We start from the raw sequence: 129,746 nt of genomic DNA on the forward strand, positions 1-129,746 counted from the left end.
GTGGATTTAGCTTTTTTTTTTTACTGTCAGTAATACCATCATTCTATGCGTACAATACTACCTTTGCCCACAAGCGATGGGGCAAACAGGAAAGAAGAGAAAGATGTGTGCTGAGTAAAGAGCCGGGTACCTCATGAGTTTCTTCAGTATTTGGCTGAGGAGAAGAACAACTTCCCCCAGCCTATCTATGAATTTTAAAGTTGCCTAATCCTGCAATTTGTTTCCACTTGAACTGTGGAGTATAGAAGTAAAAAAACTGACCTTCATCTGTGGAGGTTTTTTTTCTGTACACAAATAACAGAGATCAGAAGTAACAAACAATGATTGCTAGCAATCTTGAAGCGTTTGTCTTGGACCACAAAGCTGTTGTCTCCTGTGGGCTTTATTTGCTATGTTCTAGGTTTGCAACTGTACCTCAGAGCACCTCTCTGCCTTCTGTGACTGTTCCCGGACCATTTCCGTGCAGGCGGGGTTTGCTGCCTCCCGCCCCCGCATGGGGAGGCACTGTCCCTGCCGCACACTGCTGACTCGTGAGCCTGTCTCTGTGGTACGTCTCAGTAGGACTTGCATTGTTCTCATACTCCATCCTTTTTTTTTTTAAAAAATAAAGCCTTTGTATATAAATGAACATCGCGTCTTCCTTTCCTTTCCCCACGCCCGCCCCCTCCCTCCCGGCCCGCCCCCTCCCTCCCGGCCCGCCCCCTCCCTCCCGGCCCGCCCCCTCCCTCCCGGCCCGCCCCCTCCCTCCCGGCCCGCCCCCTCCCTCCCGGCCCGCCCCCTCCCTCCCGGCCCGCCCCCTCCCTCCCGGCCCGCCCCCTCCCTCCCGGCCCGCCCCGCCCCTGCGCAGGGGCGGTGCTGCGGCGGGGCGCGCCCCGGAAGGCGGCAGCCGCGGAGGGGCGGCGGGCCCGGCATGCGGGCGGGCGGAGGGGCGGCGGCGGCGGCTGTTGCAGGGCTGCTGGGGGCGGCGGCGGCCGCCGCGGCGAAGCTGGCGCTGGGGCCGGTCGGGGAGGCGGCCGGAAGCTGGGTAAGGAAGGAGGAAGCCAGTGCAGGGAAGCGACTCCCATGAGTTAGCGTGCGTGCCGCGGGCGGCCTCCCCCGACAGCCGTTATTCAGCCGTTAGCGCCTCGCTTCTTACTGCGCCTGTCATGGGGAGGGAGCACGCTGGTTCTTCCTCGTGCTCTTCCGGGGGTGCGCTTGCCTTCAGAGGGATTTGGTGGGAAACAGGCGGTCCCGGAGAGCCGAGCCGTGACTCCCTCTTGAGGCAGCCTGGCCTTGTAGCTGCCGGAGGGTTGACTGGTGCGTTGTGGTAATGTAAACAGGCGGCAAGCTGACTGAGGCAAGTCTGCTGGCACGTAAAAGAGAAGAAACCAAGCATGGTATGGGAATGCCTGAAACCGAACCCAACTCTGAAAGCCCCATTGCAGTGGTTTTATGTCAGTTTTACTTTAAAAGCAGGATGTTAGTACGCTTGAGTATCAAACACTTGTTCTCAGCCCTCTGCTTTGCTAATAATGCTGCCCTTCTCCCTCTCTTCTCTTTCTCTTCGCTCGTGACAAGAGTGGGGAGGTGGAGCAGTTGATTTCCACTGTGCTGCTCAGCCTATGTGCTCATCTGGTGAGCTCTGCTCGGGTAGTTTGTAAGGGGTGATCTTTATCTCAGTTGTGTTTCTCAAACCTCGTTGTGCTTAAGGTTACAGGGGACTTGCTGGCCTTTCGCCTCAAGCGTACAGTGTCCTTACCTACAGAGGTGAACTCGCGCACAGGCAGTGCGAATGGGGAGATGCTGAGGTAGACAGCATTACACGTACCATAAAAACACATTGGGGAGACCCGTTTAGGCATAGAGCAGGGGTTGTTACTCGTATGGCAAATGTACATTTGGACCTGAAATCCAAAGGAGAACCCACAAGAGTAACTGGATCTGAAAAAAACGCAGCCTTGCATCAGGACAAAAGAAAATAAACCTGTGTGATTATTAGAGATGGTTAAAAAAGCAAAAACTCTGTACTCACCAATCCTGTTGATCCTTTCCAGTATATCAGAAAAGATGGCAGAAAGGAGAATCAAAAATTTTAAATCCTGATACTGTTCCCAATCCCCCCAAAAAAGATTGTGCTCTGCACTGACAGAAAAGCAGAGCGTGGAATTACTGAAAATGTTGACAGTATCTTTTCTGAGTATTTTTCTCCTTTGAAATTTATAGAAGTATTGCCCATTTGTTGTTTTTTTTTTTTAAGGTGCTATGACAGAATGTCATGTTTTTGAGGTGGAGTATTGCCAGCAGGTCAAGGGAGGTGATCCTTCCCCTCTACTTGTGGTGAGGCCACACCTGGAGTGCTAGGTTCAGTTCTGGGCTCCTCAGTACAAAAAGAGATGGAGTGACGGGAGAGAGTCCAGCAAAGGGCCACAAAGATGATGAAGGGACCAGAGCATCTCTCCTATGAAGAGAGGCTGAGAGAGTTGGGACTGTTCAGCCTGGAGAAGAGAAGGCTCAGGGGGACCTCATTGATGTGTATGAACGCCTGAAGGGAGGGCACATGGAGGACGGAGCCAGGCTTTTTTCAATGGTGCCCAGTGACAGGACCAGAGGCGATGGGCATACTCTGAAACATAGGAGGCTCCCCCTGAGCACCAGGAAACACTTTTTCAGTGTGAGGGTGACCGAGCACTGGCACAGGTTGCCCAGGGAGGTGGTGGAGTCTTCCTCCTTGGAGATACTTAGAAACCATCTAGGTACAGTCCTGGGCAACTGGCTTTAGAAGCAGGGGGTTGGACCAGGTGATCACCAGAGGTCCCTTCCAACCTCAGCCACTCTTTCAGTAAAGAAATTTTTCCTAACATCCCATCTAAACCTCCCTTGGCGCAACTTGAGGCCATTTCCTCTCGTCCTGTCGCTAGTTACTTGGCAGAAGAGACCAACACCCACCTAGATACAACCGCCTTTCAGGTAGCTGTAGAGCGCAATGAGGTCCCCCCTCAGCCTCCTCTTCTCCAGACTAAACAACCCCAGTTCCCTCAGCCGCTCCTCATAAGACTTGTGCTCCAGGCCCTTCACCAGTCTAAGAGAGCAGCCATCACTTGTGCAGTGTGGAAAGTGGCAGCAAATGTTAAAAGTGTATTGACGCATCTAAGAGGTTATGACATGGGAAGCAGGATACTCGATGGCAGCCCAAAGATGGATTCCCGGCCAGAAGGATGTGTTGTGATGGGCCAGTCTGAGAGCGGCCTGACCGGGAGGGGTCATTTCACTTGAACAAATGTTTTCCTTTACTTTCCCCTCTCCCCTGCCAAACTTCACCTAAAATTACATCTACCACTTCAGGAGTGATTCTGGATTATCTGAAATGTACACTGAAATTAATCTCCTCTTAGAAAAGCAATCAGAACAGTTATCTTTGACTCACTGGGCTGGCTTGGCTGAGCCCTTGGCAGGGGAGGAATTTATACCTCCCTCCTTCCTTGTGGAGAACACCTGGGGATGTTCCTGTCTCTCTGCCTGCATGCCGTTGCAGCAACCACTCCTCTGCCCAGGACGCAGAGGGACTTGACATCTCTCTGGAAAACCTTCCTGCTGGGCATATGCCACCTCCAGAGCACATTCAGCTCATTTCCCTGGCTCTGCAATAGAAGAAGATCAGAAGAAGAACCCATGGGTTCAGGGTCACTTTTGAAGATAGCATAGCTGCTGTGGTGGTGGGAACCAGCTTTGCTCCACCACTGATAGTCACAGACTAATTCAAGTCAGGCAGGACCTGCGGAGGTCTCTAGTCCAACCCCTGCTCTGCAACAGGTTGCTCATAACCTTCTCCAGTCAAGTTTGTAGTATCTCCAAGGTTGGAGAGCCCGTGACCTCTGTTCCAGTGTTTGATCACCTTTGTTTTTCCTTGTATCAGATCAACACTTCACTTGTTTGAATCTTTACTTGCTGCCTCTTGCCATACCCCATCGCACCTTGGAAAAGGGCCTGGGCTCCATCCTCTCTACGCCTTAGGGCAGGTGCTTAAAGGCAGTAACAACATCTCTTTTTTTTAAGGCCCTTTTTCCTAGCAGTGTACCTCAGTAGGCACTTTCTGATCCAGAAATAATACACTGAATTTAGGTGAAACACAGAGAATTGTTTTCCCCTGTCATCTCTTTATTCCCGAGTCTGCCAACCCACTAGAGGCATATGTGGATGTACACAACTGCCCTGAGCAAGGTACAACTGTCTGCTCGCACAGGCAGAGGGTGAAGCCGGGAGGCAAGCCTCATCCCACAGTGAGCCATAACACAGCAGCAGGTTTCTTCTTTAGAAGGCCAGCAGCAGCTGGATATGGTTGTCCCTTTATCCCTCTCTGCAGTTTGCTATGGGAAAGCAAAGTGCTTCACTGGTGGGAATCCCTTTGGATCATTTACCGTTGACCTGATAAAGTTGGAGACCTTTGCCACAAATAGGGCAAAGGAGGCTGAACACCTTAACCGTCCGTCTCTGGGATGGGGTTAGCCGCGGGGAGCTTGCGCCAGCCATCGACCAGGGATTTGCTTTACAGCCCTTCCCTTTTAGCTTTGTACTTGCTACATCACTTGCTTCAGAAATCCCTGTGGCCTCCCTTAGCTTGCAATTAATAATTTCTTCTTCTGAGTGGGAGCAGAGCACAGTTGGTGACCCCCATTGATTTGGGTGACTGGCAGGGGGATGCAGTGCAACTGTTCCCGCGGGACAGGTGCCACCTCTCGGCTGTGTTTGTTGGCGGCTTCATACCTGTATTTCTATCTCCTTCAAGGTGGAGCCCACTATGGTCTGGGAGAGGTGATGGACCATGAAGGCACGATCGCTATGGGCTTAGACAAAGCCTTGCTTTGCCTTGCCCTTGTGTGCTCCCTGAGTGTTTTTGAGAGTTGTTCTGCCTGTGATTTCCTCCCTTGGTGTCCTCATATCAAATACATGACACCCACGGCCTAGGGAGATGGCTGCAGCAGCTAAAACTATGGTGTGGGGGGCGACTGTGAATGGTGAAGGCTTTCTAGGCAAAACTCTGCCCTTTTTTCGGCCTGAGGCTGTTACATGTCTTGTCAGGTTGTCGAAGGAGGGAGATCTTTCTTGAGAACCTAGTTGGCCTTGAAGGTCCTTGAATTCAGACATGGTTTTGTTGCCGCTAAAAGCTGGAACAGAGAGCTCTCAGTAAACCTGTTCTCCCACGAGCATGCAAAATAAGGCACAAAGCCCCCCAGCTCTCACTTTCCTCCCAGAGGACCCTGCTCTGCCCTCACTGCAGCAGTAAGGCAGGCCAGGTTGTGGGAGGTGGTGAGGACCAGTGGTTTGGGACCAGACTGGTCTCAGCCCTAATTCACAACCGACGGGTCCTGGACCACACGCAGCACCAGCAGGTACAGCTTCGGCATTCCTCTCTGGCAGGGCTGAATTGTACCCTTTTCCATACATCTAGCGATGAGTGAAGGGCATTTCACTGGATTGCGTGTGCACCACGTCAGGAGCTTGAGAGCTTTCTGGAGTTTGGCTTTTGGCATGGCAGCTGCTGTACACTGTCCTGGCACTTCCCAGCTTGTGGTCTGAGCCTGAACTCACAGCAGGATGTGCCAGGGCCACGCTCCATTGAGGGCTGTTTCATCGCTTCTGTTTCCTTTTGCTATTTAATATATTCATCTTCATGTAATACCAGCCCACGCTGTTAGGTTTTGCTCCAAAGTGCCCGTGAAATAGTGAGGGTGAATGAGCGGGCAGTGAAAATACATCGGTTTTTCCCTGTCGTCCTACAGCTGTCTGTGCTGTTTCGCATCGGCTGTGTTGGCTTGGTGTTTGCATGCAATGCGGTGATGTGGACGGTCTTTGCAAAAGCCCTGCGACTCTCCTCCTCCTCGGCCACTGCCTCTGTGACGACGACGGCCTCCAACTTCATCTCTTCGGTGAGTAGATCCCTTCCCCAGGCGCTGAAGCCTGGAGGAGCACAGCAATGTGGGAACAGTCACACTGGACGTGACTGGTCGTAGCTCACCTCCCAGCATGACCGGCATCGCTGGCTGCAAAGGGAGAGTTACAGGCAGACATGAAATGATTATATCGGGCCTCAGCTGCTCTGCCTGTTGTTCATGGCAGAGGCTGTAGGGTTTCTCTGGTGGTGCAGGGGGAAGGGCACTGCTGCCCCGTGCAGTGCCTTGCAGCAGCTGTACAGTTTAATGAACTTTTCTAATTGCCAGTGAGAGCCAGAGCCGGGAGCTTTGCTTTGTTTTGCTTTTCGTTTGCAACGCCTCACCTGTGACAAGCCAAAGCCACCCTAGCTGGGTGTGAAGTCACACTGCCTTTAGTGACAGCAAGAATATTTTTGACCTGCATTTTTTTTCTGCTCACTTTTCTCAGCAACTATCCACCTTGTTTCTGTGCTCCAGCAACTCACGGCCAGCTCATGGTAGTGTCCAAAACTCAAGGCAGTGGGGCCCCATTTTTTTATGGACTGGAATCGCCCAGTCGACTGGACATTTGGCTCCCAAGAGGTGCTGTGAAGGCAGCAAAGCACACGCGCGTCTGCCAAAATCCTGTTTTGCGACCGCAATCTGGCTGTGCTTCCAGGCTGGATGGTAGCGTAGGTCATCACCGACATCACCTGCAGCAGCTGTTTCTCTGGTGGTCCCAGCAGGAGGTTCCTCAAGCAGTTTTTTTCCAGGACCGGCTCTCCCAGTAGAAGTCCCTGCAGCTCTGGCAGTGCAGGAGGCTTTGGGGCAGCGTGGCCTAGCAAAGCTTTGTCTCTGTTTTTTCCTTCAGGCCATCCTGGGCAAGCTTCTCTTCGGGGAGACGTGGATGCCTCTGTGGTGGGTTGGCCTTGCCGTGACGCTCTGCGGCCTCATGCTGCTGCACACAGCTGCGCCCCGGCTGGCGCTGCTCCCAGCTGAGAAGAAAGAGGCGTGATGGCTGCTGGAGGGGGCACGGCACGTTGCCACCCCTTGCCCCTTGCTGGCCTGCCTCCGGCTACGGACCTGCTAACCCCTGCTCACCTGTTCCTCTGCCAACTTGCAAAGTCACGCCGGTCGCATCTTTCCTGGCAGGCCGGCGGTGGTGTGGTGGCAGTGACAGCCTCGGAGGGAGGTGGTCCGCTCCGAGTCAGCATTGTGGAAATAAGGGCCAGAGGCTTATCAGCCACTCCTCCTCTTCACACCCTGCGGCTGCGGAGCTTTCCCTGTTTGGGAAAGGCTGAAAGTAAACATGGTGGCTGTGGAAGGTGCCTGTGCATCAGTACTTTTCCATAAGAGGACCCGTTCCGAAATAGAAAAGCAATCAGAAGTAGATGCTGAAGGCAGCTGATATTTCTGCTCTGCTGTTCCTGACTTTCCTCTCTGCCTCTTGAAATGGCTCCATGCCTGTCATAAGCTTCCGCTGCCTGTAAGGCTGTGGAGCCTTTCATTAATTCCTTCAGCTTCCCCTATCACTCACATATCCTTTTAACTTGCCATTTTTGTCTGACGCCTGTAATTCCCACTTACCCATTCCTGACATGGTACTCACTGTAAGATTGCTGCTCTTTCCTTTAAACTCTTAACCAGGATGGGGTTTTGATTGCCATTGCTGCTGTGTGTAGGTCAAACTGTAATTTTGAAAGAATACAACTGAGAGCGTCCATGTTCAACACATCCCCATCTCCCCGCTTAAGTTGGCAATTGCTTTAATGTTTGGTAAAGTGGAGTTTCTCAAGCAACACTTTTTTTTACACCTCTGGATGATGCTGATTTCCATTCATGTGATGTAATCAACCAGATCACTGGTACCCACACATGTGCTAAATTTTGGGTCAGTGATTACTCAGTGGTCAGGATGAGATGCCTGTCGACACGGTGCATGTGTCAGGAATCATCATTTCTAAGGTATTGACTTCTTTCCCATGCTCGCACATCTTGTTTTACTTGGAAATTTTTTAGTTGCAATTCTAATGTAGAAATACAATGATGCTTATAAATGTATGCATCATGCTGGTGATATCACTTGTTTGCTCTGGGCCTGCCAGGTTGTCTCTGTCTTCTTGTAACCACAGAAAATGAGTCACAGTTGTGGCATGTGCAGCAAACCCAAGGACACATTTCTGCGAGCCTCTATCAGAACCTGTCAGGTTTGTTATGACTGACAGATCTGCGCCATGTCCAGCAGAAGTGTAAAAATAGACTTAGAATCATAGAATAGAATCATAGAATCATTAAGGTTGGAAAAGACCTCTAAGATCGTCGAGTCCAACTATCAACTCAACACCACCATGCCCACTAAACCATGTCCCTAAGCACCTCATCTACACGTCTTCTAAATACCTCCAGGGATGGGGACTCAACCACTTCCCTGGGCAGCCTGTTCCAATGCTTGACCACTCTCTCAGCAAAGAAATTTTTCCTAATGTCCAATCTAAACCTCCCTTGGTGCAAATTCAGGGTATTTCCTCTCGTCCTATCACTAGTTACTTGGGAGAAGAGACCAACGCCCACCTCACTACAACCTCCTTTCAGGTAGCTGTAGAGGGCAACAAGGTCTCCCCTCAGCCTCCTCTTCTCCACACTAAACCGTCCCAGTTCCCTCAGCCGCTCCGCGTGAGACTGGTTCTCCAGACCTTTCCCCAGCTTCCTGGCCCTTCTCTGGACACGCTCCAGCAACTCAATGTCTGTCTTGTAGTGAGGGGCCCAAAACTGAGCACAGTATTCGAGGTGCGGCCCCACCAGTGCCGACTACAGGGGCACGATCACTTCCCTACTCCTGCTGGCCACACTATGTCCGATACAGGCCAGGAGGCTGTTGGCCGCCTTGGCCACCGGGACACACTGCCGGCTCATGTTCAGCCGGCTCTCAACCAGCACCCCCAGGTCCTTTTCCTCTGGGCAGCTTTCCAGCCACTCTTCCCCAAGCGTTGCCTGGGGTTGTTGTGGCCAAAGTGCAGGACCCGGCACTTGGCCTTGTTGAACCTCGTACAATTGACCTCGGCCCATCCAGCCAGCCTGTTCAGGTCCCTCTGCAGAGCCTTCCTACCCTCCAGCAGATCAACGCTCCCGCCCAACTTGGTATCATCTGCAAACTTACTGAGGGAGCACTCAATCCCCTCATCCAGATCGTTGATAAAGATATTGAACAAGACTGGCCCCAAAACAGAGCCCTGGGGAACACCGCTCGTGACCGGCCGCCAACTGGATTTAACTCCGTTCACCACAACTCTCTGGGCTCGGCCGTCCAGCCAGTTTTTGACCCAGTGAAGAGTACGCCTGTCTAAGCCGTGAGCTGCCAGCTTCTCTAGGAGAATGCCGTGGGAGACAGTGTCAAAGGCTTTACTGAAGTCCAGGTAGACCACATCCACAGCCTTTCCCTCATCCACGAGATGGTTCACCTGGTCATAGAAAGAGATCAGGTTGGTCAAGCAGGACCTGCCTTCCATGAACCCGTGCTGGCTGGGCCTGATCCCCTGGTTGTCCCGGACGTGGCTTGTGAGCGCCCTCAAGACAAACCGCTCCATGATCTTCCCCGGCACTGAGGTCAGGCTGACCAGCCTGTAGTTCCCCGGATCCTCCTTCCAGCCCTTCTTGTAGATGGGCGTCACATTGGCAAGCCTCCAGTCATCCGGGACCTCCCCAGTTAACCAGGACTGCTGGTAAATGATGGAGAGTGGCTTGGCAAGCTCCTCCACCAGCTCCCTCAGTACCCTCGGGTGGATCCCATCCGGCCCCATAGACTTGTGAGCATCCAGGTGGCATAGCAGGTCGTTAACTGCTTCCTCTTGGATTATGGGGGGTTCATCCTGCTCACTGTCCCTGTCTTCCAGCTCAGGGGGTTGAGTGGCCTGAGGATAACTATTCTGAGTATTGAAGACTGAGGCAAAGAAGGTGTTAAGTACCTCAGCCTTTTCCTCGTCCTTGGTGGCAATATTCCCACCCGACTTGCAGGTGGAAATGCCACTGGAGGTGGGTTCGTGCCTTTTCCTTCTTCGTACTGGAAATACAAAAAGTCAGTGTCCCCCAGAAAAGGCCAGGAACTGTTTGCTCCAAGTCTCCTGCTTCAAGAGAGTCTAACTCATCATGTCAGGCAGCTGTGTCCCAAGAGGGACAAGGCCTTTGCCTCTCCCCTCAGTGGGCTCCTAAGTCTTTCCTTCCCGAAAGAGGAGCTGCCTATGTGGTGAGGAAGAGGGCAGAGTGCTCCGAGTGCCTTTCCTCCTTACGAACATGGGTCTTTGCACGTGGGGACCTTTCTGGGTAGCAGCACAGATAGAGTGAGACATGTCCGGCCACCTGGGAAGCTGGGACTTGACGCGGTGGCCCAGCATCCCTCATAGGTCTGTGGAGATGACAACCAGGATCTATGTATTTCTAAATACATGAAGTCTCCTTAGACTTTGCACATGATGGAGAAATAATGAAGGCTGCAAGCCTGATTTGTTTGCCCTTGCTATTAACTCTCAGCTAGCTGTAAGCCATGGCCGCCTTTGTGCAAATGGCGGAAGGACCAGACTCTTTCCTCTCTGATTAATTTGGCTGTTGCCCCTCCTCCTAACAAACCTTTTGGAAAGTTTTTTAACATGGCCTATCTCAAAACTGACATTTCTTTATTACAGTCATTACTGGAGGTCAAGGTCTAGGAGATGTTTGCACATGTGCAGGAAGCATGGGCAGCGTTTTACTTGGTGATGCTCACTTTTAAGGCAGAAGAACGTAAACTAGGGCTGTAAATTCACTGACGTAAATACTTGAAGGTGGGAGCGGAAACGAGTTTTCCTACAATTCCTGTCGGAGGAAAAGATTGCTGAGCAGGGCACGTTTTTTGGCAGAATCCCTCTCCTCTACGTACATAGGGTTTGGCCCACATCTGCCAGTGGTGCTTGTCAGCATGGGGCCAGGGCTGCAAGGAAGGCTGCAATCACCGTATGGCAAAGCGGTGCACTTCTGATAAATGGTTCATGTGTGGTCATCCAAAATGTGGCTGGAGGTGATCTCAAAAAGGGGTGCCGGCATTTCCGAATTAAAAGCTCAGTGGCTGAAATCTAGTATTTACAGATATTTTAGACAACACACGCACAAAAAAGTGATGTGAGACTAATGAGCAAGCTGTGTTTGAAGAGTGAGCAGTTCAAATGTGGTAGACCTTGTAAGGTGGCTGAAGATCATGGCCAACCTTGGTTTACCAGGGCAGAAGGTGGGTTATCCTTATGTGGAAACTACAGTAGTGTGCGTGCGTGGAGTTTTTGCACACTTGAGCTCAGGTATTTTTAGAGAATAGTCTCAGGCACACATTTCCACTCAAATTCCAGCGAAATACACTTTTGTTGGCACATCTCCCAGATGCTGGCTGTAATGAGTCTTTCCTGCACCTTCCCCTCGTTCTCAAAAACAACCCTAATTTTTCAGCATCTTGTTCATCAGATTTTCCTCAGGCAAGGCTATACCATGTCATGCTTTAAACAATAGAAGAAGCAGGTGCATGGCTAACAGTAAGGCTCACAATGTCGCTCATGAAGATTGAAGTAAGCTTGAATTAATGGTGGGAAGCATTTTGAAAAATCTGTTGTATAAACAAGGTCCGAGAGTATTATATTCTAAGGTAAATAGTATCTTGTATACCTTTACAATGAACAAAGCCAAATGAAATTATAGTTGTAGTTGAACCTTAAAGCATAGTTTGACTGATTAGATAAGGAACTGTACATAAAACCTGAGAAATGTCCCTGTCATCATTGACAAGGAGCCACTGAAACTTGGAAGGTTTGTACAACATCTCGGTCACAGCATATATCAGAATAACTTGAAGGACAGTATGTTTTCTCAGGTGATAAGTAGTAGAAGTAGATGCAATAAATACGATCCATAGATTGTTCTGTCGAGATTGGTATATTTAAAATTTCCAAGGAATTTGATTCAGTGCCCTGGGTTGACCCTTCAGAGACCTTAAATATTGATCACACTGCAAGGGTGTCGCACACACACTTAATTCCACTAAAATATTGCAAGCGGTGGGATGTTTTCGAAGAAGGAAGTCATGGTGACTCAACACACCAGAAGAGTGGTGTCATGGCTCTGACCTTGGCTGTCACAGGAAAATCATGAAGTTACGAATAAATGGGTACTAATCCTGATGTGTTCATGGTGCCAGGTGCTCTGCTCGCCTTCATTTTGGGGGTTCAAGAGTGGCGGAAGGGAGTTGCCCAGGGTAGGCACTAGTCCACAGCAAACCACATAGTGCCTGCAGCTCACTTGGTCTCGGAGAAAAATCTGGGGTGAGCTCAAGTCAGTGGTAAAAGCTTTCCCAGGAGAGCCAGGGGTTTGCCTCTAAAAATCAAGTGTGGGGGGTGTTGCACCACGTCACTTTTTAAAGGAAAGGATTTAAAGAAGACAACATCTCTGAAAATGTGGTCCTGAGGAAGAAACAAAGTTATTTTAGTCCGTAAAGCAACACTTTCTAGCTTCAGGTGGAACTTGGTTGTTGGGCTAGATGTTTCAGTGCCCTTTCTAAGGCAAGTCTGTTTCTAGATACGTCAACACCCATTGCCTGTAAAATCTGAGATGGGGTCCTGGGCCATGGGCAGGTGGGGGGGAGGCCCCAGGGGTCGGGCAGGGGTGGTCAGTCCCAGTGGTGCCCTTGGGGCCCTGACGTAGTCGATGGCTGTACCTGGGGTGTTGTTTCCCCTAGTTCAAGAAGGGTGTTGGGAAACTGATCTGGCAGAAGGATACCAAGGTATTGGCCTACGAGGGGAGGCTGAGGAATGTGGGCTTGTTGGAGATAGGAAGGCTCAGGCTGATCTCATAGCAGCTGACACATGCTTGGAGAGGAGTTACAGAGGCAACAGAGCCAAGCTCTGCTCTGTAGAAATGGCCAGAACAAGAAGAGGCCACAGGCACAGGTTGTGTCTTGGGAGTTTCAAGCTGGCCATCAGCGAAAAAAATGTCACCAAGAAGTTAGTTGCCCAGCGAGGCGGTAGAGTCTCCACCTGTGGAGGTTTTCAAGGCTCAGCTAGGCAAGACCTCAACTGACCCAATCTAGTATTGGTGACCATCACATCTGGGCAGGAGGTTCGACTTTGTGTGACCTATGGATGGATTTCATGGGCAACACCATCTATAACTGAAGCTGATTTGCCCTTTTGCCTCCAAGTTTGGCAGTTCCCATTAAATGCTGCTGTGCCACAGAAAGGAGGTTCCTCCTTAAGGCGCCATTCAGACCTAGGCCACCAGAGGCTTGTTGGCTAACCACAGAAACCATAACAGACACTTGCGTATGCATCTGTAGCCTGAAAACAAAGGCACTGTTATCAAAGGAGAAGGACCCCACCGTGCTCAGCTGCTGATAATGAAGTGCTTCATGCATTTGAACCTTTGCTGGTTGAGGAGACAGCCTGCTGTGTGCAAAACTAGTGGTGGCTCCCAGGGCAGGGTAATGCTGACCAGCTGCAGCAACCCAGCATGAAGTGACCAAAGCACAGGGAAGCCTGGACCTTGCAGTGCTCCACCCTGTAGCTGCATGCAGCACCGCAGTAACCCATGTCCAGTAGCAGCACTTGACATACATGGAACACTTTTTGCCCTGCTGAGCAACCAACCAGCCACTCTGTTCACTCTCCAAGGAAACTTTTTGGTTTCTGACTGCTTAATAACCCTCTTAGTTGTTCCAATTTTTCCTCGCGGTTTAAGGAAAAGTGGCTGTGAATGGCTGTACTAATTGCCAAGACTTCTTAAGCACCTCCCAGGGCTGTTGCACGCCCTTGAAGTCCCGAGGGATCGCTGATGCTGGGTTAACACCTGGGGAGCTCCTGGGTTAGGCCTCCCGCTCCCGTTTTGCTGGGGGGAGATGATGCACACCCCTCTCACCCCTGCACAGGTCTTGCACGGCCCAGAGGCTCCACTGCGACAACAGAAATAAATGGGAGGGGAGGGCAGGGCTGGAAAGAGTGATAGTAAGTGGGGCGTGGCAGATGGTACCACGGCTTTTTGGAGGCATGTACATTTTGAACCCATTGCTCAGTCTCGCTTGGCTCAGAGGCTGCTACAGGCTGGGGTTTCATCCTGCCTGTGGGAGTTGGGGCTGGGGCTTGGCTGCGCCAAGCAGCTTGCCTCCTCCCCTGACAAAAACGTAGCCTCTTCATTTTTGCAGCAAGAGATAAGAGTCAAACAACTCTGCTTGGCACCGTGACCTGCTCTCTGTGCGTGTGCACCATCTGAACATCAGCCAGGGCTTCGAACGTAATTGCTTTCAATAAGTTAAGGCAACACTTAGGAAGAAATGAGCAGTGCCCCAAGGAAGGATGAGGCATTACAAAATGCCACATTTCCCGCTGCCAAATGACTGTTTCCTCATCCAGAGAGGAGGTATTTTGAATGACTTGTTCCCTTCAGGACACTCCTGAGTTAGGCAACTCACAGGCATGGCTCTGCCAGGAACCAGCGCTGCACGAAAACGCTTCCTAAGAAACCCTGGTGGGCCTGGAGCTACTCCAGCTGCCCACCAAGGTGAGAGCATCTCATGCTGCTGTGAAGGGCAATGGCCTGGATGGTGCGAAGAGGGGTGAGCGGGAGTACGCTGGCTTGACTGCTTTTCGGGACAAATAACCACAGATCCCTGTCCTCAGTCAATCCCACCATATCAAGGAGGCTACCGCACATGACATCCACATGTCCAGGGGTGGGCCAAAGCCTTTGCACCCCCTGTGCTTTGGGTCTGCTCCTGTGCGGCGCGTGAGCCGAGTCTCCAGCGCTGGGCAGGACTGACTCCTTCCTGCAAATCCTACTGGTCTAGGAAGGTTTTCCCTTCCCACCACGTAGTGATGGCTGGTGGGGATGCGGCATGGCATAATCTGACCTGTAGTCTGTAGACTGTGTGCAGTATACATGTATATAGACACACACACCCACACAGACAGATGGGAGAAGCTGTCACACCACCCCTGCAGAAAGAAATGTTACTTGAAGACACTGGCGTGCAAGTTTCTGTTTTCTCACTTAGACGTGTGCAACCAGACACATATCCTGTAGGCGGGAAGGTATTCTGTCAGTATTTTCCTTATTCTCTGAAGCTGTTTTTAATATACGGATAAACTATTTTATCACTGATTCAATATTTGCACTATTGATTTCCTTGCCCTTACCATTTATTTTTTGCAGCCCTCTTTTGCTTTATTTTTCCTCATACCTTTTCACATTGTTTGCTTTAGGTGTAGTCTGTGGATATGTATCCACACTGCAATTAGTCAGTGTGGTCATACATGCACACTCGAAGCTAGTTCATGGGTCAGTGGCAGTAGGGTGGATACGGCCCTAGAGTAACAGCACCCACCCCACTGGACCCTTTCCAAGCACATACTGCGGGCTGCAGGATCGCACGGCGGTAGGGAGGTCCTTCTCCTCATCTTGGGTCTCTTGATGGGGTGGGACAAAGGTGTGAGGAAGGAGTTAGCAGGCTAGGACCATTCCGTGTGGAAAAGAGACAGTGGTGGTTTGTGATGGGGGCTTGAGAAGACCATGAGTTGCATGGAGAAAGTAAGCTGGCATAGCTGTTGACTGTCTCCTCTACCACAAGGACAGGGGCCACAAGTGAAACTAGCAAGCAGCAGCTTCAAAGCCAGAGGAGCTTCCTTTCCTACAGTGTCATTCAGCTCCTGCCCACAGGATGCAGAGATGCTGGCAGGTTCCTCGGGTTCAAAAAGGAGGCAATTTTATTAAAAAAAAAAGCTGCTGCTGGAAGAAGTGACACAACGGAAATCTTTTTTTCTCATTTCTTGCACAAAATATTCTCTGTATTTTGCTGAGAAGCAGAAGTATCTTATCTTGAGTCATTTTAGTCCAATACGTGACGTAATCTTCTCAGCAGTGGAGCATGCTTATTTCGGTATTTCCACTGCAACAGTTGTACCAGAGTTGAGGGTCAAGCAGTCATAGTACTGAAATCCCGAGTTCAACCTTTACACATAGTTGCTCCCTATATCTAGACTGATTTTGCAATTTTGCCTCTTGCATCTCAGCCAGGGAAGGAGAAAGGGATCTTGAAAAAGTTATTTTAACATTATAACATTTTTGCTTGCTGTTAAAGCAGCTCTGCATTTTTTCAAGATGGCCTGGCCTAAACCCTCAATTTCCTATGATGACCACAGGACTTCTCTTTCAGGGCAGGGGAAGTGCTACACAAGGGTGTTTTGCCTGAGTAGGGATCACAAGGCCATAAGCCTTGTATATGTGTAGTTGTGATCTCTGTTTTATCTTTGTCCTTTCCTTCTTCAGGAGCAGACTCCCTGGGTGGTGCTGGGTTGGCCACAGAGCAATATGGTTTTCATTCCTTCTGGAGGTAAATGCCCAAAGCTAGTCACCTACATCCTTAACTTCAGGTCCAAAAACCCTCTTTCAAGGTTCAGTGAGAAGGAAACAATGGAATTTCTGTAAGAGTTTTATTGTCATCAATCACTTCTTTGATATTTGCCTGTGAGAAACTCATTACCAGGTAGCTGAGGCCGGACGACTTGGAATCAGTTAAGATCTGGGCTTGGCCATCTTGCATCAACCCCTGACATCCGATTGCCTGCCACAAGTTGGCTCATGTAAGATTAGAAGAGAATCTGCCTGGTGGGAACACGGGATGCCCTTGGGGCGTAGCTGACGGGCCACTGCCACGGCCCATGGTTGGTGTACATGAGTGAGAAGTGATCACATCAACACTCCTTTCAGAGTAAGAGCAGCACCACATGTCAAGGTCATTACGTGGATGAGATATGTCTCACTACTAGGAAATTCATAATGACCAAGATATAAGTGTAATGAAATGGTGAGGGGAGGACCAACGTAGCACCTCGAATAAGGTCCAGCTCAAAGGAGATTCAGTTCTCCGCCTGTGCATTTTTTTTCTTTTTATCCCCCTAAGACTTCTCATTATTTATCGTTCCCTAGGCTGTGATTCAGGAAGGACTCAACACATAGTAGATGGTACACATGGGAGCAGTCCTGCAGTGGTCAGTGGAAGGCACCTTCTCACCGTGGTGCCCCTCAGGACCCAGACATGGGCTGTATGAGTGTGTACCTTGGCGGATGTACCACTCGCCCCTTGGCACCTCGGACTAACTTTACAGGGCAACTGGAAGGATTAGTTCACCTTTCCAGAGTGCCGAAAAGGCACTGTGGTGCTTTTGATCTGTGTTTTATTTTGAGTGTTACTCTGACTGGACATGCTAAAAAAAAGACAAAATAGAAGCAACGTGAAGCCTTAGATGGTTATAAAAAATGTAGGTCGGTACATTACATTAACACCTGAGGGTGTTAAGAGAGCTGGCTGACGTCGTCGCGAGGCCGCTCTCCATAATCTTTGAGAAGTCATGGAGATCAGGGGACGTCCCAGAAGACTGGAAGAAGGCTAATGTCACCCCCATCTACAAGAAGGCCTTAAAGGACGATCCAGGAAATTATAGGCCCATCAGTCTTACTCCAGCCCCTGGGAAAGTTATGGAACGCATCCTCCTGGGGGCTATCACAAGTCAAATGAAGCACATGATTGGGAAAAGCCAGCACGGATTCACCAAGGGCAAATCATGCTTGACGAAGCTGATCGCCTTCTACAACAAAGTAACCTGCTCGGTTGATGTGGGGCGAGTGGTGGACATGGTTTACCTGGATTTCTCCAAGGTTTCAATAAGGTTTCCCACAGCCTCCTCCTAGAGAAGCTGATGCGTTATGGTCTAGACAAGTGGTCTGTGCGATGGGTGGGGAGCTGGCTGACAGGCCGCACCCAAGGGTGGTGGTAAATAGCTCCTTTTCAAACCGGCAACCTGTCACAAGCGGGGTCCCCCAGGGATCGATATTGGGTCCAACGCTGTTTAATATCTTCATAAGTGATCTGGATGATGGGATCAAGTGTACCCTGATGAAGTTTGCTGATGATACCAAACTGAATGGGGAAGTGGACACTTCAGAAGGGACAGCCATCCTGCAGGAAGACCTGGGTAGGCTGGAAGAGTGGGCTAACAAGAACCTTACGAAGTTCAACAAGGACAAGTGTAAAGTCTTGCACCTGGGAAAACATAACCCAGGAGTGCAGCACTGGCTGGGATCTACCTGGCTGGGGAGCAGCTCTGTGGAAAGGCACCTGGGGGTCCTGGTGGACAACGAGCTCAATATGAGTGACCAGTGAGCTGCTGCGGCAAAGAAAGCCAACAGGATGCTGGGTTACATCAAAAAGGGCATCACCAGCAGAGATAAAGAAGTCGTTATCCCACTCTGCTCGGTGCTTTTCAAGCCACACCTGGAATACTGTGTTCAGTTTTGGTCCCTGCTATGCAAAAAAGATGTGGACAGGCTGGAGAGGGTCCAGAGAAGGGCCACAAAGATGATCAAAGGACTGGGAAGCCTGCCATATGAGGAAAGGCTGAGAGAACTGGGTTTGTTCAGCCTTGAGAAAAGAAGGCTTACGGGAGACCTTATCACCATGTTCCAATATTTAAAGGGTAGCTAAAAAGAAGATGGAGACTCCCTTTTTACAAGGAGTCACATGGAAAAGAGGAGGGGTAATGGGTACAAGTTACTCCTGAGAAGATTCCGACTGGACACAAGAGGAAAGTTTTTCACAATGAGAACTATCAGCCATTGGAATAATCTCCCAAGGGAAGTGGTGGCTTCCCCAACATTGGAAATTCATTCCAGCTGAATTTTAAGATTCAGCTGGCCAGGGTGCTGGGCCATCTTGTCTAGGCCGTGCCTTTGCCAAGAAAGGTTGGACCAGGTGATCTTTGAGGTCCCTTCCAAGCTGGTATTCTGTGAAAATCTATGAAATTACTATTATAAAAGGCAACTTCTCCATAACTAGACATGGGGTCGCAAGTGAATAAAACTGTAAAGCTAAGGATTGGGTTGCATTTCATGTCCTTCCTACTTGGCATCGATATCAGTGGTCATGCTCTGGCTCTGGAAGTTTGAATTGTTCTTGTCACTTTTGATACATAAAATAAACAAAAACTGAGACAAAGGGCAAGCTTGTAAACAGGGGAGCAGTCACTGGGGAATTCTGATGTTCTTTGTTTGCATTTTATTACCTTCTTATGCCAGCTAATAAGGTGACTTACCTTGCAGCAGATAGGTGCAGATAAGGCTAATAGCCTCTGGTGTCTGATTTTGCAAGCTGGGAAGTGAGTCGCTGAAGTTATTGGTAATAGGCTGGAGGTTGTGTGTGAAAAAGATATCATCGCCTGCTTCTGTTAATTAGAAGACTATACTTTTGTGAGACGGATTGAAGCAATAAACTGTTATAACTGTTTGGGAAAAAAATTTCAAAGGGGCTGGTATTTTTCATAGCTTCACCGAGGAGAAGGAAAAAAAGCCACGCTGCTGAACCACAGCCAGCCGCTCTGGCCACTCTGGCCAGCAAAGACAAAAGGAGATTTGCCTGTAGGAAGGACAGGGACAACATGCTGACAACAAGAAACAAGCTGAAACTATGTCTTTGAAAAACGTTCCTGCAGTTTAAGTTGAAATCCCTTTTCTCAGACCTTGCCAACAACTGTCTCAGTGGGTATTACAGTTCAATGGCCTTTCCTGGCAGGGCAAGCTTGTATGAGCCAGGGGAGGAAGCCCATGTAGAAGTGTTGTACCATATGCCAAGTTCAGTGCCCTTGAATTGCGGTAGTACCAGTGCATAGGAAAAGATAATGGGAGCAGGCAAGACCAGCAGCTGCACAAAATGAAGGGAGAACTGAAAGCTAGATGCTGCCTACTGGCATAAACCAAAAATTCCTGTAGACAGTGAAAATGTCAACCACCTTCCAAGATGAAGTAGGTTCATGGCAGGGCAGAACCCACACCCGTCTAACTTACACACTTTCCTTGAATTCTGAAGTTCAAAGCGAGGGTCAGAACGTGCACGCTGTTGAAATCAGCCTTTTGCAAAACCCCATAGGACTGGAAATGTGACTGTCCCTGGTGAATACATGCCCTGCCTCCACCACTGACCCTCCAGCACACACCTACATAAAATTTTTTCAGGAGCAAAGCGTTACCAACATCAACCCGTTCCTGTTTGCAAAAATCTGTAGTTTTTACTGTAGGACTACTGTGTCAACACAATTTAAGCTGCTTCCAACCAAGCATGGAATGATATATATATAACAGGTTGAGACTGGATTAGAAAGCTACTCTCGGTGCCTTCAGAGGAAGTGGATTACTCTGTTGCTGCAATTAAGAGGAAACCAGTAATACACATCGTAAATGTTCAGATTACATGTATTATTGGTTACGTTATTGTACCGACATTCCACATATATTTTACTTCATCCCATGCTGGCTCTAAACAAAAATGTCTTTCACCTTCCAGGAGGAAAGAAATGCAGAGTAAAAGCAACGCTGAAAGGTAAATTGGGGTTGTAGTGTTTTTTTCAATAGTGAAGTACGTACTTGCCAGGACATTGTCTGCTGCTGAATGGTGAGTGATGCTCAGTCTGCTAAGAATGTTGGCAGATCAGATGTTCATACAGATGTCCTGCAAGATTATAGATGTGTACTGAACCCTTGGTACCCTGGGATGCGCTAGTCATGCTTTCAAGTAAGGTCACCCAATGTACACCTGCCAGCAAGCAGTGACATGCCCTAAGGGTGGGATCTGCTAACTCAGCACCTAGCTTGCACAGACATTTCCTAAAGTACCTACCTAGCTACCTGAATTGATGGAGAAAAGTCAGTGCCTTTGAAGGCTTCACATGGAGATCTTGTTTAGGGAGATCCTACATTTAGACGCGCCAGCCTTGCAGACTGAATCCTATCTTGCTAGACCCTGGGCTGCTGCCTTGAAGGGAGGCATTAGGGGGCTGAGGCTGCTCCCACGGCTGAGCCACCTCTTCAACTTTCGGGTATTTGAGGACATGTTTGTATCTCTTTCTGGCCAATGTGCCCATGTCACTGTTGGCCTGTGCCACCAGCTCTTCCCTCCATAGGGTAGACTCATCTCTCCTCTTTAGTCACCCCGAGGACCAGGGCGGCAGTGGGGCACATTGGATCCAGCCACCTCCTGGGCAGACACCTTTGGTACAGCCATCAGCAAAGAGGAGCCAGCGAACGGCTCCTGATCCACCACGTTTCTTGCTCCTCCTGGACATGGACTGTTTTTCCTCTTTCCCACCCGGTGCTCCCACTGGGCTATCTCCCCTGGCATCCGCCTCACCCCATGGGGAGGAGGCCAGCACCAGGATCCTTGGACTTTCCAACCCACACCTGTAAATGCTAGATTTTAGCCCACAGCTTCAAGTGTTTCTGTCCCAAACGTGATGATAAAGATCTCATTAACTTCAAAGAAAGTCACACTGGTCCTAATGGGGAAATCTGTTTTCCTAAGGATTAAATGTTTGTGGGCTGCCTTGTAAAGTTAGCCCTCGAGTTGCAGTCCTGGTAACCTGGATGTTAGGGCATAGGTGCATTCTTGTTACTCATCTAGCCCATGTTTGTCAGCATTTACCAGTGAAGGGTCTGTCCACTTGTCATCTGATTGTGCAAATCCACCTTCCATGTGAGTCGGGATTTAAGTTTCGCTGTTTTTCAGGGTCTGACTATGTGCAGAGGGAGTTGTAGTCATTTTTATTTTTTTTCACGGGAACTTCCTTTCTCTAAACACCACCCCTTGGCAGTGGACCTGCTGACACCTCAGAGTGAGACACTGATAAAAAGGGCAGCCTGTCTTCCTTCTCCACACTCAGAAGCAAGTGGCAGAGGCTACTCAGGAGCTCAGAAGCTGCTGGCATCGCAGGCGCCTCGGGCCGAAACGCCGACAAGAACCATGAGCAATAACGCTGGTGAGTTTTTAACGCTCGATACAATAGCCTATGTTAGGTGTGCCGTTTGGCGGGTCTCCTGCAGGGAGGATGGCAGCTCCAGTGGAGGTGGAGGGTTTCTCACCCCTCTGACTGCTGTGGGTGACACCTTGGGGAAAGGTGTTTCGGTGCCACCGCTGCTCACGGGGGATGGGTTTGCTCTGGCTGCGCAAATTCTGGTTTGGACGGTCGGTAAACCAACTCAAAAATGCAACCCACTTTTCATCCCTTTTCATCAACCTGTAGACATCTGGCTTTATTGGTGATAATAGGAAAGAAACGCAGCTTTTCTAAACTTGTTCTGTGTCAAGGTGAAAGGAATTTCTTCCTTTCAGGCTACTTAATCGTGTAGATTATTGCTTTTTAGTGATCGCTGATACCATCTGACAGAAGTTTCAAAATAACTGAAAAGGGGATTTATTTGGACTTGAGCTCCATCCCCTGGCCGTCCATTGTCAGAAGATCCTGCACCTACCTAGAAAGGTGCCTGGGTCACTCCTCTAGCAGCTGCTGAACCACCACCACTGGCTGTGCTCCTGGGGCCAGCCCAATCCCAGGATGCCCAAAACCCCTGGGGTTTGGGGCGCAGCTGAGCAGGTGTGCGTGTGGGCTGGGTGGTGCCTGCAGTGGAGCCAGGAGCAGCTCTCCACAGCCATCATGAGGGAAAGGGTGTCCTGACACTGCTCTGAGCCCCTCCATTTCATACCTCCATACTCTGGGTGTGGATGAGCTGAAATTTTCCAGGAAGTCTTGGACAGCAGCATCTGATCTCACGTCTCTGGGATGTGAGAGAGTGTTTGCTGGAGGCTGGGTGAGGATGAGGAGTAAATGCAGGTGTCCAAGTTTTGCTCTCTCTTGCAAAACTATGGTTCTCATCACACTTCCCTCCTGTCCTTCTGAGCAGCCCTTATGACCACTGATGCCAGGCATGCTATAAACGCTCTGCTCCATATTAATGTTTTTTTAAACCCCATCACCTCATCCTCATGGAAAAAAGGCCCCAGATCCTTACCAGTGCAAGGTCCCTACTTTTGTTCTGGGGGGTCGTTGTGCTTTCAAAGCTCTGAACATCTTCCCAGGAAGGTAGCATGCAATGGGGACAGTGTAGAAGGAGCTCTAGAAGGGATAAATCATGGAACTAGGAGATAAAAATAAAAATACTGTCTTGAAATTTCTTCTAAAAAAAGGGAAAAGTTATCTGGCAGGATTTGGGTTTGCTTCTGGCCTGCCCCAGGAGCGAGCGCAGCCAGGGCTGCCTCTTGCTGCTCAAGCCTCCGTCCCATGAGCAGGCACGTTCTCGGCGCGCCCAGCTCTGCTATAAATCATTAATGCCTGCGTTGGCAAACCGCGGTGCCTGCAGGCAGCTGGGCACAACGCGTGTGGGCACCCAGCCCTGTGCCCCTGGCAGGAGGCAGAGTGGGAAGCCACGTGGAGGATGCCCGGGGAGGGCGGGCTGCGGCCAAGCCCCCTCGGATGCGGCAATGGGCGCGCCGGTGGCTCACTCCATGGCATTTCTTGGCGCAGGACACCATGCCAGCTGGATCACAGGGTATCACGGGTGTGTTTGCACAGAAGTGCAGCGTGATTGATGGGCAGTGCTTGCAAGGGCAGGTCTTTGGCACCGTGCTCTGTATTGTCAGGGCATGTTCCAAGACAGCTGTTCTCTCTGGTTTTTCTCTGTGCATCCTCACATCGGTGATGTCCAGAAACAGGGGATGAAAATGCAGTCCCTGAGTTAGGAAATTCTGGAAGGACGGATCCCCCAGGGGCCTTTCCCACAGCCATCCTATGCAATCAGCTTCCACATCCCTCCAAAGCCCTCTCACATCACCAGGGCTGTTTTCTGGTAACTTCTCAGCCCGACACCAGGTTTTCCATAAGGAACAAGGTCGAGCAGCTTTGGTCGCTGGAGATTTGTTAATGCTGAGGAAGTCTCACTTCCCCTTCATCTTTTTTGAGAGGGTTAAGCAATTTCAGCTGAATTTTTTTGACACGTACACCCCCATACACACACCCCCACACCCCCCGTTGCATAAAACATCAACCCGAGGTTGGCATCTGGCAGGCAGCAAGCAAACAAAAAGCACTTGAAAATTAAATCAGTTAATGAAAGATGATGGTCATTTTTAAGTCTATTTGCTGTACCACTGGTAACTGTTATGTAATTAAGATAAATATGTGTCGTGGTTTAACCTGGCAGGCAGCCAAATACCATGCAACCGCTTGCTCACTCTCCCCCCGCCCCCGCAGTGGGACAGGGAGAGAATCGGAAGGGTAAGAGTGAGAAAAACTCGTGGGTTGAGATAAAGACAGTTTAATAGAACAGAAAGGGGAAAATAATAATGATAATGACAGAATATACAAAATGAGCGATGCACAATGCAATTCTCACCACTCGCGCTGACTGATAACCAAGTAACGATCGCTACTTCCTGGAACATGCCTACCATTCATATACTGAGCATGACGCCACACGGTATGGAATACCCCGTTGGCCAGCTGGGCTGGCTGTCCTGGCTGTGCTCCCTCCCAACGCTTGTTTTGTCTTGGGTTTTTTTTTTCTTAAGCTGAATGTCCTTGACTAGCGGGGTACTTAGCAACAACTGAAAACATCAGTGTGTTATCAACATTCTCCTCATACTAAATCCAAGCACTAGGAACAAATTTAACTCTACCCCAGCTGAAACCAGGACAGTATGGTTTATGTAGCTACTAAGAAGAAAGAGGCAGAGGTAGTAATCTGGTGGGGATCCATGGGCGGTTAGTTCAGTTTACTCAAGGCTGCAGTCGCTGCCCAGCACAAATGCCACTGATTTCAGTCTGCCCTGGATGCAGCCCTGCCCGTGGCATCTCTCATGCCACAGCAGCTACCAGCACATTTCAGCCTCTTCAATGTTAGGGATGGCTCTTCTTGATACTCAAGTTAGCATGGTTGCCTGGTACCGTGCAAATCTGTCAAAACATTTTGTGAATTAATCCCTTCAACAATTATGCCTTTGACTTGCTAATTTTGAAGTTACCATAAGCGGTTTTAAATTTCCTGACTCTCCCATACCTTCTTCTGAATCACTCATGAGCCAAGTGCTTGAGGTATTGTTACTCCCCACTGTTTACGTAGACTTCATCCTTTAAGGATATTTAATGGGCAGGTACAAGATAGGTTAGACACTTCCAAAAAAATATAGCTGGGCCATGTTCTGGCATGCTCCGGCTTTCCCTAACACACCTGGGCAGCCTGCCAAAGCCTGACGCAATGACCCCCAAATCCCCATCTTTATTGAAAGCTGAGGGCTTTCTCTTTGCTCAGACTTTGCTCCAAGGCTTCACTCTTTGCCCAAGCGTAGCGCCGGGTTGTGCCTCTTCGAGCCCTGCTCCTACGCTGCAGCCCCAAGCCCTTTTCCCAGCCCCGCTCCCATCCGGAGTTGCAGGAGGGGAGAGCAGCCTGGGAGACGGTGATTTTACATGCTGTGTCCTACGAAATCAACTGCTGTTTTGGGAATGAATGGGAGTGGGGCACCTGGCAGGGACTCTCCCCAGAGTCCAAACCTGTGCTGAAGTCAAACAGAAAAGCACCATTGGCGTGCAGGGGGGCAGAGCGCTGCCCCCCACATTTAGCATCCCCCTAGATGGGCAGCATCTCTGCAGCGCAGCTGGCTCCCGGCCCCAGACCTTCCTTTGGTGCTTGGGTTGTAGAAGAAACGAAGTCCTTGGGGAAAAAAAAAGCTTGCAAAGATTCACATATGCAGACTTCCATAAGAGGTTGATTAATGGCACTTGTGATATTATTTGGGGCTAATTTTTGAGGGGAAAATACAAAGAATCAGAGTCCTGAAGAGTCCCATTTCCCAGGCTGATGGCATCCAGAGACACTGGGGATCTCAGCAATTGAGGGAAGTCAAATTTCAGCCCATTCGGTTCACTTCCAGCTTGGCTGTCTATGCTATGTTTTGTAAGGAGCAATTAAAGCTACTGTTAATTATTATTTGAAAACATGAAGGGTGTGTTCAATGCTAATATAAGGCTAATCTTTGACCAGAAAGAACTATCCTGAGATAAAGTCCCAACAATAAGGTTTAATTTTTAAGCTCCCGTGTGCTATCTGGGAACCACCTGGGAACATCACCTCTGAATGTGCCTTGGCAAGCAGCACTTTCTTCACCTGTCCGTATTACTACTACTACTACTGCTGCTGCTGCTGCTGCTGCTGCAACTATTACTACTACTACTATTGTTTAATACCTGCAATAACAAACAAACATTTGTAATACTCAGGGAGCTGATGCACCATGGGCTCGGCAAGGCACAGGCATGCAGCAAATAGGAGTTGCTGTCACAGCCTTGGCTTTGACAAGGTGCCACCAGCAAAGCAGCTGAGCAGATGGGGGCAAGGAGGAGAAGGCTCAGAGACGTGGCAGGACCATGGGCGCTGCCCATGGGGATGCTGTGGTGGTCAGGACCTTTGGTGGATTCCCGTGCAAGATGCTCAGGGAAGCAGAGCTGCCCCGCAGCAGCTGTGGGGGTGGGATGTGGATGCGGATGTGCTGCCCCCACTTCACTTTCGAGGGAGAAGCAAGACTTTCAGTATTGCAACAAAACTTGCAGTCGTGCCCTCTTCCTGGCCCGCGGTGGGCTGCGGAGCTGGCTCATGGCTGCTGGCCCCCCAGCCAGCTGGCAGCGTGCAAGGGCAGGCAGTGGGCCAGCAGACGTGGATTTCCAAACCAGTGAGACCCCATTCGCAACATTTTGGCTGCTGAGGAAGCACCCCAAGGGCGCATGGTGGGCAGCTGCCCATGCGCGGAGGTGGTGGGATGCTGGCTGGATGCCTGGCTGCTGGCGGGGCAGAAGTCCTCACGCTATGTCTCCTACTGCTGCTGCCTCCCTCAGGCTGCTCATTCCCCACTCACCCAGGGCCACCTCGGAGGTCAGACATCCCTCAGACTCCCTGGGTGGTGAGGGAGGGAGGCAGAGGCACGCCACAACAAGCCGGAGCCAAATAGTCGGAGGGTGAGGCAGGTGCTTATCCTTGCTCCGGGTGGATTGCTGCATGCATGCTCACCACGACCAGCCTCTGTAACCCATCCCAGCAATATGACTCTCTATATACCTCTATATACCTTAGTATATACATATACTAAGTATTTACATTATTATATTATATTATATTATTAACACACTATTATATAATATAATAAATATAATATAATAAATATAATATAATATATTATTAATTAATAATAATATAATAATTATATTAATTAATATAACATAATATAGTATTATATTATATCATATCATATATCATATTCTTTTTATTTTATTTTATTTTATTTTATTAATAATACACATATATTATATTATTGTTATGCTATATTATGTTATATTATGTTACATTATGTTACATTATATTATACAATAGGATATGATACTATTTTTTTTTTATATATATATATATATACCATCTGTTATAACTGATACGTAACTAATATATAACATCTGGTATAACATAACTGTTACACCGTCCATTAGCTTTGGTGATCCTTGGTGTGATTCCTTGTGCTAGACCACTGGACACTTAGATGTTTTTATGACCCACAGGGCTCCATTAAGAAGAGGAAAACTGTTTTTACTGACCAATTTTCCATCAACTCCCTTTTCTTTTTTCTTTCTCCGTCTCTGCTAATGGCTTTCCAGGGACCGATCTGAAGGTCACTGGGATTGACTTTCTCAAGAGCCAGAACTCCCACCTGCACCACACAGATGCGTACAACATCAAGAACCTGGTGGTGCGGCGCGGGCAGGCCTTTCAGCTCCAGCTCAGCTTCAGCAGGGAGCTGAAGGCTGCCGACAAGCTGGCGCTGCGTTTCGGCATCGGTAAGCGGGTCCCCCCTCCGCGGCCGTCGGGCAAAGCGGGAGAGCCCCGGCAGCCTCCGGCTGCCTGTTCCTGCCGCCCGGCACTGCGCGGTCATTTTTGACCCGTGCAAGCCTCCAGTGTCTCGTGTTGGGTGTGCTTCCAGGTGAAAAGCCAATGAAAATCAGAGGGACCCTGCTGTCACTGAAACCGAAGCAGGAGCAGGACTTCAGCGGGTGGCAAATCTCCATCGTCAAGAACAGCGGCAAAGAGGTAGAACCCACGGGCCATGCTCCCACACGGGACAACGGTGGAGGGCAGCAACACTGAGCCTGTTGGGAGCCATAGAGCAAATCCTCATACCCCTGTCCTGCTTTCCCTTAGCCCTGTAATTTTCGGTGGGCAGCAGCCTTGCCCTGTTTAATTCATTGCTCCCCCACTGTGCATGCAGGATGCGCCCCATCCCTCTTCCCCCACACGCATCCCCGTGGCCACCGCCTTCGGTGCTCGTGCTGTACTTGTGCTGTGCCTCTGGCCATGGTGGAGGGTCCGTCATGCCGTCTCTCCTTGTCGCCTCCCCAGTGCCTGCTGTCTGTCACCAGCTCGCCCAGGGCCCCGGTGGGAAAATACACCCTGAACGTGAAGACTGGGACTAACATTTACAAGCCCGAAAACGATGCTGTCTACCTTTTGTTCAATCCTTGGTGCGAAGGTGAGTGGTCCCACAACCAGGGGTGATAATTACTGCTCCCAGGGATTGTCCTCACATTTTTCCTCCTCTCTTTCCCACATACATTGCTTTTTCTCCCTAAAACACCACAAGCAGCATCCTCATGGAGCCAGCGGGAAGCTGGGCAATAGCAATGAGCCAGCTCCTCTCTGGGGAGGCCCTGATGCCGGGTTAAGGGGCATCTCTCTGCCACCTCTGTTTGCACCTCTGTGTCACCCCTCGCTGTTTCCCCGATCCACTGCAAAGGTTAACTGAGATGACTGGGTTGGCTTAGAATTCAGATAAAAAAAAATAATCAGACAAAAAAACGTGTGTTGTTGGTTGGCATCTGTCCCCCAGTTCTCTCTGCTGTCTACCCAGTCTGCTAAAGTGTTTGTTCAAAAAGAAGCATTTCACTAAAATGAAATAGTGGTCATATAGCAACAGACCTACAGGAGTAAAATAAAGCTTAGTCTTCCAGCAAATTCTTCCATGATAGGAAAAAAAATGAGTGCTGCATGGTCATCATTTGGTGTGATTGTTACAGACCATCAGCTCCCCCAGTTTAGCTTTCCAAGGAAAACTTCGTATAGTGTGTATAGGTGCAAACCACCTAACATCTGAGGGTTTGTTTGTTCCAGCTGATGTCGTCTTCATGGCCGACGAGGCGCAGAGAAAGGAGTACGTGCTCAACGATACAGGCTACATCTATGTTGGGTCTGCATACAACATATACAATAGACCCTGGAATTTCGGGCAGGTAAAACACAGCTGTCTTGTCAGCGTTATTACCCTTATTCGCTCTTTCTCCCTTAGGCGTTTGTTTCAATGAATCAGATCTAAAAACAGTTTAAGACCATGAGTAGCTCAAAGCACTTGAATAATCCTGCCAGCTTCACTGGGAGGGGTCACCTGCTTAGAGTAATCTGCGTACTTAAGTGTTTTCCCCAGCCACAGCTTTAGAATGGGGTTTAATGGCGCGTTTATAATCAGATCACGAGACCCCTGGCAAAGGACATGGAAATCGGGGATGGAGCATTTCTGGTTGAAAAGATTCCCGTAAGGAGTCCTCCCTGCTCTCATGCAACACAGCAGCTGTTGGTAAGCAGCTTGTGAGCTGCGGAGAGGGCTGACGGGGGAAAAACCATCTGATTATTTACCTATTGCATCATGATCAGGAAAAAATAGGGGAAAGGCACTGGCACAGGTTGTCATCGTTCAAGTAGTGCCTTCACCGACTACGAGGTGAATTGGGTGCAGGACACAATCAACCCACCTTCTCAGGAAGGGTATTCCTCCTCGCTGCCCCTGAGATAATTCCAGTGAAGTGGAACTTGCTCAGGCTAGAGGTAGGAGGTGGATGCCAGAGCAGGTTTATTTGCACCCTGTAGAAAGCCCACAGGGAGCCAAACGGAGAATCCTGCACTATCCAGGCAGACTTCCCCACAAAAATATGTTGGAATCTGATTTTTTTGTTTGTTTTCTTTTTTGTTTTTAGTCTGCAATTTCAAGCTGCAAGATATAGATAGCCCAGCAAAAGTGCTCATGCTGATGCCTTTTCCATGAAGGGGCCAAAGGGCATTGTCCATAGGGCTGTTCCTATTCTAATATTTATTCTGCCATTAAGCAACAAGAATTGATATTCTGCCAAGCTTTGTTGGATCGGATGTTTGACATCTCTGTGAATTGTACCTCAGGGAGCTTTATCAGCAATTGCTAATTAGGAATCTTTTGCTGTAATAATCTGCGTTTATGTACCTTTTTTTTTTCCCCAGAGTTCATTTTGTACTTATGTCAATAGACTGAGTATCTGTAGCACTCTTAAGTTTTCATTACTCCTGTGAGTAATTTGCAGGGCAGCAGGGAGATGACGTAGGTGACTTAGGACCACTCACAGGGGTAAAGGTTGCTGCGTCAGGTTCCAACTGTCTTTGCAAGACACATGAGACAAGCTTTTGTCTTCCAAGGTGGGTTTTCATTTAAGCCCTTCTTTGGAGAGAACAGCTTTGGGAAGCCCTATAGGCTCGAGAATTCAGTATCATAAGGAAGTGTAGAAATTAGGACTAGTCAGACAGTTTCCTCCAAGTACTTAGATAGACTTCGTAGTGTTTGAGCAAATTCTTTTTTAGAGCGGCTTATAAAAATGTCTCCACTTTCTCTCCAAAACAGTTTGAGGAATTCGTCTTGGATGCCTGCATGTATCTGCTGGACAAAAGTAAACTCAAGCTGAGCAATAGAAGGGATCCTATGTTTGTGTCCAGAGCCATGTCTGCTTTGGTATGCCTCTCTCGGAGAAGTGCTTTGCCCCTCCAGCTTTCCCTCCTCCTTACTTGCTCTTCTTTCCCTGGGGCCTTGAACACCATTTCAGGATGCATCTTTGGGAAACCACAAGGCAAGAGGCAGAGGCATTTTGGGTGGAGGCAAGAGGGGAGCGAAATACAGCATCTCCCCATCTCCAAAGCTTGCAGCTGCCCCAGTGGTTGTCCTTCTGCAGCAGCTGCGTTGGCAGGGCCAACACAAGGGTTGTGTTTCAGGGGGCAACTGCTGTCTGTGGTGGGACCCTTCTTGAAGCCCTGGGGTTTAAGATACAAGATGCAGAGTGCATTTCGGCTGCCCCAAGCAGCGGTGCCACCTTCCTCTAGATATCCAGGTGGAGGGTTTCCAACCAGGGGAGCCCCCAGCCAGCACCAGCAGCCTCGCTGGGTGCCACAGGGCTGTGGAGCACCTGGGGAGCCACAGGGTGGGCAGAGACCCTGAGGTCTGAGCCTCATTCAGCCTCATCCCCGTATTTTCCTCCTTTGTGTGTGTGTGTGGCCACAGGTTAACGCCAATGATGACAGCGGTGTCCTGCGGGGGGACTGGTCAGGGAATTACAGCAACGGGACCTCCCCTTTGGATTGGATTGGGAGCGTCTCAATTTTGCAGAAGTATTACAAAACAAAGAAGCCGGTCTCTTATGGTCAATGTTGGGTCTTCTCAGGAGTCCTCACTACAGGTAAACAGTGAACTGTCTCCGTTCTCTGATATCCTAATTACTGTGCTAGTAAGCCGAATTACCATGCCTCTGAGCGCTGGAGGTGGCAGAGTCTGTCATGTAAGGAGAGGTTGAGGGAGCTGGGACTGCTCAGCCTGGAGAAGAGAAGGCTTAGGGGGTCTTATCCATGTGTATAAATACCCGACGGGAGGGAGCGAGGGAAACAGAGCCAGGCTCTTCTCAGTGGTGCCCAGCGACAGGACCAGAGGTGATGGGCACAACCTGAAACACGGGAGGTTCTGTCTGAACCTGGGAAAAAAGCTTTTTTCACGGTAAGGGTGACAGAACACTGGCACAGGTTGCCCAGAGAGATTGTAGAGTCTCCATCCTTGGAGATAATCAAAAGCTGTCTGGACACAGTCTTGGGCACCTGCTCTAGAGGACCCTGGGTGGGCAGAGGGGTCAGACGAGATGATCCCCAGAGGCACCCACCAACCTGAGTGATTTTGTGACCCTGTGTTTTGTCTGTCTGTGCTGCAGTCATGCGCTGCTTGGGGATCCCGTGCCGCTGCGTGAGTAACTTCAACTCGGCACACGATACAGAGGAGAACCTGAGAATTGACATTTACCTGAACGAATTCGGAGAAAAGCTAAACTCGATATCCTTCGACTCTATCTGGTACTGCCAAGGGGGGGCTAACACCTCCTACCCCCCGCGCCGCCCCACAGCATCGTGTTTCCCAGCCCCAACAGCCTTTCCTTTGAGAATTTCCCTACTGCTTCGGGTTTGCTGCCCGAGGAAGAGAAAGCCTGGAGTTTCACAGGGTTACATGCAAATCCCCATTAAACCTGCCCTTACTTAAGGATTAAGAGAAGAGATCGTGACTCTTCTGGCTGTAACAGCTCACTCCTTTTCTTTCCAACCCAAATGCACGCAGGAACTTCCACGTGTGGAACGACGCCTGGATGAAGCGGACAGACCTGCCAGCAGGGTTTGACGGCTGGCAGGCAATCGATTCAACCCCTCAGGAGCAAAGTCAAGGTAGGATTCGCCTAGAAAGGCTCTTCTGCAACTCCCAAGGGAGGCACGGACATTTCGTATGAAAACCACGGTCCCCAGTCAGCAAAGCACGTACTCCCCATGCACATCTTTACACACTTGGGCAGTGACATCCTAAAGCCAGAGGTCTCACTCCTGCCGACTCAGCCCGGGATGGGAGTAACAGCATTTCTTGGCAGGCAGAAAACCAACCTTGTAGGATGCTGTGGGGACATGAATGTCATTTCAGAGGTTAGAGCGCACAGCTGGAAATCGGAACTAATTTCTCTTTCCACCATCCTCTGGTTTCTTTGGTGAAGTAGAAGACTCAAAGCAGTCTGTAATAAGAGGTGCCACAGCTTTCCCCAGTAAAGATGCTTTCTGTAGAACTTTCCTGAGGAAGTCATGGGTCCGTTCATTGGTGAATGAGAGGAGTGACTGCCAAAATAGGTGACTACCCTCCCTGCACAGATGCAGGGAGTTTGGAGGCAGGAAAGAAAACATTAATCCTCAAGGCTGTGCAGAAAGTGGGGTATTGCCAGGAGGTCAAACACAGCTGGCTGGACCCGGTTGACTCCATCACCGAGCCATGACTTTCAAAATTATTTAAGTGAGGGGAAACACATAAAAGCTCTTACCAGACCTTGGTCATCTATAAAAAAGCCCAAACAAATATGGGATAAATGAGGGCTTTTGGAGTTCATCACTGAGGAATATTTACTACTAAGAGTCAACTACCATGGCCACAGATTCCTGCTTGGGAAGGTGGAACAAAAATTGGAGGGTCTGCTCATATTTGGAAAAGCAAATGGTGTTGAATCTGCTTTCTAGGTATTTTCCAGTGTGGTCCATGCCCGCTGAAGGCTATCCGAGAGGGGGATGTGTATTTGCCCTTCGACAGCAAGTTTGTGTATGCGGAAGTGAATGCTGACAAAGTCTACTGGCTCGTCAAGAAGGTGAACGGCAAGGATAAGTACATCAGGATTAGCACGGAGAGCCAAGGCATCGGCGTGAACATAAGCACAAAAGCCGTGGGGCAGGACAAGCGGGAAGACATCACCGCGCAGTACAAGTACCCTGAAGGTGACTGCCCCCATCCTCTAAAGTAGTGCCAAAGAGGAGACCCCTGGCCGTGTAGATCACCCCGCAATGCATGTTTTCTCCAGCAGAAAACTGCAGGGGTAGCTGCAGTGGCAAACCCCGTGTAAGGCTTGGAGACCTGGGGGAGGCAGTGCTGCTTCTGGGCATCTTCATGCCCACAGGGACGGCTACGGGCTGCTCTTTAGAGATGGGTGCGAGCAAACTTGCAGGCTGTGAAAGAAATGGGCTGAGTGACCAACATAGTGATCGGACTCACCGTTGCTTCATTTCTTCGTTCTTCTTCTTTTTGTCTTTCCATTCCCCAGACCATATTAGAAACAAAAAAAACCCCACATTCCCTCCCCACAGTTCTCAGATGCGGCCATGTTGTGCTAGACTGTTAAACCCTTCCCAGTGAGGACTGGGAAGATCTTAGGCTGCAAAATTTAAGAGCATCCACCCTCTAAAAGTGTCTCCTTCAGGAAATTCTTCCAGTGCAAAATGCTACAGTTAGAATCGTAGAATCGTTTAGGTTGGAAAAGACCTTTCAGATCATCAAGTCCAACCATTAACCTAACACTGCCAAGTCCACCACTAACCCATGTCCCTAAGCACCACATTTACACGTCTTGTAAATACCTCCAGGGATGGTGACTCAACCACTTCTCTGGGCAGGCTGTTCCAAGGCTTGACAACCCTTGCGGTGACGAAATTTTTCCTAACAGCCAATCTAAACCTCCCCTGGCGCAGCTTGAGGCCATTTCCTCTCGTCCTATTGCTAGTTACTTGGGAGAAGAGACCAACACCCACCTCACTACAACCTCCTTTCAGGTAGTTGCAGAGAGCGATAAGGTCTCCCCTGACCCTCCTTTTCTCCAGGCTAAACAACCCCAGTTCCCTCAACTGCTCCTCATAAGACTTGTTCTTAGTTAGATCCTATGGCAGTGTAAACCAAGGGGTCTCCTGAGCAGAGGCTGGAGGTGCCCTGACATCCTCTCTGCTCAGCAGGAGAAACATAAATAAAGGGAAGGTGGCTCTGGGTGAGGAGACTGAGATACAGCTATCACGCATCTGTTTTCTTCATCCAGGCTCTGAAGAGGAAAGGAAGGCCATGCAGAAAGCTTCCTCCTTCATACGCCCTTCAGGAATAGTACCTCGTGCACGCTTCGCTTCAACCGTGCCCATGGATGCCGTGATCTCTGAGCATGAGGTCCTGCATGAGACAGTCTCCAAGACTGGGCTCCAGCTTGAGATAACCAATAAAGAAGCTTTGTATCCTGGCAATCCCCTTGAATTGGCCATCACAGTGAAGATCTCTACTCCTGGGAGCTGGACCATCAACCTTACTGGCTCCTGCCAGCTGCAGTCCTATACTGGGAAAGTTGAGGCCAGCCTTGGATATATCAAGGAGACCGTCAAGCTTGAAGGCAAATCTGGTAGGCACGGAAAGCTTGCTGTGTTCTATGGGCTATATTTACTGTGGCAGTCTGGGGTTGCACTCGAGCGGGTTCATAATAGCTCCACTATAGGTCAGTGCATGGCTCTGTACGGCATGAAGAGCAGAAATTGCCTGCCTGCTACCTACCTCTCTTGTTACTGCATTTGGGAGTCTCAGTTAGAAACTGGCATCCCACCGTAGCGGGGACCAAAATGTGAAGGCGCTGTCCCTGCTGCAGCTTCAACAAGATGGCTAGACATACATCAGTGCGGGCAGACAGATGTTTTCACGGTGCGAGTGAGGTGTGCTGGAGCATCTCCCTCCCGTCCTCCCCATGTAGGCATCAAAGATGCCACCACAGGCTTCAGGTGCATCCGTATGGGTTAGATCTCTCACAGGATTTAGATGGCTGGAAATACCAGCCTTTTTTTGTTCTTGTGCTTGCCATTCTAATGTTGATCAGCTGGTGGTGATACTGGTGAGTGTTACTTTCTGAACTCTTCACCCAAGCACATTTCAACCTCATGGCTGCCTGCCTGGCTGATCCCCAGAGCTGTTTGGTGTTCATTGTGTATCTTTGAGCGACCTGGGTTGCATTTATGATCCCCAGCAATGTGACTGAAATTTGCTAAACGAGAGACTAACGAGTGATGAATAATTGACAGCATTTGCTCACTCCAAGCGTGAGTCACTCTCACAAAAAAAAATAATCTTTGCTGCTGGTGTTTGCTGAATGTTTTCACACGTACACTGTGGCTGTCAAAATGCAGCAGGGTAGGACACAAAGGTAGCTACATACATTTAGAGATAAGGACAGGCATTTTTTTTTTGATTCCCAGAAGCCAGGAAGTCTTGCGGCTAAAGCAATGTTCAGGCTCCAGTGCTGCTGACTCCAGGGCTTTTCCAAGCCACTGGCAGTTTGTCCAGGCAATTAAAGATAAAATCTGAAGTGAAAGGAAAGCCGCTAATTTTATAGCAAGCAGTGTCTCAGAGAAACGCCAGGGGACACAGGCTTAAATGTACCCAACCTCACCCTCTCTGCCTCCTCCTGAGTGCCAGGGCAGCCAGGGACAAGGGCTGCCGAGGCACTGGATGTGAGCCCAAGCCAGCGCTCGGCTTAGCGGGGAGATGGTGTGGGCTCAGCCGCCTTTCCTATGGGCTGCATGTGCCGGGTACCACCCGCCCAGCCGGGGCTTCCCCCCGAGGGGCTCCTGGGTTAGGCCAAAAGCAGGGTGGTCTCACCAAATGCGCCTCATCCCACGCCCCGGGGCACCGGCCACCAGAGCCGACTTTGCCACCCAATTCCTGGGCGTGTGATGAAGCACCGAGTTGTGTTTTCTTTCCCGCAGAGACGCAGGTCCCTCTGAAAATTGCGACGGATGCGTACATGAAGACGCTGGCCTCAGTGGAAGACGAAGTGCTTATCCACATCACCGCCATTGCCGAGGTCCAGGGGACGGATGACAAACTCACCAAGGAGACGACAATGAGCTTCGAGTACCCCCCCATCACGGTCCAGGTGAGGCAGCCGCCAGCCCAGCTCCTTGGGGACGAGGGTTAAGCCCCTGCTCACTGTAACACCAACGTGGTGTCAGCATTCCCGGGGGATCTTCCAAACAGATCCCAGGAGGATCTGCCTCCTGGGATGCTCAGTCCTCAGCATTTTATTTGGCTATTCAACCTTTATTTGAAGGTTGAAAGCCGCCATGAAATGAAGATTTTATTGCCCCATCTAAAATGGGCAGGCAGGGGCTGCTGGAGGGAAGGGAATGGAAGAGGACAGTTTGTATGGGGCTCATCTCCGACCCCACAGCTCTACCTCCTGAAGGAAAAACGTGTCGAGAAAACTGAGGGAAAAGCTGGGAAAACAGCCGGTGGGGCAGAGCACACAGCACCGCGGGAGGGTGGGGAGGATATGAGGGGGTTGACCCCCACCATGCTGGTGGTGAGGAGCAAACCTGCAGCAGCTCCAGCACCTTTATTAACCCTCTGATCCCTCGTATTTGGGTTTGTTTCTCTCTTTCCTCCTCTGCCAGATGCCAGAAATGGCCAAACTGAACAAGGAGTTCTCCTGTGCCTTCATCTTCAAGAACAAGCTGAACGTGCCCCTGGACAACTGCAAGCTGCTGGTGGAGGGCTTGGGCATATTTAAGATGGCAGAGTTTGATGAGGGGTAAGGAGATGAGCCCAGTATGAAATGAGCGTGGCAGGACTCTACTTTGTTTCTTTTTTTTTTTAATTTCCCTTGAAGAAGCGGTTATTTGGAGTAACAGGGCCCTTTGCAAGCTATGTTCGAAACCACGCCACGTTTGGGCGCAGTGCACGCAGCAGAAAGACCCACACGGAGGTTGGCGTGCTCAGGGCATTTGAGCACGACAGGGGCTCTCCCCCCACTCCTGCTGTGATGCCGGGTGCTGCCGGCCAGTGTGAACCAACTGCTTCCTTCAGAGCCGAATTTAGTGTTTCAGCAGTACGGGGAAGTCTGGGGAAGGTCCCCAGGATTGCTGGGACCACCAGCCAGCACCACCGTGCAGAGCCCCGCTCGCTGCACATTGGTCACAGGAGAAAGGAAACACCCACAGTAAACACACGCAGCGGCTATTTCTTTAAGTGAAATGATTTGAAAGCGGCAAATAAGAACCATAACTCATGCTGGGACTATTTGTTTTTTCTTTCTCCTTAGGGATGTAAAGCCTGGTCGGATCATTAAGTCTGAAATCGTATGCACTCCGACGAGACTAGGAGAGAAGAAAATAGTAGCCAAGCTGACCTCGACCCAGATCAAAGGGATCTCTGTGGAGAAGGCCATCACCATCACCGAGTAGGATCGGTGCCTCAGCGGGGTGTAAACGGTGGCCTTGCTAAACGTGTCACACCGCTGCGTGTCTCGGGCGCTTCTTGCCTCCTTGATTGCTGGATAGTAATCCCGAAGTAAAGCGCAAAAATCCCATTAAGCTAAGGGAATTAGTGTTGATTGCAGCTAACTGTCATTCAATAAAGGTTGTTAAAATCGACTGCGTGATTGGGTGGTACGGTATCGCCAGGGGTGGCCCGGAGCCCATGGGGGGACGTTCCCACCTCAGGCCAGGGATTGGAGCGCACGAAGGTGCTGGCTTCAGCTGGTGGTGGGTGTGAGCCCAGGGGGTGTTTTGCAGCTGCGTGGCTGCCCGGGCTGTGTCCTACATGGGAGGCCACCCAGGGACCTCACTACACCACAGGCTGCTGCGCAGCTCAAGAAACATTTTAAACAAATCCTGCCTGGGCGATTCCCTCTCCCTCCCAGCTAGCCAGCTGGGGAATGTACTGGCATACAACTTTTTTTGGCTTTAGATAACAAAAAGAGCAAGCCTGGCACAGTCCCCCCAAACACCATTTTTCATATACCTTCATTTCCTCCCACCCAATTTCTTTTGGGGGTTCTCGGGCATTTTTGAAAGAAGTACCATCTCCAGCACCACTACCAGTGCTCCCCTGGGAAAGTATAACCTCTGTCCTTCCCCTTCCACCCTGAACACTGCTGGATTACACGCTGGACCCTGATGGTGATGTACATCTGGAGCTCTTCCAGCCATAGTCACATCGAAGGAGACAACAGCTGTGCACAGCTGGAGCCCATTTGGCCCTGCCACTGAGCTGCACACCCCAGCACCTGGCAAGGGACAGCTCTGCTCCACAGCATCGCCGCAACATGGCCAGCAGCAGCCAGGCACTGGGGTTTCCAGCATTTCCGCGAGGAAAGAGGAAGTTGAGCCACATAGCAGTATAGGGGTTTGTTCGTTTGTTTATTTAAAAGGCAAATGCTCAAGCATTAGGGCTGCAGAGTGGAAAAAAGAAATGGCGACTACACCTGGTTATGTGCCAGCCCATAAAAAGGGAGGCGGGGAAAAAAAAGGGGGGGAGGCAGGGAAAAAAAAGAGGGGGAGGCGGGAAAAAAAGGGGGGGAGGCGGGAAAAAAAGGGGGGAGGCAAAAAAAAGGGGGGGAGGCAAAAAAAAGGGGGGGAGGCAAAAAAAAGGGGGGGAGGCAAAAAAAAGGGGGAAGGAGGGAAGAAAAAAGGGGGAGGAGAGGAAGAAAAAAGGGGAGGGGGAAAGGTTTTGAGCACTGCCTTGCATTTCAAACATTTAGGGAACACCCAGCGGAGCGCACAGGTGGTGGCTGGGCCACAAAAGGCGGCCAAGCTCCCCTGATCCCTGCCACCCCTCTGCCCATGGTGTCCCGCGGCAGCACTGGGTCCGCAAAAGGCCACCGCCGGTGGTGGCAGGGCCAGGAGCGGGAGCCCCTCTCCGCAGGCGGCGCGGGCACAGGGTCCGTGCACGGTGACCGCGGGGAAGGGAGGAGCAGGCAGTCCTTGGCAGATGAAGTATTAGTTCTTTAATAAGTACAATAGTGACCAGAGGCATAAAAAGGAGTTACAAACAGCAAAATATATATATTTTCAAGAGATGTAAATTCTTCACTGCATAGAAAACCTGCTGTAGAAGACACCAGATAGGAAGTACAAGAACGCTTTCCACGTCTGCCACGACCTTGTCCATCACGTATTAACACCTCGCGCCAGAGCAGCGATGGGATCTCCAGCGGATTGCAGCACAGCGAGTGCTCTCGAGGAGCACCATCCCCAGGGCCCGGCGAGCTGGCCAGGACCATAGCAGCACAGCCTGAAGATAAAGGCACGATTTAACAAGGGGCAAGGAGTGCACGGAGGGAAGGAAAACGGTCGGTTTGGTTTCAATTTCATGAAAATCACATTTGGTCTCAAGCTATCAGGTAGTCATTAAAGAAGGAGGTTTATGCCAGAGCTGTGGATAAACCAGATTTTTCCAACTTGTGAAGACTTTTGCAATTTCTGAGAGTTGCCACACTATACCAAGACAGAGAGGAGATACACCGAGGGGTACTGGAACTTTGAGGGGGAGGAAGAAGAGGGGGATAAGGGAGCCGACAGCCAAGAGACACCAGAACCACCAATTCACTTGGACATAGGAAGTCACCCCACCAGGTCTGGGGGGGCACCAAGGCCGGGGCTGGGCTGGCTGCCCACGGCTCTGCGTAGGGCGCAGGGACATGTCCCAGTCTCTCACTCGAACTATAACGGCACTGTGGGAGGAGGGGAGATGGCTGTTCTGGCTCTCACCCCCCTCTTCACACTGCTTTTCCACTTCAGCTATTAAAAAAAAAGCCTGGAAATGCCAGCACCTGGGGAACAACATGAGAGGTGGGAAACGGAAGCGAAGGACACCCGTCCTCATGATGAGATGAACCAGGTTTGAGAGTGGAGGAGGAAATATGCTGCCTCCGTCCGCGCCTACCCACAGCCACACAAGCAGGGTCCATGTCCCGAGAAGCATCACCAAAATGCAGGGCGAGGGGGTCTCGCCAAAGCTGACACCTCCATGTACTTGCCTCAAGGCCATTTTCAACCACCAACTAGTTTCTCCCCCAGGACCCCGTAGCACCATTCCCACTCTGCAGACACGGCACTGAGGCAGGGACGTTAACCAGCTGCAGAGGGCGAGCAGCAAGCCAAAATTAGAAAACATAAGCTAAAAAGGAGTCGTACTTTACCTCCTTCAACATCCCTATTGCTCCCTATAGGAAATCCCTTATAGATCTGCGTATGTCCCTGACGTCCCTTTCCTGTGGGACGCTGAGAGAGGAACTTAGGCTGGGGCAGGAGCAGAAGGGCTTCTTCCCCCACTACCACACTGCTGCACAGAGCAACGATGTTCGAGACCTCGTGTCTACATGACATGAGAGGACGCCTCAATTCCCCCCAAATGCAGGGTGTTTCCCTTTACCAAAAAGGTTTTTAAAATACACAGGTCCTAATGATTTTTTCTAAATCTATTTTCCACTGAAAAAGAGGAGACATCCAGGGGGGATGGGATGACTGTTTGGGAAAACTCCCAGGTTTTAGCCAAGCTGTGCTTTTAACAGTCACGGCACTCGGTTTGTTCCCAGACCCTTTGCCAGAAAAAGGGACTGCTGTGGCAGAGGACGAGTCCAGGAGAGAATCTCATCCCTCCACAGTAGCCGTGAATGTCACACCATTAATACATGGTAAGATGCTTTTTTTGGGGGAAAAAAAGAAAAAAATCCTGCACAAATTCCATTTGGTATTGCTTCTATAAATAATAACAACTCCATCTAGGTCTTCCACAATACCATGCTTTCATCCCCAAAACTCCCTTCTCTTACTTTTGAGAGGAAGCAGTTATCTTTGGTCCACGTTTCAGGGGAGAGGGAGACGAAGTCAAACATATCCTGCTGGGGAAAACCAGGAGCACATCTCTAATACCCTGCAAAATTTACTGACAATTAAGCTAAGGGAGACGACACGAATTAAAAAAACAGTTGAAAAACACTCTAAATTAAAACTACGCTAACTGACGTCTGGAGCATGCCAAGTGTTTGAGCGTGTTGGAATGCGGCGGCCTGCGTCACCTCCGCAGGACTTTGCTGCAACTATTTCCACCTGCAGCGATGCCTTCTCTGAGCGATGCACGTTCCTTCTACGTGTTCACTGACCTTCACCAGGAGCTGGCTGCAAAATTAGTGTAAGGAAACTCTGCATAACGGCAAGTACTAATAGGACAATGTTAAACACCACTAAGATTAAGAGGCAATATTCATTCTCAACTAACTCTGGCTATCGAGGCAGGGGAAAAAAAAAAAAAAGAAAAGAAAAAGAGACATCTAAATTAGGCAAGTCAAATGGAGAGAGCCAGTACCTCCGTCAGCAGGCTGCTCACGCCTCCCTCTCTTCTTTGACCGCAGAAATAGCCCCAGTGCCTGGCCCAGACCAGCTGCCTGCTTTCTGGGCTGCAGAATTTGGCCAGGCAGCTCCCGCTCCGCGTGTCCTATGTGCTAACGAACCGCAGCCCCCGGGCGAAAGCTTCCCCCCCCCCAGCAGCTCGACAACCCGGCCAATATTTGCCTGCTCTCGGCTGCGCTGGCCGCAGGCGAAGGCTCCTGCCAGTCCGGCACCACCACCAGGCCGTCGGCTCCAACACGGCTCAGCCAAGCACCACCGGTCTTGGGCAGCCCCACGAGCACAGAGGGTTAAAATTTACCCCTGGAGATGTTTTGGAGCTCGCCCATGTGCTGCGTCCATAGCTCGGTATCCCACCTCTGCTAAGACCTGAGCACCAGCAGCTTTCATCATCCAGAGGCAGCATCCATGGGATGAGCTAAAAAAGGATGCGTTTTTTCAAGAAAACCTTTAGAGCTGGGCTAATCTGCCCATTGCGCAGGGCTTATCATTTAGCCCTCCAAAAGGCTGTAGGAACAAAAGATTAAGCAGACTCCTTAGGACTGCACATTTCTGGGAGCTGGGACCAATCTATCCAACAATTATAAACTTTCCTTAAAGGCCAAGTAAGGAAAGCTCAATAAAGCAGCTGTCGCAGGTCCGAAAAGGAGCTTATGAATCTCATCACTTATAAAGCTTTCTCTGGAGATTTGCATTGCTTCTGCTAGTGCTGTACCTGGCTTCCAGATAAATACTCCTGAATTTTTTAATGCACCAAAAAAGTATGTTAAAAAACAACCCCTTAAATCTCCAGCACAAGTAGTTATTAAAAAAAAAAACCTGAAAGCTGCTCTTGACATCTTGGAGGATGCTTTGCTTATTCATGTAATACTTGGATGGCAACGTCTTGAGCAAGAAACTGCTCGATTTCTTCTTGGGTCATTATTGCAGACGGAGGAGCTGCCGCCGCCGCTTCGACCGGGGCTGGGCTCTCACAGTTCAGGTTCGAAAAGGGATTGAACCAACCCAAGGAGAAAGCACCACCAAACGCCAGCTTCATTCCTTCCCAGCCGCTGATCTTCTCCCAGGTTGGCTTCTGATTTTTAAGACGCTCAATACCCTGCAAAAAGAGAAGAGTTTTGGGTCGTCTCACGTTCATAGCAGGTTATTTGTGCACCAATTGCTGTAGCACGTGCAAAACTACCTCTCTACAACCAGGATGTTATTCAAGTTTTTGTTAACAATGAAGACAGACGTCCTGCCTTACTGAGAACTTCATCCCTGAATTTAACAACAAAACCCTAAACCAAGACCAAATTCATGGGCAATCTGAACCTCAGTGACTTATTTCGGTACGACTTGCTATTGATTTTTATGGCTTCTAAAAAGCCGTCCTTTTTGGAAACGTGGATCTCTCATCCCAATGCTTTTTGAATCCCTTCGAGGAGTAACAAAATACAACTACAACTTAAAATTTCACCTACAATAGTTCAGAAACAGGCAAAATTCTGCAGCTTTTTCCAGTGATCAGGAATTTACCACAGCCACATCTAGGCTTGATTAGAAGCTGACATAAGAACAAGCTTACTCTGCGCCAATTAAGGGCAAATATTTAAGAACACAATTTCCATTTAACAAATTGTCAAGGACAAATCACAATGCAAGCCGGATACCCACTGGGAGGTGAGGAAATCTGTATAGATGGAAGAGGAGGTCTCAAAGCAGGACTGGAGCCTTCATCAGTCAATATTCTGATTCATTCTCCCTCCAAGAACTTTTAGTAAAGCAAACATTTTGATTGTATTTAAATAACAGGTCCATCAAATTTGGGCAGCGGCGTTTTTTCCTGGTAGTCTTCTCCATGTAGAAAGAAGGAACTAAGATTTTTTTTTTTTTTTTTTTTTTTTTTAAGGCTACTGCTATGTGAAATAGGGCATAATTTTTTTATGCTCATCTTTTGCATCTGGTAAGAGAGGAGTCAGATCTACAGCTGCGTACGATATGCTCACAATGATACATAAGCGACCATGTAGAAACTCTGTTCTTAGAGAAGCAAGGATACTGAAACCAAGTTTTGAGATACCCAAGGAAAGGAAAAATGAGCAAATTCAGTTAAAACCATTTAAAAGAACAGTTTTAGAAGAGCTGGATGAAAAATACACTTGCCACGTTCTAATTCTGCAGGTTTTCCCTAATGACCCACAAAACATTTCAAAGCTTTGCAGGGGGGGGAAATGAGTACACACAACAGCTCAGCGGCCCCACAGCTGCACTCGCAGTAAGCCTTATAAATAACATGACATTTTAATACAGCAGCAGCTTGGTTTTGCAGTAACATTGAGTCAGCATGAGCAGGCCCAGGAGAAAACACACCATAAACCAAAGAATTACGTGCAAAGGTTTTGTGAGCTTCATTCATGCCCCGATTCTCATGCTGACTTAAGAGAAATCCAGCAGTGAACGTGCAGAAAGAAATGATGCGATACTGAAGCTGAAGTCTTCAGGGTTGCAATTTTGGGAAAAATTCAAGCCCTGAAGCACAAACGTGCATCTTGCAACGCTAAGCGCCGGCACGTGTCCCTTTGCGCTGCTCCCAAGCTTGCAAATGCGCGGCTTCAACTGTTCCAGGGAAAATCCCTTGCAGCCTCCGGCCCCTTGGGACGAGGCACTTGGTGCAGCCGCGGCCAGTGCCAGTCCTTACCTCCCTGCCGGCAAGCCGGGAGAGGGGCAGCGCTTCTGCGCGGCAGAGCAGAGCCTTGGCAAAGCCTTTTAGCACTACCATGCGCTTTTCCTCTGGGATACTCCGGTTCCAGCGCCCTGCGGCCGTGCAGCCGGGAGGCAGACGCTTTTGCAGCTTAAAGCAGAGGAAGACCTTTGGTTGTCAGCGGCTCCTCAGCAAACTGCAGAGGTTTCTAATGCGTTAGTACCAAACCGTCACCGCGGCTGCAGCATTTATTGCGTGAGTATCTAGAGAGAAGGAAAACAAGCAGCATGGGGCAGGAGGAGAAACAGACACCAAGCACTGAAACCCTTCCCCGGCAGCACAAGCTTTAACCCTGCCTTCAGTCACGTGCGTAATCCAGTTCGATCCATGCTGCCATCTAAATTGGGAATAAGGATCTTGAACGCTTCTGGGCAGCAACCCCACTCCTCCCTCCCCAGAAAAACATCGTTCACCTGCTCTGAACAGTACCTGCTAACCGAGGCGATAAGCAAGGTCAGGCCGAGGTTGTACTAATGCCAGATTAGGGAGCAGTTAATCGAGCAGGCAGGGGCATACTTTCTCTCTCCCAGCCTGACCTCACTAATCCCTTCAGGGCACGTATTGAAAATGAGCAGAAGTTTTAAAAATTGTATCCTGGTCTAATTTTGGCTGCCTGCCCCACGGTCAGTAGGGCATGAAGTTTTGCCTTAAAAAAAATTTAAGGGGGATGGAAGGAATGCGCAACTGTTGAAGGCATTTCATTACTGTTTAATGAAACTTTTTTTTTTTAAAATATATTTACCCAAAATCTCTCACCATTATTTTAGAAAGAGAGAATATTGTATTTCAAATTAAACCAACATCAATTTCTCTTTCCCATCATGCAGCTATTTCACTTAAAAAAAGAAGTGCTCAGAAAGCATTATCTTTCAGTATTCCAAACTACATAATTTTGAACAAATACTGAAAAGAGAAGACATACATAGAGAAATATAAAATACTGGACACCCCCATTTCAGTAAGAGGTACAATGTTGCAAACGCGGGGACAGTAAGGCAAGGTTGACCTGTTACCACTGCGATGCTGTAGGATATACCCCGTTTCTCCCACTATTGCCCTCAGTATCTGCTCCTGCACAGTGCCAGCATCCTCCTCCAAGGATGCTGGGCTGCATGGCCTGACCCAGAAGCAATCTGCAGGTCAGTTCTCGTGTGTTAGAAGAAATGCATTCATTTAATACACCTTTAAAATCCAGAAGGAAAGAGCCAACAGAGCAGGCAAGCATTGTAACAATTTGTCCATTAAGGGGAAGACACAGGAAGCGTTGCTAGCAGAAATCACGATTAAGGCAGACTTTCCCTACAGCAGTTCCTTGCACTCCTTTCTGCTTGGAGCACCGCTTAGCTTTTCAAAAAAGTACCCTGCCTTTGCTCGAGTTTGTCCTCCAGTTTCTCTTGGCCATGCTAAAACAGAACTAGCACCTGCAATCAGGTAGTCCTGTCCGAGAAAATACTTTCCATGAGCAAACCAGTAAGTCTGCCTTTCTCATATTAATATTGACCCACATTTAGTATCATTCAAATTCCATCAAATTGCACCACCAAGTCGTGCAGTGCAAGTAAAACCGAGGACGCCCTGTTACTGAGACACACACACGACAGGTACCAATGGACATCTCTGCAAGCTGTGATGACGTCTCATTTGAAAATGAAAACAGTTTGACTGAAAATATCAATACTATATAACGCTGTTTAACAATTTGCATTTGTTTGAATGCAAGAAAACTGAGTAATTGCACATTTTTTCACAATGATCAAAATGTCAGAACAACGTAACCAATCTTCCTCCAAAATGCATAGTGAATAAGGGTAATTAAAATACACCAAAACTGGAATGTGGACCAGTGGAATTTATAATCAAAACAATTTTTAAAGCAATGAACTGTACAGAGAGATGCATTCATTTATTAATTGCCTAGGTGACTAAAGCCCCCCCCCCCCCCCAATACATTTGATTTTGCATCAAGCCAGTTTTAGGGCCTGATTCTCTACCAGTTCAAGTTCCCACCTGCACGTGCCTCACCGGCTGAGCTGATCCTGGCCAAAGATCCAGCCCTTAACTATTAAGCTGGGAGCATTCTCTGAAAAACACCATTGCGTATTAAAATCAGAGCTACATGTTTATTTACAATAGCTTTCCACTATCAGCAGTATCAGCACTATAAAAGCAAAACCTAAACTCTTCCTGATCTTTTCTTCATTAAGGAAACGTGTATGCAAAGGCCACGTTTCCTTCACAGAATCTTCCCACCCAGACACCGGTGCAGCCTGTGGCTCCCTCCGTGCAGTCCTGCAGCAGAGATCACAAGATACTCCTGATGATCTGACCCTGAGCAAGTAGGACTGCAGAGACAGCCTGTCTACACAGCAGAGCAGTGACTGACAGCCACTTCCAAGTGGTGAAATAAAACCACTGGTTAACAAATCAGTATATACTGATTAACTCATTTTTAAACTCAAAAGTTGAACATTCAGTTAATTAACCTTTATATCCTTCCGCCTGCTTGTGTAGAGAAGTGAAAGTTCAGAAAACCATTACAGATTTTTCCCAACGTTTGAAGTGACGAAAGAAAATAAGAACAGCAAACAAGTTTTTGGAAAAGTTTTATTGCATTTGTTTTCCATATGGAAGCATTGACAGGTTGAAAAGATGCAGCATTCACATTACTTCCAAATGAGACATCCATTAAATTTCTTCTTCCCTGATTTCCCTCCCTTCCCCCATGGCTTTGAAACAGTCTAAACAGGTCATTTTCCAAAAAAATACCATTTTATTTTAAACCAAGGAAAGAAAAGATTCCTTGGAAGTCATGGACACAGCTGATTTGTATTTTTCCTTTGTTTGCAATTCATTTGATGAGCCCATGGGAGTCACGATCCAAAAATATAATAAAATTCCCGCCTGAACACAAGATGTCAGTTGTAGTTATGAATGGTTTAGCTCTACCCGTTTTTGGAATGCCTTCTGTCCCTCCCACTTTCATCACCACACAGTTCATAACAGTATGCATGCTCCTTACCATCAATATTTCCCACTTTAAAACACTTACACATATATGTGTGTGTGTTTACACACATACACATGTATGCACAAGTATGAGAAAAGATTTACAAACCTCTAAAACAGGGCAATGCTAAGAATATAGAATCAATCACTCTGGTACACCTACACATCCCATCAATATTAGTCTTTATAGTAGTCTGGGCATTCATGTCAGTTTTTCACGTTAACACTGTTTAGCAGGCATTGCTCTAACAACTCATTTACCAAGACAAACACACACAAACAAGATGATTCTGCTACTCTAAACACTTGAAAAATTGGATTTCTTTCTTTCCTGCAAGTGTAAGGCATTTAATAACCCAAAGAGTCTTCTAAATCTGCCACAGTTACCCTAAGAGGGCAACGATTTCCTGCGCACAAGGGAGGGAACAGACAAAATAATGCCAGAAAGATGGAATCAGTTCTGTGGCCGGAAGGAAAAAGGAGGGTGGGGTGGGAATTGGTGTTGGCAACATTTGTTTTAAGTACTTTAAGTGTATGCAATCACCAGGTCAACTGGCTCTCTTGCTGTGTCGCGTTCTTGTCTCGCACCTTTTGGTAAGTGAAGTGTCTGCTTCCTCGTTCAAGTTCACTTACGAAAGAGCAATGTGCTCCTTCAGGAAGTCCAAAGGTGTCTGTGTAGGGCTGTTGGCACTCATATGTCTTCCACAGAGCTCATCACAGTCAGGAGACAGCATGAGAATCTACTCAGAAGAGGTGGGTCACGACAGAGAAAGAGAATCCCCTTCACATTAGTTATGCCATACAGAAAGCAGAGAGAAACAAAGGCCAGTAAAGTTAACAAGATTAAAAAAAAAAGAACGGGAAAAAAAAAAGAAAACCCAACAAAAAGCAGCAGCGGTTTCAGCCAGAGATATAGAATTATCTAAAATTGTGGAATACAGGGCTTTTTTTTCTCTGCAATTATCAGCCATTTAATAGACATAAAAAAGTTTGTTTTGCTTTTTGTTTTAAACATTCATGGAAAATTTATAACAGTAGTGCTGTAATATGTTTCTATTTTAGTGGAAATGCTGGTCAAGAATTCCTCAGACCACATACTGGTACGGGTCTGCTTTTCCTTGGTCTGGTGTTGCGAATGGGCTAAGCCATGCTATAGAGAACGGATGGCCAAATACTGCTTTCATGTTCATCCATTTTGTTTTTTTAGCCCATCTTCTCTCTTCCTTTTTCAACTGTTCTATTCCCTGAAAACAGAAATATCACATTTTCAGTCAAACACTCAGATTTTCTAGTTCTGAATTTGGGGAAAGGTCTACTCTCAGTTACCCCTTATCCAAAGGATGGAGTAAAAAAATAAAAATGCATCTATACTGCCTTTCCTTTTCTCCTCATTGTTTTATACTAAAAAAATATTTAAGATAGAAAGTATTCCTTGGAAATAAAATTACTTTCATTTTGTTCAGGCCTAGATATTTCATAAACCTTTTAACACCTGCCCTCCAATTGCCTCTGATGTCGGTTTAAAAAACCCCCACCACCTAAAACCAAACAAAAAGTATGTGCTTTAATGGCTGAAAGCATTATGTGCTAAAGTTTTGGAGGAAAAGTTTTAGAGGAAACCATTATAAGCTTGCAGACAAAAAAAAAAACACACCCACAAACCCAAAGATAATCTCTATAATGCTCCCAGATTCACCAAGCAAGCTCAGGAAGTGCCCATGGCTCAGTGTGGCTGAGCCTACCTGGTGCCTCTTCATGTTTCATTAGAATCACTGCTAAAACATGCGTGGGCTGACAGCAGGGAGAAAGGGTTAAATAAGATAACGATTTGAGAGAAATCATTGGCATTGTTTAGTAAAGGTTAGAGGGAAACAAAAACAAGCCATCAAGCAATCAGCTGAAACATTCACTAGTCAATCATTAAAAAAACCCCAAATATCTGTATTGTGTCTAAAACCCACAAAGTGAATTTGGTCTTTCAGGAAAGCTATGCCCGGCTGCCACAGAAGCAAAACGAACGAGTGCAGTCACTGGAGAGCATTACTCTTCCACGGGCAGCAGCAGCAGGCAGATCACTCTGTTCTTTAACTTTGGATCTTTTGCAAGGTAAGCTGCTCCTGACCTACCTGTCTCTCCCATGCTATGGATTAATGCACTGTAGTACATCTGTGCGTGTCTCAAATTACCAATTCTGGGAGCTCTGCAGAACACAACGTGGGTCAACTGCAAGAGTTGTGCTGATCCCTGGTGAATGTCACCTCTAGAGACAACAGCAAAATGCTAACGTTCTGGGTCCCTTCAGGCAGAAAAGAACCACCCCGGTGGGACAGCGCACACAAGATGGGGAATGAAGTCTCCCAGTGATTGGAAGAGGAATGTGAGAAAGGGCAAGACACAGCCCTGTCTCTAAAATGTGAGGTAGAACACTGCAAGAGACCACACCAGGAAGAATTTCACCTGGAAACATTCCTCTGCTCAAAACAGATTGCTTGCCAGACACAGCTAGCTCAATGCTAGCAAATCAACAATGAGACGTTCCACAGAGCAAAATCCTTACTGGTACATATTAAAAAAGAAAACAAAAATGAAAACCCACAACCCAACAGGGGAAGACGATATTTCATTTTTTTATTTTAGATTGTGGCATTGTTCCTTTAACATCTATGAGTTCCCAGAATTTGAGGGGAAGGGAAAATTGGGGGATTATTTGGGTGCCCAGCTGTAGGAAGCAGCTTCTAAAAATTCTTGACAGGTTTCAAAGATTGAGAAATTCAGATGATGATTTCACAGGCAGCATTGCTAATTTTACACACTTATTGATAAACTCAAGCTCAGCAGGACCTTGTTGTTCTGTACGACACTGTACTTCTTCCTGGGGCTTTCCCAGAAAGAACAGCTGAAGTCTTCCTCTGAACACAGAAAAGCCACTGTGTGGACATCAGCCTCTTGCAGAAGCCAAGCATTAAAAAAAGTATTGCAAAAAAGACTTGGGAGCAATGGGCTCTTACAGTCTAATGCCAGTCATAGCTCTCCAACGGCAGCAAAATACCTATTCTAGCTTCAACTGGCCATGGGCAAACAAGCGAAGGGGAAAAAAAACTAAAGGAGGCAGGGGAGGAAATAAGAGTTGTCACTCTTTTAAGACTATCACTTCTCTTCCACCACTCCAGTTAATTCAGATACCTGAGCATGCTTGGTGAAGGCCGGCAGTATTCACAAGTGTGGGAACATCCCCAGGAGTCACCAGCTCCACCTTTACAGAAGTGGGCAAATGCAGGGATATACGATGGACTGCAACACTACTATGTAACCTCTGCTATGCCATCTTTGAACTGGGGACGACGTGGTGGCTTTGCAGCAGACTGTACCCAGCAGGTTTCCATGAGCCTACTCCACCCCCTTTTCTTTTTCCCTCTGGCAAGAGTTTTTGAACTGTTTAACAAGCAGCTAAAACTGGAATCTTCTAGACTAAAAGAAGTGTGTGTGTGTGTGTGTGTATATCCCTCCCTCACCTACTCATCTTGGCTTTCCAGCGCATAAAGCTGTAAACAGTGACACCAGGGGACACACAGCTGAATTTCAGACAATAGCAATGTAAAAGCACTTCATTAAAGGAAGAAGGTTCTCGAATCCACAGGGACAAATACTCTCTACAGAGTAATCTCAGTTACCAATGCCTACCTTATCAGAGGTAGTCAACACAGCATCCCAGCCAACACATAGGTGTGCACCGCTTCTCACAGTAACCTTCAGAGAGCACAACCCAGCACTGTGCTAGCTCAGTTCATTACGTTGGGTCTTTTCTCAAAGGGTACACATACTTGAACTCCCCGTTCAATGAGGTAAAACCCTGGGGCCCTTCACTGTTTATACAAACGGTGAGAGAGAGAGGGTAAAGAAGAGAGCGCGTGAGACACCCACCGTTTCATCAGTGCAGATGGAGTGTACTTGTGTCCCAAACATAACCGAGGTGAAGATGAGAAATAGAAGAGCCTCGAAACACAAGAGGATGAGAAGAATCACTGTGGTTGGTGGAGAGAAGGAACTGCATTCTGCAAAGACAAAACAACAGAGTTGGAAGGGGAGAGAGCAGGTAAGGCAGCAGCTGCAAAACACCTGCTAAGCTACGAGTTTTCCATACTCAAACTGTCAAAATAAATTATACGATCACCATTCTCAAAAAGGTGCACAGGGAAGCTCTGACATTCTTGAGGATATTCAACAGTGAAATGATCACTCCTGCAAGTTCAAAAAAAAAGCAAAACAAGAAAACCCCTGCAACACTTCAAGAATGCAACTTTCTTTTCCACTTAGGTGTTTCCCCAGCACCCTGGCTAGGACTCGACTCTACTCTACTCTGTAGAGTCCATTTCACCTGTAGCTTCTCTCTTAAACCTTAATCTTAACAGATTTTCCACAGTGATAAAGTCCCATTAGAAAACTCAAGCTGGTAGTCAGGACACAAGGATAATTATTTCTGCAGTACCAAAATAAAACCAGAGTATGCTTCCTTTCATTAACTCCTCTAAGTCATAACCTAAAGAAGGGCAGATTAAGCCAAATTCTTATTTTTTCTCATACTCTATAGCGCAAACTCAGGCAAGAGCTGAAAAAATCTGAGAAGGTAACTATAAAAAAGGAGCAGAAGAAAGGAAGGGGAAGGAAAATGTTATAGGGCAAAAATCATAGTCTTGAGTTGAGTGTTGTAAGTGTCAGAACATCTCCAGATTTTTCTGAAATCCAAGAATGAGTATCACCAAAAAAATCTATTTTTCTCATGAGATGTTAAACTTTAACAGGTACACCATAATCAGGGGCTAACACAATCAGCACAAATCCAAGGCAGCTGGAACAACAGATCCATCTCTCATAACTGCTCTGTTCTGCCACCTAAACCTGGGACAGGTGGGGAAGTGCTTCCCCCACAGATACAGGCTCTGAGAAAGCAGGCAAAGGAAACTATCTTTTGATGTATCCTTGCCCTTTGGCCCTGGCCACTGTAGTCAAATCCAGACATTCTCAGTGACAGCTGGCAGCTGTTTTACAAAGTTCTGAACTGCAGAACAACCTTGTCAAATTCAGTTCATAGCTGTAAATGTACTCATCCTCTGCAGTATTATAAACGAAAACTGGTCATTATATTGAATAACACAACTGAAATTCCAAGAAAAACAAAGCTAATGCTCTTGCAAAAAAATCCACAAGCAGCATATACATCTGCACACACATTCTTTGACAGCTTGCTGTTTGACTCAGCATTACCTGGAGGATTTCCTATATCCATTTGTGTTTTTAATAACACATCTCAACTGGCTTTGTGAAAATTTACTCACTGGCTGCTCCAGAGTAAGGGCTGGGGTTTTTTTGTTTGTTTGGGGTTTTTTTTTGTGGAAAGGAATTGTTTGTTCTTGTGAGGGTGGATTTTTGGATCTGAGTTAGCATGTTTTCCTGGCAGTCTTGCAAGAATGATTCACATTACCCTTTTAAAAAAAGCATCACATTCTTATCTTGTGTTGGCATTCAGGAAATCAGTGCTGCGTTCATGTCAACAGTAGATTATCGCACACATACTATCTAGGTATCTTTACATCTCAGCTTCTCCCTAGGTCGTATCAGGCTTAAGTTGAAACAGGACTTTTCAGGACAGAGATCCCAGCAGCTCAGAAAGAATTATGAAGTTCCAGGATTGATCATTTAAAAAAAAAATAGAGATAGCACAGCAGAGCCCTGATAGAATCATAGAATTATTAAGGTTGGAAAAGACCTCTAAGATCATCGAGTCCAACCAGCATTCTTCTGAAACCAGCATGAAAGGGGTTGCCCTACAAGCAAACTACATTATAAGGTCTTATTCATAGGTTAATCTGGTATTTTAATGAGAGATTTTGTTAGTACTCACTTGTCCAGTCTTCTTCAAAGCAATATAAGAAGTGAAATCCCACCATGATTAGAGCATGCAGGGAAATCAGTGCTATATACATCTGAAAAATAAAGGATGTAATATAGGTAAGTTTAAAGACCAAAATGCTAAATCTTCCAAACACTTTAAATAAAGCAAAGTGTTAAGACTTCAAAAAAACACCCAAACCACAAACCACCCCAAAACCACCCCAAAACCACCCAGTCCTCCCATCCCCCCTAAACAAGCACCCTGAAGCTGGCAAATGCCAAGACTACACAGACTCATTCTGGCCTTACCAACAGCTCTGAGTGCACAGGAGGGAGACTGTTTCATTCAAAGCCAGCTGGACACAACAGCCAGCCTCCTGCGCCCCAGCACGGCCTTCCACACAGCTTACTGTCCTCATCTCCCCCGAGTACAGGGCAACTTTCAGAGAACAGCAACGCTCTAACATCAAGGTATTATGTTGTCAAAGCTTACATCCTTGCTCTTGAGAGCACTATAGTTTCCCAGAGAAACAACAGCTAATTTGTTTTAACCACAAAAAGCACTTTATTTATTTTCCAGCATGAGTTTCAGAAAAACAGTATTTTTTTTATAATAAGTATTTTTCCCTGAGGCAGACACTGGCATGGAAAGTTTCTCTCAAGCTTTAATACTTTGTACTTAATCCTTTTTGTTTTAAATTAGGTCTTAGCTTTGTAACAAAAAACTTTAAACTATATGCAATGCTACACACACTACAATTTACCAAGACGGCTAAAAAGATGACTCTCCTGAATCTACAGGCTCTGACAAACGTTGGCAGGTATTAGAAGTGAGAGAGATTTTGTTACAAGCAACTCCTGTGGAAGCAGTACAAGGTGATAAGAGAGTATTTTGTATTTCCTAGCAAGTTGAGCTCGCTGCCGTTCTTTCACATCCTCCAATCTCAAAAAGAATAACTAAGAACAAAACCAGCAACCCTTATTTTGTTTCACTCAACTGTATTAAGTGTTTAATACAGCCTGCTCAAAAGTAGATGTCAGTTCTAACAGAAATAGAAATCCTTCTGATAGTATTAAAACACCTAGCTCACCTGTCATGGTGAAAAAAACCTTGCTCAAGGAAAAGAAACGGGATTCCGTTTGTTCTGTAATCCACATCCTAACAAACCACACCACCTTTCCATTTAAGTGAAAATCTCCCCCTTTTACTTGGTAATATGAGAACATTCTTTCTCGAACCTACAGATGTCTCAAAAGATTTATTAATAAAACAGAGCATCACTGAACCTCACCCTTGTAATGTTCACACTACTCCCACGGGGTATTTGCAGTTGGCTTTGATGAAACAGATTTCAACCCTTCCATAAATAGGTACTATTCAAGTTTGCACTCCTGTTTTCTTACTCATGATGCCACAGATACAGTACAAAAAGTCAAACACCTCCTTGGTTTTCAAGTACAAAAATAAACCACTTGCAAGTAAAAGGTGGGTAATTCTTGCCAAAGGGGATGCAGACTTTCCACTCCTTGCTTAAGATGTGGCAACAGCTCTTATTATATGATCCCACACAGGTACTCGTACAACTACAACATTTAGGTACCCTACATATGGCCTGGGACCCTACCAGCCACAGAACAGTGTAAAAGGATGGCCCACGCCTCAAAGAGCTCAATGCTCATAAACTACTCGCATTACGAAATAGCGTGCTGAACAACTGTCAACACAAACCTCACAAAACCCTGGCAAATAGTTCCCGTGATGCCTTTTCCCCTGTTGCTGTGTTATGTGTGTTCCCTAATTGGCGAAACAAAGTCTGCAACAGTTCCCTGTAAAGTTCTTCTGAAACAAGGAAAAAAGAAAGCCAGCCTTCGGAGCTGCTTCACACACAGCATTTCAGTGCTGCCCACTGGGCAACCTCAAACACCACTTGCAAAATACTTACTGTAAACAGTACGAAGTACTTCTGGTTATTCTCTCCTACACAGTTATTGACCCATGGGCAGTGATGGTCCATTTTCCGAATGCACCTCTTGCAAACACTGAAAGAATACAAGTCTTTATTTATAGCACATTTCATTCCAGGAATGCAAGATGTCACAGGGGCTTGGGGGACACAGAAATTAAAGGGAAGAATGAGAGGTGAAATTTAAACCTAAGTAAGTTTACGGATCACAACATTTATATTTGTGATTTGCTTGCTTGACTATGTCTGTTCAAAATGAACAATACAATACCAAATCACCATTGTAAAAAATTAATGCCAAGTAAGACACATTAGCATAATATTCACATTAGTGGTTCTGCCAAAATAGGGTTTGAACAATACATTCAGGCAGATGGAAAAAATCTGTGATTTAGTTTCGTTTTAACCTATTTGGTCTGTGAAAATGTCCACAGGTAAAAACCAAACAAAAACCAGAAAGATATGAAAAGCAGTAATGAATAAAGATATTTTTCAGAGTTGCTAATAACAGACTAAGGTTTATTTACTAACATTAGCTGGTAGCAGGAACTTGCAAAAAAGAAAATTAAATAAAGCATTAGGAAAGATTCTTGACATCAAGGTAAGCCACGTACTAGCATAAAACAGCTGTGGCAGTCAGTCAGGAAGACAGTACCACAATATACGTTCAAGGTAAAATTAGATGTTAAAGCACTTCACAAAACCAGACTAATAAAATCAAAATTCAAATTCTTGCCAGCATGCACATTGTGGCTAGAAGTCAAATAATTAAAAGATTATTACTTTGTCTGAACATCATTCTCTTGCTTAGTCAGTAACTGCTTCAACTCACATAATAAAGGAAGTCTTTTTCTCTGCCGCTTTCTCATATGATAGGAGACGAAAGGCAGTCTCCTGATACCACATCGCACAAACAGGCACAGAAATCAAATATGAAAAAACACAAAACCCCAAAACAAACAACAGACCCAGAAAGGAAACAGCCATTCCAGAACAATTCTGGCAACACTGAAACAGAAAGGATCAAGGGCTCTGCTAATTTTATTTTTCTTCTTATAACAAAAAAATATTTTGACCTTAGTATAAACAATAAACTTCAACACCCAAATGCTTAAGGGAAACTCAAACAAAAACATAAACATGTTCTTATGAGCACGTATGAATAAATTATAGCAAACCTCTCCGTCAGAACAGCCTTGCACTCACTCTGCATGGTGGGAGGGGTAATCCCAAAGGATACATGCCATGCCTGAAAAACAAATGAGTTGCTATAGCCCTGATCCTAACTGAAAGGTTGGTCAGGCAGGTCCCAGCTTCTCAGCATGGGGCCAGATGAAGAGCTGCTTCTCCCCAGACAGGCACGGGTACCCTATAACCTGCCAGCCCCAGGTGCAGCGGACAACAGGAAAAGCCTCCTTTTGCTAGAGTAAGCAGCTTGAAACTGTTTTTGAGCTACAGGGGGACTAAAATCAGCTGGCACAGTGAAAACAATTTATCTGCCAAATAACATCATACTTCACACGACACGAATCAATTACTGGTTTAAAAAAAAAGCGCGGGGGGGGGAAGGCGAGGCAGGTGGTGTAAAGCAGGAGGATGCCTCCCTGCGGTCTCATTTACTTTGTGCAGACGCGCATACGCTTCCCTTGGGCTCTAAAACAGGTAAGTACCCAAGCAACCTCTTCAATTGCTCCTCGGTCCTAGTTCCTCAGAGGGACAACCTGAAGCAGCCAAGCCAAAGACATCCTCCGTGAAGGAGGTAGCAAAGGCTGAGAGGAGAGTTTTTATTCCATGCATACATACCAAAAGCAGTTGGATGAGAGGCAGAATGTGAAACTAGCTGGTGGGAAAGGAAACTCAGAAACTAAGACTGAAAACTACAGGCAGCAGGGATTGCCCATACTCAGACATGCTCCCCCTGCTCAACCACCCAGCTTCCAAATGCTGGAAGGAGTAGTTTGCTGGGCATGGGGGACTCACAGAATAGGATATGAATCAAAAAGCACCCTGGTCCCTCAGGCATACAGCTAGCAGTACCTCCTGCCGATGCATATGCACAACCTTGATGTGTGAAAGTCCAATAAATCCCCCTACCCCACAAAAAAATGTTTGAAGATTCTCAACAGCATCAGTGCTCAGTGGATCAGCTTCTCAAATCTTAATGTCTATAAAGTTATCTTAAAGCACAGAAATAAGGACCATGGAGATGAGGTTTTCTGTCTAGCCAAAGAGTCTTTTTCATTTACCTACGCTGTGAGTCATCAGCAAGACAGCATTTTAGATGCAAAGTTTCATTCATAATTGAAGAAGTGTCAGAGGGGATTTTACAGTAGCATTAATAAGTGATAGGCACGATCACATTGCTCCTGCTGAATAACCTGATTTTGATTAAAATAAAAAAGCAACAAAAAAAGAAAAACATTTGCAAACTAGAAGTCTGAAAATAAATATGAAAAATGCAAACAACAGAACAAGTTTGTTCGGCTCAGTACCACGTATTCCCCTCCCCACAAGACCCCTGCATGAACCAGCAGTAACCGTGATGAGAGTTCTCTCAGTATGTATTGGTTTTTGAGTAAGTAAGGAAGGGACACCAGTGCAAACTCATTAACTACTTACTGGAAAGCAGGTTCACTTGTTTTAAAAGCAGAAGAGAACTTTAGGAAGTAGTTATTTTTTTGCTCACTGCCTTTAGTACTAAACGGCTCAGTATCAGTTTCTTTCTTCAGGGAAGTTTACCCCACCAGAAAAAGGAGAGAACATGACAAATCAGTAGGCACACTGATCTATCACAACGCACAAACCCAAGTCACAGTCCTCAAACCAAATGTGGAAGTCGGAACTCTTAAAAAATATATACAGTTACCTGAACTTTATTTTCAACTTAAGTATCACTTCTAAATAGCATCTACAGTGAGATAAATGGGTTTGTGAATAAAACCAAAAATAGGCAGGACACTGACCTTTTGAGAGACATTACATTTTATGGATTTCTATGCATTCTGGTATATAATGCCTCTTTTTAAGTCACGTTTACATGAAAACTTATGCAGTGTCAATTACAGGTCTGGTGTCAAGGCTGCATTCATTTGAAGTGTTCTTCACTTTGCAAGAAGTGGCCCCAGCCTGCTACAGATGAAAGCTTGTCAGAAAAGGCCTGAGATTTTTTCAGAGAAGCTTGAACGTGTCTTGTGCTGTTGGCAAGAGAATTTGGATGCCAATCTCGATTTAACCACTCAAGTGTCAGATTCCAATAACAATTTGGATCAAGGCACACTGGATAATTCTTGAGGTCTCGATAAAAGAGCAAACCTCAGAAAAAACTTTACCTGCAGTGATGTGCTCTGTCAGGTTTGATGCTACAACACTTTGGGCACTTGTAAACCACCTGTCCTGGCTTTAGCTGTAAACTCTCGATGAACTCCTTTGTGGCATTACCTTTGGGTACAGCACCCTGCAGAAAAAAAACAAACTAGAAGATTAACCTCTGGACATTACCAGTGCTAAGAACAATAGGATGACTTAAAACTATGGGAGGGGAGGGAAGAGAAAGAAATAAAAACTTCCCTAAGTTCAACAGAGTTTCAGGAAGAGCAAGAAGATTCAGAAAAAAAATTAAAATGAGGTCCTAATATATGGAACCACATACTTAAACATCATGCTGGTGGTTTTTCATTTTTTAAACATCAGTAAATCCTCATTTAAGCAATTAGTCTTTTGTAATCCTACAGTAACCTTAAAATATTTAAGAATCCTCATCCCTCTCTTCACATCTATCAACAAATTTATCATGCCAGTGTTTCATATCACAAACTGGAAACCGCAGATGTTTTATTCCAGTAGAAGCAGCTACTTCTGAAGTATCATTGTGTACGTTAAGAGTTGCTGGTAAACGCCTCATGTATTTATAGCTATGCTTCCATTGTGTATTTGTTATTTAAATTAGGGTTTAACATTCAGTGAACACTAAGAATCCTCCCACATGAATAAGACTAGGCAAAACATTCTCAGCTGTGCAATTTCCACTTTATAATATAAGTCTTTAAACAGGTAACGTATTGCTGCTGCAGGAGCCTCAGTTCAAGAGTTTCCAGCCTTTCTGGGGCTCCAAAAAAAGGTCATAAAATGCGCTGTATGAAATCGGTGCTGGTACACTGGCACAAATGCACCTCTGTGGATGTAAGGCTTTTATACTGAAATAAAAACAGGGATATAATTTTTTAACAGATTTCTGATGGAACAGTCTCTTATCACATCTATACAACCTCCCAACAGCAATAAACAGGAACAATACACGTCAATAAGAGAACTGCACATTAAATCAGTACTATACGGCTTTCTTGAGCAGTCTTTGGGTTTTTCCACAGAAACCTCCCATCAGGCCAATTTAAAAATTACCAAGACCAATTTCCACAAAATGCTACAACTCATGTTCTCTCTCTTTAGTATGCAGCAAAGCTCAAAACCTTAGGAACGTTTTTAGCAAGAACCCACAGGAAGTAGTTCCTGAAAAGCACGACACACGCTATCAGATTCTGAAGAATTCAGGTATTCATTTATTTATAGTAAGAATTCTATTTGTTTGCCTCAGCAGTGCTTTCTGTTTCATTCTGATCCTAGACATGCCCTTGGTTCTCCATGTCCCGGCAGCTTCCTTCACCCCTGACTCACACTGTTTGCCAGATGTTGCTGCATTCCCTCACTTTACCTTCCCTCCTCCATTTTGTGTAGCTGATTTCCTCACAAAAAACCCCAACAAAATCCCACTGGCTCTCACCATCCACACACCAAAAATCCCACCACACACTAGGAATTAACATATCTTTTCCCAATTACTCTGCATAGAGATTGTATCTGCTTCTCCAACACTGCTTGCCCAGCCTGCTTCAGAATACAGCTTTTGTTTCAGAACAGTTCCTGCTAACTCTGCAAAATAATTCCAGCGACCTGAAGGTCCCTAGGCATTAAAGCCACACAACATACAATAATTAACAGCAACAACAAGAACCCCTAGGATATAAACTATATAACAAATCGCTGCAACCTTCTATTCCCGAGTCCAACGACCAGAAGTTTCAGAGGCTCAACTACTGCTTACAGTTCTGCCCAGCAGCAGTAGCGTGCAATGCACCAGTCTTTACCATAAGCTGTGAAATCAAGCCATTTCTGCAGTGCTGTGGCTTCTGGGAGAGCTGGAAACTAAGAAACAAAGATTACACTGAAGTTTTAATGGCACCTAACAAGGTTTCAAGTAGGAAATGACGTTTGGAAGGAATACTTAGAGTATCAGAAGCACACCGCCACCCCCAATAGCAACAAGAACACCGAGGAGGAAGGGGCCAAGAGGAGTCTAAGCTTGTTTTTCCTTCCACTGACTAGTGGAGATGGGGTTTTGAACTGAATCTACTGTCCAGACGTTATTAAGCAAAATAAATCATCGCAGGCCACTCAGAATAAGCATCATGATACTACACTGTATCTTCTCACTAGCTGAAAGACAAGAAAGCAGCAGACCAGATCTCTCATAAAGCAATGTCCTACGGAGGCATACAAGGGGGTCTTATAATGCTGACGCTTCCCACTTGCCTAAGAACTGTCAGCTCTTAGCATGCTCACATAATATTTATTTCAGCATGGTTCAAATAAACTCAACTAAATCACTAGCATGAGAGATGGTATCATGGCTTTTCAAAACAACACACATTCTAGTCCATTCTGCTGAAGCAATACTTGCCAAGGCAGACAACCAAAACCAGCTTTTCCAGCTTTCCTGTTTGTCAAGACACAACAAGCCACAAACACAAGATCTGCCACTGGGGAGAAAAGAGTGTCAGAGAGAAACACTCTCCTTCCCAGTGCAAAAAGAGGAGCTGCTCACACAAAGGGAATCTAAAGCTGGGTCCTTGACTTTGCATCTGACTTGAGTGGGATCAGAAATTAGCATACCACATCAGCAGCCTCACTCAGCAGGCTGACACACAAAAGTTATTCACATCTGCCACTCACTCAGCAACCAAGTTACCCAACATCTAGCAGACACGAAAAACACCGCCTGTTTCTTTCCGAGACATACAGAGAGAGATATACTTACTGGATCTGTCAGCATAGCACGAAAATGTGAAGCCAAAGCGAGGAAAGCCAAGGTGTTGAACAGTGTGCCATTGATGACACTATAAACATAATCTCTCGATGGAACTAGCATGACAAGAAGGACTACAAAGTCGGCATAGAACACCAGCATCCAGGTAACGACAGCACATGCAATACCACAGCCATCTCGAATAAACCACATTGTTCCCAGGGAAGCGCGGCTAGGAGGTGGAACACACTTTTCTGGCTGGAGGTATTCAGGCTTCCTTTCAATATCTCTGAAGCGGTGGACTGGAGTAATCATCATAGGCTATTATGTCCATACTTGCATCTGAAAGAGAGTCAGAAACAGCATTCACCGCTTTGCAAGACATGTAGACCTCTGTTCGCATAATGACATGGGGATCATGTGGGAAATTCCAAATTGCAGAAAGAGAGCTGAAAAAGCAAAAAAGTTAAATAAATCAAACACGAAATAATGGATTTGGAAACCAGACTCCTGTGCTTATCAGAACACTTTTTACCCAGAAGACTCTCTAAGTGCTTTTAAGACTTACTTAATTACATATTAAATCCACCGGTGTGCCACCTCCACTCCCCCCAGAGGAAAGGCAACAAGTGTTTTAATGAAGAGAACAGTGATCAGGTAGGTGCCCACATGAGCTGCCACAGCAGGAACTGAACCAAGAACTGGACACTGTCACGCAAGGAAAAAAGTAAACTCCTGGCACAGCTGGCAGGGTCCCTTTTTGCTTCATCAGACCTGGGAAGGGAAGGGTCTCTCCTACAGATAAGGGGAAGCTTAGCAAGTGGAAGAGGTTTCCTTTCTCCTTATCCATTGACTCACAGCTTTGGGGTAAAACTGCAAAAACAAACCACTGTGAAGTTATAGTGGCAGAAGCAGACCAGGCAAAGATCTTGATAGGAATTTCTAGTCTTGCCTGGAGAATGCTCTTCCCGAACAACAGCTGTCTCCCACTCTCACCTCCTCCTTTGGCTTTATGTCCCTCTTAAGTCTTCTACTTTGCCATGCTTCTCCCACCACCTTTACGCCATTCCTCAATGGCATTCATTTTACCTCCCCTTTAGCATTCCTAGCCAAGTCCACTCCACTGCAATAAGCGCACTAACATGACATTCGCTGCCGTGCCCCGTCCTCTCCGTCTCTGCACCTTGCCCATCCAGAAGGTAAGATCCATCTTGGAGCCAGAAACTGTGCTACTCCAGTTTGCACGGCGCTTACTGTAGTCTCAATGTAACTCTCACCAAACGTAGGCATTTGAGAAAACAAAAAAGGTGCTCCTAAGACTTTGGCAGGGGATCAATCAATCTGCACTGTGAACGTACACCACTCAATGTTAGAGCACACCTGCAATGCTACGTTTTGAAAGCCGCTCTTTATACACTCAGCAACTTCTTCCAAAGATACTTCTTAACAGAGTATTTGTACAATACTGTAAATGTTCAAAACCACTACAACCTCTACATGAAGACCCACCTTCTACAAAAATGGATACAATAATTCTACTACCAAATACACTGAATTGCACATACCTGAACAGAAGGGTTCAACCTCCTCATAATTCAACATGTAAGGATTATTCTCACTGCTTTGCAAAAAATAGAGTGCATTTTTCCATTTTAATTCCAAGAAAGGGAGAAAATGTTCACCATTAATTATGTTTTCTGCCAAAAAAGTTCACACAAGCTATTTTTGAGTTTAATTGTTAAAAAAGAAAAGATAGTGAGAGGATCGCAAAAGTACCTAGGAACTTAAACTTCCTTCAAAACTTTTATAGCTAAGTTCTGTCAAGTACTAGGGGAAAGCTCCAGTTTGCATAACACTGACCTAAATGGAGACACTATTGCCTCTACCTAGACAGGAAAGGAGATGGTAACTTGCTTTCTAGTCATTATTTCAAGAGGACCAAATTCACACAGGACAATTAATCTTTCACAGCCAAAGATTAAGGTTATTAATGAGCAGGATGATTAATTACATCCACGCACATAAGTGATAAGCTTCTGCATGTTAGTGCAAGTGACATGAAAGAGAGGTGACTGGAACTGCTACTGCCACAGTGAGAGGCAAAAGAAAGGAGCGCAAAGTTTCTAGGTGCACAGAAGTGGATGAACCAGACAATTTACAGTATTTGTTTTCTAACATAACTGGTATAAATAAACTAGGAGAATTAGGCATTTTCTTATATTTCTGCTTTGAGCATTTAGTATGCTGCCAAGTGAGTTTAAGATGTTTTATGAATCTGAAGAAAGTTGCATGGATTAATGTTAAAGCATATCAGTCTTGTATTTATACACACATCACACAGAACAGAAAAAATCAAGATAAAAATGTGCACTGATTTACTTTGGCGAGAAAAAAAAAAACCAAAAAACCCTCTCCCCCTCATTCACAAAATTCACATCCACATTGTAATTACTTTGTATTTTAACCACAGCTATAATTTAGCCTCATGACTCCTGATACTTACGGAAACAAGCTATATGATTTTCAGAAACAGTGATTACCCAAACAATCTGGTGGTCTAAGTTCAGATAAATCTATTACCTACCTTTTCCCCAGTTTTTCACAATTTCTGTAAGGAGGCTTACGTATTCATACATTCACACGGACTTAACAAGTATTTTAAAGACTCAATCCCTCCCTCCGCCAAGGAAACTGGTTAACCTTCACTGCATTATTTAATAATCTTATTAAAATTGTTATGCTGGTTTGCCAGCTCAAAATAAAAGTGACATAATGAAAGACTCATGCCTGACAACAATGTTTAGTGACAGTAACATCATATTGCATTAAAAAAATAAGAAAGAAAACAGTAATTTAGGTGTTCAATTTTCAAACGAAAGTCTTAGACTTGACACATCAGGTGCAGTAACAAGCTGGGATAGTCCTGAACACAGACTTTCAGGATTTTTTGCCTAGACTCTGAGCCTTTTTCCCCACCCCCTCCCCCCGAGGTTTTGTTTCCCAAAGCAAAGGAATGAAACGGTCACAGGAAAAGCAAACCCCTATTTAACAGAGGAATTAGTTTGACAAGTCACCTTAAGGTCAGTATTAGTAGAGACTGACTGAAAGCTAGACAAATACATAGTGATTAAAACTGGGGGTTTAGTCCTGAACCGCACACTTCAGCAGTCAAATAAAAATTCGTCTCTCTTGCAAATGCAGGAAGTGGTTTCACTCCAGTAAGAGTCTGACAGCTCGCTCTCAGAAATATTATTGAGTTAAATTGGGAGGGGGGGGGGAGGGTGGCACGGAGAAAAGCTATTGCTGTGGAACTGTCTAAGGAGAAACTGGAAGGAGCCTTAAGGCACCTCTGTCTGAAAGTGTGGGGACTCGTTTCTGCAGCGCACTAAAGAAGCGGTTAAGAGGATACAGCTCAGGCCTCCAACTCTGACTTCTGGCTGGAGGACAGATTTGTTACTTAATGCACGTTGTTATTTAATGCTTGCTTTAGAGGCATCATCAGGCAACAAAATGAAAAATAAACACCATTCATTATTTGAGAAATAGATATGTGTTTTAGTGTACATTAACTTAGAGTCAAGTTACAGGAGCTTGGAGTTTCAGCTTCTCTTCTACATGACCAGGTTTGGTTTGGTTTTTTTTAATTCCTTGTTCTTACATACACAAACATCTGTTTTTGTTTATGTTGTCCAACCTGGTATTTTCATATAAATAAACCATACCCCAGAAAAAAGACCGTAGCGGGGCGGAAGCAGTAACTTGCCCTAACTGGCCTTCCCTTGAATCATGCTGCATATGAACTTAATTTATACCACACAGATGTAATGTGTCAGTCCCTCCTGCTCTGGAGCAAACAATACGTAAACAATGAAGGCAAAGGGCTTAAGGACTTAATCACGGTGTCAGGCTACAAGAGAGGCCACTAGGTAAGTGTGAGACACAATGACAACATACACATCAATTTAGCTTAACGACATGTCAGAGCAAAGACGACGACTTCTTTTTTATCTGGAAGGCATTTGGCATTACAGGAATAATAAAAAAACCATGTAATATACACATTAGAAATGTAAATAAAACAAATTAAAATTCACTTCCTGCTACAATGAACACTTAAAATACGCTATTACACCCTATATAAATGAAGTAACTGTCTTTATGACCTGCCATAAGCCATGTCAAAAATCTGGGTTTTAATGGCCTGTGACCACCAAAGAATGCGTTAAGAATGAACTAACAAATGATGTGGGCCTTTACCCAATGTGTACCTGAAAGCTACCTGAAGTTCTGATGTTATAAAACTTAACGCCATCATCATCGTCACCCAGCTGATTTTCATGTAATTACTCATGCTAGTGAAGTCAAGCACATGGGTGCGTCTTGCAAAACTACAGTATTACTATGTACATTGCAACCATTTCCTCTATTAGAAGTCCATTAACATTAAACTTTGGGAAGAGGTTACATTTTGTCATATAAACCAAATGAATTTCAAGTTCTGCCAATTACATGAAAACAATTGCGGGGGGGGGGGGGGGGGGGGGGGGGGAAGAAGAGAGAAAAGAAAAGGAAAAAAAAAAAAAGAATAAGACCAGGGCAGATCATGTGCATTTTTTGAGGTTTTCAGTTTGGGTTTTTATATACTTTAAAGAGATACTTCAGAATAGCTTTTATGACACACATAGAACCAGAGTTCATTGACAGTATTTTGAGAGCTGACAACAACACTAAAGTTAACTTTTTATCATCATCAAAAGGAAGCAAACATACATAACGAGTCATGTTATTTCACAACAACTAAACTAGGCAATCTAGATCCACAGGATAGGATGGTCTTTTAAATAAAACCAACAAACCCCAGATAGATAGAAAATGCAAGAGAGTTAATTTCGAAGTTAGTTTCATTTTTTCTGTACGTAAAACTGCATTGATTAAAACAGGGCATATTTAGTCTTCCTTTGCAACAGAAATCAGAGAAAGTATGTTTTCTAACTAACAGGATATTTACCTATCTAACAAAAAATCTAACAACAAGCCTGTCAAAACTTGCCAAAGCAAGTTCTAGCAGGGATAATAAGAAAATATCAGTATTCATGTATTTTTTCCTAATGGCTTCTGCAAGGCCTAAAAAGCTTTATCTGATCAGCAGGAGTGGAACAAAACAGCCCAGCTATGCTGAGAATTTTTGGCAGTCTCCTGCTGATTCATCCAGATATCCGTCAGCATGGCAATTTCCAACCCCTGGTTTACAAAACCTTGGAGGGTCAATGGGACATTTCTAACAGGTCTGTGAAAGGCAGCTAAAAAAAGCAAGCCTATTATTAGCAGGTTTAAATTTGCTATAGAAAGCTGTACTTCCATTGGAATATTTTCAGGACTCCACACATGGTTAAAAAAAAAAAAACCAAAAAACCCCAAACAAAACAAGCCCAACCCCAATCCAAAACCCCAAACAGGTCAAAACCTACTCCGCTCTGGTTAAAATGGTAAAAGCAACAGGGAAGTATCAGGCACAGGGCTTAACACTGCACTGGCGGGACACCCGATGACTCAGATCAAAATGTCACAGGGCAAAGTCAGTACTGCTAGCCCTACCTCAGCCACCCCAGGAGCAGGGTAACAGGATTATGCCTAGTGCAGATAATTTTTCATTTTTCTTCTGGAAATTCAAGCGACATGAAGGAGTACGGTTTCAGCCTAAGTACTACATTACCAGCTACGTGTTTGCTTTTAGCAAGAGGCTCACAAACATCTCAGATTCCCCTGAACCCTTTGGCTACTGAAGTCATGCAATTTCAACAGTTTCAGTTCCCATACTGAAGAAAAATGGCATAAAGAAATCTGAATGTGAATTATATTAAATCCATTAAAAATAATCTTAAAAAATTACAAATCTTAAAACAAACTTGCGTTTTCTGAGGCTTGGATTACCTGCCTTGGAAAGGGGGAAAGAGAGCACACAAAACCAGACGGTAACGCAGTTATAACATTTTTCTATACATGAAGGGAGTAAGTAGCTGTATTACGATGTTGCTAGTCACAGTTTAGAAAACTGTTTACATCATTAACTATTTTGATTAATCGTAATTTATTATCTTTTATTTTTAATTTATTTATTATTTTGAAGAGGCCATGCGCGAACAAGACTTTAGTAAAAATGGATCACACTAAAATCACGCTTTTATTACTTTTATTAGAAGCATCTTATTAGAGGGGAAGATTTAATTGAAGTCGTGCGTTTCTGAAGAATACATTTGAACAGGAGTATGAATATGTAGAGGGAATTTCTCCCTTAGGAGAGCAGGGGGAGATGGAAATTACCTCAAAGACATCTGTCAGATCTAGAAACTCCATCCTGAGGGCCTGGATCATGCCGAGACTGACGGGCTCAAAAGAGACACATCCACGTAAGGCACAAACCCCACAGTTCTCCTCTCATTTACATCAGTGCAAACAAGAAGCAACTTCAACAGTGCCAGAGGAATTCCATTAGTAGAACTGTAAGGAAAACAAGGCCATGTTTTCTCAATTAAAAACATGGGGTTTTTTTCTATCCTAATGTTTGTGGTACGCAATCTCTCAGGACAGATGGTAACAGCTTCCTGGTTAATGTCTATATCATTTCTGTTTAACTAATGGATATGTATTGTATAAATAAATTACAATGCAATAAAGACTGACCTAAGAGTTTGAGTTATCTGGTAAGTGATTGCACCCCCATCTACAAGGCCTGCCAGCGGCTAGTCTGAGCAAAGGAGAGGAGACAAAACCCATGTAGTTACTGTCCAAGGTACATAAACACTGGACCCTCATGGATGAGTGACAAAATTGGGGCAATATCTATGAACAGGACACAAGTCACAAGGGCAGTAGAGACTAAGGTTAGACTTGGACCTGACTTGGTCTGATCACAAAGTTAGTGATCTTAATAAGCTTTGGATCAGAGATGGAAGGTACTTTATAGAACTGTCATTAAGTATGAACCATTACAAAATAATTTATGATAACTTTTTAACTATCAGAGCTGCAAGGACAACAGAGAAATTCTGTCACTTCAATCTTACAGTTTCCCCAATAGACTAAATACACACAAGCTACTTAACCTATGTAAAAAGAGAAATATTAATCCTGAACATATAAATACAAACCAGCTTTGTGGCATTGCCACCTATCTGGAGTAAGTATCAGAAGGAAAGCGCAATCTTACAGAAGGGACTGCATTGGGAAACAGAAAACAACAAATGGGGGTGTCATGCTTTCCCACAGCATTGCAGTTATCCTGAATAGACAGCCTTATGAGAGACAAAACAGGAGAAGCTGTTCTGGTCTTCTAGACAGCTTTGCAATTTTGATGCTGACTCAGGACTTAAAACAGCAAGCCACTGGATTAAAGGAATTTAAATTCTCAATTTGCCCTGTATCAACTTTAAAAAAAAAAAAAACAAACCAAAAAAGGGAAAGACAAAAATTAAAGGGGGAAGGTTTGTCTATATAACTGGTATTATTTTTAGCATCTATTTTAAAAACTACACTGCTTTCATGGCTTAAGGAACATATTTTCCAGAGAAGCAGAAAAGAGTTCCAGCTTTAAAGTTTTAATCATAATAAGAAGCTGGCAGAACCAGCCTAGTCTAAAAAAATATTCTGAATATTATCTTTCAAGGCAGAAATAGCACCTTAACTATCAGACATACCTTTTCACTCAGGTGGTCTAACCCAGGATTTGGCTCTCACCTGCTTCTGCTACAGCTCTCCCTTCACAAGCATGAACAAGTCACTCAGTCTCTCTATATTTTATTCTCCCATTTGTAGTCTACACTTCTTCCCTACCATATAGGGGTAGGGAAGATACAGGTATGAAGGTTGTAAAGCATTTAGATTTTAAATCTAAATACTACACCTAAGCAGGTATCTAAACCAAATATAGAAAGACACTGGACATAAATTAAAATAGCGCATTAATAAAACAGGGACCAAAAAAATTATCACCTCTACCCTGAAAAGGCCGTAAGAGAAAATGATGATTGTCACAATCTACCTCGGCAATGTTAAGAGCTAGCCTAGAAGAAACCTATGCTGCTACTTCAGAGAACTGGAAAAACCTGCAGGTTCAAAGTTGCTTCTGTTAAAGCTTTTGAGATGTAGTAAAGACCTTCTGAGCTGGCAAACTAAGTATTTCTTGCTCACTGTTGCATTAGCAAGCACAAGTGATCCCTGTCTCCACAAAAAATACAATTTCTGTGTGTAAACATTAATTTTGTTATCCTTTGAAATACTGAGAGTTGGAGACCAAACTAACTGTAATACATAGTATATTGCTTATCTATTCTATGCTATATTGGACATCAGTGATTCGAGCAGTCATTGCAAAGAACAAAGATGTAGATCACATTACTATCTCCCTTTATTGCCTACTGTAGCCCTCTGATCGCTGTATCTAAGGTATGGTACTACTGCGTTCCCACTAGGACTGTAAATGTTTCATTGTCTTTTTTTTTTTTTAAAAATAGCATAGTACTTCACACTACCTTTATTCACGCTTACTGTTTCAACTTGAGCCCATTTGTTTTAACTTTTGCATGCTGCACCACATTTAAGATTGGTCACCCTCTCAGTTCTGCATTATTGCAAAACTCACAGCTGAACTTTACAAACACGCCATCCACCACCAGGCAGCAGCAAAAACATCAACAAGGGCCTTGCATTTCCTCCCATTCAACATTCCTCTCTTGTCTAAGGGTATTAACACTGAGTTTTCTGTGTCCTTGTTTTACTTGCTATTACAGCTCTGGAACAGCAGTTCCCAACATTTTTCTAGCTGAACCCTGCTGCTGTAGCCTTCCTTCTCATTTCCTTACTTTCCCACCCCTATCCTCTCTTTCTTTTTTTCTTCCCCCTCTCCTTGCACTCCTACTCCTTCTCCTGTAACAGCACCAGTTCTGTATGGTCACCTTGTAACTTGTTGGGGTGAAGAGACATGGGGCTATAAACCTAGATGAATCTCTCTCCAGCCTCCAGAAGCACTCCCAAGCACCCCCACCTTGGGGGCACAGCCAGAAGCAGGTGAAAGGAGTTAACCTGGCAGTGCTCCTGTGGAGTAAGAGCCAGTACCTAGCTGCACCTTGCACCTCACTAGCTGGGAACTACTGGTGTATGAGGAGGCCTTTGGCACCCGCAGTCTGCAGAGGCAAGCTCGCTCTTTTGGACTCCCTCTTGAAAGGACGATGTGTAAAGTGTTACTGGCAGACTTGCTGCACTGCAGTTCCAGTCAAGTTACAGGCTATCTTTTTTTCTTACTGTCTGCACAACCCAGGAAATATGCAGCTCTAATTAGGAAAGCTTTAACTTCTCATTTTCTCTAACGCAACCTTAAGTTACAGATTAGTTACATGCACAAATCAAATACAGTGTTCCAGGTACCATTGTTCACAACTTGTTTGCTTCAACCAGCTAAGCACAGGACAGGGAAAATAAAAACTGACAACAAGCTTTTTTGTTTTGTCATATTTTACATTACCTGCTGTCTTCTCTCAGGAAGGCAGAAAAACTGTATTCCAGAATATCGCCCTAAGAAAAAAGTCATGTCTACACTGCAGAGGGACCAGAGAAAACCATAAGCTCAGTCAATTAACATCTGCAGACACTGGCTGAGCTACAGCCAAGCCATTTTCAGACTGACACCAGTGTGGGTGCCCATTACCTACTCTGTAGTCTCCTCTACAGGAGAGATATCCCATTATAGATGTATGGGAGATGTCTGCACAAGCAAGCTTCATGGCTGCCTGAGCAAGTTTCCCTGAAATAATGCAACACATGGATTTAAACTGCCTTGGCTATGCAACACTGCTAGCTCCTATTCTGTTTGAGATGCACCGCAACCCACACATCAAGAAAAGTAAATTCGTGTTAGACAAGAGATTCACCAAAGCTGAGTTAACATTGCCCAGGCTACATGCTCACTGTCAGACTATCAGTTGTTCTCCTCTGCTGACACAAACTGCCCAGAAAAGACACATAACTACTTGGGCACAGCAGACCAGTATCTGCTGAGGAATTAAGCATTCATCTTCTTGCAACCTGCTCCCAATAGCTGCGTTAAATTACATTTTGACATTTTTGTCTACTACCAAACAAGCAATTTCAAATAGAAATACACACCCTGTCTGTAAGTACAATACTTCAAATGAAAACTAAAAAGGAAGCAGAAATGTATGCAAAAATATGCAGGAGGTGTTACATGTTGCATCAAATATTTCAGCTTTTAGGCAGACCTTGCATTTGTCCCTTTATTAACCTATAACCGCACAGAGCTCCTAAATCTCAATCAGCATTCAGTTAAACCCAACTTACTACGACAAGCAGCTCCCGTTGGTATGACAAATACTATTGCGTCAGTGAGATAGCACTAAGAGCTACGCTGACAGAGTTGTTGTGTTTGAAGGACTGGATCTTTATTGCACATGGGGCTGCATTTTCAAAGACGTAAGAATTAACCTGTGGTTCCCCTTATAATGACTCTTATCACTGAAACGCCTGTAACACTATACAAAAGACTTATTTGTTGCTTTCACTAAGCGAAGAAAAACACGGCACACACTAAACCCTTGCTATCTACACCACCAGGCAATGGAGGCAGTCACTCACTGCACCCCGCCAGCCCCTTCTCTGTGATTCCACTGTGTCAGAACGACCATTCGAATTTGGGCTCCTTTCCTACAGATCTGACATTGCACACCTTTGCTGTGTCACGAGCCTGGCACACAATCTTTCTCTCGCAGGCTGAAAAATATAGTTTATCTTTTCTGAATCAGGATCAAAGGAAAGAAATCTAAACGAGCTCTGGTGTCCACCCGGCATCCCTCACTGGCACGCAGGCAGCAGGAGAGCGCATCGGAGACCAGACTGTTGCCCCCTCCCCCGTGCCTATGTTTTCTTGAAGATTGTTTTCTAATGAGCCATCGTGAGTGCTCGCTTCTTCCTAAAAATTACTTTCCAGAAGTACTCCACTAATACTTAGAAGCTGCTGTTTAACAACAGTCCAGATTACTTCCTATTATCATGTCACTCACCATCCATTTCAACTAAACCCGGCACAGCACAGCGCCATGGTTTCAACACAGGTTACTCCCGATGCTGAAGTCGCAACTGCCCGACGGTCCCATCGGGCAGCTGCAGTGAAACGCCGGGTGACCACGGCCACCTCTGAAGCGAGAGGGTCCGCTCCACTGTCCAGCCGCTCGCTGACGGACACGCTTCATCGCTGCAACTCATCAACAGATTACAGGACCCCGTCTCATCACTGCAGTTCAGTAACAGACCACAGGACCCCGAAGAAATTGCTGGAGGCTCCGATTCGAAATTTCCTGCCGAGGGGAGGTTACGCTGCTCTGAACGGCCCCCGGAGCAGACCTACATCACGTATTCAGCCCATTATTTAACATATTTAGCCTCGCAGTATGTAAAGACCAGCGCTGGAAGCCGGCGGATCAGAAGGAGGCGAGGGGCGAGCGGGAGCCCACCTCCCCTTTTCCGACCGATACCAACAGCTCCAGGAGTCGCCGCTGCGGGACGCGACCCGCCGCCCTGCACGCCCAGCCCCTGGCCCGGGGCGCCGGCGGAGGGAAGCGGGACACCGAGCGGCCCTCGGCCGGCCGCGCCACCACCCCCCCCGCACCGCACCGCACCGGAGCTACGCGGAGGGCCGGGGGACGGTTGGTCGCGCAGCGCAGGCGGCGGGCGCGGCCCCCGCCTCAGCCCCGGCGGCGGGATGACCGCGCCGCGCCGCTCCCCTCAGGCGGGCGACGGCGGCCCGCTCCCGCCCCCCTCCGCCAGCGCACACCTGCCCGCGCGGGCGCGGCGCGGCGGGGCCGCCCCCCCCGCCGCTGTCAGTCGCACCACCTACCCCACAGGCCGCCGCCGCCGCCGCCGCCGCGGGTCCGGCGCGCGCCCCGCCGCCCCCACGCCGCGCGCGCGAGCGCACGCCGCCACGCAGCGCCGCGCCGCGCCCCGCCGGCCAACGCTGCCCCGCGCGGCGCCGCGTCCCATCCGCCCCGCCGCACCGGGGAGCCCGCGCGCGGCAGCGGCACGGCCCCCCCCCGCTCTCCTCCCTCTCTCTCCCGCCGCCCCTTACGCTGGCTCGGCGAGGAGGTGGGGCGGCCGCCGGGAGGAACCAGGAAGTGAGCGGCGGCGGCGGGAGGCAGCGCGCACCCCTGCCCTTCCCGTCCCCTCCCCGCCCCGCCGCGGCGCGGGGGGCTCCCCGGCCCACGGGCGGGCACCGGCGCCGCGCCCGGCGGGGCTGGGCCCAGGCGCCGGGGTGAGCTGTGCCTAGTGCGCATTTACCTCTCAGGCGTGCGGGGGGGGGGAAATGCGGGTTTTGTGAGGGGAAAATAACCTTTTTTTTTTTTTTTTTTTTTTACACGAGGAACAGATGGGCTTCGCTGAGCGCCTCTGGGCCCCAGACGAGTTCGGGTGGTTTTGGTTTGCGGGTATCCAAAATCCTACGGCATCCAGGAGGACGGAGCGCACGGCTGCAGGTGGAATCAGGTCCAGGCACCTGCTTGTTCGCGGGCAGAGCAGTTGTTAAGTTTGCTTGACGCTCTCCGGTTCGAGGCGCTGCTTCCAGCGCTCACTGCCTCGCCAGGCATTAATGACGGGGTGTGAATTTTTACATTCCAGGTGGCTCCCTCAGGCTGGCTTTATTTCAGCCAAAGCATGTCATCCATTTACCATAATAAGATTAGAGGAAAAGACATTGCTTTGCCCTTGTTAAAAAAAGAAACCAAACAAAAAACAACTGGCATTCTTTTTGTCTGATAACCTTCACTGTTGCCTTGCGTTGGAGAAGGAAATTTGAATGCACTAGGAAGAGCCAGGGGATGCCTTCTGCCACCCCGGGGGAAAAACAAGCCAGACCTGGGCTACCTCAGCCTTTGGGAAACTGCTGTTTGCATGTAAACAAGATTTGCTAGCTGAGCCTCTGGACTATGCAAGAATTTGACTGGCATTAGGTAGACTCCAGGCTAGGATGGCAGAGGGGGGGAAAAAAAGAAAAAAAAAAATCACTCTTTCCTCACAGTTGGAACTGTTAACTGCTGTGGGCTAAGCCATGAGACGGGCAGGACTGGGAGCCAGAACATCATCTCCCCATCCTCTCAGTGGGAATCACAGGGTGCACATGCATTAATGCTTTATTTCAGATCAGGAATTCACTTTTACAAGGGAGTTTCTAATTTCTCCTTACCATGGTTTGGCTCACACTGTGGAATGCGAGGACACAAGAATCGCACCATGGGGTCAGACGAAGGGTCCCTCTGTGCTGGACAGCAGCATTGGCAGATGCTATTTAGGGAGAGCACATGAACCAGGCCCCTTTTCTGCATGGGCACACTGCCTTTGCCTGGCACTCTTCTTGGCCCAGGAAGGAGGCCTGGCCCTGCTCACCTCCTCAGGGTCAGCGGGGAGGGCGAGCTACCCAAGCCTCGGCTCCCAGCTCAGCCAGGCTCCACCACTGGCTCTCCCAGCTAAGAAGCGGTAAGTGATCCCCACGCAACAATCCTGGCGTGCAGAAACCTGACTCCTTTTGGATGCAGGAATGCCATGGGATGCATCCCAGAAATCCATCTGCTTCGTTCCGACTGCTTTCGGAGGCGCAGCCCGCTAATGGGGCCAGACCAGCGCTAACCCCAAGTAAAACCTCCAGAACCTCTCTCTTCCGGTTTGGTCTCGTCGCATTGCGCCGCCTGCTCGAGTAGGCACAGCCAGAAATGCTCTGTACGTTTGATTGAGCAAGGAGTCTCGGAGAGGAAGGCTGGAAACACCTGGAGAAACTCTGGCAATGTGGCATGTTATCCTTGTAAGCCATGGGTCATTCTCACCCAAGTAAGCATCAGCATGAAGCCAGGTAGCAACTTTTAAAATAATTTGAAAGTTACACGCAAGACCTGTGCAAAAAAGTGTGCAACTTGCAACATTAACTGCTCATTGTTACAAAACTTTCAATTAAGGCTGTCAAAAAAAACCCCCTTAATTATTGTTTTAACGTATAGCGTGGGTTTTTAATTACATTTCCCATGCTACTTTCCCAGGGATATCCGGCACAGGACCAACAGCACTCTCCTAACGAGAGCGCTTCGTTTCCTCCCTGCTCCTGCGCCAACCTGCCCCGTGCGCTGCACCTCGCTCGCACCTTTCTCTGAGGTAAAAACCTCTGCGTTTCCCCATATTCCTTGCGGGGTTTATCACCACGCGAGCCCTTCCCGAGCACTGGGGTATTTCCACAGCCTCCTTCAGGAGCTGTTACCGTGGCACAGGACGGGCAGAGCGGGCACTGCCCCCCTGGTTTACCGCCAGCGTTAGCTTCTTAAGGGGGGCGTTTTTCGGGACGCGGGGTGCTCAGCGGGTGCCACGTCCAGAGCGCTGCGCCTACTCCCTGGGAAAGCCTTCTGTGGGGAGTTTAACGGCTGCACACCCCACTTTGCCTTGAAGAAGGGGGAGACCCCGACGCCAGGTCGCCGCTCGGCGCGGGGAACGGCAGTGATGGCGACCCGGGCGCTTTCCCGCCTCGGACGCGCGGGAGCGGGGCAGTGCGCAGGCGCAGGGTGCGCCGGGGCCGGAGCGGCGCGCGCCTCCCCGCTCCTGCCCTCTCTCCCTGGTGTAGCGGCGGCGGCGCGCGGGCGCCGGAAACGGAAGAGCGGTGTCGCCCGGCGGGGGGAAGGCATGGCGTCGGTGGTGCTGAGTGAGGCGGAGAAGCTCTACATCGTGCATGGCGTCCAGGTAGCGGCGGAAGGTTGCCTTGCGGAAGGTCCCGCTAGCCCGGGGCGGCGTGGAGGCGGTAGCCTCCGCGCCGGGGAGCGGGAATTCATTCGGGCCAGCTCGGCCCGGCCCGGCCGTACCTGTGGCCGGTGGTGGCGTTGCCCTGTGAGGCGTGGGGCAGGGCCCTTCCCCGCCCCTCCGGGCTTGCTCCCTGTGAGCAGGTGTGGGGCGGGAACGAGCTACAGTGTAGGCTGCGGCGGAGGGAGGGAGCCTTCCATTACCTGGTGTCTCGGGGTGAAGTCTCTGGGGTAGTACTCATCCAAGCACGCTGAGAACAGAGCATCAGAACAGAAGGCAGGCTGAAAACAGGAGGTGGGTTTGTTTTTTCATTTCTTGTTTTCCTCTTTTCCCCTCTTCCCTTGCTCTTTCTCAAGTTTTTGCCGTGGCATAGCCTGTCACTAAGCTAAAGAACAGTGAGTGGACCGAGAAGGAAGAGTGAAGGACGTGTGGGGAGAAATGCCAAAGATAAAAGGACTGTATTTTCTGCAAAGTACAGAAACTGTATTTTACTGCGAAGAAAACTACTTTCATGGGGATGAGCTGTACAGTATCTGAGGGTGCATAATATCTGTTTTTGAAATACAAACAGATGAAAGCATTTGGAAGGCTGGTGGATTATTTTTGTCTGCTGGGTCCTAATTACATATATAAAAGTACAGAACTTGAGTATCCCAAGAAAGACCCATGTTGTGTTAGGTAAAGTACCTTTTAAAGCCAAGACCTTTACACTTTTGTAGTCTGACACTTTCTGTTGAAACAGGATGGAAGTAGTGCTGGAGTTCAGGTCTGTCTGCAGAGAGCTTGTTGCAAGCTCTACATAAATGAGAGGTGAATGGAAAAGTACAGTTGGTTCTGTGGTACTCTTACGTGAAAGTTAGTGATGAAACTGGGAGCTGTTGCTTTTACACTAATTTTACTGCTGTGTTTGGCATAGGAAAAGGAAAATTTAAAATCATGGATTCTTTTTTTACTTTTCATTACTGATTCCCTTAAGCACAATATATTGATGGTTGTTCTTAGGAGGACCTTCGCGTAGATGGTCGTGGCTGTGAAGACTACAGATGTGCGGAAGTAGAAACTGATGTTGTATCAAACACAAGTGGATCTGCAAGAGTAAAGCTGGTTGGTAAATTTCTTAGGGATCACGTACCTTGCTCATGAGGCTTCTGGTTTATGTGACTAGTTTTAAGATAAGCCGAGACTATTTGTAGATACGTTTGTGTGTGTGTGTAATAAGATGTGTGTATATATAGCACTAACTGAAACTATGGATTAAGGAAATAATGACAGGATATATAATTCATTCAGGTTGGCTTAACCTACTTGAGCTATTTAAGATGAAGTACCTGAAAAGCCTTCAATCTGAACTAATCTACCATTTAATCTTGTAAAAATGAAATTGCTGTTGTGCCTAATCACTGGAAAAAATAATTCTGTTGCTTTAGAGTGAAGCAAAACTACTTCTGGCATGTGTTGACTGTGAAGAAGATAAATATACTGTGCAATATTATAAAGGTTCTGCAGATACAGCTGTTTCCAGAACCAAAATGATAGAAAAAGTCATGGATATGAAGAGTGTCTTTTTAACCTAGAGAAAGCTGATATGTATAGTGATTATCTGAAGAAACTTCTTAGGCTTAAGGTTCTTCTAAAGCCTTTCCTTTTTTAAAAAAAAAAAAGCGATTTTAAATTCACTCTGACAGAATGATGGGTGCAGATAACTGAAAGGTAGAAATGTCAGCTTACCATAGACACTTAAATTAAACAAGTAGTTTTGTGAATATAATTCTAGTTGTGTGATATGTTTTTGTTTTAACAGGGACACACTGATATCTTGGTAGGTGTAAAAGCTGAAATGGGGACACCAAAATTGGAGAAACCAGATGAAGGTTACCTGGAATTCTTTGTTGACTGGTTAGTATACTAGAAGAGAAGGAAATAGATCTAATATTTGGAATAAATGACTAATCAGATCTTACCATTCTTCTGAAGTTTATACCTTCATTCCACTAACCCCCCGTAAGGGTCTGAGTAATAGAAACAAGTTATTCTACTGTTTCAATAGTGGTGAATGTTCAGAAACTTTCTGCTGGTTCTGCAGAAATAGGCAAAAAAAATAGGAGTTAAAGAATGAAATCAGGTTAAAAAAAAAATCCCAAATTGCATAGCATCACTGCAGCTGGAAAAGACTAATAGTTCAATTGCACATGCGTTTAACATGACTTCATAACTACAATGTCACATATCTTTTTTACAATTATAGAATAGTAAAAAATCTCTTTCAAAAATGAAGTATTCCAGAAGAAAAGAGTTGTCTGATGCAGATTGTACTTTAACTGTACTTAAAGGATTTTGCTTACTTTGTCTTTGAAAGCAGTGGAAAAAGTTTGAAGTTTGTTTTGTACAAAACCGTTTGTTTAAAAACAAATCCTCACTGTAAACTTCAGGTGCAAAAGTTAATTAGAAAGTTTAGTTATCATATTTATCGTTGAATCAGTATTTCATTAACTAAAATGGTATTTGTTTTTAATCATATTCCTGGCTTCCTGCTACACATGGACTGTTGCTTATCCTTATGGTCTTCGTAGCGCTTGATGTATGAAGGAAGCTAGAAGAAAACGGAGAGCTCTTGTTTTCAGGTTGATCTGAGTTAGCATAGTGACATCTCAATGTTATTCCAGACTGTCTGCTGTCTGAAACTACAGTATCCATATCTTGCAGACTTCCTAAAACTGTTATTTATAAAAAACGTGACGGGCTTTGGAAACCTCTCATAAAAGCCTTGGCATTGTCAAGTTAGCTGTTTTGCATGTGACCTTTTGTTTTATTTTTATTAACAACAAAAAATGTTGCTACTCTGACGTTAAACCAATATGCCGTTAGTAAAACTATGGTATGACAGCTACTAAGTGTATATCTGATAATCTTTCTGACCTAAGTGGCTGTATCTGCCTTAACGTTTGTAACTCTCTCACATTATGCAGCCTTTTCTAAGACTGCCTCTATACATCACAATGTACTAGTTAACTGTGGAAACTTATGGTTTGTATAGGGAAGGACTCACCTATGAATTAATGATTTGTATACGATTACTGTTCAAAAAATATCAGACAGGAAGATGGTCTTCTCAAATGTGGCCCTGCTGTTAGAGGGGATCTGAGCGTGACTACTTTATAAAACTTGTGTATAAAATATCCTAAATAGTACCCGCTTTGTTCTGGTGATTTCTATGTAAAGAAAGTCCAATGACAGCAGGGACATTTCCTTACTGAAAGAAGTGGTCTGTGGGGATGTTGCAATTCTGTGACACTTCTTTCATATGTAAATAAATGTTAGAAAAACTTTAACTCATTAGATTAATGTTAGGTTGTATTTTCTAACTGTTAATCTCTGTTTCATAAGAAGATGGGAGGGAGATGTGCAGCAATATTGTGCAAGTGGGATCTTGTCAGTTCTGGAAATAGGTAATCCTTACTTTCTGTGGCAACACAGACCAAAAGCCTAAATTTTTGAGAAGGGTAGTCACTTCTCACATGCTTGTGCTGTCAGTGAAAGGTGACCTCTAGCTTCCAGAAAGATCCAAAAGACAAAATGTGAAGTGGGAGCAGCTTGTTCTCTGTAAAAGGAAATGAGATGCTCTCAGTACTCTGATGCTTTTCCGGGCTGCCACTGGGTGGTAGTAACTGAGCATAGTTTGATCCACTGGATCTTGTGGTGAAGTTCCTGTGTGTTCTACTTCGCTTTTATATTGTTGAAACTAATAATAAAAACTCAGCCTGCAGTGTTAGCTATGGTTTCTGGTACTGCTGAAAATAATCGCTTGCTGGATCATGTATATAATTCTCTGCCCCAAAACTCCGTTTCTCTTTATTCTGCTCTGAGTCCTTATCCTGAAATCTGAGAAGCACTTTGAGACAGACTTTAATGCTAGTCTCTGGAAGAGATGATTTTTGGGGCACTGATTTGTGATACTAGAAATTAATTATCATAGAATAAGTCCATATCCGTACTGCCCATCAGCACTGGAGAAGATAGTAATCCTGGTCGTTGAAGTTGAAACACTGCTGTGTCCACTTTTCTCATGTTTGAGTTTTGGGGCTGTTCTAATACTGAATTGTTAGGGTTTTTTTGGTTTTGGTTTTGTTTTTTTGGCTGAAGCAAAGATTTATAATTTTCAAAGTGTAAGAAATTAAAAAAAGCAGACAAATGTGAATTCCTGAATTTTTTTTGTGGAATTAGGGAAGCAAGGAATATATTTGTCCAAGTCTAGCCATCTGTTCCTCCACTTTGAAGTTCAGACATGTTTTTGTTCCAGCTGGAAGAGTGGGCCTGTTTCAGTGGTGCCTGCATGGAAGACTGGATCAGATATGATCTTAAATATTATAGATGGAAAGCAGTTCTCCAAATCGTAAGAGATGACAGTATTGCAGAACAACCACATCAGCATGCTTTTAGGCGATCCTCAGATACTGTACTATTGGATTTTGTGGGGAAAATGTTAATTTAAAACAAATTTCAGTGCAGTCACTAAAGATATCACTTGAATAGTGGCTGCAGAAAAGGAACCTTTCCTCCCCTTCTTGCCCCTACCATAAACCTATTATCATGGCAACTACTCTTTGCAGAGGCAAGAGGCAAAGTAATGAGTTTTGAAAGAATGAAATGTCTTTACCATTTTTTACAATACTTTTTCCATTAAAGATGCTCTATAGTGGATTTAGCTTCGTTTTCAGAGAGAAATTCCATCTAATGCTTGAGTGAAAACTGTTTCAAACTCTGTAAGCGGATGTTCCTTTCAGATGGGAAGTGTAGTGACAGTGCCTGACCAGGCAAAGACCTGAATCAGTAAATCCATGTTGGTAGAGTTACCAGTTTGACTAGACTAAATCCCAACCCTTGTTAGCCCAATTCTTTGTAGGGTCATGAGCTTGAATATCATCATAATCATATTAACACAGTTAGACAGCACCTGGACCTAAATTCAGGGCTGTTTATGTGTCATAAACGTGATGTCTTCTGGCTGCTTTCTGGACGGGTAAAATATTGGTGAGGTGGTTAACTTACTGCTGGTTCTGAAACAGTGAATGTGCCGCCTGGTTTTAAATGATTGTATGCTTCTTTTGGTGCAAGAATAGAAAGCTAATATTGGTTGCTTGAAGTAATTACGGCTTTAAGTGAAGAATATCCTCTGTGTAATGAAGCTCTTGTATACCAGCAAAATAGCTGTAAGCTTTTGTTTAATTAACTGTTTTATCTCTGTTATAATTACTTACATTGTCGATTATAGTATATTAATGGCCTGAGCAATGGATGGGAAGTACTTAACTACTGTGAGGAAAGGTTTTGACTGCTAACATCAAGGGTTTTGAAAGTAGAGATCTGTGGTAGAAGCCTCACTGTGCTTTAGGAGTCTTCATTGTTACGCGATGTGACACTGAAATGGTTTTGAAAGTCTTTAAAATTACATTCTGTTCAGAAGTAGAAATTCTGTGCTCCACTTGGCCACTACTGAGTTCTTCTGTGCTCCGTAAAACAAACTTTTTGGCATTTTCTTTTGTAAGTGTGCTAGACGACCCTTTTTCGAATTTTACCCAATGTAAATTACTGCAAGTCTGTGAGCATTGGATGGCAGTATTTACCATATAGTTATTATAATAGTAACCTGCTAACATTGTTTTTTTCATTTCACTTTGATTGCAAGGAATTGAAGTGTTAAAATAATAATGGAATTAAGATGCAGTGAAACTTGCAATAATATTCCAATTGAGTCTCACGTTCTTCTTACTCGCTGTCAAAGACAGCATCCATTTATAATTAAAAACTACAACATTTGATAAAACTTCATGTTTAGACATAATAATGAGGTATAGACTGAGGTTTGTATAATTCTTTTCAACTTTATCATAGAAATCATAATGCTTGCATAACCATACTTTAAACAGGATGGTTTAAACAGAATGATCTAGTTAACTTGCATAAAAGCCGCTTCCATGGATAAGTGCTTGTTTAATACAACCCAAGGGCCTGACTTGGCATATTTCCAAAACTAAGTTATACTTAGATATGGTCCTATCTTACAAAATTATTGTCCAATATTAACGTAACTGCAAATAATACTATGTGATACTTGCAGCACTTACTCACGTGGCAAGTGTAGCTTGGAAACATAGGTCAGTGCTTGATTGGCAGTAATTTATTTATTTTTTTAAGCATGTGTAGTGCTGTCTGGTTATAGAAGCAGCAAATAGCTTCTATAAAATTCAGTAGCTCTTCCTGGCATTCTGAGTTTTCATCAGTTCTGCAAAAGAACAAGTTGGGAGAATTACTGTGAGGTAAGGATTTCCCTTATAGGCGCTGCAGTCTTGTTGATACAGCTCACTTGATGGTTTAAGTCATACCTAGATAATGTGGATCTTTAGTTGTTTTTTTTAAAAGTGAAGAGATTATATTCCAAGACTTTGTTTTCTGCTGTATGTTTGCATTCCTGTGGTGTTCCTGTTGGAAGGGCTAAGAGTTTGTATCATCGTATAAATACAAAACATACATGAGAAATTGGCCAGGAGAATACAAGGCTTTGCTGTTACAGATTTTGAACATATCAAGCTACTTCTGTGGAACTAGCTCCTTTCCTATGTTCTGTAATGATAAATTAATTTGAGGGAGGTCTAACTAGTTTATTTAAAAACAAGATCTGCAATCTTTGCCACAGGTCCACTCTTGAGAATCCTCTTGCCCTCCCTATAAACCAGAGGTTGGGTTCAGAGTATTTTTTATTTTGCTGTATATGCATCTCTGGACCTTTCTGCTCTATTTCATTGTGACTTGGAGGTGGGGGTTTTTTTGCTTGGTTGGTTTTTTGTGGTTTGTGGGGTTTTTTTTTGTATGCCTGTTTTCTTTTATTGTTAGAATTTTGTTCTTAGCTGTGTACAAGGCCTCAGCACCCAAGGACTTTCTTGCATGACTGCTCATAAACAAAGTTTGTTATGTTGGAATCAGGGAAGTGAAGACCACGCACTTTTGTCAGATCCCTTCTGGAAAAAATGTTCTTTAGTTGCTGCTCTCCATAAGATGCAGTTGCTGAAAATAATGAGCTGCTGTCTGTAAGTGGCTTGATAGCAGACAGTACACTCAGTAAAGAAATTACCAATTAAGGTCAGGCAGTCATGTCACTTCAAAAAAAATGCATATTCTACTTGTCATATCATCACATCTTTCTCTTCTTAGCCACTCTCTTATCTTATTAATTTAACATTCAACTCTAACAGACTGTCTTGTTAGCTGCTCTGAACTTAGTACAGATTTCTCTCAATTTTTTATTTTTGAAAGGATTGAGATGATAGAAGATGAGAATGCTTAAGAAATAATCCCTGAGAGAATTGACCAACTTTAATGTTGTAACTTGGGAACTGAAGATAGTAGTGGAACTTAATTAGTATCAGAGTTTGTAGCAAAATGTAGGTATATTATCTGCATCAAGACATTTTCTTATGCAAAATGGAAATAATTTCTTAACAGATAGGATGCTTATTCTTGTACAAATAAATCCTTAGATATTTCTAATATTTTATATTTAAGAAATGTTCTTTGGGTCTTGGCTGCTTCAGAAGTGAAAGTTTTGTTTTTTTTTTCTTTATCTAGTTCTGCAAATGCTACTCCTGAATTTGAAGGCCGGGGAGGAGAAGAACTTGGCACAGAGATAGCAAATACCCTCTACAGAGTATTTAGCAGCGAGAGCAGTGTAGACCTGAAATCACTTTGTATTAATCCCAGAGAGCACTGCTGGGTTGTCTATGTTGATGTATTGGTAAGTAAGAAAATGAAAACTAAGATTCAAGGAGGTTTTTCAAGGCGCTGACTTAGCATAACCATATGTATTTTCATATAAAAAAAGCTTCTCATAATGTGATATAATGCTTCACAGCATGGATGGCCATTTTCTTGTGAATCTATCTATAATAGTTAATCACTACTTCCAGCTTGCTCTTTTTCTACTCTTCTTGATGCCGCTGCTCCACTGCAGAGCTAATAAAACACTGAATACTCCAAATCTGTCTCAGATAAAAATCAGTGACCTTATACTGACAAGGAAATTGCCACTAAAGAAGGCTAAACGTTTTTCCAAGCTAGATATAACAGCAAATGTATCATTCTAATGAATGTAAGTTAGCATGGGTGTATGTTAGCCCTAACATAACTGTCCATCCTGTCTACCTCTTTGCATTATTATCAGTATTAATTCAGTAAAGTAAAATGGAAACTTTTCTGGCAAAAGTTATGTTTGGCCTACGCACTTTTTGATGCAAGTTGTATACATGTATTGAGTGTAGAAGAGAAATTGAATATTTGTTCCCATTAAAAAATGGAAACTGAATTTTATGCATAAAAATTTTGTGCAAACAGCAGCTCGATTTCCAAACTATGCTGTATTTAAAGCACTCTGTCATGGGATTTTAATAGAAGTCTGCAAATCAGACTCTCCTGAGCATTATTTCCAATTCTTACTGGTCCAAAGTTAAGTTTCTATTTGTCAAATTTGTAACTGAAAATATGTTGAGGGATCTTACTCACAGGAATCCATTAATGTCTATGAAATGATTTGCAAAATGTTAAGCTGTATTGCTAAAAAACCCACAAATACAGCGTTTTGTTAAACAAAACAGGAACATTCAGACTAAGACCTAAATAAATGTGAAAATTAGTCCATTAGGTGTTTAAAAAGCAGTAGCATTAGCCTAATTATAGTAGATATGGCACATACCGTGACTTAGTCTGCATACAGAATGATCAAATATATACCACTGCTGAGTGCTTTAACAGTCCTAGTCACCAGCTCAATGGAGCTTGTCATAGTTTAATAGAGAACAAAGTGTTAGTACTGAGAAATCACACCGGGGCCTTTAGTTAGTAGGTAATTACAAGCAGAGGTACAGAATATTAAATGTTATGCTTATGTACTGCTTAACATTTCATAAACACTGCGTAAGCAAAGACTTTCATAAAGCTGACTGCTGCAGAAGTAGTTCCATATAGCTTTTGTATGAGGTATAACTGGTCATTATTTGATTCTTCCTGGACAAATTTGTTGATTGCCCACAGCTACAGAGAAAAACAGCTTTGGTATTTTTATGCTACTAGTTGTATCAGAATTATGAACGTCAAGATCTATGTTATGTTACGAATTTTACATTTAGCTTTGTTTACAGTACCAATAAAGAATCTGTTGTAGGTTTATAATTAGGGCTCTAAACTTGATGAGTCTTTTTAATGTCATATTCTGCAGGGATTTTGTGTGTGAGCCATTGAAGAGCTGCTGGTATAGTTAGAACAAGATGCTGTTAACATTTGTCTCTTATTCTGTTCCCCCCCTCTTTTTTTTTCCACCCCAGACCTCTGTATTTTCACATTTTTGAGGTATTTGTGCTATTTCCTTTTCTAAATAGAAGACATGTATATCACATGTGATAGTTTATAGTTGATGTTGGTGCTTGATACCTACAGATTTTCCTGAAGCCACTCTTGCTGAATCATTCCTATAGAATCCTTTTTTAATAGTACATGGTGGAAGCATGATGCTTTTGCTAATGTAAGGTACTACAAGTCATATCATTCATCAGTTGAGGCAGGCAGATTCTAAATATAATAACAATGCTTATTGAGAGTCCTTTGGATGATGTTTTCCTTCAGAATTCCTGGAAATTGTTCACATTGGTGTTTGTGTTCATAGTTAAGTTGGAGGGAAAATAAGCCTAAATCTGTCGTAAGCCTGAAGCTACATTGTGGTCAGGTGGGAAGGTACTTGTTTCAAGTCTCTCATTCGAAAAGACAAAAACCCAGAAAGGATGTTATGAACCCGGAGATACTGCATTGCTATGTAATTTAGCCGTGCGCACTTTGATCGAAGCATCTATATTCAGCTCCTATGTGTAAACAAAATTTGAGATATGCAACCTCAAAAGAGAAGATAGTATATTTTGCATAGTCATGCAGCTTATTGATTAAAAACATCTCTCAAATATTTTTCTAGTGGTTGGTGTACTTGGGAGGTGCTATAATTGTGTACAGTCAGACTGGAAAGAAAATAACTTAAACTATACACACTACAAAGATGCAGACATATGCACACTTACAGATATGTGTCAAAGGTCAAGAATACATATCTCGAACTTTCAAAATACATGGATTCTTTCTTAATAATAGAAGGCCTTCCACTTCCAAAGAGTAGCTCATGAATGTGGAGATACGTGGTACTGCAAAATTATAAGCCTGTTCTCACCATCTCTGTCTTTCCCTCAATTTCTTTCCCCTTCTAAGTCATTGATGTCAGAAATAAGCTATTAGGCATTTTTGAGGGTGTTTTTGATACATGCAGAGCGTTCTCCACATAATTTGCCCCTGTAGTGCTGAGCAAGGAGAATCAAAGTGTGCAATCTCTTTTCATTCCCTACCCAATCACAATACATTGTGTGTTGGGGGGGTGCATTAGGTTCTGTTGAAATTTTAGCAATTCACTACTGAGCATCCCTCAGAGGATGTCCTCATCTTTTCTATTTCCCCCCAGTTTGGAGGAAAAAAAAACCACCACTAGAAATCTGTCCTTTTGGAGGAAAAACGTCATTGAAAAAAGCAAGGTCTACAATGTTTCCTCTTTTTTTCCACCCCCAATAACTTTTTCATTTGTGTATCAGTGAATTAAAAGCAGTTCTTTCTAAAGACTCCTTTGCTTCTCACAACTCACAGTTGTGCAGATTTTCTTATTCCTTTAAAAAAAAAAAAAAAAGAAAAAAAGAGGGGGATTTCAGTACAAGGTGCTTCAGCTGAGAAGAGAGTGTTCATTTCTTTTTGGAGGAATTGTTGTACCATGCTTGATACAGGCTGTGTTCCTAGCCTGTAGGCGCCACTGTAATACAGATAAGGCTTTAGAACAGCAGCCTGAACATAAGCGTAGCAACAGTACAGGCACATCCCATTATTGTGTTTTAGTAACAAAGATATTGTGGGGCTTATTGTGTTATCCAGTAAAATCCAATAATGACTGAAAATGGCAATTTAACCTCTCTGTATCCAGCAGCTGTTTGCAAAGAAATAATTTGATCACCTTTGTATTTAGCTTTCTATCCCAACTTTTTGTCATTCTTTTTACACAATTCAGTCTGTCTTCATAAAAATAAACTGTCTTTCCAGAATATCTGATTTATGATTCGTTCCCAGTGCGGGAGTTTATCTCATTCTTAAATAGATTTTGAAGAACAATCAATGCAATCAGTGTTGCAAAACTTGTTTTGCTCTCATCATACAGCATAGATTGATGTAGTGGAGAAGCATCCATATGTTCTCGCTGAAGTAGTTTCAAATGCTTGCTGGGGATATGTGTGTGTTCATAGAATAGTACTGGCAGCTCAGAGTGGAGCTTGTCAGAGAACTAACACTAGACCATGGCCAAATACATCTTTGAGTTGTCTGTCAGCCTATAGAAGGTATTGGTGGTTATGGGAGCCCTGCTTTTTTATATAGTGTGCAGTGCTGCTGTTCTCCTGATCTTCATGGGAAGAAACTAAGCTAGACTCCCTCCACACACTTTAATTCAAAGGATAGTGATATCAACAAGTAGACTTTGACATCAGGATTTCCTTAGATCCTTTTCAGCTACTAGACAAACCTGCTGATGACTCCTTTTCCATAAGGAATAGGAAATAAATCATGATGCGCCTTCATAACTATACCTTGTATAACTAGCTTTTCATACCATGTTCTGGGTGACAATTTGTGTTGCTTCTTTGAAAACAATTCTACCAATTGGGTTTGTCCAGCTGATATTTTAAAAAGACTTCTCTTTGAAATAAAGTATAGAAAATGGATTGGGTTGATTTAACATCAAAGAATGAATGTGGTGAGTTTATAAAAAGTATTCTGGTTATAGTCTAGTTCAGAGCCTTAGCACAAGAAAATTAAGAACAGTGGTTTCATTTCAGCTGTTACTATTAAATTCTATCATTAACTTTATTATAAAGTGTGTTAACTCTTCTGTTTTGAGTGTACAGTACAGTTAGCTGAAATCTTAATTTCCTATCTGTTGTTTATTTTCATAGGTAGATTTTAAAGACAACTTTGTTTTTTAAAAACCTGTTCTGGTTCTTAATTTTGTGCCGTTTCAAGTAGGTTTAAGTGAAATGAAGACTTGGTTTAAAGGCACTAGCCTGATTTTCTTTTAAAGAGATTCTTTTTTTCCTCCCCAGTTATTGGAATGTGGTGGGAACCTCTTCGATGCAATCTCTATCGCAGTGAAGGCAGCTCTCTTTAACACAAGGTAAAGCACAGATCTCATTTCATGTGAGTGGAAGCGGCATGGGAAGTGAAAGAGAAGTACTCTCTGTGAGCTAAGCATTTTTAATACTTAATTATTTAAATAAGAAATACCCAAGGCAACTTGCATTCAGATACAAGGCAGTCCGTTTGCATGCAAGTAACATGCACTAATGACTTCAATTCGGTTTCTAATAATCAAGTGTCATATTGCATTATATGCACAATCAGGCTCACAATATAAATTTTGTTTCGTAGCCAGATCCAGAAAAAATTGTCTTGACCATATGGTTTTGTTGCAAGTAGTTGGAGGCCCTTGTGTTGATGCCTTGTGGGTTTAAAATAAGACGTATTTACTGATATGTGATGCTCCTGAATAAGAAGCTCTCTGTCAATGTGACCACTGATTTGTAACTACCCCTGTTTTCCCTCTTCTGATGTTCTTCCTTATTAACTGTTAGTCTAGGGTTCTTTTTAAAACTAAGAGGAAAAAATGGTGGTGAGAGACTGTGGGGAGGGGGAAATGATGTGTCTTTAAAAGAACTTTGCCCCATGCATTTTAATTCAAAGAATGGAAGAACAAAATCTAGTAGAATGAATGATGCAAGTGCTCTATGTGTGTTTTAATGGTAACATTCAATAATATTTTTTCTAATGTTTTAATCTTCTTGATCTGTTGATAAAAGGGAATACAGAGTTTTCTAGCACCCTTGAGAAAGAAACTAGTGAATGGCTTTGCTAAAAAACTTATGTAGCAAAAGTAGCTGGAGGAGATGCAAAAGTTAGACTCTTACAGGCATAAATGTTTTGAAAGTGGATCTCAAATTGTTCTTCAGCTGTAAATTAGAGATCTGCTAAAGTCACTGGCATAGTTCTGGCTTATTCATCAGGGAATCAGCACACAGTCCTAGAGCTGGAAAAGTACGTGCAAGAAGAAAAGGAAAATATGCTTTTGAAGACAGGCAGTATATGAGGATATAAACACTTCAAAAGGGAATAAGGGAAGAATCCATCTAAGACTACAACTTGTATATATTGCTGAGAATTTTCCCATGTTAATGAAGTTCTCAACAGTAACTTTTAACAGTAGATTGTTTTTGTAGCATTAAGAAATATTGTCACAAATGAACAGCTCACAAAAGCGTCAACAGTACACTAAAGGAAAAAATGCCTATGTATCTGTGTGTGAGCTGCCAGGATGCAAAAGTCGTATAGTTAAAACAGTTGCTCCCATGTGAGTTGTTTTGCAGATCCAAGGCACGTACTTTATTTACAAGATAACTAGGTCTTTTTCTTATTTCATCCAGAATCCTAGTTCTGAATAAAGAGAGAAAATCATATAAAAAGTAATATAAATAAATAAATAAAAGAAAATCTGTTGCTTTGGGAATATGGGCAACATGGAGAGTGTAATTGTTTTAACGATCTGCTTTATTCTTTGGAAAACAGTATCTTTCCTATAATCTTTAATCTGTGGGCAAGCATCCACAGTCTTGTGGAAGTTGGATATCAAATCAAAATGTGGTACAGTATGACATAATGCAGAGCCTGTTGATTTTTGACCTGTGAAAACCCTGTGTATTGATTTGAGCAGGGAATGTTAGTATGTCTAATCTCATATGAGCTTAGAAAGTCAAGAGATCAAATTCAAAGTGAAAACCTGTTGTCCTCATTCACTACTCCTCTCCCTTTCCTTTGATACCTACTAAGTTTTTTTTGGATTGACACAAGATTGTTCAGAGTAGCTGCCCACTCTCCATGAAATATTATTGTCCCAGCAAGACAAGGTGTCAGTTTGAAGATCACTTCAGATGAAGTGTTCTGAACTTCGCTTGACATGTGTGTCCCTGTTTGAGTCTTACCTTTCATAATCTGTTTACAGCCAGGTTTTTGTTATAAGTGTTTTCGGATCTTTGTCAGCCTTGACTGCAGCCTTGGAACCAAGAGCAGGGAGCTCAAGCTGCTGTTTTTTTCTTTGAAGCTACAAATTTTCAAATGTTCAGATAGGCATTTGAAAACCTCAGCTTCATCCTTAAAATCTTGCTCTAACCATTTTTATAATAGCTAGGGACTAAGTAAATGCTTAGTCCCTAGGGCTAAGTAAATGCAAAATTGTAACTTAAAGAATTTTACGCAAGAATTATGGGATTTAAATCCTTTGTATGTCTGACCTGACTCATCGTATCCCCTTCAGGCATGGAACAATGACAATATGGCTGTTTTAGGGGGAACATTTACTCATTGGAGTTTTGTATTCTTCATTATGTTCTAAAAGCTTTATCAAGATCATGTGCAAAAGATAGCAGATATCAAACGTGCTTCTTAACTGTGTCTCCAAGGTGCGTAAGACTGGATTTATCCATGATCAAAGTAGATACAGCAAAATGTGCAAGTAGCTACTGTGTCAGGACTTAGCATTAAACTTGATCCTATGGAATGTGCCTACTTGCAACTGAGGCAACAGAAACTAGGCAAATTACAAAAGCTACAGAGTTTATAATACAATAGCCTTGCGGATGTCGTGGTTTTTTGCTGGGCAGCATGGTAGAGGCAGAACTGGTGCCTGCTTGCAAGGGTAGAACTGGTTTTGCAGTTGTGAAATCTGGGTCTGCAGCACACAGAAAATAGCATTGTTTGTTATGTGACTAAGTCCTGCTGTACAGATTTCTGCCCTGATTAGTTGCAGGAATCAAAACAGAAAAATAAAAGTTGCAAAGTAAACATGTACAGCAAGTTCTTAAGATAAATCTTCGTAAGCAGGGAGAGGAAATCTCCAGTTTTCTGGAAATGCTCTTTGTGCTACGCTCTCTTTGCCTAGTTTGTCTGTGTATGTACGTCCTTTTTATGCAACTATGATGCTTGTGTCTGATCAACTATCTTTTTGCCTCTGCAATAGTTGTAATTTATACCTCTCTCATCTATTCTTGGCCAAAACAGCTCTTTGCAGGGATTTTTCAGGTATTAATTCTGGCAACTTTTCTTGCAGACCAAACGTTGCTCTGGTTTCAAAGCTATTTTAGGATGGAGTTAAAAATTGTATAATCTCACAGATTTTCTTGAAATCTTCATTCTCTTTTAAGCACTGCTCTGGCACATACACTTCTTGTCTAGGCTGTTGTCCAATGTTCTCCATTGTCCTGTGTACCTAGAGGGTTAGTCACCTTGTGACTTTATTCCATCAATTTTTAGTGGAATATTGTTAACTTAAAAACAGGCTTTGATGCATTTCCAATGAGTTGTTATGTAACTCTGGAAAGCATTTTGAGTTTCATTTCAGGAAAAATTACACATCGTAGTTGTTCTGCTTACTGAAAGTTCTAGTTTTAGCTTGGCTCAGGCCAACGTTCTTGTAGAGAATTAGTTCTCACTGAAGCAGGGTTAGCTGTTGTGAAGTACTCGCCTCTCGGACTCTTAGCCACAAATAACTAAAATACTTTTCCAGGGAACAACAAAAATCACTTTGCCTTGGAGGGGGAAAAGTTCACTAAATCAATCCCTATCTGCTCCTCTTTTAAAAGAGGTTTGATACAAGATGTGTAAAAGAATGTAACCTCCAGAGTCTAGTTACAAAACACAAACACTACTGTAAAAGTACCAATATAAAAACAGATTGTGGTTACATTCCACATGGTTAGTGAAGTTAGCTTTCTAGGGACGTCTTGAAATATTTTATGTTTTCAAGTGCAAATGTGTAAAAGTGAGAGCAGTGTGGTTCAACTGAGTGTGGGTTTTACTGGCCAGTAAAGCAAAGTCTGTCAGTCAGTACTCCATCCTAGTGGGCGCCTGGATAAATGAGGGTATATAAGACACTGAGGTTCTTGGCTTCTTGAGATACCATCTTCTACTAAATTGTTTTAAATGACTTTGTTAATTGTGCTAAGAAAGCTGCATTAAATCATCCTGTAAAACTCCCATTAAATGGCTATAACAAATACAATATATGTATCACTGATAAGGAGCCTGTCTAGCTCATTTGTGAGAGAGCTTGTCACTCACAATTGAGAAGAAAGCATTTCTTGGATTTCTGCCTGGGTTTGTATCCCTGGTGGTTGCTTTTGTATATCTGTCTTTAGAACAGTAGAGTCTTCTGGCTTCTTAAAAAATGAGAATATCTTGCCAATCTTCCCATCTTGCTAAAGAGAAAGGATTTTACTAATGCCATCTTTTTCCTTTACCCCAAGTCTCCTTAGTGTCATTCTTTCTTGAACAGCTTTACTACTTGTATTTGCTACTGATGTCACAGCTTTGCCAAGCAATGGCATTGCTGTAGTTCTGACAACTTTACTGTTATCTGCAAGGTTGGGAACCACAGTACAAAAGGATTCAGTCTTCGTAATTTCTCTCCTGTACGTCTAGACAGATATATAAATAATTGTTCAGGATTGCATTGTGCAAGTTCCAAAAGAGTCTGTCCCTGTATATTAGTGTAAAAACCAGTTCAGATTCTAACGATTTGAATGATGTAAATATGATGGTCTTATCCTAAATATCTTCCTGCTTACGATGTTTTCTTTCTAGTCTCAGTGAGTGAGTTGTTAATACTTTAATAACTTTCTGGATTTTTTTTCTAAACATTTAGCCTCATTTAGAGGAAAGGGCATTTCTTGGAGTTGAAACTGTATGATACCTGTATTCGTTATCTGTTCTGGCAATGACTTTGCACATTTTGTTTCCACAGAATACCCAAAGTGCGTGTTCTGGAGGATGAAGAAGGCTCTAAAGAGATTGAGCTGTCTGATGACCCTTATGATTGTATTCGACTTAACGTGGTTGATGTGCCCTGCATTGTCACACTAAGCAAAGTAAGCCTGACAAATTTCTGACCTTCTACCTAGAGACTTCATTTTCTATTAACTTCACCTGCCGTTTATTTTTTCCCTAGAGATAAAATCTGTGTTACAGAAGTGGTCAGTGTCTGCTATGTATATATTTGTTCATCCCTGGCCTCCTAATTAAGAAGAACTTTTACCAAATAAGTTTTTTTTCCCACCTCTGACTTGCAGATTTCCACCTGATGCATTCTTAAAATGCATCTTCTTGCATGCAGAATAGTTGTTTTATTATTTTTCATCTACTCCTCGCTCAACATCCAGAGCAGCGGATACTTCAGTATGTTAAAACAAATGGGTATTGTTGTGAGGCACAGAGGCTGTGTGATCTGCCTGGAGTTACACAGCGAGTATGTGTTGCTGGGGACAGAACTCTGTTTTCACGGGTGCAATACTGTCCTTTCCTTTCAAACAGGTTTTTGTTTTCCTTTTCCATATATAGCCCACAACTCATGCAGTTGATTTGCTGGATGTTGCATTTTCCAGTGCGAGTTAGTGATTTGCTTAGTTACCTGGAAGTTTGTCTGACATATCTTTTAAGCAAGTTTCATAAATAGTAGAAAGGCCACCACTGAAGTGGGGGCTCACCTGAGTCTCAGGGCGTGTAATTTTGACATAGCGGGAAGGAAAATCCATGCTTGGAGTTGAGGGGAAAGGGGAATCTGGGGTTTCATATAGATGAAAGGGTGGTCAGAAAGGAAAACAGTGTGAAATAGCGACATGCTTATCTCACCTCTGTTGTGTATGCACGCATAATTTGGGGTCAGAGGCTATTTTAAGTACTGTGCTGTCAAGTCAGTCACATGGTATTAGGATGGGAGGCTGTAGATAGCCACAGAGCTACTACTTACAGTTTAACTTCTTAATAAAGAGCTTAGACAACTGCAAACTAATATGTTGCTTTGTCACTAACTTACAGATTGGATATAGGCATGTGGTGGATGCTACCCTTCAGGAAGAAGCCTGTTCTTTGGCCAGCCTGCTTATTTCTGTGACCAGTAAAGGTGCCCTCACTTCTATGAAGAAAGTGGGGAAAGGTAGCCTTGATCCTGAGAGTATTTTTGAAATGATGGAGGTAAGGAGTTTTGAGCAGTTACTGAATGAACTGGAACTTGAGTGTATGAAAAGCTGCAGTAAGGACTTTAAGAGCAGAGATCCTGGTGCCTTTATTAGGTGCACAAGGAACTTGCTGAAGTTCACAGACAGTTCCTTTGAAACAGAATCTAATATGAATGGAAGTTATCTAAAACTTTCAGATGCCTGAAATGTATGGTACTCACGGTTGTTTCAAGTCAAGTACCCCACAGCTGTAAGACTGCAAAGCTTAAGTTGGTAAACCTTGAGAGTATTTTCAGAGAACATGTTCCCTCTCTCATTGTTTCCCTTAAAGACTGAAAGAGCAAAACTTCTAACATGGTAAAGTCCCTATAGAAGTAGAGATGGTACTTCCAATTGCTAGTGCATGGTGTTCTCTTCTATCACAATTCATTTGTTCTGTGATAAGCTTACTGTTCTCATTTTACTGTTGTTTTTCTTTGCTCCTTTATTGGGTTTCTGATCTGCCCCTACTCCATGGAAATACTAGTATCTGGATGTTGTTCACATCCACATAAGAATTCCATTTTAAACCTTTTTTCAGGCTCTTCTTAAAACTGTCTTCCAGTATAAATTCTCATGCCTGGGTTTGGCCTTGAGCATGAGGCAGAACTGAGTTTTGAACTTAGAGTCAGAATGAAAATTAAATACTTCAAACTGGCTCTGTTTCCTAGAGATCCAGAACTAATTTCAGCATGGCTGTAGTGAGAATTGCAGGACTTGGAGCCAGGTTTGAAAACAGTTGATCTCAAGTGGAAATTACACACTGAGTATATATGGCATTTCACTGTTGCATGATGTCGATCCAGAGTGTTAATATTGGTGGTACTGGTGGGCTTTTATTTGCATCCAGAGGGGTCACTTATCCCCCTTACCATCTGCGTAGATCTGCAGCGGGGGGGGTATCTCCAACTTGGCATCATAAAGAAACAAAACTTCCTATGGACATCTGATGTGTCTTCCTTGATGGATTTTGAGTCCAGTTCTAACTAAATGTCATAGAAGACTTGAGATTTTGGGTCTAGGGCTGCTACAAAGAGATGGGTGCTTAAGTTAGATACAGGTTCGTGGTAGAAGCTGGCCCACATGCAAATTATCTGCAGAAAGCTTTGATTGGAGCCTCTATTTTGATCACAGATTCCACTCTACAGTGAGCCCTAAATAGGAAATGAACTTCTGCAGTTCCATTGTATAGCCTACCCCCAAAGGCTGTGGTTGGGATTATATAAAGCTTATTTAAATACTAGTCAGAGATGCATATGGAATGTAACCATGGGAAATCTTCACGTCCTACTCTGCTTAAGAGCTTTAGTGAACTTGGCCCTACTTGTTGGTGGAAGGAGTTAAAAGCTTAAGCTGATCACCCAGTGAGTTGTGGTGTCTCTCACTTGCTTTGGAAGAAATCTTCCCTGCTGGGTGGTGAGCAGTTTGAAGGAGTGAGGGATAAAGCTGATGAGAAGAAACCAACATGTTTTCTGGGAGGTCAGAGATTATTTGTTTGGCCCTGCCTCAAACTCAGCAGCCTGATTAGGATACCAAGAAAAATAAAAAGGCCTGGGAATGTCCAGTGGAGGAGCTGCATAACCCTTGCTTGACACCTCCATTCCCTAATGATTTAGCTGCAGGTCAGAGTGTGTTCAGCTTTCTCTGCCTGGTAGAGAACAGATGTTCCTAGGACATATCTCTTAGGAAGGCAGCTTCATGGGAAAGTTTTGGGAAGCTGCCAGCATTAGGCTTTTTTTACTGAGTTTATGATCTGATCCATAAGAGAGGCAAGCAGGAATAAAATGGCAAGAGTGTTGTGTGTTGTGTCAATACGAAAGCTCTGCACAGTTCGAATTCATTCACTTTGACCTGGTGTGAGTGATGATGTCCTATGTTTGAGAAGAATGCGCAAAGTATATCACCCCTTAGGATTCTAGACTGCTGCTGTGATCTTTGTCCCAGTGCAGAGCTGTAACCATTCTTATGTGTGCCCCCCTTTATTTAGCATGAGTCATACTGTCTAGGATTGACAGCTACCCTGCTGCATCAAAGCTCTTTCCAAATTTCCTTTGGTACTATGGGCCATATTCTGTCACCTGGTTCTTCAATTAGAAATGTACCTTATTTTAAGGTTTGTGCACCCACAGTGTCGGCAGTTGTCATCAGGTGAAAGGGAGCTTTGTGGTCAGCTGTATGGCAGGCATAGGCTTCATTGCATAGATCAGGAGCTAATAAACTCAGTTTAATATAATCTGTCTTTGGCTCTTTAGAGACAGGTGGGCTCTTTTCATCTCTGTATGGAGTCAGTATTTCAGGTCATTTAGAGAAACCCTGGGAAAGCTCTAATAGGCACCACTGCCTTAAAATCTTTGTTGTAGCATTGCCCGCTGTTTCCCTGTCCTGCAGCTTCCACAGTACAATTGTGCATGTGGGAAGAGTAGAGGCTGTATCGGAGCTAATCCTGGTGGTTTTCCACTGCTGGACTTTATTTCTGTAAAGAAAACCTTCTGTTAACTCTCTAAGGTCTCTGGACAGTACAGAATTGCACATCATAATGAAGGATCTGCCCACAGACTGATTTGGTGATGCAGCTGGTGTGCATTTTAGGCTCCTCTGGCCACATGAAGGGTGTTGAGCTGGTCTAAATTCAGTCTGCTGATTGTGAACACATTCAGAAGAGTTTACTGAACTTTGTATTAGTAGGCTGCTTTGCTGGTCAGGTATCTCTCGCCCTCTGACAGCTATCATATTGCATGTGCATGTGCTGGCTAATTTGAATGTGTGCTTGTGCCTGATGTGAATTTAATTTGTATTCCTGGGTGATCCAGCAGTGCACAGATTTGGTGTTAATGATCATGGAATGCTTCTGTGATGAATGGGAGCACTGCCTTTATGTGTACATTTTTGCAAAATGTAATCAAATTAAAATGAAACTTCCACCACCATTATTTTTCTTAATTAAAAGCATATTTTTATAATGCCAGCTGGTATATATTAATCATGAAAGGGAAAATATTTGTCAAAAGGAAGTGTTCCATGAGCCTTGTCTTCCTGTTTACAAGCATATCTCTCAGATTTGTTTTGCTTTCTTTGCATTGCAGATGGGAAAAAGAGTAGGCAAGGCATTGCACATAGCCCTGCAGAAGATTTTGGATGAAGAAGAGAGTTTGGGGACCTCACGGCAGAAAGTTGGATTTCTAGGATGAGTTTTTATTAAATGTTCAATATTGTTTTTAATTGATCGTGCAATCTTGTCAGTTTGTATATAGAAAAAGGATGGTTTTTGTTCCAGTACCTTTATCCTTCTAACTAAGAGGCTTTAAAAATGTTACTAAGCATAAAGCTAGCTACAGTTCATTGCAAATAAGCAAATTTGAGATGCTTTCCATATGGGTAGCTGTCCGCACCTAGGAAGCACACCAGCAGCAATTGATGCGATTGCCTGGGAGGTGCTTGAGTCTGTTTTCAAGAGTGACTGGTGTAGATTCCACTTAATTCTGTTTGCGTGTCTTCCACTTCTGCAGACCAGCTGCTGTGTTCTAGAGCGTGTATGAGGGTGTCCTCCATACAGCACAAGCCAGGTTTTGGGCCTCTTGAAATCTTTGTTTTAATTCACCAGCCAGATGAGAACAGCAATTTGTGGAAGTATTCCTTCAAATTATCTTACTTTTCTTTGAATAAAATGTGGATAGATTTTACTATAAATACAACATGGTCCGAAGATTCTAATTCATATTTTAAACCAAGTTTTCTTTGCGTACTACAGCTCTGCCTATCCCTTTTGCCAACAGGTACAATAGTAACCTAGCCAAAACCTCTCATGGTGGCTAAGGAGAAGGGGCATGGCTAAGGTAAAAGGGAAAATAAGTTAATTTTTTAGGAGTTTGACAATTCAGCTGGAAAAGCATAGTGGCTGTCAGTAATGGTCCTTTACAGGGAGAGACAGAAGATGGCAGATAAGGTATGCAATCAAGTTGTATCACCAGGTCTTCAAAGCAGTGGATTCCCTCCCTACATCAATTGGCTGGCCCAGCAAAGAGTAAGAGCTGTTTATTTGGCAGAATAGAAGAGACAACAGATGGAAGAAATCGAAGGAAAAAGTTGATTTTCAAGAAGTTGATATTTCAGCTGCAAGTGTTGGAAGGATCCTTTTGAACAAACATTATGGCAAAAGTTACTACAATAATTCAGGAATCATTTAGCTCTTACTCAAGTGGTGTTTTCTGAATTTCCTGTTTTAATTTCCTAATATCAGATTAAGAACATTCTGTTGTCTGGAAGGTGTTTTTGGGGAGAAGGGGAAGGTTTTTGCTGAAGGAGAGCTGTAGATGTAGGGCAAAACATATGACAGCTCAAATTAATAATCGTGATCACATTAAAATACATGGTGTACTTAAGGTCCCCAAATCTGTTCAGTTCTTTTCCTAGAGCTCAGTTACGTAATCATTCAAGGAGGCTGCAATACTACTGTGTATTTCAGATATGTGTAACCACTACTATAACGAGCAGGCAGGTTAAAAAAAAAAAAGAAGAAAAAAATAAATTGTCCCACAAAATTTGCCCAAGATGTCTATTTTGAAGAGGTGGGGTTTTTTTGGTACCTTAGTTAATGGGTTATGTAGATTATGGTAGTGCTATGTAGTAATACAGGCATGAAGTGACAATGATTAAATATATAATCTTTAATTACTCCAGTAGAGTTATTCTATGTGAGGCAAAGACTAACCTGACATCAGCTTTACAGTAGCTGTGATCCATTCCTTGCCACGCAAAACTACTTGTAAGAATGTAGAAAGAAAACTGAAGGGAGAAAAACAATTTACAGTACCTTAGACTTACCACAGGCAGTTTTTGTTTGGTCATGTATTGTTTAATGTTTCAGAAAACGGTTAATCTAAATGAGGATTGCAAGTCTTAAACCACAGCGGTTCTCTGAAGAGCTGTTGCCTGTTTTATTACAGATTTGTGGTTGGATACTAAAAAGCTGCCCAGAGTTACTTCCAGGGTGAATTTTGTAACATGGTAATAATAGTGAATTTCTACATAGCCTTCCAGCTGAAGGATCTCCAAGCGTTTTGTAGGTTACATCATTTAAGATGCTTCTTGCCCCCTCTCCAGATCCTTTTAATTTTAAATTGATTGTTATGAGAGCTGGGCGTGGGGGGAAAAACCTCACTGGTTCAAGCATGTGAACTGACACATCTGTGGAGGTGAATATATGTGCATTTCCTCTCCACTTCTTACTAAGGATGGCAAATATTTAGCCCATCCGAGATCTGGGCTATGTGCTGAAGATACCTAAAAAGCAAGGTCTTGCTACCTGAGCATCTGTGTCTGCTGCTAGCACGGGGAAACCTGTGGAGCAGCTGTGTATACACAAATGGCTACCCGAATCACAAAATACTTGGTACCAAGCACTTCCTGAGAGTGTAAGTGTAAACTAACGTGGTGCAAATATCTGCAATGCTTCCTCTAACTATGCATGTCCTCCCCCCAGGGCTTCTGTAGCTATGTAAGCAGGCACAGAATGAATTTGGGATCTTCAAGAGATCCTATTCCTTCCACGCTCCCATCTGTTGGCATTGAAAAGCAGTTTGGACCAGGGCTGCTTCTACCCCTGAGATACAAATAATGAGCCCAGCCAAAAGTATTACAGCTGCTAGTTGGTCTCAGCTGCCCCTGGAGGTTTGCTGCTACCAACTTATATCCCAAATGTATAAACAAAGCTCTTAGGGGTAAAAGGGCCTACAGCTCTCCCGGTTGATACAACATCTGCCAAGAAATATTTGAGACTGTGGTTCTCAGGCATGCTAAGGGCTATGCTGCCCATTTCTATTTTCCTAGCTCTCCTTAACCCCTCCCTTCCATCCCTAACAAAAATAGCAGTTAGATTTTTAATAGAGGCTTCAACTGAGACTGCTCCTGTTCCCATCTGGGCTGGTGGAAAGTTCCATGTGTTGCTGTGCAGATATTGCCACGTTTTCATTGACTCCAGTCCAGTAGAACTAAGAGGAAACATCTGCGGAGCGGGATAGCTCTCTGTTTGTCCCAGAAATTAATTGCTTCTGCTGGGAGTGTCGAGAGGCTGAAAGCTGTGTACTCGAGTTGAGGAGTCTAGCAACTCCTGCTAGGCTTCTACTTGTGTTGCCTAAGATATACCCAGCTACAGTTTACCTTTTTTCTTTTTTGCTTCCCCCATGTATCCCAGCCTAAAGTTCTGTTTGACAGGGACAGTCCCCTTGAAGCAGGAGAGGGCAAGGCTGTAGGTCAGTGGACCTGGCTGGTTTGCTTCTTGTGTTCCTCCTGATCTGTGTTTACCCTCAGGGTGATGCACAGCAGATTTACCAAGCCCAGGAATCCTATCAGCCAACGTTTCGCAACTACAGTAATGGTTCAACATTGCAATTGTGTAGCTTAGGGAGGAGAGGGGAGCTTGTTCTGCCCTGGGGGTGGGGGTTGAGGCAATGGGGAGGAGAGGGACTACGCCACCCGCAGTTGTGCTTTATGAAAACTTGCTTCAGCACAGCGTGTTGTAAAGACAGGTTAGTGGGAGCCAGCTCACTCATGGCTCCCATCAGACTGCAGTGTGCATGTCTCTTTTTGAGGGACTCGGCGCCTTGATTTCACGTATATAATATCTCATGGAGTTTCTGCATTTTCTCTGTAAATAGGAGTTAACTGGGATTTAGCACCTTCTGCTAGGACTGCCACCAACTTTTCTTTTAAACTTCAGCAGATGCCACTGCCCTCTTCAGCAGAGCGATGTTCTCCAGCCCTGCTGTGGCACTGGTTTACTTTGCCTGTAGTAAGCAGCCATGGAGCCCCGGAGCAGGGGGAAGAAGTCAGCATGACTTGGTAAGACCTGAGAGGAGAACGCTCCAGTCCTTACCCCAGAGCCTTGTTCCCTCCTTTCCTTTAACATGCTTGAGCAAAGTGCAAGAGCAGGCCTGCAACTGGGATTGACGCTCTTCAGCTGTCAGCCTCCGTGCTCTTATTCCTCCCTGCTCCCCAACCCCTCGTCTCCTAGTACGCCCCTGCCTGTTTGCACTCCCCGCTGGTGCGAGGCAGCTGTTCCCTCTAAGGCAAAACGTGGATGCTCCTGTTAGTTGTGCCTTGCAGAGGCAGGTGTCACCTGCCTGCTCTCCCTCCTGTCACGGGCTGGTTTCAGGCTGGCACTTTAAATGCCTGGTCCCTCGCTCCTTTTCCTTTGGTGAAGCCTTGGACTCCCAGTCGTAGTGCTCAGCCACAGCAGGGCACTTTGGTACTCATCTCCCCACAGAGGGACTGTGACGCCTCGTTTTTCCCTTGGATCGGCTGCATTTCCAGCTATCCAGTAACAAAGACCTTTTTGCTGTTCCTGCAAAACAACATTGCTGCTGTTAATGACTCCCTGGTGATGGCTTCAACCTCAATTTCATCGACTGGAACAATTTTTAATAAGGCTATGGTTATCTTATGAGCTCTGTGAACATCTCTGTTGCTATCCTGTTCTTAAGATTAGGATCAGTAGCACAGATACCCCTGAGTTTTCACGTTACACCAGATCAGATTTGTAGATCAGATTTGATCTCCCTGATTTAGACTGAGAAGTTCATAGTCACTGTGGCCCCTTAGCTAATACCTTGGGAGGGGGAAAAAGGAAACGAAAACTCAGCTGCTTTCTGATGTACAGAGGCCCTCCTCCACCCAGCTGGTATGGCGAGGACTGCAGCCGAGCCAGTTGTGCTGGGGTGTTGGAAGTAGTCGGAACCACCAGCCTGCAGGCCCTCCCTTCCAGAGGAGCTCTCTCACCATGCGTTCTCGCTGTGTTTTGTCAAACGGTAAGTTTTGGTATTTCCAGGGTTGGAAACCTATGGGTTGAAAAGTCACGATTTAAGTCCTACTTCTCTTCTTTCCCCCCAGAGAGACCAGCTTTAATCTGATGAGGCTTTTCAAGGGCATGGATTGCTTTCTTCCTGCTGTCTGATCACGCAACCTTTTCTCTGAATTGAAAAAAATAACAAATTCAGAAGTCTGATGCTGGAATTCTCTTACAATCCCCAATTCAGCATCCACAGCCATATGAAAGCAAACCATCGCTCAAAGGTGAGAATGACATGCAGCAAGATCATAAGCTGGCAGAACTGCTGTCTGCCTGCCAGTCCTAAAATACTAACCTTAATTTCAATGGTGACTTCACTTGAGCTGATGCCGAGACAGTCGGTTTCGTGCAGCCTGCTCAGCAATCCTCCACGATTAGGAATTTCTCCAGAGTTTTGGTGTTAGATTTAGACACTTGACTACAGTTTTCCTTTGGCTGGTTGGACTTTGGGACATGGATGATGGGCAGAAAAGCAAAGCAGTGAGACAGCCAAATTTACCCCTAGCCCACAGGAACTGCATGCTCCAGGCAGAAGCAGGGACGAGTTGTTTAGTGCAGCTCCTTTTGGAAACAGGAGGATTTTGAGCAACTGATAGCACTTGAACTCAAGTTCTCCACATTCGGGTCCAGTTTAAGGCCCGAGGATCCCCTGAGCACAGATCCTTCTGTCCTGTGACCCTTGGTGAATGTGGGGTAGCGATGTGAACCGTGCTTGCCATGGGACGTGATGGGAAGGCTCCCTCCTTAGGCTCAGAGCCAATTTCCTAAAGTTGGTGCTGGGGATAATGTTTTGGCAAAGTGCTGACTCCTTGGTTTTCCCCATCATTGTCCTTATGAAAACCACCCTTTCCTGAAGTATTATCGCATTTCTTCTCGATTGGTCTCAAAAACAATAATCCATAGATTCAGCTCTTTCCATTTTAACCTGTTCTGATGTTGTTTATGCTGGTGGAAATCAGGAACGATGCCAGCACGAGTTTGGGCAGTGGCTAATTAATATCAGAGATTTTCTTCTGTTAGCCCCACTTCCTTGCAGCATGTTTTTTACTGCCCACCGCTGTTTCTGTCCTATTCCTCTTTGAGGTTACTGCAGTGCTGCTGAGACGCGGATCCTCCCCCTGCAGAGTGGATTCGGTGAAGGCAGCAGAGGTACGAAACCCTGCCTGCTGCCCCAGCCATGGGTCAAGCCACCGAGCTGCACGGCCCCACGTGTAAAGATGCTTTTGGGTCTCCCCTTTGCGCTCCTGCTGTCAGCGCCGGCGGGGGAGGTAGGAGCCTTCCCAGAGGAGGGGGGCTGCAGGCAAAGAGCAAGAATCATTTGGTGTGGTGGCCTCCTTTGAACCAGTAACAGCCTTGAAAAGCCAAGGCTGGTAATTGCCTATCTTGATAATAACCGTGTTAATACTGTTATCTAGTCCACCCTTCCACTTTCCAGCCATTGTGTGGTGGCACTGGCTCATTTCTTGGCTTGGCGATACCTGCTCATTTCCTAGGAGCCAAATCAAAATAGCCTCTGATCTCGCTGCCCATTTCCTTGCCTAGCTGGGCACGAAATCACAGGTCTGCATCATTGCCAGAAGCATCCAGCTTCCTTTCATGGGCTTATTCCAGCCACTGTTTTGCTAACTGAAAGCCTTCTAAATTCAGCATCGCAGCCTACTTACGTGGCTTTGGGAAACCCAGTAAACTTTTCTGACTGCTTCCCTGTGGCCCTGGGACAGTTTCCATAAGCATATGTTCTTCTGCCCTCTTTTTTTCCTCTTGAACCAGTTTCCTTACAGCTAACAGGAGCTACTGTCTGTCTGACCAGGAGACCAGGCATGAAACCAGGGAGTAAAGTGCTTTTACTGGGAAGTAAAATCCATAATTTTACAGATTTAAAAATCATGGACAAAAACTGGGTTTCTTGGCATAATTATAGCCTTTCTCCTTCTCATTAACCCTTTCATGAATCAGCTGTTGCTCTCTTTTCCCTGGTGCCTGCTTCCTTGCTCTCCGATGGGCTATACGTGCCTAACAAGCCTCCCGGCTCTGATGTTTGCTGCTTCCCTTTCAGCCTCGAAGGGGAAGGGTTCATGTGGCCAAAACCTCACCGCCGTCTTCCAGTTCTATTAGTTCATCTAATAAAAAGGATTACCTCTACCCACCTCCCATGCCTCCCTTACATAAGAAGCGTGAGTCATCGGGATCTCGAAAGCATGATACCTGCCCAAAGAGCCAACTTACAAAGGACCATTGATAGCCCCAGTTATTTAACTGGAACCGCAGCTTGGGCTTCAGCAGGAGCCCAGGCGGGGGGTGGGCTCGGTACAGGCAAGGGCCCTCCAGCTTTTAGGCGGCCCTTCCCCATAGCATCCCTGTTCTGGACCCGTTGCAGCAACACTTCAGCTTGCTCCTGTGGGGTGGGTTCTTGAGCTTTTACAACTCAGGAATTTATGTTTTCAGCCTATGTGAGGCAGAATTGCAGCAAAGCCTCGGGTGAACAGGTATTACAGCCAGAGACAAGCTTTTTAAGTCTACTTCTTTTCATTTTTCTCTTTCTCAAGAAAAATTATGGTGGCATCCAGCACAGTACCTGCTGACTGGCTCAGGGAGAGGCCCCCTTGGTTGCAAACCTTCAGCGTGGGGACCTTCCTGCTCAGAAAGGGACTAACCAAAAGCTGCCCTGCCCTTCTCATTTCAGCTGGGGAATTGGAGAAATGCAACACTCTGGCGGGTCCCAGGCACCCAGAACCCTGTAGTTAGGGATCGCCATCAGACTCCACATCAGAGCCATCTGTTTCACGCGCAGCAGCAAAGGGAGCATTTCGGTCTTTTCCCCACCATGGCAGGACATGAATCAAGGCAAAGACAGGCAAGCAGAACTGCAGCCAAGGAAAACTGGGAGGTACTGAGTTACCAAAAGTGCTTTGGATAGGTCAATGCTACTCAAGTGTCAAGAGAAAGGAACATAAATGTGTATGCAGGTGTCTGGCGTCTCTTGGGCTCCATCCCATTTTGGCATAGTCCTGGCAGGAGAACAGTAAATCCCACAAATATATATTCTCTGGCTTAAATCAGAGTGCGGCTGTGTGTGTGGTAAAGGGGAGCGAAAATCAAACCCGTTCTTCCTTGGCTTCAAAAGTCTGGACTGCAAGGAAGCTCTTTTTAAGTAGCACATAAGGGCAGGGTTTTCCTTATTCAGCCAAAGTGCGAGGCAGGGTAACACAGTTACGGCCAAACTAAATCAACGCAGCTCTTTTTCCAGCCACACCCCTGTTTAACTCGGACCTTTTATGCTCCTATGACTCCAGTGGTTCACATTGTGCTGGGTGGAATCTTGCCTTAATTTTTCAGAAAAGATTTAAGGTTAATGGCTGATGCCCGGAGCACTTTGTTCTTCAAAATGCCTGTCTGTCCTCTCCTCTCTCTACATGATTTTCTTCCACTTGCTCAAAGGTTCCTGTACCTCCTGCAGGACAGACTCACCCGCTTGTGCTGCAGCCGCTGAACAACCCCAGCACCCAAAAAATGAGGCAGTGGTCTTGGTTTAGGCTGCAGGGCTGCTCTTGGAGCAGCTGGGCTGTGCTGAAGTCAGGCTGGGACGTGAGGGGGACTTGGGGAAAATGGCTTTTTGTGGGACGTGTCCCCCCCATCCCAAGTCCAGCTCATCGCAGTCGTCTGTTACCGCTCTGGAATATTTAGAAGCCTGAACGTTCCCAAAACTGAGTGAAGACCCAAATTTCTAAGTATTTTTGGTTGCCTAACCACTCGGGTGGCCCCAGGGAAGACCCACCATGTACTCAGCCTGACTTCAGGGCAGGGGGTGTGAAGCATCAACCAGCTTTTCAGAGCCACCGTGCTTCATGAAGCGTCTCAGTGCTTTGACAGACCTGGCCATGAGATACTTTGGATTATCAACCCTGGCATGTGCCGCGTTTCTTAAATGCAAAGAGCACCTGTAGATTTTGACTCTCAAAGGTGTGAGTCCTGCCAGAGGAGGAAGGGAAGTGGTCTAGCACCAGGCAGATGCAATGCACTTGGTATGGAGAAGGAGCAGCCTTCCTCTCCTGGGAAGAGGGACACCTGCAGTAGCAGGATGAACATCTTCCCAGCTTTCTTCAGCCATGCTTTTGCCCAGGCCTGCTGAAACACAGATCACTTTTGGGACAAAGGTGTAGAGGCTGAGATCTCCCCTTCCCCCTGCCCGGTGGGGTGGGACAGAGCCGAAACACCTCCCGCTCCCAGCCAGGGCAATGGAAAGGGTTAAAAAGCAACACAACGAGCAGCCCTCCAGTTTGGTTAAAACCTCTGGAGCTATGGTTTGGTTTCCTATCCTGCAGAACAGAAAGCAGTTTTGGAAAACGAAAAGTACGTGAAGCCACTGCAGGGTCTGGTGGTGGGGACGCGTTTGCCACCCAAAGAGTCTTGCTAACCTGGATGGTGCCAACCAGGCGCGTCCGAGGTCTCAGTTTGATGCTGCTGCTGGGCAGCCCCACGGCACTGATCACTCCTGTCCTTGCAAAATTGCCATAGGGGTAGGGGACAGTATGGCCAACGCAGCTGTCCTCACCCCCGAGGATGGGACTTGCCATGAGGAGAGTGGTTTACACTGGAACTGCCCCAGAACTGGCAATTCAAGCCCAGGGCTTGGAGCCACCCTCCATCCCCAGCCATCAGTGCAAGGAAAAGGGGGGGCAAATGCCAGGTCAGCCCCTGCTGCCCCCAAGCCCCGGGCAGGTCCCACAGCTGAGGGGGTGTCACCAAACCGCCCTGCATGGGCACGGACCAAAGCCTTATCCTGCAACGTAAATTTGGGAGCTGGGCGAGAGCAAAGGCACAGCCACACGCACCACAGGGCTCCTGTGCACAGCACCTCCCTTTTGGAGGGAGGGGGTGTCCCAAAAATAGAGATCCAAACCTATTGTGTAGGAAGCTGCCCTCAGATTGTGGCTGTCTAAGGGCAAACAAGAAACTCCCACCAGGGCAGAGGGGAGAAAGCGGCTGGCTCTCGCGGGACGGCTCTGCCAGCAGCAGGCAGGGCTGCCCAGCACCTGCCTCCTGTCCCCGCAGGGAGGGTCACCCTCCAGAGGGGAGCCCATGCAGAGCTGGAAAGAGGTGGGTATGAGGTGCCAGTCTCATCTGTCACGGAGAGGTAATGATGGCAGGATGACCCTGTCGAGGCCACGGTGGAGCTGTTTTTTTGGGGTGTAAGAGCTGTTGTCCACTTTGAGCAAGGACTATTCTAGGAAAAAAAACCCTCTGCCCGCCCCACAGCTGCGGCTGCACTTGGGCTGGGGGATTGCAGCAGCAGCCCTTTGCAGTGGGGATAAACCAGAAACCTCCATGCAGGGCCTTGCATCACGCCATGGCGGGGGCCGGGGTGCTCAGGCCCCCCGTGTGCTCCCTCCACTGCTGCCGGTGCTCGCAGCATCCCTCACGGGCAGCCCCGCAGAGGGGCCGCCCGGGCAGGCTGGCCCCTCTCTTACTCCCTCGCCCACCCAAACTCCGTTTCACACCTCACATCATCGTTGCCGTCACTGACACATGAGATCAAACCTGTGGCATTTTGCTAAAATCCATAGGAAATCATTCCACAGCCTTTCTTTATGTTTAGCTTAGCAGACTTTCAATAGATCCATTCCCTTCTGGTTTTTTTTCAAACAAAAACAAGCAGCATGCTAAGAAACGCAAACCCGCTGGGATGTTTTCAGCCTTGGCCGGAGCTGCCTGAGCCCCCCCGGGGCCGGGAGGCTGCCTCTGGCCGGGGCTCAGCGGGCGGCTTTCTGGGACAGCCATTTCTGATTCAAGCCGGTGTTAAGCCGGCTGTCTGAGCGTAGAGCAGAGCCGCTCCACCTCCGCTCGGCGCCGGACGGCAGCGGCATGGCACTCCGGGGAGCCTGCCTGCTCCTCTGCCTCCTCTCCCTCGCCCAGGTCTCCGGCCAGCAAAACGCCAAAGTCCGGCAAAAGCCGGTGGCTTCTAAGAAAGGTAAGGAGCGGCGGCACCTTCCCAGCAAGGAAACCTGGTGGGGCTTAGGGGGGATGCAATCACCCTGGTAATTTGGGCATTTAACAGTGCTTTAATGATACTTTTTAAAAAGCATCTAAAACCCTAATATTTTTTCCCTCCCTATGGGAACGATTGCATAGCCCTTCTGTAAAATAGCGAGGAAATTGAAACATTTCTGGTGGGCTCCTACCTTGAATAAATTTGATGGGACAGCTTGGTCTGAACTTCAGAGGGCAACGTCTCTTCCGTGTTCTCTCTAAGGTTGCCCCAAACTTTTCCTCCGTTAAAATCTCCCTCTTTATGAACCCTACCCCTCCTCATTCATTTTTCAGAAGCAAATAAAAGGCAGATGACAGACTGCTGTTGCAGATTTGGAGACTAGAGTAGGCAGATAATATATAATCCATTAAATATTAACATGGTTCTTCATTTTAAAACACTTGCCCCAGGTGTATGTCAAGCCGTACATGAGCTCTAACTACTCAGGCTTACCAGAGGGCAATGCACAAAAAAAGATGCCTGAGTTCACTTTTCCCTAGCGGGCTTTTTTTTTCCTTTTCTTCTCTTTTTTTGCTACTGTCCCATCCTTTCTCCCTCTGACTCAATGCACATTAATTATAGGAGAAGGCAGGTAAGGAAGCAGCTTGCATTGCAGCCCAGCGGCGTGTGAGCCTGCCTGCCTGATGTGTCCGACTGCAGTCGTGTGGGCTTGGACCGCTTTGGGCGGGGGAGCGAGGAAGAAGCATCCCAGGAATTCGCTTGGCCAGGCTGCTCTCTGCACTATTTTCATCTGATCCCATCCTTGAGAAATTTTTCCTTTTTCTCCCATTAGATCTTTCTATGAAATCACTGCATAGCTGCTTGTTCCATGTCTGTGGCCGTTTTCTAGAGCAAAAATACCTCCCTGGGCTGGTACGGGGCACATACGTGCGTTGCACTTACTGGATTTACCAGGAGAAAGAAGTTAGTTTCTTGGAGAAATCTTATTTTTCTCTCCATGTCACTGGAACTGCTGTTTGTAACCCATTAATGACAAGCAGGTGAGAGAAAAACCAGGTGGTGGGAGAAAAGTCAAATGGTGGGAGAAAATCACCTTTTTGACAGGAAAATTGGGCTCCGATTTAAACACAGTTTTCAGAGAAGAGGGAGCACTATTTTTTTCTGAAAATCAAGCTATCTGAAACAGCTGGTGGCAATTTTTCCTGAGAGCTTCGGGGTTTCTTTTCAAAGGAGAGGTCAAGTTTTCTTTGGGGAAAAGTAAAAAAAACCCCAAACTTGGCATTTTTTGGCCGGCTGTGTCCAACCCCGCGGCGGGTTGGCTGCCCTGCCTTTACTGGAAACTTCCAGCATTTCTTGGTTAACTTTTTTTCCGATTTTTACCAATGCCAGGGGGTGGGGAAAGAGGGAGGAAAGCACTAAAAATCCCCCACGAGGCTCCTCTTTGCCCCCAACCCCTCGCCACGTCCAAGCCTGCCTGCCCACCCGCCGTCCCCATCCCAGGCCCCCAGTGCCCCCCAGTCCCGGCTCACCCCCTGCCCTTCACCGGGGAGGGTCGGGCAGGGTGAAGCCACTGGAGGGTTGGGGTGTTTGGCTGGAATTTTTTTTTTTAATCTGCACAGCCAAACCACAAATGTTAGAAAAGAAAATGATTATTCGAGCCAAGCTTTTTCTCTTTTTTTTCCCTTTTATTTGTTTTTTTCTTTTGTTTTGTTTTTTCTTCTTCTTTTTTGTAATTATTGCTTACATTTGGATCTGCTTCAGAACAAAAATGGTGCTGTTTCAACACGAAAAACTAAATCATAGCATTTAGAAAATGCTGAGATAGCACATTCATTTTGCCTGCTGTTGGGTTTTTTCCCCCTCAGATTGCTCCCCAGTGATTTCCCCAGACGCAACGGTTCAGCAAACTCTTCCCGAACCCCGATGTCTTGGGGGGGCGGATGGCATTTGCCCTCCTCCGGCGGCTGCGGGGCTCTCACCCGGAAGGGTGCCCAGGGGAGGCAGGAGCTGTGGCAGGCGATGGCACCCCTGCCTGGAGGATGATGGTACCCCTGCCCAGGGGATGATGGCACCCCTGCCCGGGGGGTGATGGCACTCCTGCCCGGGGGGTGATGACACCCCCTGGCTCAGGGGTCCAGGCTGGGGACCTGCCAGCCCTGGGGGGGTTCCCCTTGGTCACAGCCGTGGCAGGGTGCTGGGGGCATGAGAGGGAGCATCTTTGTGTAGCTCTCACATGTATTTTTAAGATAATTGGAGCCAGCCATCAGAGTCTGGATGATGCCCAAAATTCCCATGTAATCTTGGAGTCTGGGTGCTCTTCCGAGGAAATGCCTGTGAACATTTACACTGATATAAACCCAGTGCAGGTGTGTTCAGTCCCCTCTGCTGATCCAGGGTCAGACTGCAATATGGGACCCGACTTTTCCGGCTGGGACATTCAGGGAAATGCCTGGTGTCAGAAGAAATACCGATGGCCAGGGAGGTTTGATGACTGACATTGCCAACCAGAGCGATGCTCGCCCTGCCAGGGGACAGAAACCTGTTCGGATAGGAACAAACCGGATGATGCCTGCCCAGGCAAAGCTAAGCAACCCAGATATAGATCCAAATTTCATATAGGGATAGTTAAATAATCAAAATGAAGTACAGAGGGATTCGGTGGTTATTCAGCGTATAATTAGAACAAAGAAAAACGGGCAAGAGCTCCCATTTGCAGCATCAAATACATTACTGGCCAGGCTTTCAAACCACCAGACTGCTGCGACTCACATCCTTCTGTGAGTCTCCTTTTCATCTCGCCTCTGCCTGCGCTTAATCCTGCCGCCCATGGTTAGCCGCACGAGGACCTGCTCCAGCTCCCATGGGCAGCATTGGCAACCCCCACGCTGGCTTCAGTGGCAGCAAACCCAAGCTGTAATAGCCTTGATCACGGGCTTCAGGAGGTGAACCTTGAGGAGATAACAGCACAGAGACAAAAACCTCTGGCAACAGGATAGAAAATTCGATGTTTGTCGATGTAGCCGTGGCACTTGCTTTGTAGCTGAAGTGCAAATTAACCGCTCCCGGTTCTCCCTGCGACGTCCCAGTGAAGGTGAACATGCTGCTGCAGGAACATCTTGTGGCCCAGGGCTTAGAAAGTAGGTGGTGAAAAGGGACAGAGCGCTTAGGTAGTTATCAAGGAGACGTGTCCACCTTGGGTGATGGGGACCCTCTAGACGGGAACCCACCAGCAAATGCGGCTGGAACAACGTAAGGAGCTGCCCCAGCGAGACTCATTGGCACTGTCCTGCCATGGCCCTTGGATGTTACTTAAACCTAAGGGACATTTGCTCTGCTGCAAGAGAGGCTTGCATGAAAGAAAAAAAAAAAGGCATTAATTAGCTGTTTCCCACAAAGTGTTTTCATCAAAGCCATGAAAATAATAACTAGTGCCTCAGTGTTAAGTGAACCCATTAAAGTTAATTGAGCAATGAGTAAAGCAGCTTAATGCCCTCCTCCTGATCTATCTGGCTTTTCATATTCATGGCACCATGTAATCTTTGGGCTGGTGGTTTTGGTCCACATCCAAGCTGCTTCCCAACTTACCTGGCTTGGTGCCTCGGCTCCTCGACGCCTGAGGAAGCCCATCCTACTGCGTTCGTGGTAAATTGTCCCCTTTCCTTTCACCCCATGAGGACTATCAGATGCTTACGCCAGGCAAGGTAACACAATAGGAGCAGCAGAGGCAGCGTAATGAGTATAAACACCTCAATGTCCGATCTCCCACCACCTCCAAGGCAGAACGCTCCTTTTGCTCCTAGGCAGGAGAAATTCAAGTACTGATTAATAGTTGTTCGGAGCTGTTGCAGAGGCGACACACCTAGCAAGATGTAGGCTTTAGTAGCAGGCTGCAGCCAACTCCCCCACCAACGAGGCATCTTCTCACGGCAGGAGAGCAGGTCTGGCCAGTTTTTGGGTACCCGCACTGGGGATGCTGAAGGCAGAGGCAGGGCAGAGGCAGCTGTGGTGGCCTGAGGGATGGTGTGGTTGGTGGGCTGAGGGATGGGGTGGCTGATGGTGCAGGGGCAGATCTAGTGGAGGTTTTGCAGCCCCTCCAGCCCTGTCCTGCGAGCAAAGCACTTTCCTGCCAACGCACCCATGAGAGTAGACTAATGTGGGGGCACAGCAAGGAGTGCATACACAGAAAATCATGCCTTAGGGTGTTTAAGGAAAGCCAGGAGGGTATGTTGTGAATAGAGAGAGGGGGGGCATGTTTTTGAGGAGTTTAAAAAAACAACAAATCTTATTCAGCAGCAGGATTAAGTTCCCCATAAAACACTCGTGTGTGGCAGGACTCCTGCTCAGGAAGGGCAGCATCATATGGTGCCCTCCTGCATTTTGGGAGCTTGACCCCAGCGCAGCACCACCCCAGGCGAGTGCTCTACATGGGGGCTCCAGAGACGAGCCTGCACCTTGCAATGCTCAAGCGTGCAATTCCCACCCCAGCACTGCAGCAGCAGCCCAAGGGGAGACTGCCGCCCCACGAAGCCCCACTGGGTGCGAAACCCCGAAACCCAAACTGGGAAAACTGGGTTGCTAGTGGAACCAGGCTAGCAAGCAAATGCTCGCTCTAATGGATGTGCAAGGGACAGGCGTTGAGTTTGCAGATCCCTTTTGCTTGTCTTTCTCTGAGGGCAGAGAAACGGGGAGTTTTGGTGATAGGAACAGCTTCGGCTGCCTCCCTGGGGGACGTGGCCGATGTTTATGCTCCTCCCTTGGTTTCTCCAACAGATGGTGTGAGCCTCAAAATGATTGAAGACCTGAAGGCCATGGTTGACAACATCTCTCAGGAGGTTGCTCTATTGAAGGAAAAGCAAGCACTCCAGACAGGTAAAGGACTCGCTGAAGAAGGCATGGCTTTTGCTTTGAGAGAGGAGCTGCTTATAAAGCGGCTACAATTGCTCCACACGCTTTAACAAGTGATGCCCAAGCGCCCTGCGACAAGGAGTCCATCACAGGGACAGAAGTTGGGGGATCAAAGCAAAGTGTGGGCTCGCTGCAATTCCAGGCAGATGAAGCTCCTCAAGCAGTTAATGACGTGAGTTGTGCAGCGTATGGCCCCCCTCTTTATGTGCTAGAGCTTCCTATTTGTAAAGCTGTGGAAATTTCTATGACACTAAGCCAGATGTTCATTTTCCTTTATGAATCAGAGGGATGGGTAATGGATTATTCTGTACTTCAGTCAAATGTAGCTTACTCTTTTGTCTGATCCCCAGTGAAATGGTGACCTGGTCTCTTATACATATCACGGCATTGCCCAGGGAACCTCATGGAGGTCAGTCCCACCATGCTTCAGTGAACTTATACAGAGGACAGTCCTATAATGTCCATCTTCCAGCCATGCTCCATGGTTATTCTGTGCAAACTCCACCAACATCGATAGCAGACGGATTTGCAGAACACGAAACAGAAATGAAAATGCAAGTTAAGGAGAATTTTCTCCTTAAAAGAAAAGGAACACAAGCAAAATCAAGGCTTTAGTTCCAAGCTCACATTCATTGGTTTGGATATTAATGCATGGCTCTGATTAGTTATTGTTTGGCTACAGTACCCTGCACTCTCAGGGTTTAGAGCTTAAAAAAAAATAAAATAAATTGCTATCCTTAAGAATAAACTCAGAGGCAAGTAGAAATTTCCTCTGAAGACCTCAAGCTATGCAAGCACAACACTTCTGATCAAAGCCTATTAAAAAAAGACATTTTTCTCATGCTTGCATAATTAAGATGATTGAATTGAAATTGCAGACTTTTTTCCAAAAACACTCCAACACCCGGCAGCGCCCATCACAAACCTTACCTCCAACAAACTCATCAGAGAAAGCGCAGCAGCAGCTGGGGAAGAGGGAGGCCGGGGAAGGGGTAGGAGGACCACGCTCTGCCTCTGCTCCGGCAGCGGCAGAGCCCAGGAGGGTGACAGGGGCACCCCGAGGTCCATTCTTCCCGATGGTTTGGCAGATGGGGAGGGCACGTCCCGGCAGCCGTGCCCTGCGGAGGAGGGAGAGGGCCCCTGGGACTGCCGAGAGCCGCTGCGCAGCCTAAGAAATGACGTTTGTAGTTTGGCCGCAGCGTTTGCTGCTGCTGCCGCCTCTTCCTGGGCGCTGTTTTTAAAACCGATTCCCTTTCTGTCTTTTTGTTCTGTTCGTGTGGTAACCTCTCAGTTTGCCTGAAAGGCACCAAAATTCACCTAAAGTGCTTTCTTGCGTTTTCGGAGTCCAAGACGTACCACGAGGCCAGCGAAAACTGCATCTCGCAGGGCGGCACGCTCAGCACCCCCCAGGGCGGGGAGGAGAACGATGCCCTCTACGACTACATGCGCAAGAGCATCGGCTCCGAGGCGGAGATCTGGCTGGGCCTCAATGACATGGCAGCGGAGGGCAAGTGGGTCGACATGACGGGCGGCCCCGTCCGCTACAAGAACTGGGAGACTGAAATCACCACCCAGCCCGACGGCGGCAAGCTGGAAAACTGCGCAGCCTTGTCGGGGGCCGCCGTCGGCAAGTGGTTCGACAAGAGGTGCAAAGACCAGCTGCCCTACGTCTGCCAGTTCATGATCGTGTAGCGGCGGGGGCTCCCCCCTGCCCACCCGCGACCCAGGTCTTCCCCCTTTGGCAGCAGGATTATAAAGCTATAGGTATGTGTACGTGTACATGTACGTACGCACGCACGCGCGCACATGTTCAGGTAGAGTCATTCTTTGCAAAGAAAGTCGTCACGGCTCGGTATCGGATTAGAGAGCATTAGAGCATTTTGTTTGGCCACATCCAACCCCGTTAGCAGCTGCATCGTTCTTACTAAGGCACGATTTATAGATATATTTTTTTACACAGGGAATTTATTAGGACAGCTCGGTTGTTTCAGGAAAGAACCAGTCAGCAGTCCAGCCTTGCAAACAGCCGCCTCGGCTGCCCGGGGCTGTCGCTCTGCAATGTCCTTTCCCATCTTGCTGAGCTTTGTTGGGACACCAGCAAAGCTAGTTCCTGCTTTCTTCTCCTGTTTTGCTTCCCCGTAAGCCCTGGCAGCGAGGCACACGGGGTTGAGCTCCTCGTCCCTCACAGCGCCCTGAATCAGGCTCCTGGGGATCGAGGTCCTGTCTCAACGAGCAGAGGGAGTTACCTCTGCTTTGCCTTGAGAGATAAAATTGGGCTTATTGGCTGAGTACCAGCTGCTCAACGGGCTGTCCGACTCATCCAACTATGTGCATGAATGAATTAGCAAGTAACAGGCATGGGTCGACTTACTGAGAAGGAGGGTGTCCCTTCCAGAAGCATTCCCCATTTTGTTGGTCCTTTCCTCATCAGTCAGAAGCCAATGTTTCACCGATTTCACTGGGAGAGCTAGACCCTCTGCCAGATCTTTCCAAAAATGCCTTCAGGAGCTTTATTTATTCTCCAGCATCACGGAGGAAGCAGTGATGACTTACAGGATAGTCAGTCAAATATATTCTTGGAAATAGAAGATTAAAGTATTAGGTAAATAATAGAAATGTAATACTTATTAAGGAATATGCTCCCATATAAAAAACAACATCTTTTGAAAATGAGCCCAGCAACTCACTTTAGCAGCTTTAGGAATCATCTGACCTATTTTAGTGATGGAACCCAGCTGAAATACTCCAGTCCTTGTTGGTCCAGGCACAGTCCTCAGCAAACATAAATCTGCTGAATGCTGTTTGTGCCAATAAAGTCACGGCTAGCTGAAGGTCTGGCCTCAATAATTTTTTGCTGAGAAAAGGGTTAAAGCAAAAAAAAAAATTGAAATAAACAGCAATGATGGGAAAGAAGTGCAGGTCACCCTGACAGCTTAACGAAGCTTTGCCGACGCTGATTTGCTGGCTGTTGGCTGAAAGGTATCAGTAGTTCTTTGCAGCAGTGCGTGGTAGTAACCCCTCCGGTTTGGGGCACATCCCCTGCGCTGTGTTGGGGGTGTCAAGACATGATGCTCTTGGGGAGCCCACGGGAGAGGTATTTCAATTTGCTGCTTTATTTAAAACAGCACAATGGTGGGTATTCCAAGATGTTGAGTGGGAGAACCTCGCTGGAGGGATCGAAACAAACACAGAAATGCAGAGTGCATACTTCCGAGGCTGTCACTATTGCCAAACTCTCCGCTGTTCAAATGACTATAAAATAAAAATATATATAGCTTGCTGAAGGAGTGGAGTTGCGTCAATGTGATTGGAGTGCTTTCTTCTCCTTGCATTTCTCTTCAGAGCAGCTCCAGGGACCTGTCAGAGAGTCGGAGATATCAAAGGCAGAGGGGAAAAGCAGAAAGCGAGAGCCTCCCGCCCTGGGATATGGTTTATAGGATTTCCACCTCCCCATTATCATCCCAGTCACATGCCACACATGGGATACAGGCAGGGAATCCTTTTATAGGCAAATAAGATTTCCTTCCTCCCCTTGTCTTGCTGCTGGGAAATGTCACTGCAAAATACGAGCCAATCCAGAAGGAAGGTCCTTCCCTCACCCCCGTTTGGCAGCGGTAGCGGTGCTGGGGGAGGTGGCACCTCAGGTCCCAGCGTGGAGCCAGCACTTCCCAGGCTGCCTCCCACCTCCTCTGCAAGGAGCAGAGCTGCAGCAGCACCGAGCATCCCTCTCCTTCTCTCACTGAGGTGGTGACGACTCCTCCCTCCTCCTCCTCCTCCGCAGCATCCCGCCAAGGAGAGAAGACCATACGTGAAGAAGGCAGTGCTCCACACCAGTCTGGGAGGTTTCAACTGCTGCAGAACTGCACGTGAAATTAGGTCTCCTTTGCACAAGAGGACAGCTCTTCACAGACTCTGGGCCCTGATCCCGAACTTTTCCAAGGCTCTTTGCTGTAGGTCACGGTTACACCCTACAAGCCAGCTTGTCTCAATATAAACCCTCTAGTTCCCTTGGCAGATGATCCCTCCATGATTTGAGATACACATGAATGCAAAGCAGCAAAGCTGGCAGCATTGCTGGCTTTGATCCTGACTGGTCATAAGCCACAAGGTCTTAAAACACAAATGTGTGGTCAGAGAGATAAACAGAGGGCTTTTATGGGAGTCCAGGAACGAAAGAGGGGCACTGTGAAAGCCAGAGACCCTGGCAATGCTGAGCTTCGGGGAAGATGCGGGTGCTGCAGCTAGACCATCTCTCTGCATGGAGTGCAAGTCTGAAAAACAGCCGTGGAGATCGAGGCCGAAGGGTATTCCCAGAGAGGATGTTAAGGAGTCAATCTGTCAAAATCTAGAGAATAACAAGTTGCTTTCAGCAGATTTCTTGCTCGTATCTCTCTTGCTCTCTATTTTCACATAGCTACACTCCTGCCAACACCATTCTTCAGAGCTATTTTGCTCTTCGAAGCTGGGAGGAGCACGGGGAAGGGGTGGCTTTGCTCCTGCCCTATTTGTTGGACCCAGGATGCCAAAATGACCTTGCAGCTTCAGGGTTGCATTTATGAGTTTAATATTTTTCAACATGTTTCTTCTTACTGTACATTATGAACTACAAATTTTCTTTTAAAAGCCAAAGAAAAAGAAATTCTGGAAGAGTCCTCATCCTTGCTTACCACAGCGCTCTTTTTTTGTTTGTGGCCAACCCCGCATTTTGTGCTTACAGCAAATGCCGGGGTGGAGGGGTTGAACAGGGGACGCTGGCTGCCTCCACACCAGCATGGCCCGATGGGAACTGCCTGGAGCAGATGGGATCCATCTGCTGGGGGCTGGGACAAGCATCACTTTTTTGATCTTCCATTAAATCTTTTTTGGCACTCAAGCCAGAGAAAATCATCTGCTGTCCACAAAGTGCAGTCTCAGCCGAAGACATGCAGACTAATGGAAAGAAAAAAAAAGAAGCTTTTCCCTAGAAAAAGAAACGTGGAAGTGATCATGTCTGAACCAACATATTGCGGCGCCTGCAATCTCAAATGAGCCTCGTGTTATTAAAATAGGAGATGTTGTGTAAGATCTTGTGCCACTGATTGCGCTGCTCAGCTGCCTGTGGCTCTGTAACACAGCAGAGGAAAGATGAAGCCTAAAATGCGCATATATTTATATAAACAAAAGAAGAAAAGTCATTGGGTGAGCCCACAGAAAGTGTTACCCCAGCACTACGCCATCCACAGCTGACTTCAGTAGAGCTAAGCTAATCTACCCAACTGATTGCCCTGAGCCCAATTCACCAAGGTCCTGAACTACAGGCAAAGGACCAAATGGTTAAAAGTAAAATGGTTAACTGTAAAATGGTTAACCCCTTTCTGAAGTATCCCTCTGAGCAAGGGCCAGAACAGCACACTATTAACAGCTGTCAGCGTCCTGGCCAGCAGCCAGCTTGCTTTTGGCTTCGGTCAGTAAAAGGGGCAGGTAGGCAAAGGTGGGTAAGAATTTGGGAGTCAGAAGCCAAAAGCTTGTTTTGAGCCTTGAACACTTTTGTGGGACTCAATCCTTAGCAGTCCTGGGTAAATTCAGATCAAGAGAGTTCGGTGACACGGGAGAAGGAGCCCAAGCAGAGAGAGGGAGAAAATTCACCCTCAGAATAAGCAACCCAGCCCCACGCCTCTGCTCCTTGCGCCTGTCCGCTCAGCCTGGGGGTTACTCAGACCCGAGCCTCTCACCCTGTCAGGTGTAGTCTCTCCCCATCATCTTTTGCAAGGAACAGCTCCCAAACACTTCTGCTCCTGCCTACTCCAAGGGGAAGGCGCTTCCCACCTCTGGCTGTGGGACGAGACCATCGGTGGGATGCACCTCAAAAGGGAAGGAGCACCTCCACCCCTGCACCGCTGAGCCTTGTTATTCCTATAGCCTTTACTGTTTGGTCCCGCTCCTACGGAAGCACTGAACCCCACTTCAGTACCTGACCTCTCGGTCTCTTCTTTTGCAAATAAAATAAAAAACTAAATTAAAGTTACATTTCTCCAGCTCAGAAGTCGCCATAGGCAGGGAAAAAACACAGATCTATGAGGATCAGCAAACAAGGATAAGACCAACGACCACTGGGAGCATAAATAGAAAAGATTTGGGGGTCACTACACTGATGAAAAGCATAAAAATAATCTCCTTGGGGGTAGAAGATAAAGCAGGGGATGAGAGAAAAAATAGTGCTTTATTCCCTAACAACATCCAAAAGTATCTCCAGTTTAGAAGTACCAGGAGGGAATCCAAAGGTAACAACTGGGGACTGTTGCAAACACAGCTAAAACCAAAATCACCTTAGCCGTGACTCGCACCCAGCAGCCTCACCGCTCTGTCCTGCCCTGTGCAAGCAGGTCGGTGGCTGCCTCACCTCCCTGCAACCTCCCGCCCGCACGCTCGTGCTAGAGGCTCGGGCCATCGCTGCTGGTGGTGACCGGGAGGCACCCAGTGCCTGCAGCCTGGCTGCTCACTAACCAGCGCTGTACCCTCAACATCCAGCCTCACCCCAGGAAGGAGACAAAAACCCACAGATGACCGCGCTGCCAAGAGGTGAGGCCAACTGCTAATTGCAGAAAATATTTGCTTTTGCTTCAGCCCCGTTAGAAAGCTAACCCTGAGCCCCTTGAGGAGAACAAGCCGCTTGCCAACCTTGCAGGCCAGCAATGAAGAACACGTCTCAAGAAGCTATGTTAAGAAAACTGTTTGGGAAGCACTATATCTTCGGACAGAAAATGCAAGAGGGGAAATAAAACCTACATTTCGCAGAAATACCCCAGGGCCAGCTTAGTTTCCCACTGCAGTACCAGGCAGTACCAGGAATGCTTCTTATTTCTATCACACCCATCAAGAGGGATCCCAAAAGCAAGGTCTCGGGCGTTCAATATTGTACCCCATTTCTGTGTTTCTCAGGATTGGTGAGGCCACATCTGGAGTGCCAGGTCCCGTTTTGGGCTCCCCAGTACAGGGTGGGGGGGAACATAGACTTACTGGAGCAAGCGCAGTGAAGGGCCACAAAGATGATGAAGGGATTTGGGCAGCTGTTGTGTGAGAGCAGGGACCGCTCAGCCTGGCGAAGAGAAGGCTCAGGGGGTCTTATCCACTTGTTTAAATGCCTGATGGGGTCGGGTGGAGAAGACAGAGCCATGGGCACAAACTGAAAAACGGGAAATCCTGCTTCAACAGAAGAGAAACCCTGGCACAAGTTGCCCAGAGAGGCTGCGGAGTCTCCATCTTGGAGATACTCAAATCCTGACTGGACACGGCCCTGGACAACCTGCTCCAGGAGATCTTGCTCTGAGCAGGAGGTAGGACCAGGCAATCTCTAGAGGTCCCTGCCAACCTCAACTAGTCTGTGCAGACACAGAGACTGAGCAAGGGCTCCTACCTACGTAACTGGGTCCTCTTCTACAGTCACAGGGGAGAAACGGGCATTTCAGGAGGAGACCGATGACCTCAGGCACCTGATGGATGAGCTGTCATGTAAAAGCCTTCCTAGAGGGACCTAGGAAGGTCCCTTTCCAGAGAAAGGTTATCAAGAAAGTTGATAAAATAATCTCATGTGGGATGTGATTTCTACACTGTAATGTTGCCAGAGCTCTAGATACTAGGTCTTGCTGCTCTGCCAAGTGTGATCAGAAGACAAGAGCTGAAACTTCATACAGCTATTCAACCGAAAGGAAACTGAAGAAACTCCACCAAAGCACCACAAAGCAAATGAGATGTATTTTTATATTAAATGATCAGTCCAAACACACAATTCACAAGTGGATAGATGCAATTGTGAATCAGCTCAACCACAGTGACAGAATTGCTTTACTGTTAGAGCAGGATGGTCCATGGGCGTCTTGAATTTCATCTGGATTCATGTGCAACCTGGACACTGCTGCATCACTGGGAAGGCTTGGATCCAAACCCTCTGAATGCCGAGCCACACTGACGTGGGGGATCCAAACCCCGGGAGATGGGAGATGCCACAGGTCCCACCTGCCTGTGCACCAGTGCAGAGGTGCTGCCATACGTATCCCTGGAGGCTGGCTCTTGCACTTTGTTCTATAATATGTCAAAGCAGAAAGCCAAACCCTCAAGCGGGTAGATCTTAAACCATTCAACTTTTAGGAAACGCTCCAGAAATAACACTGGTTATAAACACGGTTAAACAATTGGCTCCATTCAAGGGCGAGGACTTGGAAGGAGCTGCGTGGGTGGGGTGCTATGTACCTACAGCGAGTGACTGACAGTTTTCTACACAGCCTAGAAACTGAACTTGCTTTGAAAAATGAAGCAGAACAACAATCAGCACTTTTTATTCCTAAATCAAAATGTATGCATCCAAAAGGGATGCAAACATAGCGAGTAATTGCAGCATATCATTGGAGAAAGATAAGCAAACCTGAAAGCATGGTACTGGGGAAAAAAGACCACCTTACCTATAAAATGTGGAAAGCTTGAAAACAAACAAAAATAATCATTACTGAAAATTTTTCCTTCTCTTAAACCTTCACAGGAACTGTTATGCCAGCCTATACAAGTAGCCCATTTTTAAGTCTGTTGGAACTGCAGATGTAGGTAGTGTCCACAGCCAGATATAAAACCACCTTATGGCTTTTATCAAGTGATTAAAAAGCGAGCAGACAGCTCTGGAGGCCAAACTGCAGAGAGCAGTGCATGCACCCAAAAGCAAAGATTCAGCCTTCGATTCACGTGCTAATCAGGGGGCCCGGATGACCCTGGAGGTCCATAGAAAATCAGTCTTGAGTCTCAGGAACTGGCTGTATCAGGGGCAAGATAGTTTTCTTGCTCCCCTCCTATTTTGTGATGAACAAGAGAGGTGTCCATAAGCTGCCAGGCCCTCCTGGGACATCTACCGCTTGGTTTCTTCCTTTACCAGTTCTCGCATGATGGAGCAAGCTGGCCATTGCCAAAATCCCTGGAGCAGACGGATGGCCCCAAGGCGCAGGAAAACTGAGAAGCCAAACCACCTCCTTCCCTCGGCCTCGGGGGAGAAGGACACAGAGGTGGCAGCTGTCTTGCTCTAGATCATACAAAGGTCTGAGGCAGAGCTCTTGGTCCTGAGATACTGCCTTGTGGTCACCCATCCTCTCACCTTTCCCTCTGGAGAAACAGTGTCTGCCAGACGTGGGGTCAAGGACACCACTCCTTTCCAGCTCTCCTTCCCCTTTCCCAATGCCCTGAATTCACACTCCTTGGGGATTAAAGTTGAGAGTTCCAGGCACAGGGACGTGAAGTTGCATAAAAATTGTCTATTAAAAACAGCCCCACACATAATCTGACAGTCTCCCAGTCTGCGTACCAGTTATCCATCTGCGGGACCTGCAGTGTGTCAGAGCTTAGCTGCACGCATCGTATCTTGCAGCAATCCCACTACTTTCTCAGCTGCATCCCCATGGCACGGAACAAGCCGGGATATTTAGTGTAGTGTTGGGGTGCACAAGCGCAGCACTGGGATTTCAGCTAACAGGAGCAACGAGGAATTACACATGCCTGGAACATCAAGCCATGTTTGGTCCAGAAACCAGTTAAATTCAAGATAAAACAGGCAGGGACCACAGCAGCCAGCCCCTCTCACCCCTGCTCATCTCACGTACAAGTTCCCATCGACTCGCTCCTCAGCTGCTCTTAGCAGAGCTGCAGGGAAAATTGAGCTTTGTCGAAGGAGAGGAAAAATTTAAAAGACTACCAGGTCATAACATCTGTGTTCCAGCCACAGTCACGTCCCAGAGACGCTAATGCTATTTTATTCATCAGGAAAGGCGCCCAGGCTGTGCGAGCATCACTGTGGGGAGACGGTTTAGAGGCACAGGCTGGGTCGAGGTAGGGCTCCTGGGCACCCGGTACCCAGGTGCCACGTGCGCCCAGAGACATATGCCTTAGGGCTGTGATCATGATGCAGAGGGCACCTGAGTATTACGGACATTGCAGTAAGGGGACTTCAGGTTTGAATCCTGCACAATGAAAGACAACACACACACACAAAAAGATATTAAGGCTCTAAAGCCCCAGTCCTTAAAAAAATCAGGAAAATATGAAAATTAAGGTCACCTAGAAAGCTTAATACAACACCCTTCTTCCATTATATCACCATGCATTAGCTGTACCACTAATTTCATAGCAGGGTTAGTACGTTTACTGCAAGCATGACAGCAGCACTAACCGCAGCAAATGCTATTACAGCAGCAGCTTTGTGGAAAAGGATGAAATTTAAACACCCAAGCAGAAACCCAAGCTGTGCAGGAGAGCTCCTCCTCCCTCCCTTGCTTTCCCCGGCCGTGACCTGGATGTGACCAGTTTCTTAGCCAAAACCCAAAGGGGTTGGGCTCCAGCTCTGAGCCCACCCCAGTTAGGGTCCACTATTAATGTTAACAACATGAGTAATATCTCATGTTCCTACTGTTGTATGAAGTTATCTAAAGATATTCTGCCGGCAAAGGTTAGTGCAGAATAGTGATTTAACTAAATATCATGGCTAGGAGCGGAGACTCAATAGTCAGAGTTGGTACTAACTTCAGCCAACGCCATCAAAAGCAACTCGTCATTCCCCAAAAGCCAGCACAGCCTGCCTACCTGCTGCGTCTCCGGGATGTTGGCAGGACAGAGAGGTGGTTGTGATTTTTCCAGGAATGGAGAAAGCTTCATTCACAGCTCCGGCCACAGCAAATGGGATCCTCCTCTTGCGTCTGCATCCTCACAGTGATGACATGAGACAACGCAAAGTTTGGCATACATTGTTAATTGTTAACAATAAGAAATACCAGAATGAGATGACATTACCCCAAAAGGAAACATACAGGAAAATATCTACCCTCAGAATCAGCGATACGTTTCACCTTAATGATTAAAGTTAAAATTGGTATCTGAGCCTTCAAGAGCGAAGGGATGCATCATTCTCATCATCTTTTTCTACTTCGAGGTAGCAGGAAAGGGAGTGGCTCCTCTGTTTTGTTCCTTGGTGACAGAAAGCCACGGAGTCATCACCATTGCCTCACCTAAAGCAAAGTGTAAATGGATGGAGACATTTTTGCTACGGTAAATGTTAGGGAAGCAATTACAGATTTTGTAAAGCGTATCTTGGAGAGAGGTTACTGGTAGCAACATGATTCGTTGCACTGTTCGTGGACCTGGCTTATTGTTCTGCACACTTCCATCTAATTTGGTGTCTAATTAGGTATTACTTATACGAGAGGTCATTCATGTCAAGAGAAGCAATAGTTTCCAGAATAATTTGAGTTTTCTCTACATATATTAATGTTTTTCCAAGTACTTCTCCAGCTATTTGAGATGTAAACAATTACTTCAAGTACTGCCACTTCATTCAGCGCTGAAGCAGCTTTGTGGCAGCAAAACCTGGGGACCTTGCTATAGCAAACCTCACCCAGCAGCTTTGCGGCAATCCAAACAGGTTCAGGTGTGGCTAGAGTAAGAAATAAGTTGTAGACAGAGGTTAAAAATATTTCACCCCAGCATTGGCTGCTGGGTGTAAATCTCAGAGAACATTCAGCAAATAAATGGTTTCTGGAAACTTCTGTCTTGAATTTCGCTGATTGGGAATGTGGGGAGAAAGGAAGACAAGACATGAAAATACGACAGTAGGAAAAGAAAGGGGGGGCGACGACAAAAATGTGCCTTTCTTGGAGCAACTTTGTTGACACATGGTTGATTCAACCTCTCCAGGTTGAGTTGTCTGACTTCCAGCAGTGCTACCTTTCTAGCTACAACCTGGGCACAGGTTCCTTAAGACTCATGTCCCATGAGAAGTATCGGGAAGCTTTGTCACAGAAATCCAGCATCTCCTTTCAGCTGAAGCTGTATCTCGTCCTTTAACCCAGTCGGGTGGCCACAAAAACCTAAGGAGAACGTGTAGGAGTTTGACCTGCAGAACCGATCAGCCAAAAATCAAGTGTCAGAATACACAGGTACACAGTAAATTGCCCATTTTCCTCAGATGTTTGACTAGCAAGGAAAAATATTAAATTGTCTCCTGGGCTATTAGACATATCCATGAACCCGTATGCTTTGCTAGGCTGGTTTAAGATATTTAGAAACTTGTTCTCTGTTAACCCAAAGAAAAGAAATCAGAGAGGAAGATCTAATGGCTTGCTGCCTTTTTTTTTTTTTTTTTTAATTGCTCTGAAAGGCTAAGCTATAAAATGTTCACCGAACAATCATACTAGCACATTTCATTATGCTTTTGCTTACTTTTTAGGGTTTACCACTTATTAAACAAACTCTCATTAACTTAAGGAAACAAATGAAGAGAAAACATAGGAACCTTTTCAAGCTTTTGAATGGGTAAAGCATTAAGCTGTGAAAGTAATTACCAAGTATCTAAACAGGTTTGATTTGGCAGAAAGTAGAACAGTTTTAATTTACTGTGGAAACATGAAATCTATAAAGTTTAAAGCTTTTGAGTTTGCATCTTACTAAGATGATTATTCTTATACAAAAACATTTATCACAGCATTTCTCTTTAAAGCTCTCACTTTTGAGGACATCAGAAGTCGCATTACTTTTCTAAGTAGTATAGCTCTGATATACAGCATGAGAAGGCACCAGTGGATGTGCAGGTCTTGAAAGTTGAAAGCTTCACGCAATCATGCCCCGAAGTGCAAATGTGGCGTTTAGTATGAACAAAACTCTATTTGGCAGCTTAAACTGTATAGCAGTCATTTTTTGCCTTTGCAGTTAACTGTATGTTACAGAACTACATCTATGCATATTTGGGTTTGGGTTACTTTTTCCAGAATCCAGGAATTAAATGAAAGTAGCATTTTGAGAGGAGAAACGCACCATTAATTTGCTTCTCTCTTAATTAAAAAAAAAAAAACCCTTTTAAATAAAAAGCATTTGCAATGATGAATTTGAAGCAGATGCTAAAACAATTGGGCTCAGGAGCCTGCAGTTCATACTCCTGAGACCAAGTGGTGAATCTCACTTAAGGCCAGGTTCTTTTGTGCAGAAAACTAGATTTATACACACATACTTAATAGATGCCTTGCCGTGATTAATCTCATGTAGGGAGGAAGATATCTGCATGGGCTCTTTTCTGTCGTTTTTTAGCCCTTAAAATAAAGATCAAAGGCAGGGATACTTTTCCCACAGTGGTGAGTGGCAAAGGTTCGGGATATCGTGATACCACCTTCAGGCAAAACGATGCCCAGGGCTCCTGAGAAAGAGGAACACCCAAACCTGTCCCTGTTTCATTGGAGGAGGTACCCCCTCAAATCAGTTTCAAAGTCAAGTAACTGGGTGTAATTCAGCCAAGCACAGCTTGCTTCTTTTTTCATGGAGGGCCTGTGGCTGTGCAAGTGCTGCAGTAAAAACTAATTTTTAACCCTTGCTGGGGAAAACAGCAGGTAGGTTGAAGTTGTTGCAGGGACCCTGATGTACCCTGAAGCTCTTTTTGCACCTTTCACAAACTTGCCCTCATTTCCTACATTTAAAAAAAAAAAAAAAAGCCTCAGAACAAAAAGCCTCCAGAAGAAATGAAATACATCCAGGAGGCCTATAACTGTCTTTTGCTCGCTAGGGCTCAGCTCCCTTGAAATCAGTCACTTACAGCACACTTTGTCCCCCTCGCGCTCCCTTTCACTGTTTCTCTCCCCTGACGGGAGGGGAGGCACGTGGCACTCTCCTCCACCCCTTCAGCAGACCACCATTCCCTTCAGCATGGATTTGCACTCGCTTGTGTAGGACAGACATTCTCCTGCTGCGCAATATCAAAGTTCAGCTTTATGCTGACAATGAAATAATAAAAAAAAAAAAAAAAAAAGAAAAAGGGGAGTATATACTTTACATGGAACATTTCATTTCTTCTAAATAATACTTCCTGAAATCAAATCATTTCCAGTTAGAAAAAAATAAAAGTTTTGCTGCAGAGATGACAGGACATCGCCAGAACTTTTCCCCTCATTTTCTTCTGAGAAAACACCTTTCAGAAATTGAGGCCATTTTTCTAGCCTCATGTCTAAAGGTGCTGTGTGCTGATGGACTACTGCTCTGTTAAAGCTGCTTTGACAGGATGCATCATGGCACTCTTTCTACAGCTAAGAGTGACTGTAGCAGCTGTACCAGGATAAAAACACATAGCTATATATAAAATACACACACACACACAATGTAGTAAGAAACAAAGCAGTTCCTTCAGTTTTTGAAGATTCATCTTGCCCAGAAGCATTAGCCTGACTTGTGTGCAGCAGTGAAGCAATTCTTTAATACAAGAGATGGATGCAGCCCAAACCACAAAAAAAAACCTTTTACATGTTAGGAGTTGAAACAATTTGCCATGCTTCATTTACGTTGCCGAAACAACATGCCAGAAGTTTCTAAGTCCCTGTAAAAGGAGTGTCCCTTCCTCCACGCTGGATCAGTTTTCTACACCAGAATTCCTCAGTTTCAAAGAAAGTTAGGTAACCCATGCTTATGTAATTGCTGGGAAGCTATACTTTATCAAAAATAAACCAATCACTACGTTGGATATAGAAAGCCATTTGCACTAAAAGAATGAATCCTATAATTTTTTGGGTTTTTTTTTTTAGTTTCTAGATGAAAAGTTTTTGAGGAGACAGATTTGCTCCCATCTTTGTGTACAGCCCCCAGTTAAACGCTGGCTGGTGAAGATGTGCACGTGGATGAAGGTTATTCAGCATTTTGCTTCCTCCCTGCCTGCCACCAACATTCACATACTTAACTTTATTCTCTGTCACACTCACAGGTATCCCAGGATAGTTTCTTCAGAGTAACATGATTTTTCCCCCCCCCCTAGGGTCAAGGAGTTGAAGTCTCAATATTAGTCTGGTGTCAACAACAACAAATGAAAATTTTTCATTTCTTACTGGTGCTCTACAAATTTTGCTCTAATCCAAACAGTAGTAACTTGGCTCTTGATTTATCTGGAAATTGCACTAGACTATTCACATACATGCTTAAAAATAAAGCAATTACTGAGTGTTTTGATAGATCGAGATTGTCCAAACCTCACAGATGGAAGTTCAAGCAGCAAGAAGTCGTGTCTTTTCAGCTCTGCTGCTTTGGGCAACAAAACCCTCCGCTTCTCTTTGCTCTTCACAAGCAAATGACATCTGGCAAGGAGTTTCTGAACTGCTGCCCTCCTATGGACTCCCACCTTTCAATTAATAGTTAACCAGATTTAGAAATTTTTATTTTTAGATAAAGACCACTGCACGGGAACTACTCCAGGATGGCACAATCTCAGTGAAGATCCAAATGATAACTACTTTCATTTACATTCATATTAAGTGGCAATTTTGGAGAGGGCCTAGGGACTGGCTGATCCTTGCTGAGTCTCCTACTCTTTCCAAAAGTAGATCTGACTAATTCAGCCTAGGATCCATTCCCAGCAATTTCTGGGATCCTCAGTAGTGAGGATTTCAAACATCACTTTCTATGTGCATTAAACTTGTGTCAAAATAAATAAATTTAAAAAAAATAATCAAGAAAGCAGTCAATATATACTGATTCCATGCACTTTAATTTAGAACAAAAAAGGGCTTCACACATTTTCATAAGGGTCTCTTCTGGGCTGAAGGACTAGTCTTAAAAGGTACTTTTATGCTATTATCCCTGAAAAGAAATTAATTTGGAATGCAATTTTATGTGTCAGTTGGGCATGAATAAATTACAAACATCACGACCCTATCGAGAAGCTGCTGAACCATTTATTTTTATATTGAAAGCTTCAAATAATTTACAACCCTTCTCCCCAGCAATCTAAACACATGCCTTTAAAACCAGCAATTAATAGCATATCACTGGCTATGCAAGAAAAAGGACATGCGCAGTCAGCAGGACATTATCCCAGCAAACTAGGTTCTCTAGGAACCCATTTCTATCAGCTAGGGCGATGGCAGCTACCGACAGTCAGACGTCAAAATACTCGAGGCTGAGTTTACACACGCATGCACAGGAGAAAGATGTACGCTAGTTACTCCAGCTGGTAGTATTGTTATATTTTATTTATTTTTTAAAAAAATTAAGTCACAACTTTCTCTTAATGAAAAGCAAACTGGAATTTGTGCCTGAACTCTTACTCTAAACACACCAAAGTAAGCACAGTGAAAGTCAACCTTAGACTGGGAACAATTGTAAACTAAGGTTTATATTGCCATACCAAAAGCTGAGTTAAAATAGAACAAATAAAAATAATAGTCAACAAGCATCACATTCTTCCTTCAAAGATCAAGAGGTTATGAACAAAAGACCGACCTCCGTTACATTTTCTTCAGCTGGTTAGAAAGAACATGAACTAAAAAATTTCATCTAAGCAACTGCAGAAACCAAGCTAGAGGGATGAGACAGCCTTGAATTCCTCTTACAGACTTCTCATTCCTTTTCAATAAAAGAGAAGTGAGAAACGCTGACCAGATGAATGCACACCTGGACTACTCCGATAAAAAGGTATTGTGGCAATTCAGTTACCTGAGAAAAACAGATATCAGTATTGCAGAAATATTTTTAAGTTCTCAAATGATGTTAAAATGACCCAGTACACTTTGAAATATGTGATCCCAGTGACTAGTCAGAGATCTAGGAATACACATTTCTATATTAAAAGTGATAAGCATAAGTAGGAAAATACCTGAACAATTAAAAGGCACTTTTCGACGGCACATGTTTTGCTATATGCTAC

General features: G+C 45.6%; 4 protein-coding genes across 16 annotated transcripts; 3 read left to right on the forward strand and 1 right to left on the reverse strand.

Moving 5' to 3' along the window:
- The first annotated feature begins 910 nt into the window (after positions 1-910).
- On the forward strand, positions 911-37,861 carry TGM4 (transglutaminase 4). The gene is made up of 16 exons (XM_075143201.1): positions 911-1,024; positions 5,757-5,903; positions 21,493-21,742; positions 27,452-27,631; positions 27,775-27,881; positions 28,191-28,320; positions 28,959-29,077; positions 30,487-30,594; positions 31,138-31,312; positions 31,832-31,970; positions 32,230-32,333; positions 33,162-33,413; positions 34,499-34,846; positions 36,198-36,367; positions 36,885-37,021; positions 37,532-37,861. The coding sequence occupies exons 1-16, from the start codon at positions 911-913 to the stop codon at positions 37,671-37,673; spliced, it is 2,622 nt and encodes an 873-aa protein (XP_074999302.1). The 3' UTR covers positions 37,674-37,861.
- Positions 37,862-39,202: 1,341 nt separating this feature from the next.
- On the reverse strand, positions 39,203-73,577 carry ZDHHC3 (zDHHC palmitoyltransferase 3). Of its 8 annotated transcripts, none has more exons than XM_075143203.1 (9): positions 73,430-73,577; positions 72,369-72,708; positions 67,621-67,797; positions 61,312-61,641; positions 58,550-58,674; positions 55,200-55,296; positions 53,267-53,348; positions 51,289-51,419; positions 39,203-42,717 (listed from the first exon to the last, which is right to left on the reverse strand). In XM_075143203.1, the coding sequence occupies exons 4-9, from the start codon at positions 61,615-61,617 to the stop codon at positions 42,475-42,477; spliced, it is 984 nt and encodes a 327-aa protein (XP_074999304.1). In that variant the 5' UTR covers positions 61,618-61,641; positions 67,621-67,797; positions 72,369-72,708; positions 73,430-73,577; the 3' UTR covers positions 39,203-42,474. The 8 variants fall into 8 exon arrangements, with proteins under 8 accessions (XP_074999304.1, XP_074999307.1, XP_074999303.1 ...); XM_075143206.1 differs by lacking the exon at positions 73,430-73,577 and having other exon boundaries at positions 39,203-41,390; positions 42,438-42,717; positions 72,369-72,830; XM_075143202.1 differs by lacking the exon at positions 73,430-73,577 and having other exon boundaries at positions 72,369-72,830.
- A 2,314-nt stretch (positions 73,578-75,891) lies between these two features.
- EXOSC7 (exosome component 7) lies at positions 75,892-97,556 on the forward strand. The gene is made up of 8 exons (XM_075143210.1): positions 75,892-76,071; positions 77,131-77,232; positions 77,930-78,024; positions 83,749-83,914; positions 88,344-88,414; positions 93,089-93,212; positions 94,159-94,314; positions 97,421-97,556. The coding sequence occupies exons 1-8, from the start codon at positions 76,015-76,017 to the stop codon at positions 97,523-97,525; spliced, it is 876 nt and encodes a 291-aa protein (XP_074999311.1). The 5' UTR covers positions 75,892-76,014; the 3' UTR covers positions 97,526-97,556.
- Positions 97,557-97,690: 134 nt separating this feature from the next.
- Positions 97,691-116,358, forward strand: CLEC3B (C-type lectin domain family 3 member B). Of its 6 annotated transcripts, XR_012672587.1 has the most exons (9): positions 97,691-99,396; positions 100,991-101,174; positions 101,992-102,139; positions 102,222-102,404; positions 103,264-103,329; positions 107,837-108,148; positions 112,940-113,038; positions 114,366-114,838; positions 116,200-116,358. XR_012672587.1 is itself a non-coding variant. In XM_075143212.1 (8 exons), exons 7-8 carry the CDS (start codon positions 112,957-112,959, stop codon positions 114,764-114,766), a joined length of 483 nt encoding a protein of 160 aa, XP_074999313.1. In that variant the 5' UTR covers positions 97,691-99,396; positions 100,991-101,174; positions 101,992-102,139; positions 102,222-102,404; positions 103,264-103,329; positions 104,237-104,582; positions 112,940-112,956; the 3' UTR covers positions 114,767-116,358. The 6 variants fall into 6 exon arrangements, 5 of the variants coding, with proteins under 5 accessions (XP_074999313.1, XP_074999316.1, XP_074999312.1 ...); XM_075143212.1 differs by lacking the exon at positions 107,837-108,148 and adding an exon at positions 104,237-104,582 and having other exon boundaries at positions 114,366-116,358; XM_075143215.1 differs by lacking the exon at positions 107,837-108,148 and adding an exon at positions 104,864-105,067 and having other exon boundaries at positions 114,366-116,358.
- The last annotated feature ends 13,388 nt before the right edge of the window (positions 116,359-129,746 follow it).

This window comes from Calonectris borealis, chromosome 2, assembly GCF_964195595.1.
Source record: "Calonectris borealis chromosome 2, bCalBor7.hap1.2, whole genome shotgun sequence".
Lineage (NCBI taxonomy): Eukaryota > Metazoa > Chordata > Aves > Procellariiformes > Procellariidae > Calonectris > Calonectris borealis.

What these genes read in the sequence shown, in the direction of transcription:
- TGM4 (XM_075143201.1), top strand. Translation starts at nt 911, where the DNA reads ATGCGGGCGGGCGGAGGGGCGGCGGCGGCGGCTGTTGCAGGGCTGCTG. An exon ending in GACCCTGGAATTTCGGGCAG is followed by an intron (nt 29,078 to 30,486) that starts GTAAAACACAGC and finishes TCTCCAAAACAG; the next exon opens with TTTGAGGAATTCGTCTTGGA. An exon ending in GCAGTACAAGTACCCTGAAG is followed by an intron (nt 33,414 to 34,498) that starts GTGACTGCCCCC and finishes TTCTTCATCCAG; the next exon opens with GCTCTGAAGAGGAAAGGAAG.
- ZDHHC3 (XM_075143204.1), bottom strand. Translation starts at nt 61,617, where the DNA reads ATGATGATTACTCCAGTCCACCGCTTCAGAGATATTGAAAGGAAGCCT. An exon ending in GTGCTATGCTGACAGATCCA is followed by an intron (nt 58,675 to 61,311) that starts GTAAGTATATCT and finishes TTTTTTCTGCAG; the next exon opens with GGTGCTGTACCCAAAGGTAA. An exon ending in GACAGAGCACATCACTGCAG is followed by an intron (nt 55,297 to 58,549) that starts GTAAAGTTTTTT and finishes GTATTCTTTCAG; the next exon opens with TGTTTGCAAGAGGTGCATTC.
- EXOSC7 (XM_075143210.1), top strand. Translation starts at nt 76,015, where the DNA reads ATGGCGTCGGTGGTGCTGAGTGAGGCGGAGAAGCTCTACATCGTGCAT. An exon ending in GCAGCTCTCTTTAACACAAG is followed by an intron (nt 88,415 to 93,088) that starts GTAAAGCACAGA and finishes TTGTTTCCACAG; the next exon opens with AATACCCAAAGTGCGTGTTC. An exon ending in GCATTGTCACACTAAGCAAA is followed by an intron (nt 93,213 to 94,158) that starts GTAAGCCTGACA and finishes ACTAACTTACAG; the next exon opens with ATTGGATATAGGCATGTGGT.
- CLEC3B (XM_075143211.1), top strand. Translation starts at nt 108,043, where the DNA reads ATGGCACTCCGGGGAGCCTGCCTGCTCCTCTGCCTCCTCTCCCTCGCC. An exon ending in GCCGGTGGCTTCTAAGAAAG is followed by an intron (nt 108,149 to 112,939) that starts GTAAGGAGCGGC and finishes TTTCTCCAACAG; the next exon opens with ATGGTGTGAGCCTCAAAATG. An exon ending in AAAGCAAGCACTCCAGACAG is followed by an intron (nt 113,039 to 114,365) that starts GTAAAGGACTCG and finishes GTAACCTCTCAG; the next exon opens with TTTGCCTGAAAGGCACCAAA.